Source organism: Dermacentor silvarum, chromosome 2 (genome assembly GCF_013339745.2).
Source record: "Dermacentor silvarum isolate Dsil-2018 chromosome 2, BIME_Dsil_1.4, whole genome shotgun sequence".
Lineage (NCBI taxonomy): Eukaryota > Metazoa > Arthropoda > Arachnida > Ixodida > Ixodidae > Dermacentor > Dermacentor silvarum.
In genome coordinates this window covers 23,252,168-23,354,593 of record NC_051155.1, presented here as the reverse complement: position 1 = coordinate 23,354,593, position 102,426 = coordinate 23,252,168, and the positions used below count along the sequence as shown (strand labels likewise).

Genomic DNA, 102,426 nt, shown 5'->3' with positions numbered 1-102,426 from the left:
CGACACAGCTGAGCCAGTGTCCACTAAGAATGTTATGACGCACGGGCGTGATGCCAGAGCAACAGGTTGAACCCCGACATCAACGTAGACGCCCGTACGCTTCTCAGCGTGAACAGTAAAAATATTCACGACACTCTCAGCGTCTTCCTCTGAAACGATTTCGGCAACTCGAGCCGGGCGTCTTCCACGTCCGCGACGCGAATTTCGGCAGTACTGTTGAAAGTGGCCTCGGCGGCCGCACGCGAAGCAGGCTCGACCGCGGGCTGCACAGGCTGACGGCTGGCAGTTTTGTGCGCCGCAGTTGCCGCACACGTTTGTGTTTACGGAGTACGGGACGACGGCGCTAGCAATCTCCGGCGCAGGCGGACGAACGAAGCCGGAGCGCGAAGAGCTAGGCGTACTACGTCGGTCGGTACTGCTGGACTGGCGTACATGTCTGCGACGGCCTGTCGGGTTGCGTCCGCGGTTATGTTGTGGTACTACTCGATCCACAGGGGCTGTTCCGAGAGCTTCGGATTCGCGCTGCACTTGCTCGCGAAGAAGCGCTATCTCCACGGCGCGGTCAAACGTGAGCGCGTCACCCTCGAGCAATAGCCGCTCCCGTAGGCGCGGGCATGTGACCCCGGCGACGAACTGGTCGCACAGATTTGTATCCGCTTGCGCGGCAAAGTTGCATGACGAAGCCAGTTCGCGAAGCGCAAGAGCAAACTCCGATATCGGCTCACCGTGCAGTTGACGACGGTCACGGAAGCGATGTCGCTCGACGCGTACGTTGCAAGTAGCGGAAAAGTGTCGAGCCAGGGCTTGAACAGCTGCGTCGTACTCGTCCGGTGGCTGTGCGAGCTCGGCATCGGCTTGTTTGATCTCTGTCGTTCCAACTGCAGCGGTGGTTGCAGAAGGCGTAACCGTCTGAAGGGGGGCGGTTCCCGCACTCGGATGCGCGGGCGGGTGGTCTGGGGCGTTCGATGGTGGTTGCGGTGGCAGGGCGTCGAAAATTCGTTGTCCTTCAGGTCCGAGGCAGTGCAGAAGGAGGGCTCGGCGGCGGGCCGCCGATAGCTCAGACGCTCCAGAGGCGAGCGTGAAGTTTTCAAACAGGCGCAGCCATCGCGGCCAGGGGATGGCGGGCGTGCCTGGTGAAACGAGGAACGGCGGCGGCGGCGAAATTCCGGGTAGCATCCTCGTCGCCAGTTTGTTATGTCGGCCGGACGGTGCGGCCGAACGGATGCACCACACCACACATCGTAGCCCAGACGAACGGGAGCCCTTTATTCAAGGATGTCTGTCCTATATATACATACTATATCGAGTGTGGCGCCACATCTTGGCGTCTACAGATAATCGCAGATGAGTGGCGGCACCTGGTGCTATTGCACGACACTACAATATTGATACATAGATGTTAAGTAAGACTGGATCAAATTACAAGTCATATTGATTTTTAAAATGTATGGTAGTTAAAGAAGTAGTTTTGGGTGTGACAGCTTATCAAATGCCTTGGCAAAATGCATAAATATAGCATCAACTTGACAACAGCTATTTATCGCTAAAGCATCATCATGAATTACCTGAATTAGCTGTGTAACCATGGGAAAATCATACCTGAACCCGTGCTGTTTGGTGATACGACTGTCTTAATGTCCAAGAATTCACTTACGTGCTTCTATATGATGTGTTCCAGTACTTTGCAACATGTACAAGTCGGAGGTGCCGGCCTGTAGTTAGTTATCTGATGTTTGCCACCTTGTTTATGTAGAGCAGGGGTTCTCAAGTACAGTCATCCCACGGAACCCTGCTAAGCTCCATAAAGTGCCAAGGAACCCCCCCCCCCAACCCCAAACTAACCGAATGTCGAGTTATCGAGGGTATCAAGAAAACAATAAACAAATACTTCACTACGTCATCACGCTTCTATTTACTCAATGAATCGTCAAATCTTGTTTCTATTTAGTACAAGACCAGTGCGGAAGCTGAAATTCTCTTCATCTCATGACTGATTAGCGCTAGCAGCGGCGAAGGCCTCGCAACATCCTTCGCGGCGCGCGTTTTCATCTGAGACGCGCTTTGCACACCAACGGGCGCACATCTCGATTATTTTTTCGCCACTCAGCTGCTCGCCAACAAATTGTCCGTCCATCGCGATGTAGCTGGTGCTTTTTATCTTCGACAGCTTTGCACTGAATCAAAGCGAAACTACTGCTTGCCGCAACCGCTGCGAACGAAACCGCGGCCGCTATCGACGATCATGGACGGCGACTTTACGGTTCAGAAGGCAGGCGGCTGACGCACGCACAAAGTCGAAACGAAACTACCGTTCGCTGCAAGAAGTGCGGACGAAACTGCGGCCGGTCGCTATCGACGCTGCCATGGGAGGCGACTGCGCAGTTGTGAAGGCACGCAGCCGACGCGCGCATCGAGTGAAAACGAAACTACTATTTGCCGCAACCGCGGCGGACGAAACTGCGGTGGTTATCGACGCGATTACAGATAGCGACTACGCACTTACTGAGGCACGCGGCTAGCCGCCGACGCGGTGTTGCGCGCGGCGATAAACGCAAGAATAAAGGCTTTAAAGGTTAGGCACGAAGCGCTTCGGCGTTGCTGTCAGTCACGTGCCGCTTACGATCGCCGCTGAGGACCACGGCGATGCGGACTACGCCGATTCGTTTTGGTTGGATGCTACGCCGTTATTGCTCTTCTGCGGCGCGCATTTGCGGCGCTCCGCACATGTTTTTTCCTCCAACGTATACGTCACTATCGGCACCGACCCTATCTACAAATAGGAGAAACGCGCATGGTGGTAAGCTACGGCCTCCGAGATTCAAGTGTGAAAGCTTAGGCGCGCTGCCCGTTCTCAGAGGTTGGGTGGCTAAAAGCTGCTTGCGTATTATTGCGCAGTTCGCGCGTTGCTGTTACGCACTGTGATGTGCTTTTTGACACTCGGGCATGGGTAATGGAGGTTCTTTCGATCAAGCGCACCTCGTGTTCGCCGTTTAAGACACTTGTCGAGAGCGAGACCAGGGAAAATTTATCAGTGGCTCGCGGAACCCCGAGCAGGGGCCTGCGGAACCCGTATGTTCTGCCCAACCCACTTTGAGAACCCATGATGTAGAGGCTTTACTTTTGACTCTTTCCGGTCACTGGTAAAAGACTACTAGAATGCGATTCATTAAAATTATTACAAGACATATAGAATACCTTTCCTTGTACCGCTTTCAAAATACATTAGGTATTTTATCCGGACCTGGACATTTCTTGTTTCACAAGCCTAAAAGTAAATTAAATATCCCAGCTTCCGATACGCCCAAGTTTTCAGTAGGAGGCAGATCCTTAAAACTGTCATAGAGAGGTTAAGTTTTCGCTGTCGGTTATAAACACTGATCTAAAATGTTCGTTAAATGCATTGGCAATTACAATCGCATCAGAAGTACAAGCAGTAAAGGTATCAGTGTTAAGACAGGATGGGTTTTATAAATCTCCACAAGTTTGCTGGAGACTCTATAATCATTTAGCTAACGCAGACATTATAAAAATTGTATTTTTCTTCTCGCGTCTTATTAAGTTCATGAGACATGTTTGCAATCTGACTTTGTCTGATCGTGCTATGGCGATGTGTTCTCGGCAGTTTTCTTGAACGTTTGACTTCTCTTTTTAGGTGAATGGTATCTCTTGTTAACCTAGGATTGGACATGTTAATTTTTAGTTCTAAGTGGTACAAATAGTTTTAAAATACTTCTAAATGGAACTGTATTCTTAAACTTCAACCACAGAGAATCGACATCATATGTACCAACACTGCGAAAACAATTCGTTGTCAGAAGAATTTAATCTGCCCAATACAGATACATAATCAGCTTTTGAGAAGTCACGAATATGTGTAACCTTCAGTTTTTTACTTTCAAAGAAGAGAACTGCACAAATACTGCTTTGTGATTCGATATCTCATCAACCACATCACTTTCAATGATGGGATGTTACTTCACACAAAAACAAGGTCAAGAATAAGCCTGACCGTGTATGCGTGTGCATTCTGAACTAGTTCTCTTAGGTCAAAATAAAACGCAATGTCAATCATCGTTATTGACAACATTGTTATTACTGGTTCTGAAAGTACTCCAGTCAATGCCTGGCAAATTAAAATCGCCACAAAAGATCAGTTTAGTGTTGTGCGACGTAATAGAAGCCATAAATGTTTTCAGTCCTTCCACCACTCCCACAAATTCACCTGGTTTTCTGTACACCACTCCTATTACTGTATATTGGCTTTTGAAAAACAACTTACAAAACGTGGGCTCAACTCCAGGTGGCTGAGCAAAGCATACAGCTTTAAGGCCTGCCTGAAACGCAGGGCTACGCCCCCACCCCTAGAATTCCTATTGCGCCTCTGTACAGCTAACTGGGGAGGCATAAATTCATGGTCAAAGACACCATCATAGAGCCATGTTTCGGTGAGCGCAATAACATCAGGCTTGTGGATTGAAGTGCTCCAAGTCAGGGGTTCTCAAGCACGTTCGTTCTAAGGAACCCTGCTAAACTCCATGAAGTGCCAAGGACCCCCCCCCCCCCCCACATCCCTCAGATTAACTGAATGAAATTGTCCTAATTAACCGAATGTCGAATTATTGAGGGTGTATAAAGAAAACAAACGAATGCTTACTACGTCAACACGCTTTTATTTACTGAATGAATCGGCAAATCTTGTTGCTATTTTGCAAAATCGCAGTGCAGAAGCTGAAATTCTCATCATCTCATGAATTAGCGCTAGCAGCGGCGAAGACCTCGCGACACCTTCGCAGCTGCGGCGTGCGTCTTCATCTGAGAATCGCGTTTCACTACCGCTCGAACATCCCGATTATTTTTTAGCCAGTGAGCTGGTCGCCAACAAATTGTCCGTCCATCGTAGTGTAGCTGGTGCTCTTCATCTTCGACAGCTTTTTTATTTATTTTTATTTATTTATTTAGGCATACTGTTGGCCCGGAGGCCGTTACAGGGGTGGGGTACAGCACAGAAAATTAAAATATATATATATATAATAACATAATGTGCATTATACACAATGCACGCAAAGTATACATCAAATACTGTCTTTTTGAGCATAGATTCATAAAACACAAGGGCACTAACAAGAGTACAAATACAACAGCAATATACAGAGACAATGGACACAGTATTTTTATATCCAACATAATGTAAAAAATCTTGTTTAGGACATGATTTGCTTCAGCTTGTTTTCAAATTGTGTTACGGTGTCACTTTGAATAATGGTTGTTGGTAGTCTGTTCCATTGATTTATTGTTCGGGGGAAAAAAGAATTCGCGTATGCATTAATGTGCAGTTGAGATATCCGGAAATTCTGTTCATGTGTACCTCTTGAGGCTCTGCCTCTTTGTGGCACTAAGTAGTGAGTAGCATTTATGTTAAAATGATGTTTCCAAAGTAAGAGAAGAAACTTAAGTCTGGCTACATGGCGTCGTTCGGCTAAGGGGGATAATTTAAGTAAGTGCAACATTCCTGTAACAGAATCAGTTTGCGAGTAAGGAGACAATATAAATCGAGCAGCTCTTCGTTGGACTCTTTCAATCATGTTGATCAATCCTGTTTCATAAGGATCCCATACAATACTGGCATATTCCAGTATCGGTCTTACGAGATATAGGTAGGCAGTTAACTTAGCGTCTTTCGAAGCAAGCTTGAGCTTCCTACGCAAAAACCAGAGTTTCATTTCTGCTATCGAACAAATGTTTTTAAAATGTTCCTTCCAACTCAGGTTTTTGGAAATAGTTACGCCTAAATATTTGAGGCTATCAACTGCGGCAAGTGTGAAAGTACCCAGGGTGTAGTTAAAATCAACAACATGTTTTGTCTTATTTGTGACACGAAATACAACACTTTTATCTCTGTTAATTTTCATTTTTGAAATTTCGCACCACTCTTCAACCACTTGGAGAGCGTCATTAAGAATTTTTGAATCGTCCTGGCTCTTTATTTCTTTATAACGCAGGCAATCATCTGCGAAAAGTCGCACCCTTATATCTTTGTTAATACATTGAGCAATATCATTAACATAAACAAGAAACAAGACTGGACCCAATACAGACCCTTGTGGGACACCCGATGTGACGTCTAGTAATTCTGATTTAGAGCCATTAATTTCTACGTACTGAGTTCTGCCTGTTAGGTATGCACGAATCCATTGTGTTATATTGTAGTTTATGCCAAGATGAACCAGCTTATCAATTAGCTCTGAATGAGGGACTCTGTCGAAGGCCTTGGACATGTCAAGACAAATACAGTCAATTTGCCCTTTGTTGTTCAAGGCCCGCGCAAAATCATCAACTGTTTCTACCAGCTGCGTTACTGTCGAAAGATTTCACCTAAAACCATGTTGATTGGGATATAGAAGTTTTTTGTCTTCCAGGTAGGTGTATATTGATTTCGATATTACATGCTCAAGAAGTTTACAGCATAGACAAGATAAGAAAATGGGGAAGTAATTTTCAATTTTTTGCCGGTCTCCAGATTTGAAAATTGGAACAACCTTGGCCACTAACCAGTCATTTGGGACGCATTTTTGTTCAAGTGATGCTTTAAAAATGATCGTAAGATAGTGTCCAATCCATTCCGCATATCTACGTAAAAAAGCATTTGGTATATCGTCAGGACCATTAGATTTTTTTACATTAATGTTTAGAAGGAGGGAAAAGACGCCTTCGTACGTTATGTTTGCGTCCGGCATTTCCGAGGAATGATGAGCAGGCATCTGTTTTTGCGACGCATCACCGTCCGACCGCGGAGAAAAAAACGGATTGCTTTGCACCGAGTCAAAGCGAAACTAATGCTTGCCGCAACCGCTGCGAACAGAACTGCGGCCGCTATCGACGCGATCATGGGCGCTGACCTTGCGGATCTGAAGGCAGGCGGCCGACATACCCACCAAGTCAAAACGAAACCACAGTTTGCTGCAACAAGTGCGGACGAAACCGCAGTCATGGTTGGCGACTAAGCACTTATGAAGGCACGTGGCTGACCGCCAACGCGGTGTTACGCGCGGCGATTAACGCAAGAATAAAGGCTTTAAGGGCATAATTAGGCACGAAGTGTTCCGGCGTTGCTGTCAGTCACGTATCACGTACGATTGCCGCTGAGGACCATTGCACCGTTTTTGCTCTTCTGTGGCGCGCACTTGTGGTGCTCCGCACATTTTTTAGATGCGAAGCAGCTTATGGTGGGGGCTTTGTTCGTCCCTGCCTCTGTGCCACGGCGCCCCACACCCCCACAGCGCATGCACGTTTCCTCCCCCTCTATCTCCTCTCCTACCTTCCCCCCTTTCTCTCCTCTACGGAGTGGGGCACACGACAGGTGGTGCGACAGCTGCATACTCCACTGGGGCGCCACGGTAGTTCCGCGGTATGAAAATGACGGAGCGCGCGCACCTCATTCTCTCTAAAGCCCCTTGATGTTAGAAAGTAGCGACACGCTTTGATCTACGCCGCAACGCCCTCGCTGGCGTGGTCAACTTCCTCTTTTTCTCCCCCTCTTTCGCGGAGGTAGCGCATCCGCCACGCTGAATGGTGGCGGCGCGCGAGACTACCCCGTCAGGTGACCCTGACGTCACGAAAACGGCGCGAACTTGCTTTCGCGCGCCTTTAGTTTCTCCCGCTCGCCATGAGCAGTCCAAGTGGTGGTCGCCCTGCCGCTCCGAACGTGTGTTTCCCAAGTTTTATTGCGATAGCAATTATATGGACACTTCAACCGGATTTCTGCCGTCGCCGTCGCCATGAGGTTCTGTATAGATAAAATCTTCACCGCGCGCCGTATGCCCGAGCGGAAGCGTGCGGGGACGCGCGCTATCACGGAGAGCGAACGCACTCAATCTCCCACGCGCAAGCAACGAAGCGGGAAGCCAGCGCCGGAGGGAGCGGGAGGGGGGGAGGCACTCCTACTCTACCAACAACCGCGCTCGTCGCTCGACCGCACGGTCTCTTATCTCTCCCACGCGCAAGCAAGGAAGCGGGAAGCCAGCGCCGGAGGGAGCGGGGGGGGGGGGGGGGGGCGCACTTCTCCTCTGCCAACAACCGCGCTCGTCGCTCGCCGCACCGTCTCTTATCTCCACACGGCTCTGACCTTTATGCACTGTGCATTCGCCGCTCAGTTTCTGTTGCAGCGATAGACCGCACGTACAGTCGAGTGCAAAATATTAGAGACCACGGGAGCGGCGACCAAACTGCGTGGCTGCGCCTTCTGACGGCTGCGCGCCGAAGTTCGAGAGCGCGTACTGCGCACGCGCGTCCTTTCTTATCTGCCAGCCTGCTTGTTCGCTCGCTTCAACCGCGCGCGCACCGGAACGCGTGAGAGAACGCAAGGTGTCACTTCTGCAGTCGCCGTCGAATCGGCCGAGTGATGATATCGTTATATTGTGACGAAAACACTTCATTTTCACTGGCAGCGCTCGGAGCGCGCCACTCTCTGCGCCTTGCTTGTTGACACACCGCGGCGCGAAAAACATGCTTCGCGTCACTTTTTCTAACATTGAGTTTTGTGATAAGGTTAGAAAGCAGCGATGTCTTTTGCGCTCCACTTCCTAAAACTTAAACATGATGCAATTGTTTGTGGTACTCGGTCCAAATATCATCTGCCCAGACACATGCGTGAAATTACCGAATAGCGAGCAGCTGGAGAGAAGAGCCATGGAGAAGAACAGGGAATCATCGCAGATTTGTTCTCGGAACCAGTAAACCGGCGATTACGATAATTCCTAATGCGAAATTTGAGCGCACCTCTATACGTGTTTTCATTTTGCGATATATTGGATGTCCCGGACAATCTGCCTCATGCGGCGTATTGCAAACAATCGAAGTGTGGCGCGACTGCCTCGAATAATTTGGAGATTGCGAGGGCCAGCGCGTGGGTGACGCGTGGGTGCGATTCAGACCTACTGTCACCAAGTGACCTCCCAGACGACGTGCGCTACTCTGCCCATACCTACTTCACCGTAGCCTCATGCGCTTTCCTCCTCGCGTTTTTCATTACCCCGCAGTGTACCGCGTTCTCTCTTTCATAGTTCGCTCGGTTACACCGCCGGAAAACGCCGACGCCAACGCTGGTAGCAGCAACGGGCGCCTAAGAGCTGTGCTCTGAAAAAAGTGGATGATGGAGATGCAAGGCGGTTTAGCGCTTTCAATAAATGGTCAGATATCCATCGGCGGCAATGACTTGCGTCACACGGAGCGGCTTAATTTACCGCATTGAATCGTTGAGACCTGTTCCATCGAACCATTAAGAGAGGTTTACAAGCATCATTGTGTTTTTCGCTTGCCTTGTTCTGTAACATAGCGTACCAAATTCCATGTGAACACAATTCAATTCGAAGTGCCATGTAAAAACAAAACAAATTTTAAAAACGCCTTATACTCAATATATTGCGACATTCCGTGTTGCGGTACAAAGCATGTCTGGCGTTTCACAGCCCCGTAGCTGAGCGGGATGGTGATCTTTATTCTTCTCAATAAACTACGCATTGCATTGAAGTCAAGCCGACAGATTGGACACTCGGTACTTGCCCGCGTGCCTTCGACGCAGCCGCAGTAGCATTCGGTTTGCAATTTTATGTTTGGCTTCGTAGTTTTTTGTGTGCAGTAATGAAAAGCGATAGCTCGGAATAGATGTGACCATGACAGAGCTTATCACCTGCACAGGCTACCTGTAGCTATTGGACAATCTCGTTTGTCGAAAGAGTATAAGAATGAGTGCTTAAAGACGCCGTTTTGTCTTCTTCAAGAATGTCGCCACGGATTCCACTCGATGAGAGGAGGCGCATAGTTGATTTAAGCATCCAAGGCTTTTCGCAACGGGTCATCTTCCGGCTCCTTGAAAGGTCAAGAAATGCGGTGAGCCGTGTCATCCAAGCCTATCGCAAAGAAAGGCGAATCGTAGATAGACAGCGCAGCGGAAGGCCTAGGTGTATGGAAGATGAGGTCGACAGATTAATTATTGCAACTGTAGTAGCTGATCCATTTATATCAGCAAAAGGCATAAGAGACGCCCTGCAGCTGAACATCTCCGTTTGGACCATCCGCAGAAGATTGGTCGAAGCAGGGCTTATGAACTGCGTCGCGGCCCAGAAGCCCCACCTCATGGATAGGCAAAGGACCCTGCGACTGCAGTTTGCGCGGGCTGTGCAAACATGGACGCCAGCTGAATGGGAACAAGTCGTGTTCAGCGATGAATCTACGTTCTCAAGCCGCTGGGACCAAAAACGGCGAGTTTGGCGCCCAATGAACTGCAGGTAAGAAAATTTGCAGTTTGTTTACATTTTATACAGTGCCATTACTATTGCAGTTTTTGCTATAGAACTCGTACTTAGATTTAGTTGCACGTTGAAGAACCCCAGGCGGTAAAACTTTATCCTGAGTCGCCCACTACCGCGTGACTGATAACAACATTGTCGTTTTAGTACGTAAAACCCCAGAACTTAATTATTTTAATTGGTTCATAGAATGACGATTACCTGCACCTCCTTTACTTTTGTGCGACGTTTCTTCGTGAACACCTCTCGTCAAAACTTCAGCACTCAAGCCTCTCCCAGTGAACCACAAATATCCATTGGATGTACCACAAAAGACCAAATATCCAAGACATTTAACGACGTCCAGTTTACATCTATAGTATGTTCGACTAGTACGTGGCAGTCAAGGGTCATCCAGAGGACGTCGAATGTCCTTATGATTTGGACATCTCTTGCACATTCAAAGCTCTCGTGCATTGATCGTACATTGTGCGTTATGAGTCGATGCACGCACTATGCCGCAGAAATACAAGCAAATTGTCTCTAATGCCTGACAATGGGAAGCTAGGAGAGCAAAAGCATTAAATTAATTATTTTGCAATTTAGCACGACCTTTGCACGCACTGCTGGAGCTCTAGTAACGTTGCTGCCGGACACCGCGCGCAAAAGCCAATACTTTCGCCATTTTTTCGCTATGCTTTCGGTCTCGGTTACGCCATTTTCTTTCTCATACAAAGATACTTTATCTTTATTTTTCAGTTATATATATTAGTACATTGTTGAAAATACGTAACCTTTAACTTGCTGATGTATTACGACAGTTCATTAAAAAAAAAAAAAAGCTTGAACTCGCAATAGCTTTGACTTCACATCGCCACTGATATCAATTCAGCAACACGCGCCTCGATGCATGTGCGCAGCAATTGTCCGGGCGCGAGCAGCATGTGCTTTATTTGTGTCTTTTCGACTTTTGTGCGGTTGACCATGGCCCAAGTACGTATATACTAGGCAGAACTGTACAGTTGCGTGCTTAAATTTAGAGCTGTGCTTCTGACTGCTATTTGTGGTACGTTTGTTCGCCTTGCGGAGCGCTTACGGGAATGTTCTGGAGGCAATGTTTTGATGGTTAATTTTCGCACATGTTTGTATCACTTGGTTTCCTGCGTTCCTCTTCAAGTGTCAGGGATATTTCTCATTTGCAATGCCTATCTCTAAGTCTCTGGCAGCATTATGTTATTGGCCCTTTTGTGATCTGAGAAGCTGCCTGGCCAAGTTGCCTATCAAGATAAACATTCCATCTCTGGATTCTGCTTGCGTGGAACTTATTTTACCATATATTTTTCAATGCAGCTAGAAAGTACTGGCTTTCTATCTTGAATCCGGTGGCCCCAGAAGCAGGTGCTGGCAAGCAGGCCATGCACTTTTGGTCATTAATTAGTATGTGATACTACCTCTTACTAATCAGTTTTATTCTTTTAAATTATAATTGTGGCACTGTGCCTACTAGTAATTTGTGCCGACTCGTTACTTGTGTTTTAATAAAGTTTAATTTTCAAGAATCTGTGTTTGATTACGTGTTTTTTTTTTTTTAGATCCGCGTTTAACCTGTTTGTATACAGCGAGAACATGTAATGAATAAGTTCATACATGTGCGTGGCTGGGGGCCGATCATTTTTGTAATAAAGCTTTATAAGTTGTATAAATAAAAAAGTAACATTGGTATGACATTGTGAGTTTCACTGGTGTGCTTTACCTAGTGCTTACTGAACTCACTATTTTTCATTTATCCATTGCAGGATTTGTAATGATGCATAATGATCAAAATGCGGATTTACGGTTTTCTTAGCACAGTTTTCGCATTTGATGAGCGCTAGAACTATATATAAAAGTTGACAGTCACTTTAGCGAACACTGAAGAGGATGAAGGCAGAAGCCTGCGCACTCACGAAGCATTCATTAAATTATTTGTCATTCGCATGCGTTGTTACTTCTATTGTTTTCTCCTAACAAAGTTGTGGGCTCGATTGCCTTAATTACCTGTGCCTTAATTAACTTCGTTATAATTAACACCAACGGTTGCTGGCTCTACTCCCACCAAAGGTCGAGGGTTTGAGTGCCTTAATTGTATCTTAATTAACATTGTCTTAACACCAAAAGTCGTGGGTTCGACTTCCACCAAAGTTCGAGTGCCTTAATTAACTCTGCCGTAATTAACTTGCCTAAAGTAACTTCGCTCTAATGAACACCCAAGGTTCGACTCTACCTTCACTATGTCAATTGAATCCAACTTGGAGATAATTTGGAGATGTGGCCGGTTGGCCCATATCTCCAAGTGGTTTCGACTCCCAACAAAGGCCGTGGGTTAGAGTGCCTCAATTAACTCTATCTTAATGAACTGTGCCTTAATTCGCTTCGACCTAATTAACACCAAAGGTCGAAGGTTCAATCCCCAATTTTGGTGCCATTGAATTTTGGTGCTGCGACGCTGGACATCGAATTTTTCGACCATTGAGCCATCTAAGGATTTCACCTTAAGTGTTGCAGTTTATATTTTCACATTCACACGTTTACACGTTAACAAAACATTTCAAGCAAACTCACCAGCTACATGCCGACAATGGGGTAACTGTGCCATTAGTGTGCCTCAGCAGATGTACCATCGAGGACAAATTAAATGCGAACAGCGGAGTGTGTGGCGGAAGCATAACTAAAGGTATACTGTGCATGTCGTCGGCCAGTCATTGTGCACGTGCGTGGGGATGTAGTTCTCGAGGAAGAGTGCAGCGCTGCTCGCCCTATTGCGATAAACGTCACCCGTATTTTGTCCGAAAGTTTTCTCATCTCTCCTCGGGCAGTGCCATACCCACCTGGCAGTACAGTGTTATGGTGACTAGCACCATCACTACATCTGTAGCGTGATATAGCTGGCATGCACCCAGCTTGCTAACGTGCATTGCTTTGCTTTTGTTACCATCAAAGCTGCCAGTGTCTAATCGTAATTTGAATAGCACGAAAAATGTATTGCATTGGATGCGCAACAACAGTGCTAGCCACCTTAAAAGTAATCACAGATAGGAATGGCACTGCAATGGCGGGGTGAGAATACAAGCTTCCAAAAAAACACAGGTGACGTAATACGCACTAGGACAAGCAGCCCCGCACTCCGCATCGAAACCACATGCATGTGTACAATCATCGCTGGCCGACGCCACACACTGTGCTTTTAGTAAGGTTTGGCCATACACTCTGCTGTTCGCATTTCATTTGTATTCAATAGTACATCTACTGTGGCACTCGCAGGTATACAGCTCATTATAGCGTCAGCAGGAAAGATCCACTAGATGTTCTATGGACCTCCTGCGTCCCCAAAAAGAACATCTATTAGAGGTTACTTATGTCCAGCTGCGACATCCTTTCAACGTTAGAGCAACATGATCTGGATGGGACTTAGATTATCCATGGTACGTATTTGTAACGTTGTTTGGAGAAATATAGATATCTATAGGATGTGTGCAATGTCTCAAACATGATGTTCTATGGACATCTATGGTACATTAATGGCTCACTGGGCTGTGTGCATGTTGTTTTGGTATATAGTGCCCCATTATTATTCAGGATTAGCAGTTGTTTTCGAGAGGTTTCTCACAGAATGAATCGAAGGCACGTTACCTAGATTTTGAACTTTTCACGCCGTCCGTGGTGACCTCGCCTCACTCAAACATTGTTATAGGTGCAAGTTAAACAACATCGCCTAGGCAAAAATTGACCACCATGCCATGTTCCTTTAATAAAGCTGTCTTTGTTCTTTTTGTCATTTTCTTCCCTCATCAGGTGTTCAGCGTTGTTGACGCAGAGGATCTTTGCCAGCGGACGATGCGCCGTGAGTGTGTGGGCCGCCATGAGCAGAGAAGGACTCGGTCCACTGATCCTCATCGACGGCAAGTTCACGGCTTCGGCCTACTGTTCACTTATTGAGCGGGAATTGCTTCCATATCTTCTGGATGGCCCCTTCAAGGATGGATTCTGCCTGTTTCAGCATGACAGGAGCCCTATCTATACTGCTCGCAGTGTGAAATCCTTGCTTGATGACTATGCAGTTCGCACGCTGGAGTGGCCACCTGTCGGAGCGGACCTTAATCCCATAGAAAATAGCTGGGGTCTCGTCAAACGCCGACTTGCGTCGCAGAACCTCGGAAGTGTGACAAAAGACACCCTGTGGACGGCAGTGCATGAGGAGTGGGATGCGCTTCGTGCACGCCCAGAGCTCGTGGCCGCTCTGTACAAATCGATGCCACCTTGTGTGGCGCAAGTGATTGCCGCAGATGGGAATCTGACCAAGTATTGAAAGCGGTCACCCACCATGCATCTCCGTCACAGTTTTTTTTCTCGGAAACAGAAAATAAAACCTACGATTATTCCCCGTTCTTCTCCGTGGCTCTTCTCTCTAGCTGCTCGATATTCGGTGATTTTACGCATGTGTCTGGGCACATGATATTTGGACCGAGTACCACCAACAGTTGCATCATGCTTAAGTTTTAGGAAGGGGAGCGCAAAAGACATCGCTGCTTTCTAACCTTATCACAAAACTCAATGTTAGAAAAAGTGATGCGAAGCATGTTTTTCCCGCCTCGGAGCGTCAACAAGCAAGGCGCAGAGAGTGACGCTCTCCGAGCGCTGCCAGCGCAAATGAAGTGTTTTCGTCATGATATGACGATATCATCATTCGGTCGAATCGATGGCGACTGCAGAAGTGACATCTTGCGTTCTCTCACGCGTTCCGGTGCGCGCGCGGTAGAAGCGAGCTAACGAGCAGGCTGGCAGATAAAAAAGGACGCGCATGCGCAGTACGTGCTCTCGAACTTCGGCGCGCAGCCGTCAGAAGGTGCAGCCATGCAGTTTGGTCGCCGCTCCCGTGGTCTCTAATATTTTGCACTCGACTGTACCTTCGCCCGCTGCAGCGTATGGGCTTGCTGCCAGCGTTTTGACAGTCGTTGTCTGCAGTCATTCAGTGTGATCTATTCATGTTTGTTTGTGCGCGCTCACACACGCTTGTTCATTCAGTTAGTAATAGTCGGGCCACATTTTACAACGCACGCTACACATGTAATGCTGCCAGGATCGGCAGTGCAGCGCTACAGGTGTGTCCCTTCGCACGCGCGCTGCCCACGGGAAGCGCTTCTCATCAACACCACCGTTTCACACGCGCCTTCTCGTGGTCATCGAGTCTCTCTTCATGTCGGTCTACTTACGCCGTAGCACACCTGCTTACTTAATCAGCTCATGTTTACTACAATTCATATTGCTACCAAAGCCGCTTACCTTACTTCGTATGACATTGCTGTGTTGCTATCGCATTCATTGCTTCGCCCTTAGGGCGAAACTGTGACATTTTTTTCCATCCTTTCGTAGGAATCTGAGCTTCGTTCTCAGTGAAAATTCCTTGCTGCTACGCGTTTCAATGCAGCAGCAGGTCAGAGAAAGGGCAAGCCTTATTTTATATCCCCCGAGGTGAACGGAATGTCGTGCGTCGGAAGCAGTGGCTCCATAACATCGGGAGAAGGGATTTCGCCCCTTCTAAGCACGCCGTTCTGTGCGAGGTGAGTGTAACAGCTTTCCTCACATTTGTGGATGAAGTTGCATGGAGGTTTTAATGCTCTTCGCATAGCCAGACTCTTCGTTCAGTTCAATACAGAGCACCGAAAAATGTGCATGTAGTTTTTATTTTTAAGTGAGTCGGCTGAAATTTTCGTTGACTCTTCGAGCCGTGACAAAGCTTTTTGTGTTTTCGCGCGTGCGTTAGTTTTCAAATGTATGTAATTTGTGAGTTAATGCCTGTAACTCCTATTTTGCAGTTGTGTGCGTGTGTGCGTGCGTGTTTGTTTATGTGCGTGCGTGTATGTGTGTGCATGTATGTGCGTGCGCGCGTGTGTGTGTGTGTGTGATCCTTGAGCCTGATACTTGTGATGCCAAGGAACTCTTTTACTCTTATTGCGTGCTTATTGTATCTTTACAAAGTTTCAATACTGCGAGAATTTTTTTTTTCTTTACGCACACTTTATGTTGCGAAGGCATGAACCGCAATATATAGGTAGATAAGTGGTGCTTCCTTTTAGTTACATGTAGAATACAAATGTGCAGGCTTGTGCCGTGCAAGACTGCAAACAAATTCAAATGGAAGAAATTTGCTTCTTACCATGCGTATACCCAGAGATCACTGTCATGTTTCAGCTCCATTTTACGAACGGTCAGTTTGAGCCAAACGTATCGGAAGCCCATGGAAAGCAAAAATTGAAGCCCGACGTAGAGGCAAACAGCTCAGCCTCTGCTTGATACTCATTTTTTCGGAGTGCTTCCGCTTGTATATATGGAATCGTCCTATCGTAATGACGTTCTATCGGAAACGTACTTTCGTCATGACAGTTTCACAAGGGATAAATTACCATACAACGCTTCAAAGGGCCGAATAAACAAGCGCGCGCATTGATTCTAATGCGGCTGCAGCGAGCCACTGGAGGGTTCAGCGCCGCGCCGGCCCGGTGAGGGGGAGAAATCCGAGGAGAATTGAGGAGGAAAGCGTGCGCGCGGAGGAGAGTGGCGCTACTTTCTAACATCAAGGGGCTTTAATTCTCTCTCCTGTGCAGAGCCGCGATGAGCGCTCGGGCCGCTGACGCGAAACGGGAGCGGCGACGCGGCGATTCCGAACTTCGGGCTTGCGAAGCCGAAAGGAAACGTGAACGGCGGCAAGCGGACCCTGAACTCCGGGCTCGGGAAGCCGAATCGAAACGTCAACCATCTCCCGCTCAACCACCTCCCCACTGCTTCGCATCCACACATGGTTCCCTCTAACGGGAGATGGAGTAATTTTTTTTATACTTCCGACGCATACGTCAGTGAGCACGCTATCGGCACCTACCCTATTTACAAACGGTAGAAAGGCACATGGTGGTAAATTACGGCCTCCGAGATTCAAGTGCGAAAGCTTAGGCGCGCTGCCCGTTTTCGGAGGTTGGGTGGCTACAAGCTGGTTGTGGATTTATTGCGCAGTTCGCGTGTTGCCGTTACGCACTGTGATGTGCGTTTTGACGTTCGGGCATGGGTAATGGAGGTTCTTTGGATCGTGCGCACCTCGTGTTCGCCGTTTTAGCCACTTAGCGAGCGCAGAACCAGGGGAATTTTATCAGTGGCTCGTGCAACCCAGAGCAGGAGCCTGCGGAACCCCTGGGTTCCGCGGAACCCACTTTGAGAACCCATGCTCCAACTCGAGTCCTTTGTGCATGACGCTCCTACAGTTTACATTCAAAAAGACCAGTTGGTATCTCTCCTAGGCTTCTGCAGCAATTATCTGAGGCAGTAGCACGTTATCTTTATGTTATATATTAAAAAATACTAGATGAGGGCAGGCTTCCCGATGACTGGAAGGTTGCTAACATTGTCCCTGTTTTTAATAGTGGCTCTAAATTCAGTGTCCAATTACAGGCCTATTTCCGTGACACCGATTTGTTGCAAACTACTTGAGCATGTTCTATGTTCCGCATTAATAAATCACCTTAGTTTTGTTGGATTTTTTTTATTTCTAGACAACACAGCTTTCGAAAAGGATTTTCATGTACAACCCAATTAGTCGAATGCTATCACGATATAGTGTCAGCTTTCGACAACAGAGGACAGATTGATTATTTTTAGATTTCCAAGAGGTGGGGGGGGGGGGGTTGATACGGTATCACATTTTAATACAAAAGTTGCAGAATTTAAACATTGAGAAAGCCGTTGGCAGATGGAGTACGGATTGCCTAACATCATGAAAACAGAGGGTGGTTTTAGGTGGATCATGTTCATGTTTAGTTTCTGTCACTTCAGGGGTACCGCAGGGTTCTGTTTTGGGCCCACTTCTCTTCCTTGTGTTCATAAATAATATTTTGGATGTAATCAAGAGTAACATTAGAATGTTTGCCGATGATTGTATCTTGTATACTAATTTGATTGACCAAATGGATTCCACACAGCTTCAAGAAGATCTTAATCACGTAGAGGTATGGTGTAAAAATAATGACATGGTACTAAACAGCAATAACTGCGTTCATGCCAGCTTTACTAAAAGGGTCAATATGTTAACGAATCAGTACATCTTAAACAATCAAGTAATTAGGAAGGAGAACAAATACAAGTATTTGGGCTTTACGTTTTATGAAGGGACATGGCCTGAACGAATCAACAGTGTTGTTAGCAGAGCAGGAAAAACCCTTGGCTTTCTACAACGAAACCTTAAACATGCGACTAAAGAAGTTTAACAGACCGCATACCACGCCTATGTCAGACCTATACTAGAATATGTCTGTCCTGTGCGGGACCCGTTTCACAAGGTACATATTGATGCACTTGAGCGTATTCAGTCTATTGTAGCCAGATTTGTTCTGGGGAAGTATGATCGATATGAAAGTTCTAGAGACCTTAAGTGGCAATCTTTAAAAGAGCGAAGACGTTGTAACGAAGAAGAAGTGCCGGTCAGTCAGGCGCATCACCAGTGCTTTTAAGCATGGGGCTTGTCCTGACTGCTCGCAGGGTTCTGACTGCCGCCCCGAGTTCGACCTCTCAATCCTGTCAATAAACACCTTGACATACAACGTAATTCTTTTATACAATTTATAACAAGCAAACAGGAAATAATGCTTCAGATTATCTACAAATGACGCATTATCAGTCCTCCAGTTTGGATCACAAACATCACAAACTTAAGGTTCGGCCACACACCCCCAGGACAGATCTGTCCAAAAATTCCCTTTTCCCCAAAACGATTTCCGAATGGAATTTGTTACCACCAGATTTGGTTGGCCGCAAGACTGCGGATTTATTTTATGAATTTTTGTGCCCCCCGCAATAATGCCAACAAAGGTGCTGCGGGTAATGTCTGGAAAAAAAAGTTTTAGTAAATATTAAACAGGAAGTTATCTTGTTTTCTGCATTTTTTGATCATTCGTGGCCTCATTTCAGGCGTACAAAGTCCCATTGACTTGTTCACAAAAGTTTAACCCGAGAAGTGCATTCTCTGTTTTCACTGGTGCACTCCCACAATTCTTTTTCTTCTTTCTCGTACTTTGTGCAAGTAGTGTTCTGTCACATACATACGTTAATTGCGTGACCGTGCAATTGACCACGAATTGCATGACTATATGCATATGCGTGGTCTGCCGCGAAAAAAAAAAGGATCCATCTGTCTCCCTGTTTTGAAATTATACAGATGGTGGAGGCCAGGTCCGTAGGCCAGGTCCGTTGGAGCCAGGAATTTTTTTTTTTCTTTATGTGTGTGTGTGTGGGGGGGGGGGGGGGCGTCAAGGTCTTGCTGAAGGCCTTGACTATATTAGGAAAGCACATATTTTTCAGTAATTATTAGGGGGGGGGGGGAGTGTTGCAGTGACGGCAAAGTCGGGAGCACAGCCGATCCTCTCTGTTTATCGGGCGCCGACTGTCGGGTGCGGTATGCTCTGCTCTTTTGTGATGCTCCGGGTCGCTTACGCGGCGGCCCGTTCGGCCGATGTACTCAGCACGTACTGCAGGACATGGGCACGGAACGATCTGCGCAGTCTTGCACATGGTGAGCAGCTGTTGACAAGTTTTTTTGCGCAGCGGGGTGGCGGGAGTCCTGCTGGAGAACATCATCCCCATCAAAATTTCGGGGGAGGGAGGGGGGCGTCTATGGGCCTACTTTAGGCACAGCAGAGTCGTCGCCCTGCTGTCCCGCTCGCCGGCACTCCCGCGCGTAGAGTTATAGGGCCTATAGAGATGTGGAGTGCGTTTGGTTGCGAAAACGCGAAGCGAAACGTCGGCGCACCGTCAATGCTACGCTCAATCGCCTCGGTGGCGAGCCAAGGCAGCGTCCGGCCTTCTGCATTCTGGCATGAGCGCTGTGCGCACGCCACTATAAGCACACTAGCGTTCCAGCTGAGCTGCTGTGTGCATGCACTTTTCTGAGTGGAATCGGCGGACGTCAACCTATAGCGTCTAATATTTCACGGGGCGCTGACTAACACCGATGGTTTTCTGTCGGTCTCATCCCGTGCAGCATCGAGGTGCGACACCTGCAACGGCACTGGCGATGCACCTCATCGCGCTAGCGTTGTGAGACGCATTTTGTGGACCTGGACAGTGGTGATCCAACTGCCCCATTTTGCTACAATTCTACTCGTCTGCGCCTTGCTGCGCCCACCGAAGTATTGCAACTTGCGCCAAAGCGCCACCTTTGCCTTGAGCGCTACGCGGACACCGCAGTAGCGTGGCCGATCCCTCCGTTTGTGGACGGACCCGCGGCTAAGCATTCCGAGCATCGGCGACGCGGACTTCTCAACCAAGCTTCGCGAACGGAATCCTCGATCGGACATGTTGTGACGTCAGCCCACACGCCCGCGTGGCGGCTATCACAGATTATCTGGTGGCCCTCACTTTCGCCTCCCCGTATTCCCTTTCCCTTGCTCTGCGATCGCGGGGCATATAAACAACGCCCCAAGACAATAAAGCAGGATTTTCCCTTGTTGGCTCAACGAGTGCTGGCGTCTAGTCATTTCAGTGGTGACGAGGATGGGATAACGCCGGACGAACACCACCAGGAAAACGGAATGGCCAGCTATACAGGCCCACCTCCGTTCGACGAGGCCACCGATGAATGGCCAGCGTACTAAGTTCGTCTAGATGCATTCTTCGAGGGCCATGGCGTTACGGAAGAGAAGAAGAAACGGGCTCTGCTCGTTGCAGCGTTGAGCACGAACACGGTGGGCGTGATTGCCGGACGCTGCGCGCCAGCCAAGGTGAACGAACTTTCATACACCGAGGTCGTGGCCCTTCTGCAACAATATTTTTCGCCGGAGCCTAACGAGATAGTCTAGTCGTACAAGTTCTTCACGCGCAACCAATCGCCATGTGAGCCGGTCAAAGAATTTCGTCTGGCCATCCGTCAGATTGCTAACACATGCAATTTCGGAGACAGTCTGGACAGAATGCTGTGGGATAGGATTGTATGCGGGTTGCAAAGCTCCAGTGTACGTCGGCAACTGTTAGCGAAAACAGGCCTGACCAGAAGTGAGGCCGAAGAAATAGCGCTGGCAGCTGAGCTGGCAGTAGAGAACGAAAAAGGGATAGGCGCGGCCAAGTCAGACGAAAACGTGTATGCGGTAACGGAGAAAGGGGCACCGAGGGAGGGACGCCGAATATCATGCTTCAGATGCGGAGGTCAGGGGCACAGCGCAGAAACATGCCGGTTCCGCTCAGCTATATGCTACAAGTGCTGTCAACGTGGGCACCTGGCGAGGGTGTGCTCCCGTCGCACAGATAAATTACCTACCGCGCCGAGAGTGTCACATCAGGACGTCAGTATGCTAGAGCCGAAGGATGACGACGCCGAGGCTGATGGCCTATTTATGCTGGGGGCTGCGGAAGACTACGTCGGGTCCCTCGGAACAGTCAAGCCGCTGGTTCGTACGTTGGAGCGGGGCGGAGTGCCGGTCACCATGCAGCTAGACACGGGTTCACCCGTTTCAATCATCACATGGCCAACGTATATAAAACATCGGGCGGCCTGGCCTAAACTCCAAGACTCCGCGTTGAACTTGTTTCCTCGGGAAACTTCCGGTGAACGGACAGTTGAAGCTTGACGTTTCTACAGGAGGGCGTTCTGTGGCAGGCACCTTGACCGTCCTGGGATGCAAAGGACCCAACCTGTGGGGCCGAGACCTCATCAAAACATTCGACCTACTTAGTGTACCGGTTTGCAGCGTATCAGCCAAGGGTAGATCCAGTATCAGCTCATCATAGATCCAGTAGAAAAGGTTGATGTCCAAGATCTGTTAAGAGAATTTCCGGACGTGTTTAAACCAGGTCTGGGCCTTATCAAGGGTCCTCCTGCCCACCTGCGCCTAAAGGAAACTGCCGTTGCAAGGTTTTGCAAAGCTCGTCAAGTGCCGTACGCGTTACGTTCCCAAGTAGCCGCGGAAATTGATCGGCTTGTTGAAAATGGCATACTCAAACCAGTGCCACACTCCGAATGGGCGGCGCCCGTAGTTCCAGTGGTGAAACGTAACGGCAGCATAAGGCTTTGCGGTGATTTCAAGGTCACAGTGAACCAAGCCTGTCTTACAGCGCAGTATCCTCTTCCCCGCGTCGATGATATGGTAGCCACATTAAACGGAGGGGAGGTTTTTACTACGATTGACCTCCGCGACGCATACAACCAGCTTCCTTTGGATAAAGAATCCCAGCCACTTACAACCGTGAATACGCAAAAGGGGCTCTTCTGTTTCATTCGACTACCATTCGGGATTTCGTCGGTCCCGGCGTTGTTTCAGAGCCACATGGAAGCAATACTGCAAGGTTTGCCAGGGGTTCAAGTCTTTCTCGATGATGTCATTGTGGTAGAAAAAAAAAAGAATGACTGCACCACGCTTCGCAAAGTATTGGAGCAGTTCCAACAGTCGGGAGTGCGGTTGCATCCAGACAAGTATAAACTTCGCCAACCGGAAGTTGACTTCCTGGGCCACAGAATAAGTGCTCATGGGGTGCAGCCGAAGACGGAAAACATTGATGCAATCCTCGAAGTCAAGGAGCCGCAGAGCGCAGCGGAACTGCGGTCTTTCTTGGGACTGGTCACTTATTACCATAAGTTCCCTAAGAACGCGTCCTCGGTGATGGCACCCCTGTGCGAGCTTCTCCGCACAAATGTAAAATGGCTATGGGGCTGCCCACAGCAGTTAGCTTTTGAAGAGTTGAAGACGAGGCTCAAGGAAGCCGAGTGGCTAGCTCGTTTTGACGGCTCACAAGCCTCTAATTCTCGAGTGCGACGCGCCGCCAGTCGGAATCGGCGCGTTGCTATCCCACGATGTGGGTTAAGGAGTGTTACGTCCGGTCGGCTTCCGCTCCCGCATACTCACCCAAGCAGAGCGTAACTATTCACAGTTAGGGCGGGAAGCCCTAGCATTGGTATTTGGTGTGCTCAAATTTCATGCCTATTTTCTCGGGAGAGTTTTCACCTTGATAACAGACCACAAACCGCTCGTGGGCCTCTTCCATCCAGACAAGCCTGTGCCTGCCATGGCTGCGGGCCGGATCCAGCGCTGGGCCCTTATCTTGAGCGCCTACAGCTACAATATCCAGCCAACGTTCCCGCTCACGCGCATCAGCAGGATTCCAGTATCCTCATCGACACTTCCCGAGGAATCCGAAGATTGCGATGGTTGTGAGTACGTTCTTCTCACAGACAGCCTCAACGATGGGGTGATTTCGGCCAAATAGCTAGTGGCCTTGACTTCAAAGGATAGACAGTTAACCAAGGTATGGAAGTGGGTACAGGAAGGTTGGCCACGACGCCTGGCTCGACAGGACGAGCTTTTAAAGGTATTCTTCAACAGAAAAGACGAGTTGACTGTCAGTCAGCGACTCGGCGTACTGGGGCCATCGCGTGGTGGTGCCCTTCGAGGCAAGATCTGCGATGCTACATCTGTTGCACGACACGCACCAAGGAAGGAATCGGTGCGATGAAAGCACTGGCACGCTCACTGTTTTGGTACCCGCGGATTGATGCGGACATAGAGCGGCTCGTAAAAAGCTGCCATGTTTGCGTGCAAGCGGCTCCTATGCCGCCTAGACAGGAGACAGGAGGCCGTTTCCGCCCTGGCCGGCAACGCGACGACGTTGGTCGAGGCTACACATAGATTGTGCTGGTCCTGTTGAAGGGTACATGGTGATGATATTGGTAGATGCTCATACCAAGTGGATTGAGGTTGTACCCATGAAAAGCGCCACAGCGTACTCAACCATCGAGGCCTTGCGCACCACGTTCAGCAGATTTGGTATACCGGAAACCATTATGTCAGATAACGGCCCGCAATTCCGGGGAAAGAGTTCGCCGATTTCATGTGGCGCAATATAACGTCCTACACTTGCGCACCGCACCGTATCACCCGCTGTCAAACGGGCTGTGCGAACCGTTAAGCAGAAATTGAAGACAAACCGACAAGGGTCGTTACAAACCCGTTTGGCGAGGATCCTGCATAGTTACCGAAGGAGCCCGTTGGCCTGCGGAGAAACACCTGCAATGCGGCTGTTGGGGTTCTAGCCGCATTTTAGATTAGACAACGCTGTGGTACCTCTTGCTCCGGTCGAACGTAGCCCCTGCCATACTGATGTGCCCGGATTCTTGCAAACAGGTGATCCAATGTGGATACGCAACTTTGGACAAGGAGAGCCCTCGACGCCGGCCACGATGCGGGAAACGCAAGGCGCCGGGAGAGTAACGGCGGATAACGCTACGGGCGAGATCGTACGTCGTCACTTGGACCAAGTGAAGGTGCTACTGCCGGACAGCTCATTGGCCAATTCACCAGTCCCGTGTCCCACCGACATCCGGCCAGAAAGCGACACGGGCCGTCCAGAACCAGAGGACCCACCTGCAACGGGATCGCCTGCATCAACAGGCCTACGGTCCCTCGGGGCTATACTCCAACCCTGAGGAGGTCCACTCGGATCCGAAGACCCCCGAGCGGTTCTCCCATTAGAGAAAAAAAGGGGAGGGGGGGGGAGAAGATTGTTGTGACGTCAGCCCAACGCCCGCGTGGCGGCTATCACAGATTATCTGGTGGCCCTCACTTTCGCCTCCCCGTATTCCCTTTCCCTTGCTCGGCGATCGCGGGGCATATAAACAACGCCCCAAGACAATAAAGCAGGATTTTCCCTTGTTGGCTCAACGAGTGCTGGCGTCTGGTCATTTCAGGACACGCATTCAAGCTTTTCAGCAATGGATGTTTCGGAATTAGTGACTAAGCACATCGAGCGTCGACTCCTCGGGCCCACGGCTAGGCATTTCGCGCATCAGCACTTGGGATTGGGCGACTAAGCACATCGAGCGTCGACTCCTTGGGCCCGCGGCTAGGCATTTCGCGCATTGGAACTTGGGACTGCGCGACTAAGCACATCGAGCGTCGACTCCTGGGCCCGCGCTAGGCATTTCGCGCATCGCCACTTGGGACTGCGCGACTAAGCACATCGAGCGTCGACTCCTGGGCCCGCGGCTAGGCATTTCGCGCATCGGCACTTGGGGCTGCGCGACTAAGCACATCGAGCGTCGACTCCTGGGCCCGCACTAGGCATTTCGCGCATCGCCACTTGGGACTGCGCGACTAAGCACATCGAGCGTCGACTCCTCGGGCCCACGGCTAGGCATTTCGCGCATCGGCACTTGGGACTGTGCGACTAAGCACATCGAGCGTCGACTCCTCGGGCCCACGGCTAGGCATTTCGCGCATCGGCACTTGGGACTGCGCGACTAAGCACATCGAGCGTCGACTCATCGTGCCCACGGCTAGGCATTTCGCGCTTCAGCACTTGGGACAAGACGGCAAGTTGGGCCAGTTGGTTGGGATTCATCGTAAGGATCGTAACAGCGCAAACAAGACACGGACAAAACGAAGGAAAAACGACAACACGGCGCCGTGTTGTCGTTTTTCCTTCCTTTTGTCCGTGTCTTGTTTGCGCTGTTACGATCCTTACGATGAAGCACTTGGGACTGCGCGACTAAGCACATCGAGCGTCGACTCCTGGGCCCGCGGCTAGGCATTTCGCGCATCGGCACTTGGGACTGCGCGACTAAGCGCATCGAGCGTCGACTCCTGGGCCCGCGCTTGGCATTTCGCGCATCGGCACTTGGGACTGCGCGACTAAGCACATCGAGCGTCGACTCCTCGGGCCCACGGCTAGGCATTTCGCGCATCGGCACTTGGGACTGAGCGACTAAGCACATCGAGCGTCGACTCCTCGGGCCCACGGCTAGACATTTCGCGCATCGGCACTTGGGACTGCGCAACTAAGCACATCGAGCGTCGACTCCTCGGGCCCATGGCTAGGCATTTCGCGCATCGGCACTTGGGACTGCGCGACTAAGCACATCGAGTGTCGACTCCTCGAGCCCACGGCTAGGCATTTCGCGCATCGGCACTTGGGACTGCGCAACTAAGCACATCGAGCGTCAACTCCTCGGGCCCATGGCTAGGCATTTCGCGCATCGGCACTTGGGACTGCGCGACTAAGCACATCGAGCGTCGACTCCTCGAGCCCACGGCTAGGCATTTCGCGCATCGGCACTTGGGACTGCGCGACTAAGCACATCGAGCGTCGACTCCTCGGGCCCACGGCAGGGCATTTCGCGCATCAGCACTTGGGACAAGACGGCAAGTTGGGCCAGTTGGTTGGGATTCATCGTAAGGAACGTAACAGCGCAAACAAGACACGGACAAAACGAAGGAAAAACGACAACACGGCGCCGTGTTGTCGTTTTTCCTTCCTTTTGTCCGTGTCTTGTTTGCGCTGTTACGATCCTTATGATGAAGCACTTGGGACTGCGCGACTAAGCACATCGAGCGTCGACTCCTCGGGCCCACGGCTAGGCATTTCGCGCATCAGCACTTGGGATTGGGCGACTAAGCACATCGAGCGTCGACTCCTTGGGCCCGCGGCTAGGCATTTCGCGCATCGGCACTTGGGACTGCGCGACTAAGCACATCGAGCGTCGACTCCTCGAGCCCACGGCTAGGCATTTCGCGCATCGGCACTTGGGACTGCGCGACTGGGCACATCGAGCGTCGACTCCTGGGCCCGCGCTAGGCATTTCGCGCATCAGCACTTGGGATTGGGCGACTAAGCACATCGAGCGTCGACTCCTGGGCCCGCGCTAGGCATTTCGCGCATCGGCACTTGGGACTGCGCGACTAAGCACATCGAGCGTCGACTCCTGGGCCCGCGCTAGGCATTTCGCGCATCGCCACTTGGGACTGCGCGACTAAGCACATCGAGCGTCGACTCCTGGGCCCGCGGCTAGGCATTTCGCGCATCGGCACTTGGGGCTGCGCGACTAAGCACATCGAGCGTCGACTCCTGGGCCCGCACTAGGCATTTCGCGCATCGCCACTTGGGACTGCGCGACTAAGCACATCGAGCGTCGACTCCTCGGGCCCACGGCTAGGCATTTCGCGCATCGGCACTTGGGACTGTGCGACTAAGCACATCGAGCGTCGACTCCTCGGGCCCACGGCTAGGCATTTCGCGCATCGGCACTTGGGACTGCGCGACTAAGCACATCGAGCGTCGACTCATCGTGCCCACGGCTAGGCATTTCGCGCTTCAGCACTTGGGACAAGACGGCAAGTTGGGCCAGTTGGTTGGGATTCATCGTAAGGATCGTAACAGCGCAAACAAGACACGGACAAAACGAAGGAAAAACGACAACACGGCGCCGTGTTGTCGTTTTTCCTTCCTTTTGTCCGTGTCTTGTTTGCGCTGTTACGATCCTTACGATGAAGCACTTGGGACTGCGCGACTAAGCACATCGAGCGTCGACTCCTGGGCCCGCGGCTAGGCATTTCGCGCATCGGCACTTGGGACTGCGCGACTAAGCGCATCGAGCGTCGACTCCTGGGCCCGCGCTTGGCATTTCGCGCATCGGCACTTGGGACTGCGCGACTAAGCACATCGAGCGTCGACTCCTCGGGCGCACGGCTAGGCATTTCGCGCATCGGCACTTGGGACTGAGCGACTAAGCACATCGAGCGTCGACTCCTCGGGCCCACGGCTAGACATTTCGCGCATCGGCACTTGGGACTGCGCAACTAAGCACATCGAGCGTCGACTCCTCGGGCCCATGGCTAGGCATTTCGCGCATCGGCACTTGGGACTGCGCGACTAAGCACATCGAGCGTCGACTCCTCGAGCCCACGGCTAGGCATTTCGCGCATCGGCACTTGGGACTGCGCAACTAAGCACATCGAGCGTCGACTCCTCGGGCCCATGGCTAGGCATTTCGCGCATCGGCACTTGGGACTGCGCGACTAAGCACATCGAGCGTCGACTCCTCGAGCCCACGGCTAGGCATTTCGCGCATCGGCACTTGGGACTGCGCGACTAAGCACATCGAGCGTCGACTCCTCGGGCCCACGGCAGGGCATTTCGCGCATCAGCACTTGGGACAAGACGGCAAGTTGGGCCAGTTGGTTGGGATTCATCGTAAGGAACGTAACAGCGCAAACAAGACACGGACAAAACGAAGGAAAAACGACAACACGGCGCCGTGTTGTCGTTTTTCCTTCCTTTTGTCCGTGTCTTGTTTGCGCTGTTACGATCCTTATGATGAAGCACTTGGGACTGCGCGACTAAGCACATCGAGCGTCGACTCCTCGGGCCCACGGCTAGGCATTTCGCGCATCAGCACTTGGGATTGGGCGACTAAGCACATCGAGCGTCGACTCCTTGGGCCCGCGGCTAGGCATTTCGCGCATCGGCACTTGGGACTGCGCGACTGACACATCGAGCGTCGACTCCTGGGCCCGCGCTAGGCATTTCGCGCATCGCCACTTGGGACTGCGCGACTAAGCACATCGAGCGTCGACTCCTGGGCCCGCGCTAGGCATTTCGCGCATCGGCACTTGGGACTGCGCGACTAAGCACATCGAGCGTCGACTCCTGGGCCCGCGCTAGGCATTTCGCGCATCGCCACTTGGGACTGCGCGACTAAGCACATCGAGCGTCGACTCCTGGGCCCGCGGCTAGGCATTTCGCGCATCGGCACTTGGGGCTGCGCGACTAAGCACATCGAGCGTCGACTCCTGGGCCCGCACTAGGCATTTCGCGCATCGCCACTTGGGACTGCGCGACTAAGCACATCGAGCGTCGACTCCTCGGGCCCATGGCTAGGCATTTCGCGCATCGGCACTTGGGACTGTGCGACTAAGCACATCGAGCGTCGACTCCTCGGGCCCACGGCTAGGCATTTCGCGCATCGGCACTTGGGACTGCGCGACTAAGCACATCGAGCGTCGACTCATCGTGCCCACGGCTAGGCATTTCGCGCTTCAGCACTTGGGACAAGACGGCAAGTTGGGCCAGTTGGTTGGGATTCATCGTAAGGATCGTAACAGCGCAAACAAGACACGGACAAAACGAAGGAAAAACGACAACACGGCGCCGTGTTGTCGTTTTTCCTTCCTTTTGTCCGTGTCTTGTTTGCGCTGTTACGATCCTTACGATGAAGCACTTGGGACTGCGCGACTAAGCACATCGAGCGTCGACTCCTGGGCCCGCGGCTAGGCATTTCGCGCATCGGCACTTGGGACTGCGCGACTAAGCGCATCGAGCGTCGACTCCTGGGCCCGCGCTTGGCATTTCGCGCATCGGCACTTGGGACTGCGCGACTAAGCACATCGAGCGTCGACTCCTCGGGCCCACGGCTAGGCATTTCGCGCATCGGCACTTGGGACTGAGCGACTAAGCACATCGAGCGTCGACTCCTCGGGCCCACGGCTAGACATTTCGCGCATCGGCACTTGGGACTGCGCAACTAAGCACATCGAGCGTCGACTCCTCGGGCCCATGGCTAGGCATTTCGCGCATCGGCACTTGGGACTGCGCGACCAAGCACATCGAGCGTCGACTCCTCGAGCCCACGGCTAGGCATTTCGCGCATCGGCACTTGGGACTGCGCAACTAAGCACATCGAGCGTCGACTCCTCGAGCCCATGGCTAGGCATTTCGCGCATCGGCACTTGGGACTGCGCGACTAAGCACATCGAGCGTCGACTCCTCGAGCCCACGGCTAGGCATTTCGCGCATCGGCACTTGGGACTGCGCGACTAAGCACATCGAGCGTCGACTCCTCGGGCCCACGGCAGGGCATTTCGCGCATCAGCACTTGGGACAAGACGGCAAGTTGGGCCAGTTGGTTGGGATTCATCGTAAGGAACGTAACAGCGCAAACAAGACACGGACAAAACGAAAGAAAAACGACAACACGGCGCCGTGTTGTCGTTTTTCCTTCCTTTTGTCCGTGTCTTGTTTGCGCTGTTACGATCCTTATGATGAAGCACTTGGGACTGCGCGACTAAGCACATCGAGCGTCGACTCCTCGGGCCCACGGCTAGGCATTTCGCGCATCAGCACTTGGGATTGGGCGACTAAGCACATCGAGCGTCGACTCCTTGGGCCCGCGGCTAGGCATTTCGCGCATCGGCACTTGGGACTGCGCAACTAAGCACATCGAGCGTCGACTCCTCGGGCCCATGGCTAGGCATTTCGCGCATCGGCACTTGGGACTGCGCGACCAAGCACATCGAGCGTCGACTCCTCGAGCCCACGGCTAGGCATTTCGCGCATCGGCACTTGGGGCGGCGCAACTAAGCACATCGAGCGTCGACTCCTCGAGCCCATGGCTAGGCATTTCGCGCATGGGCACTTGGGACTGCGCGACTAAGCACATCGAGCGTCGACTCCTCGAGCCCACGGCTAGGCATTTCGCGCATCGGCACTTGGGACTGCGCGACTAAGCGCATCGAGCGTCGACTCCTGGGCCCGCGCTTGGCATTTCGCGCATCGGCACTTGGGACTGCGCGACTAAGCACATCGAGCGTCGACTCCTCGGGCCCACGGCTAGGCATTTCGCGCATCGGCACTTGGGACTGAGCGACTAAGCACATCGAGCGTCGACTCCTCGGGCCCACGGCTAGACATTTCGCGCATCGGCACTTGGGACTGCGCAACTAAGCACATCGAGCGTCGACTCCTCGGGCCCATGGCTAGGCATTTCGCGCATCGGCACTTGGGACTGCGCGACCAAGCACATCGAGCGTCGACTCCTCGAGCCCACGGCTAGGCATTTCGCGCATCGGCACTTGGGACTGCGCAACTAAGCACATCGAGCGTCGACTCCTCGAGCCCATGGCTAGGCATTTCGCGCATCGGCACTTGGGACTGCGCGACTAAGCACATCGAGCGTCGACTCCTCGAGCCCACGGCTAGGCATTTCGCGCATCGGCACTTGGGACTGCGCGACTAAGCACATCGAGCGTCGACTCCTCGGGCCCACGGCAGGGCATTTCGCGCATCAGCACTTGGGACAAGACGGCAAGTTGGGCCAGTTGGTTGGGATTCATCGTAAGGAACGTAACAGCGCAAACAAGACACGGACAAAACGAAGGAAAAACGACAACACGGCGCCGTGTTGTCGTTTTTCCTTCCTTTTGTCCGTGTCTTGTTTGCGCTGTTACGATCCTTATGCTGAAGCACTTGGGACTGCGCGACTAAGCACATCGAGCGTCGACTCCTCGGGCCCACGGCTAGGCATTTCGCGCATCAGCACTTGGGATTGGGCGACTAAGCACATCGAGCGTCGACTCCTTGGGCCCGCGGCTAGGCATTTCGCGCATCGGCACTTGGGACTGCGCGACTAAGCACATCGAGCGTCGACTCCTCGAGCCCACGGCTAGGCATTTCGCGCATCGGCACTTGGGACTGCGCGACTAAGCACATCGAGCGTCGACTCCTCGGGCCCACGGCAGGGGGCATTTCGCGCATCAGCACTTGGGACAAGACGGCAAGTTGGGCCAGTTGGTTGGGATTCATCGTAAGGAACGTAACAGCGCAAACAAGACACGGACAAAACGAAGGAAAAACGACAACACTACGCCGTGTTGTCGTTTTTCCTTCCTTTTGTCCGTGTCTTGTTTGCGCTGTTACGATCCTTATGATGAAGCACTTGGGACTGCGCGACTAAGCACATCGAGCGTCGACTCCTCGGGCCCACGGCTAGGCATTTCGCGCATCAGCACTTGGGATTGGGCGACTAAGCACATCGAGCGTCGACTCCTTGGGCCCGCGGCTAGGCATTTCGCGCATCAGCACTTGGGATTGGGCGACTAAGCACATCGAGCGTCGACTCCTTGGGCCCACGGCTAGGCATTTCGCGCATCGGCACTTGGGACTGCGCGACTAAGCACATCGTGCGTCGACTCCTCGGGCCCACGGCTAGGCATTTCGCGCATCAGCACTTGGGACAAGACGGCAAGTTGGGCCAATTGGTTGGGATTCATCGTAAGGATCGTAACAGCGCAAACAAGACACGGACAAAAGGAAGGAAAAACGACAACACGGCGCCGTGTTGTCGTTTTTCCTTCCTTTTGTCCGTGTCTTGTTTGCGCTGTTACGATCCTTATGATGAAGCTCTTGGGACTGCGCGACTAAGCACATCGAGCACACTGCCCACGGCTAGGCAGTGTGCGCCGCCAAGAGGGCGCGCGACGTCTTAGCCGGACTTTCATCGTGCTGTGAAGGCAGGCACTGAGGCATGTCATCAAACTCAGCTGGTTCAAAGTAGGCTTTGCAGATATTGCGTACCCAGTAAAGCATGCCTACGTTTCCAAGGACCGATAACTTCCGTGCTCCCTTGCTGCTGCATGGAGTCGTGCGTAATAATAGTTCTGCAGTCAAGAGTACAGGGCATGAACACGCTCAAGAGGCTCGATCAAAACATAATGCAAGTCATTGCTTCCCATTACTTAGTGGTACGTTATAGCGTTCCCCATTCTCTTGGCTTTTAGTGCGCAAGGAAAGCTTCCTGAAAAAGAAAATTGCGGCAGAAGCTGTGAATATGATTGTGAAAGTAAATTAATCTTATGCGGACCGCAGAAATCAAATCGACTCAAGAGCAAGCTATACTTCCGAAGTACTTAGTTGACGTCGATAACGTTTGATGATGGCGGCACCAATAACTTTCGACTTGTTCTGGTAAACGGCATGACAGCACGACTACGACGACATTGCTATGACGACAGGAGCATCGTCTAAACGGCATGACGACCATAATATTTTTAACGCTACAGCGCTCCGTGTCCCAGAAAATCCGGTGTCGGCGTCGCGTCGCTGTGTGTGAGCAATATTTTCCGTATATATTTTTTTAGGTATGTGGATATGTCACGTCGTGCTATATGACATGCAGTAGGTACGTACATGCGTGTTTTATTGCCACACCGTTATATCACTAACATTGCTCATGCCTTGTCTTTCATTCTTGACAAAGTTATTCCTCGGAATCGCAATAACGACAGCCCACAAACAAATGCCATAAAAAAAATCGAACACGGACAGCTCATGCCTTTTATGTTAAATCTTCTCAGCCTGAAATATTACAAGTGCGAAACAATAACAGAAATCTGAAAATGATGCATTCTTTTTTGGGCGCGGATACCTCCGGTATCGGCCCACGAAAGAGGCCACGTTTGTATCAGATATAGCTCGCCTTCGTGCATAGCGTTTACCGCCAGCGTTTCCTGGTAAACATTACGGTTACATAAGCTGCAGTTGCCGGAAAGCGTGCGAAGCAGTCAGGGATCTTTCATTGCTATCACGTTTCACTCTTAAAGGCGAAGCTAAAGCGTGCTCAAAGTTTCTTTTATTTGGAGGACTGTCAGAATTTTTTTGGTCTGAAAAAACAATATAATCCCGTAAGAGTAAGGTTGTTTTAAACGCTGTTAACATATTTTTTATATATATCCTCCGCAACTTATACACTTATTCCTGATCGGTTAGGTACGTTAGTTTGAAATAATATAATTGAGCTTATTTAAACTACGTAAAAGATACTCATGACTGCCATGAACGAGGACGCCAATCAACATACATTTATCGGCGTTCGCGTGTAGCCTTCGGCGATATTTATTCGGGACATCCAGTATGTATGATTGCTGTAAGTCACCTTCTGCCACGGCATTCCCAGAAAATCCTTCAGGGGCGCCAACATTGAGACATCGTTCTTGCAAGAGGAGCTGGAAGCATTTTTCTTTTTGACGTGTCGTCACAGTCCGCCGTCGCCCAACGAAGAAAGTTATTGGTCGGTAAATGCATAGGCAATGACTTCTAGCTCTGTTTAGCGTGCGCATCTTGGGTGAAGAAATTCCAGAGAGTATAGAGAGAAACGATGCATAGAAAGGCAGGGAGGTTAACGAGAGGTAGTTCCTGTTGGCTACCGTGCACGGGGGGAAGGAGTAGGGGGATAAAAAAGGAAAAGAGAGTGGAAGGGGGGAGAGAAGGAAAGAGAGACGGGCATTCTTTCTTTCAATTTTTAGTGTCTTGTGGCAGGAAAAACTTATTTGACAAAGCAAACCTTGCTGCACTTGTGTTTTTCATCTCACACAAATCACTTGGAGCAGCGCACAAATATTTTCGATGTAGGATACAGGATAAAACCTAAGGGGCGGGAAGAGGGGAAAGGAAGGAAGATGCTCAATTTTTCAGTTCTGTCCTTGTTTTTGACCCTGCTGCCCCAATTAGCTTACACTTGTATACTTCTGGCGTCTTTTATCCCTCATGCGAAACCCATAGGGTGACTTTCTTCATTCGGATCCACCGAGATGGCTGAGGGGCTGTGGTGTATTTCTGAGGGCTTCAACAGGAAGAAGCGGGCCGCTGCCTCTGTCAAGCTGCTCAGTGCAGTACACTTTATGCTGCTGCTCCATCTTTGCTATTGAGGAAAATTTTTAATTTTAATTGTATCGCGAAAGCGCTCGTGTGCGTTGCTTTCCACTACAATGTCTCCGATCAATCACGTGCTACGTCAAAACGTTAAACCGCCAAAATTTCAGTTTTCTCAGGAGTATGCGACTCGTGCGTGGATACAGTACATACGAATTAGATACACCAACAAAATGGTTAACCGCCATCTTGTACGCGTTTATCCTCGCATTTTACTTCGTCACCTACAATTCACCTTGAAACATAAGTATTTTGTGTAGACCTCATACCAGTAATCAAATGATAAAAATCAAACAAGGCGGTACTATTTTTAATTTTGAAGGTGTTAACACATCTACCCCTTCGGCAGCCAGTAAATTATAACTTGCAAGGTCGTTTCGAAACACATTTTACTCGGTATTCGCAAAACATGTTTACCGCGGTGCGGTATAGACGAAAAAAAAGGAGTAATTTCTATAATGTAATATGTACGTTAAATAAATAAATCTTCAAAGCGCCAGTGGCGGCGCCCTACAGGCCACGCCGGTCGATGGCACTTGGCGACGTTTGGGACGCCGTCTCGGCCTCGGCCATCGTCGTCATCGTCGTCGCCGTCGAAGCACAGCGATCGGCCAGCATCACGTGCTTCCACTGGCAGTCGCTTCTCTGAGGATGTGCTGGAGGCCGACCAGCGCTGCCACCACGAACGAGACGACTGCAGACATTTGCGCGAACCACAGGGCAGGACTGCGAAGAACGGGACTGTCGTGAATGCCGTGGGAAATAACGACGGCTTTCTGTCACACTGCAGGTCGTCGCCATACAACTCGCAGACAACAATTCCGCACGAAGTACACACACGTACGCACCGCGGTATCTACATTGGTGCTCAGTGCCTCAAGGCCTATAATTACCGAGATACCTAAATATTATGAGAGATTCGCACCCAACATTTCGTCACATGTAAGTGAGCCCGTGTAATTGGCTGGATCATGTATACACGTTCTCTTTACTAGGTCGGGCACTATTTTACCCGCAGCAGTAGACTGGTGGCACGAGGTTACGAGTTCGATCTCAGCCGCGGCGGCTGCATTGCGATGGGAGACGAAGTATAGGCTCGTGTTCCGTGCTTTGGGTGCATGTTATGAAACCCCAGGTGGTCAAAATTGTTCCGGAGTCCCCTCCACTACGGCGTGCCTCACAATTAGTTCGTTTATTTGGGTGCGTAATATCCTAGACTTTATTTGGAAATTTTGAAAGTAAGAGCCGGGCGTCTTTTAAGTGGTTGTTATGCTGTTATGTTGTTGTTGTGGTGCATCTTAGGTGTTTGCGCTGTAAGTTTAGGTTCAGAATTATGTACCAACTAGGCCCAAATAAAGCTTTACGGAAACAATCATCCGTCTGCCCCGTGTCTTTCGTCCCTTGTGCAATGTTTCGAAAATGAAATTGAAAGAAAGTCCCCAATACCTTGACTACATGGAAACTAGAGAACGTGATTGGCCGCCTTCTTTGTGTTTTTTTTTTTGTACAAATTTGTCAGTTTTCTGACAGCTGCCAAGTGCGGTCGCTGTATTCTTAGATTGTCACCCACTGGAGCATCATTAGATACTTTGAATAGACGTCATCGCGGAGGCCATCTTTGGGTATTAGCAGGTCGAGAAGCGGCGTAAGCAAGAAACATGACAGCATGAAAGCACGCCAGGCGCGTCTTGCGTCGAACACCAAAGCGATAACAGTGATAAATCGGTGAAAGACAGTCGCCGTCAAAAAGCAAAACCAAGGTAAGTATACCTGGTAGCGAACCTTCCATAGAAGCCCATACGTTCAAAACATGGCGGTTCATCGGCGGTTCGCGGATGGAGGGATGGATGGATGAGGCTGAACCCTTTAAATCGGGCGGTGGCATACGCCACCTAGCCATGACTATTAACATATTTTGTACTTTGTGGTGGGTGGAATTTCACCCCTGCCTTGATTTTATCCACCAATCAGATAACCTCTGTTTGGTTATTTCTACCCGATTAAAGTCTATTTTGCCTTCACTGTCCCTAAACCCCAATGCTTTGAAAAAATCAGCCCCGTTGCCTTGCACTGTAGGGTTAAGCCCTTTACAGAAAAGTATGAGGTGTTCAGCCGTTTCCTCTTCTCCACACGCACAGCACAACGTGTCTATATCTTGGTACTTGACTCGGTACATCTTAGTCCGCAATACTCCCGTCCTGGCTTCAAACAACAAAGAGCTTCCCCTAGAATTATCGTAGATATTTTCTTTGGCAATTTCTTGCTTGAAAGTTCGGTATGTTCCCAGTGCTGATTTCGTCTGCATCCCCGTTTTCCACAGACCCCACTCTGTTTCCTTAACCTTTTTCTTAACCGCTGTTTCCTGGTTTGCACCCCTCCTGCAGTCCAAATATTTGATTGACAGTTTTCTGGTCAGCTTCCTCCATTTTGTATCAACATTCCTCATGTACAAATAACTGAAAACTCTCCTTGCCCACCGCTTTTATGCCATTTCTATCAATCGCTCCTCAAATTCTATCTTGCTGCTGGCTTCCCTGCCCTCGAATGACGGCCATCCCATGTCACCCTGTACTAGAGCACTGCACGGGCCCGGGCTTACCACGGGCCGGGCCGGGCCGGGTAGAGGAGTTTTTTCACGGGCTCGGGCCGGGCTCAGGCACGGCGTGTGCTTTTTGACCCAGGCCCGGGCCGGGCTCGGGTTTTTTTGACGCGGGCCCGGGCCGGGCTCGGGCTTTCTGCGAGTTATTCTCGGGCTTCTCAACTCTGAAAAACTTCTATTTTTCGATCTCGGGCCGGGTTCGGGCCGGTTTAGAGTCGGGCTCGGGCCGGGCTCGGGCTTAAGGTAAAGGGGTGGCGGGCCGGGCAGGGCGGGTACCGTAGATTATTTCCGGGCCGGGCCCGGGTCTTGCCATAAAAGTTTTGATCGGGCTCGGGCGGGCCGCCCAATGTAAAAACGGGCCTGGGCCGGGCCCGGGCCGCAAAAATCGGCCCGTGCAGTGCTCTACCCTGTACCCCCTGATTTGGTGTATTTCCGTGTGCTCCCAGAGCCAGTCTACCTACCCCTCGCTGCTTAACTTCCAACCTTGCTCGAACCTCTGATCTCATGCACAGGACCGCATTGCCGAAAGTCAAACTAGGGACCATCACCCCTTTCCAAATCCCTCTCACCACTTCGTACCTATTGTAATTCCACAGTGCCCTATTTTTCATCACAGCTGCATTTCTGCTACCTTTAGCCGTCACATATTTTTCATGTTCCGTTAGGTACTCAGCCCCATTCTTTATCCACACTCCAAGATATTTGTACTTGTCCACCACCTCCAGCGTAACCTCCTGTATCCTATGCTCGCAGCCCTGATTAGCATTAAAAGTCATGACCGCCGATTTTTCTTTACTAAACTTCAAACCTAAGCTATCTCCCTCTTTACCACAGATGTACATTAATCTCTGCAAGTCTTCCTTGCTGTTAGCCATAAGTACAATGTCATCCGCGTACATCAGTCCTGGTAATGACTGTTTAATCCATTCTCCTTGCTTGAAATAGGAAAGGTTGAAGCCAAGTCCGCTCCTCTCTAATTTTTTCTCCAATCCTTGTAAATACAGCATGAACAACAGAGGTGACAGAGGGCACCCCTGCCTAAGCCCCTGCTGTATCTCTATAGGCCCAGATACCTTGTTTTCCCATTTTATAAGCACCTTGTTACTTTTATAGATATCTTTTAAAAGATTTCTTACTCCATCTTCCACATCTAGAGTGCCCAGTATGTCCCACAAATCCTTTTGAATTACACTGTCATAGGCTCCCTTGATATCCAGAAATGCAAGCCATAGGGGCCTGTGTTCCTTTTGTGCTATTTCAATACACTGTGTCAATGAGAACAGATTATCTTCTAACATTTCTTTGTTTCCGTAACCCATTTTGTAGTTCCCCCAGCACCTCCTCGCTCTCCACCCGTGCCTGCAGTCTGTCGTTTATAATCTGCATCACCACCCTGTAAACCACTGACGTCACTGTTATGAGACGGTAGTTGTTTATGTCGGCTTTGTCCCCCTTTCCCTTATATATCATGCTCATCCGTCTCAGTCTCCACTCATCGGAGGCTTTACCGTCCATTATCATTTTGCTCACTGCCTCTCTTAATGCTTTCTTAGATTTTGGGCCCAATGTCTTTATCAACATAATTGGGATGCCATCAGGACCTGTCGACGTGATGATAAGTGGTTCTTGAGGGAAAGGGAAAGGTTGGCGCTATCTTCTGCAGCCCTTGAGGGTGTCGACGTGCTACTAGGAACCCTCTTCTCTGCCCTTTCCCACTCGCTTTGTGCCAGTGGAGCCACTGCACTGACTAGTGTATCCTTACCCGATTGAGCACATGCTATGTTTCGTTCTATAAATTTTTCTGTCATCATTGTTCTTATATGTTCCATTGCCTCATCTCCCTCTAGTCGAACACCTTGAGCTGTAACTATAAACCTCTGCTCTAGGCTAGTCTTATTACTCAAGGAGTTGAGATGTTTCCAAAATTTCTTCGCTGCTTTTCTATCTTTTTTGTTTACTTCTGACAACCATTTGCTCCCCTTTCTTCTGATCTTCTCAATGATCAAATGGGATGCTTCCCTTCTATAGTTTAAAAAGTTATTCCATTTTCTGCCTACATCAGCTTCTGGTTCACCCCTCTGCTTTGAATATCTGTGTTCCCTGGGTGCTTCCTGACGCTTCTCTATGGCCTTCCTAACCTCCTCATCCCACCAGCTCTTGGGTTTACGTCTTCTGTTCCCTTTTGTCCTGACTCGTACCTTAGTAAGCTCTAGCTCAAATAGCCCTGTTAAATTTGCATATGTCCATTCTGTTTTGTATCCTCTGAAATTACTTCCACAATTTGCTGGGTTGCTATTTCAAGCTGCTTTTCAGAGTAAGATATCCCACCTGGTTGTTCATCTTCCCTCCTACCTACTTTCATTTCCCTTCTAAAACCTTAATACGTTTGTGATCACTACCTAGACTTCTGGAGCCATATTCATCTATGCTCATTACATTTAGCCTATCGTGCATCCTATGTGGCATTAGTGCATAGTCTATCGTCGACTGCAGGCTCCCTACCTCCCATGTTATGTGCCCTTCACACTTCTCAGTACTGTTGCATACAACTAAGTCATGCATTTCACACATATCCAGCATCATGTTGCCTGTTGAGTCTGTGTACCCGTCCATGTCTTCTATGTGTGCGTTCATATCTCCTAGTATAATAATCTCGCACCCTTCTCCTAGCTCATTAATGTCACTTGATATGCATTCCAGCATTTTTTTGTTTTCCTCTTTGGCATTTGCTCCTGTCCACAGGTATACAAAACCAAGGAGTGTCTGCTCTCCTGCAACTTTCCCTTTTAGCCATAAATGCTCCTTGCATTCCTGTTTGACCCTTTGCCAATTCATACTTTTATGAATGAATGCACCAATTCCACCCCCTTTTCTGCTGCCCTCTGTTCTATTGCAATATTCCCATGCATAGTCAGGATTACAGGGAGGTTGCTCCATGTCCCTAAGATGTGTCTCCACAAACCCGTACACCATCAGGTTTTCCTGCCTTAGTTGCTTGTCTATCTCCTCCCACTTCAGCCTATTTTCCTGCCACCTTGCATGTTAATGTACCCTATGTCAGAATGACCTTGCCCCTGGGGCTTACGTCTATTTCTTCTCCTACCGATTCTACGTTTCTTGAATCTTGGGGCCTCTCTGGGTCCGTCTTCGTCTACGCTGGTGGTCTTAGGGCTCTGGGTCCCCCCAAAAAAGCCGTAGCTTGGCGCCCTATCCTACTACCTACCCTCCCGCCCGTGGCACCACTGTAGTGAATGCCATCCTGTGCAAAAGGGTGGGAGCCAGATTCGTACACTTCCCGGTTTACCTCCATTATGCCGTACCCAAGTGGTCGGCTCAGACCCCTAATGACCCGGTTGCAACACTCCAATTGCTAGTAGGTACAGCGTTTGACCGCTGGCGCCACGCTGCGCCGCTCGCGCGTACCGCGTTTCTAGGTGGTTTCTTTCACCGAGGGCGCTCGAACGCAATCATATGGTTCGCATGAATGCAACCCTTGGAAGCGTGGCTGTATGGCTAAGTGGCTACGTCGCTCGCTTTGGGATCATGCGTACGCTGGTTCGAATCCCGCCCGGGCTAGAATTTTTTTTCTTTAATATCGCGCTTTTTTTTTCTCTGTTTGCCAGCGTGGTCGCTTGAACCCCGGTGCCACGGCGGCAGCCGTGGTGCCGGGCACCGACGCGAAGCGGCGGTCGTTGGGGTGTTGCGGAGCGCAGCGTAGCAACACCCCAAATAAAAAAATACTGCTCCATTCAGGTAGACTGCTCCCTCCCTGATAGTGAGATTATATTTGGATCATCAAAACAGTGATGCGTTTATAATACCACCGACCCCAACAGCAGGCTAGTCACCACCAGCCCAGCGTTTTCTCCGTCAACTCCTCCGTTCCAACGGCGGCGACTAGAAACATGGTACGCGCGAGCGGCGCAGCGTGGCGCCAGCGGTCAAACGCTGTACCTACTAGCAATTGGAAATACGCGACCCGGTTAGCCTCAAGCACACTCCGTTCCCTCCCGCTAGCCTGGCCCCGGACCTTTGGGATTGTGCATATGGTCACATGCACATTCGCAGAGGTTTCTCTGAGTTTACGCAACCCAACCTCTAACTGTCTGTTTAGGTTCTGGCTCCCTCCCTTCAGCACATCGTTGAGACCAGCATGGATAACGACCAGATGTTTATGCTCGAGGTTGTCCGATACCACCTTCTGAGCTTTTGCCATTGCGTCAACCATGCACTTCCCTGACTGGGCCTCCACCCTCACCCGCCCGTCTCCCTTCACTGTTGTTAGGACGCCCTCCTCAACCCTAGCTACGTTGGAGTCCCCCACCACTAGGACCCTTCGCTCTACACGTTTGCCTCCCGCCTGCGATTGTCGTCCTCCAGTTCGCGCTAGCTGGTTCTCCACCCGCCGTGCGCCACTGACACCTGACGATGTGCTCCCTGCCGTTCGTCCCTTCCCACCCGAAGCCTGTCGCACTACTTCGCTGTAGAGTTGTGGAACCGCGGTGTTGCCGCCGGCTCTCGCTTGCTGTTCAACGGCCCCTAGGCGTCCCTCCCTGCTCTCATGGCATGCCTCTGCCTGAGTCTCCACGCTGTCCCCGCCGCCCGCCTGAGGTGATTCGGGATTACGCGCCGCCTGTGCCATTAGCGCCTCCACCCGCTCTTCCAGCACGGCCCGCTTTTCCCGTTCTTCTTGTAGCTCGCCAGCTATTCGCTTTACCAGGACGGCCTCGGCACCCTCCCTGTGAAGCAACTCGCCGATCCGAGTTTCGAGCTGAATTCGCCGCTCTCGCTCCACCTTCAGCTCCCCTTTGAGCTCTTCCACACTGGCTGCCCATTCCTCTTCCATCCGCCGCACAGCCCCCTTAAATCCTTCACACGACCTGCACGCGAAGCTAGCCTCCTCAGCGTCGGCTAAACTGGCGAAGTGCGTCTCGTCCAAAAAACACCAACGTTTGAACTCCTCGCACTGCACCAGCTCGTCATCACCCCTGTCCTTCCTAGCCTGCCGCACCATTGTCCACCCGACCACCTAACGAGAAAGCCCACCAAAATACCTGAACAAAGCCCCACGCGGTAAGCCGTACGGCAACCTCGCTATCCGGCTACCTCCGCTAGCTTCCCTAACGCGGTTTAAAACTGCCGCTTTACACTGCTTTCACCATGCAACACGTGCGCCACAACCCGCTTCCGAAAAAAAAGAACTATTCGCTACCTACTAACGTCCTACCAAACAAACCAAGAAACTAAAAAAGCCTGAAAAACAATATATATAGATAGCTCGGCTACCCTAACACTTCTATCAACCAAATAAATATAAACAAAAATTGAACGTATTCATTGGTATGTGGCTCCTGCTGCACTGAGCTCCACTCGGCCACGACCGCCCTGTGCGGCTTCACTCGCGGTTCATGGGGTTCATGCGGTTCATGGGGCTTAGCGCCATCTCTGTGAGGAGAGAACAGTTCCGGCGGAAGAAAAAATAATTTGACGTCATATCCGTTAAAATCAGAAGTGACGTCATTTTGTTCTCAAAGGTGCGAAATTTGTTTTCGTAGGCCTGCCATTGTAGCTGTATATTCAAATGCCCCGCCATTCGACTTGATGGGCGTTTCGAGTTTCCAGCGCGGAAAGCGATGCAAGAAAAGATCAGCCGTACGGGTGTCGAAATCGCATCGTCGAAAAGCATCAGAAGATACTTTCCTTGGAGGCCGTCGAACGCTTTGAGCGTAGAGTCCTTTCGTCGCACGCCAAGCCCGTCGGCCAGCGCTGTCCCACGAAACTGCTTGCGACATCAATGTTATAGAACCTTGCATTAAACCTTACAGCAATTCCGGGCCTCCCAATAAGTTCCCGGGCGCCAGTCCAACTCGGACAAACTCCGACAGGCAGATAAGCATGGCTTCGATTTATTACTCCGAGAAAGGCATGTGTAATCCTGGCACCACGCACACAAATTTTAAGGAGGGAGTCATCAAACCGGACATTCCCACTTGGGGCAAATACGCATTCCCACTTTGGGCGAATACCAAATCCAGGCACTCATTGTCATGCTGCCATCCATACAGTATGGCAAATCCATGGTTGCCACGCTGGCTGAGCAACCATTCTATTGCACCTGCCATTAACACGCGTGCCAGATTTGAGATAGTTTTCATGTCATGTAACGGAGGGAGCTCTCACCACTCTTGTACCTGAACATGGCGGCAACAATGACGTCAGTACACCGCATTATCAGGCGCACACTGTTTTGCCAAGGTCGATCCACATAGGTCTCGAAGCTTCGGGCGAAAAGCGGTTCAGAACGAATTGTCACCGACATCAGCAAGGGTGGTTATGGGAGCAGCGATTGAAGCGCGACTGTGTTTGGAGGGAACAAACATTGAGAAAGAAAAAAAGCGTTTTTAAATTAAAGCGAGGCACAATTAAATTCATTCAACGAAAATAAAATGTCTAATAAATTTTATATACGCATGGCGAGAAAAGAACAACTCTATTTTACATGATCATTATCAATAAATACCTTTTTTCGGCGCCCACCGTAAGAGCGCCTACCGATAGCGGCGGGCGTTGACCCCGCTATCACTTGCAATGCAATGTAACTCTTGAAGCGGGCAGAAAGGCGCGCTCGTAAAGTTCACTGTTACAATACGCCCCCAGCCTCGTGTTGCTTTGATTGTCGACGTTTGTCTGAATTTGGTGACGCGAACAGTTTCATTGTTTCTTAACCTGTTCAGTCAAAAGTAGTGAGTTGCGACCGCCAGATAATTGTTTACTTTAGTTCTTTTCGTGGGACAGCGCTGGCCGACGGGCTTGGCGTCCGACGATAGGACTCTACGCTCAAAGCGTTCGTCGGCCTCCAAGGAAAGTATCTTCTGTGCAGCGATGCGATTTCGACACCCGTACGGCTGATCTTTTCCTGCATCGCTTTCCGCGCTGAAAACTCGAAACGCCCATCAAGTCGAATGGCGGGGCATTTGAATATGCAGCTACAATGGCAGGCCTCCGAAAACAAATTTCTCACCTTTGACAACAAAATGATGCGACTTCTGTTTTTAACGGATATGACGTCAAATTATTTTTTTTTCTTCCGCCGGAACTGTTCCCTCCTCACGCAGATGGCGCTAAGCCCCATGAACCGCCGATGAACCGCCATGTTTTGCACGTATGGGCTTCTATGGAAGCTTCGCTACCAGGCATATTTACCTTGGCCAGACCCCCTTCCCCCCTCCTGGAGAAAGACTTGGATCCGCGCCTGCGTGTAGCACTGCACAGAAGACGACGTGACTGACCAAATGACTTCGCCTTGTGACAGACTTCGGCAAAACTTGTCTGCCAGCTCATGGTTCGCTGCGCGCTCTGTTCTTGTTGCTTTACTTTTCGCTGTGTGCTCCTGCGCTCCGCTAACAAATTGCGCCTAAACTTCCGCATTAGTACGTCAGTGTGACGTCATGAATATCAACTCTAACATTTCGGCCGTTTTGAACCCAGCAGATTATGTTACCAAACTTCTTACACTATGAACATTTTACAGCGTTTGGGCTTGTTTCTATATAATGCACCAGATCTAGCTTGCCTGTATTGCCTGTTTGTACGCCCACTACTTTCCTGCCAAGAACGGTATGACACTGATATCCGTCAAACTCCGTGACATCACGGGAAGCGTCGCCAACGAGGTGTCGCCATCGTCTTTCATATGTTACGTAATTTCCTGGCTTAATCAAGCCTCAGTAAAACTTTCTGCTGGGCGAGTTGGTTCATACTTGCAAAGGAAATGGTTATGCGCAAAAACAAAAAACACGGACACAGATGTAGACGGGGACGAGCGCAAACTTTCAACTGACTTTATTTTTTCCTGCGTTGTCAATATATGCTCTGAATGACGTAGGTACAGTAGCGGTGATCACATGACACACTTACAACGTGCCGCGCAAGAACATCATCTCAGTTTCTTTTAAAGAAATTGAAGTATCACTTATACAGCCATCTCCTTTTGACGAAATATGAAAGGCTTCCAACAGTTCACGGGCACAGGGGCGTAGCCAGAAATTTTTTTCGGGGGGGGGGGGATTCGCCGGCCCGACCGGGGGGGGGGGGAAGCTTCTGCTTTCCTCTAAGTCACGTGATCGATAATCAATATCGGTAGTTTAAGCAGACTCTATACATGTATATCAAAGACATGGGACCACCCCCCCCCCCCCTCGCATGTGCGTGTGCTTGTGAAGAAATTAAGTAAAAAGTAAAGTAAGCTCAGTAAATACAGTATGTACGACAGGTACAGTGGGCGTTTGGAGCAACGGCCTCTCATCGCGCCACTCAATGGACCAGTCTTCGAAAACGCATTATTGAAACGACCCGTGCGATCGGAGAAGACATCATTAATTGTTAATTTCCGTTAAGCGTAGATGGAGATGTCCTCATCGGGCTATACCTACTCCCATAGAAATAGCTTGTTCGCTGCGTCTTTGCGCTAGAAAACTTAAATACGCGCAAAAACACGTAAGGCATTTTTTTTTCCGAAGCTTTCGTCGCCCTGCTCCCTCATATGAGAGGGTTGCATTTCCTGCGGCAAGTGCATGGGCCGCTGTGTCTTCCGCTGTGTGCGAGCGTGCAGCCGTCATTTGCCTTTACGTCAACAGATTCAGAATTGTACAGAACATTTCACCGCACAGCATAGATATGGCATGTGTACGCATTTTAAGGTGCAACTCATTTCTGCTTCACTTACGCCGGTGCAAACAGGAAGCGGCCTTGTACCTCACAGTATCTCGACTGATTGGTGTACTAGTGATGCAGGAATGAACTCCGGTCTTGTTCAGTGCATAGTGCACATAATCAATTTCTCAGGACGCGTGAACTCCGACGAGAACCGTCAGCGCCTGCAACAAGAGTTTACTTACGTTGTACTGCGCACAGCAGTAATTCATGCTTGTCGGCTGTCTGTTTCGTGCATTCTGTTGCGAGTCGGTGGAATTTCACTGCTGTCATCAACCCCTTCGTGTGTACATTACTGGTTTGGGATTCCACAACAAAACAGCAACTACCAGCCTTCCGTAATTGCTGGTTTGGGATTCAACAACAAAACAGCAACTACCAGCCTTCCGTAATTGCTGGTTTGGGATTCAACAACACAACAGTAATTACCAGCCTTCCGTAGGGGCGCAATCGCAAACAAGAGACGTTTCTCGCGCAGACTAGATCCTGCGCGAGCGCGGCCTAACCGGCACCTGAAGGGAAGCGGCGGAATGTATACCGGAGATTTCAACCACCTGGGGTCCTTAACGTGCACCTAAATCTAAGTAAACGGGCCTCGAGCGTTTTCGCCATCATCTAAAATGCGGCTGCCGCATTTGTTGCTTCATTTGTTGCGCATTTGTTGCTTCAGAATGTGGCCGCCACATTCTCGCCCAAAACTTCACAGAATGTTAAAGCCTTGACAAACACCGTGACAGTTTTTTCCATATGCAGACATGATTCGCTGTAAATTACCAACCCAAACGGAAGCGCCCAGGAATGAAATTGTGATAGTAGCACCGGTTTCATGAATTATGTCAGCGCGAAGCGACGGGAACAAAAGGTGGGTAAGTGGGGGGAGGGGGGGGTGCGGAAAAAATTTCGGGGGGGGGTTTGAACCCCCCCAACCCCCCCCCCCCTGGCTACGCCCCTGCACGGGCAGTAGTATCACGGCTTTTGCCCAAAATTTTGATGCCTCGGAAATTTGGTACACACATGCAATGCCGGACGTGCGCAGGCAAATGCGCATTCTCATTATTTGGAATCGACAGCTCATGTTCCCTTGCACGAACGTTGACACACCGCCCAGTTTGCCCTACGTACGTCGTTCCACATGATAGCGGAATTTCGTACACAACGCCAACCGCGCATTTTACGTAGGGCGGCTCGTGCTTTTTGCCGCATCCTCCAGGATTCTTCTTGTTAATCGCACAAATCCTCGGGCAGAGCCCAGCGAGCTTACGCGGGGCTGAAAAAACAATTGGCACAGCGTGCCTACTCGCAACCTTCTTCAAATTATGAGAGATGCGATGTATGTAGGGCAACACTTCAGGACGGCTCCAGCACTGCAGCCCAGTTTTTGCACCAGCGCGGGCTGCTTTCGACTCTCGCAGAAGAACCTCTGCAACTGCCGTAACTACCGTGCAAGGGTAACCGGCATCCAACACACGCCGAACCTGGACATTAAAACTATACTGCATAGCATGTGGGCACGATTTCCTGAGCGCGGAACCCAGACAAAGTTTCACAATTCCCCGCTTGACGAGCTTAGACTGCGCAGAATCCTATGGCAATAATGCCTTTTGCGCTCGGGGATTATAAGACCAACAAACATGATCATTTAAAAACCGAAGCGGTAGATCTAAAAACTGCAGCGAATCATTAGAAGGGATTTCATGTGTGAAGGCCAGTCCCTTCCCATACTGCTGAAAGGCGTCAAGAATAGCATCAACAGACTTGTCTAAGGTAAAAACAGGTGGTTTCTTTAAAAGTATTAAAAAGTCGTCAACATACCTAAAAAATTGTCGCAGTTTCACCTGAAAGGCGAAACATCAATTGCGATAGCAAATTTGTAGACAGCTATACGGAGTAATGATAGTAGCTTTATCAGCTGTATAAATTTGGACATGCAGCAGCACCGGCAACACGCAGAACTGTTGTCGACGCCGTCGGCGTTTTGCCCGCGTTCGCTCAAAATGCGTGCGGCGTTGATGACTGTTCTTCTTTCTGGGGTTTTACGTGCCAAAACCAGTTCTGATTATGAGGCACGCCGTAGTGGAGGGCTCCGGAATAATTTCGACCACCTGGGGTTCTTTAACGTGCACTACAACGCAAGCACACGGGCGTTTTTGCATTTCGCCTCCATCGAAATGCGGCCGCCGCGGCCGGGATTCGATCCCGCGATCTCGAGCTCAGCAGCGCAACGCCTTAGCTGACTGAGCTACCCCGGCGGGTGTTGATGACTGTTGCCGGAGCCTCTGATATAAATAGGCACCTGGTGCCGCAGCTACATGTCGCCTCCCTTCCCTCTCCCTCCCCCCTACGGCCTTTCGTGCGTCAGAAGAAGGCGCGTTTGCTCTACATATATGGTGATTGTAAAGGAGGAAAGAGACGCCTACTTCTGCAGCCCTTAAGGGAGCACGGCACAGAACGCGCGTTTGTTCTCTGCCGTTCGTTCACTCCCCGTGAAAGCGCGCGTCCCTCGCGCCCTTTCACTCGCACATACGGCGTTCGGCGGCGCGCGGCGACTATTTCATCTCCATTGACGTCATACGGAACCTCACGGCGACGGCGACGGCGACAGCGACGGCGACGCCGACGGCAGAAATCTGCTTTGGAGTGTCCATATAATTGCTATCGCAATAAAACTTTGATAACGTTACTTTTCTCCAAGATTTTTGACAAACAACGATCCACGTCAGCTAAAAAAATGTTGCACAAGACAGGTGCCACACAAGACCCAATGCAAATCCCTTGACGCTGCAAATAAAAACTATTCTCAAAGGCCACAAAAGTTGACCGGAGGTAAAATTCAAGTAAACTGATAAAATCATCTACCGACATGCCAGCAGAATTTTGAAAGACAATGGCCCCGCTGGCATCAATGCAGTCTCGAACAGCAACGAATAAATGCCCATGAGGAATAGAATAGAATAAATCCTCAACATCGACAGAGAACATGAAATCGAAAATGTTCCCCTCTGCAAAAATCGCACCACATCATCCGAACTCTTGGTATCGAAGGGATCATTAACTGAAAGTACATTTAGTTTCTTAAGCAAGAATTGGCTGACCAAGTGCTGCCAAGATCCCTTCTCACTTATGATTGTGCGAAATGGTACTTCTGGCTTGTGCGTTTTTGCCGTAAAGAAAACACTGAGTGAATTGCCCTTAGAAGATCTAATATCCCTGGCCAATTTGAGAAGCTGAAGGTTTTGACACAAATTAGCTGCCTTTGTCTTTACACGGACGGCACTGCTTTTAACTGGAATGAAATTCTTAGAAATGGCCTTCCTAGTCTTCTCAGCAAAAGAAGCATCCTTTAACACCACAAACACCCCCTCCTTATCGGCTTGGAGCAGACGGAGGTCATTGTCCTAAAATGCTTCACAATGAGATCTGTCGGTTCCCGGTACTGGCGATGGTTGTTCTTTCGTACAGTTCTGGATAACGCATCAGCCCCCTCAAGGAGGCACCGGGTAGATTGATCCTGAGGCGCTCTATTAGCTATACGCCTGTTAAACGCCAACAACTCATGAGGCGGAACAACGGGTTCAAGGCTATACTTCGGCCCTTTCTTGAGCAGGCATTCAACGTTATGCGGGATTTTCACATCCTCTCCTAGAAGCAAAACCTGAGACACACCCCTTTTCTTGTCCTCTTTCTTGTTCAGCTGGCACAGTACGATGCTCAGCAGCTCAGGTAGGCTGTCCACCAAATTTCGACCATACGAGCAGTAGAGGTCCTTAAGGACCGTAACTTCCCTTCTGCCTTCCAGGGAGGGTCACTAACGTAGCACAGAACGCGTAGGTAATCCTGAAGAAGCCGAATCTGCCTCCAAAGTACAGCACGTAGTAAGCGACACACACGTTTTGCATGTCCCGGAGAGGGCCAAGCAAAACCAAACAGTCCCAGAACTTCTGCAGGTACAAGTCCTTTCCGTAAACAGATAGCGAGATATCTTGCTCGGCAAGTTGCCGTGACAATGTGGCTCACCAGAAAGTTGAAGGTTGACAACGATTTTCCTTTGCAAAGCATTTTCCTTTGCATGTAATAAAGCCTCCCCCCCCCCCCCCCCTAGCAGTAAGAGTGAGCAATTTTGAATTCCGGAAACGTAATTTTCTGACGCATCTTAGCATCCCTCTTTATGGCCCCTCTTTCAAACCTATTTACGAGCGGGGTGTGTATTATTACCGCGATACGTGGTAGTTGCGCTCACCAATGCTGGCGCTTCCTCCGCGCCTTCTGAGGATCGAGAAAGGGCGCCTGGAGCGTCGGGAAGGCCACGGAAACGTCCGAGTCGCAGAACACCGCCTGCGCCTGTGGTCCTACGTCTTCACTGTCGGCTCGAGTCGTCCGTGGCAGCACGCTGCACGGAAGGCGACGACGATGGACAGTGAGGCCCAGACCACGTCGCACCAGAAGGATAGAGCACCAGGCGTGTCCTGGAGCTGGCATAGCCTCGTCCTCTCTTCGGCACCAGAAAGTGATGCGATCAGCGCCAGGAAACTGGACCGTGACGTTTTTCTGTGAGATATACAAACGCTGGAATTGATCTGGTAGGTTGCTTACTCATAGATACTATTCATAAACGTTGGTTTTCCTAATCGTCCCCGTGCTGCAGTAGAGTGATGTAAAAACATGAGCAACACGTGCATTGGCTCACGCGTTTGTCCATGGCATATTGCGCAGCTAAAGACAGCGTCATATACCTTTCAACTTTCACTAAGCAGTTGCGGCCCGCCGAGTATAGGCTTAGTGGATTTGGTGTTACGTCCACAACCCACATTATACTCAGGCATCAACTAAACGAAAACCGCCTCTGCTCCATATGCCAGGACTGCCTCAATACAAAGCATCAGCTATAGCTACGGGCTTGCTCCGCATGTTTGCCTCGCTCTGCGGGATATGCTTGCTGCCCTCGTAACTGAACCCCCGTTCCTGGATTGAATGGATCACTCACTGAAAGCTTGCAATAAACATGGTGGAGCCTTCTGGTTACATTTCACGAGAAGAACTCGGAACTCCACCGCTATGTAGACTCTGAACCTGGCGCAAAAAAAAAAGGAATATCGCAGTTTCACCGGAAAAGAAAAACTGCGATAGAAAATTAGTACACAGCTATACGAACTAAGAATAGTACTGTTATCGGCAAATTATAAAGCACGGTGTCATGCTTCCACGGTAAACGTGAACACGTCTCGCTCCATGACCGCGGAAACTCGCTGTCAAAACGCTGGAGTGAGGAGGCACGGCAGCAGCAGTGAGCGAATGTTGTTTCCAAGAACAATGACGTGCCGGCAGAAATTCCGAAGCAATAAAGAGCCGGCCGAAATTCGTTTCAGAAATTCTCCCGGTTGCCGGGAGAATACACTGTCATCAAGATACGGTGGCCGCGCGGCCGCCGCAACGTCAGCAGTAGCCGCCGGAGTAGACTGAGCCACGTTTATTAAGAGACTTGGCCACCTCGCAATCTTTCCAATTCCTTACACATTTCGAAGAAACTCTACCAAAGACTTCGGAATAGAAATTCTCGCACCTGAACACACGCCACTTATAAAGCAATCAAGGCGACTATCATTGTCGGGCAAACAACCCTAAATATCGCAGGTGTCCATAGAGTGCAAGGTTCCAACGATATGGGTTTTACAGCCTGGGAGTTCCTGCGCAGTCCTTCTAAAATATGTCGGATCGCTTGCTGATATTATGATTTACATGCTCTTTGGGCTAAGGTTAACTTCTCTGGCCTGCCACTCTGCGCTTTCCCCAAAGCTCGCGAAGTAGCTGATAATACGCAGAAGAAATGGTACATAGCACCTAACCCTATTCTTTTTAATCTCCTCTGTACGTTTACTTTTCTCATCGCATATGAGAACTGAACAAAACCTAGGGCAATCGTAGCGTTACGTTAGCATCGGAAAACTGGATCGCCTGAAAAGTCCGAGAGATACCGCGACTCCGCGAATGCAGCTCAATATAGATCTGTCGATTCTTCGCAAGCTACGCTTACTTCATGAGCAGTGTGAGAAACTATGCTGGTCGCGGCCATTCGCGTCTGCCCGAAAGGAAAGGTCGCGAACAGGAGACAAGAAGACGTCGTCTTACCGTGGCGGAGTCGGTCGTTCCAAATGCGGGCCTGGCACGAGGAGAGCGCGAGGTGCACGAGATTTGCAACGCTCGTGTCACTTCTTCTTTGCCAGAAGGGGGGGAGGGGGGGATTATCCGCATCCGTCCACCATCACACTTGCGTTGCTTTAGGACCATAAATCTCGCGCTTCAATCGATGAAAAAGCCTCTCGTTAGTTTTGGCAATCCCAAAAAGAGGGATGGGATGCGTAGACCATGCAAATTGTACTACTGCTGGAGGATACAAAAACAGCTAGCTAACAATTTAGGATGATCCCGCGCACCCATGTCGTCTTTTCTCTCTCTCTCTCTCTCTCTCTCTCTCTCTATATATATATATATATATATATATATATACGTCAGCGCCTTTAAGTCGCAGCAGTTACTCCTTGTCGTATGGCAAAAAAAATTGCTATCGTGAAATTTGTAACAAACTGAGGCAGAAACAGTCAGTCAGCATTAACGCAGAGCTCCTGTACCTGAGCACAAGAGTGCAGAACCCAACACATCTTCTTGGAGGAGCCGCTCCCTCCACGGTCAGCAGAGATGACGTGACCCGGTGGGCTACACGCACAACCTCACAGCAATAAATAAATAAAGAGAGAGAGAGAGAAAATAGAAAAAAAGAACAGGTGGTACGCAGAACAACCGAAGAACAACTTTTAAAAGGAGTTGATAATGTGAATCTGATGATGGTAATAATACTGATGATCTCAGAGATTGGCCGACAAACGGGCAGTAAAACAAGTCATAGGCGGGGGGATGTGAGGGATTGTCGAAATAGTGATAATAATAATGATCAAGCTTACCGAGAGCGCGCCAAGCCGTTACCGGAAACGGCAGCAAGAAAAAATGAGAGAAAGAAGAAGTGGGTTTGGACGTCACATATATTTATAGGCTATAGGGAGAGGCCACAGCGTCTTACGCAGCCGTTTACACATGCCGGAACGTGCACCGCGTTTGCCGACGCCATCACATGACTGCTGAGAGAGTATAACCCCCGTATTCATAAACGCTCCTCGACTTGAACTTGACTTGCCACCTCCTTCAACGCGTTTCGAACGCGCTGCCCAAGGTCGTGGCTAGTCAAGTTCAAGTCGAGGAGCGTTTATGAATACGGGGGTAAGGCGGAGAGGCCACAGCGTCTTACACCAGCTTCTTACACGGGCCGTAACGCGCTAGCACAAACGCGTTAGAAACGCGCAGTCTTTCGTTAATGTTGGGTATTTATTGTCATCGTGGTGCGTGTGTCGATGTGAGCTTCGTGGCGTAGTGGCTAGCGCCGCGCGTTCGGAAGCGAGGGGTCCCTGGTTTGATTCCGCGTTACGGACACAACTTACGGAATTTTTTTTCCATAAATGTAGACGTGGCTACCTACTACGACGACGACGACTACTACTACATACTACAGAGGAGGGACAGACCCACACCCTAAGGAGCTTCGCCCCTAAAAGCCAATCGTGATGGCGATGCTACGATTCCGAACTTCGCTCCCGGCTCACTTTTCTTGTTATCCGTGCCTTCTACCACGCCTGGACTTTCGACAAAACTTCTCTCGAAGTATGATGGACCATACCGCATCGTTGAACGCACCTCTCCGGTCAACTATGTCATAGAGCCGCTTGCACCGACTTCCGACAAGCGCCGCCGTGGACAGGATATTGTCCACGTTCAGCCCTTGAAACCATTCTATGCCAACGACGTCTCCACGTCGTAAGTCGCCAGGATGGCTCCGGTTTTGCACCGGGGGTAATTGTAATGAAGAAGAAGAGCGCAAGGACAAGGCCAGCCAGATCGACTGTTTAATGCCTCCAGTGGGCCAGCCGTATCGCTAGTGCTTAGCACGAGTGTGAGCCGTTCGGGCAACCAGCTGTTCCTGCTCTGCGTCACCTGCCTTCTCGGTTACGAACAGACGCTACCACTTGAATTGTTCAGTACACCCCTTTACATTATAATTATAAGGCCTTTTATTTACTGTGGGATTCCTCGGGCTAAAGCAAGAAAATTGCATTTTATGCAAAGTGCTTCCTTCCAGCCACCCCCTCCCCCCACAAGAAAAATTCAACCCCTCCCCTGGCTGAGATCCTGGGTGCGCTACTGTGACAGATGGTTAACCAGCCAAGCTGAAACGTGCGGCCCCAGTGTTTATGACTGGGTTAATAATCCTGACGGCTCATTAAAGTATTTCTCAATTATTGGTTACGTTATTGTGTTTCTTTTTTAGGTTACACGCACGTTCGGCTGCGACGAAGAGAATGACGTCACGGACGGCATACCCGCAGTCCGCCGTTGTCGCTTGCATTCGATGTCTCGAGTTAGCTCGGCGGCGTGGTTAGCAGCATTCTCGAGCCATTGCCATTTGCGATTATTCGAAATTAAATTGCTTCATAATTAAATCTGTCCGTTACGGTGAGACACTGAATGGCTCGTACCCCCTTAAGCAACCTCCGTAAACGCGGCTTCCCCATTACGACTACATTACAACGCTGTAAGGAGGTGCGGCAACGGAGCCAGCTCTGGAAGAAGACGACAACGAACGCGGTAGTGGTTGGATGAGCGCAACCCGAGGGGCGTCAACGAGCCAGCTGCGGAAGACGACGACGACGTTCGAGCCACGATGATAGTTTTCTGTACACAGGTGACTAACAGACGCTTTTTCCTTTCGCCTAGCCATATAAAGCTTCGCTTCAAAGAATTGCTGCACAAAGTGTTGCATATAATTGTCAAAGTTCGCGAAGATCTTAGGCGGACAGCATAAATCAACAATCAATACTAGCAATCAATACTTCTGACTACTAACTAGCAATCAATACTTCCGAAGTCTTGTGCTGACGTCGATAGCATTCGATTATGGTGACACAAATAACTTTCGGACTTGTTTTGGTAGACAGCGTGACTACGACGACATTGCGACGACGGGAGCATGGTCAAAACGGCATGACGACCATATTATTTCTCTTTTATTTCGAGGGCTGCTAGAACTTCTTTTGGTCGGAAAAAAACAGACATCATGTAAGGCCAAAGTTGCTTCAAAAATTACTATTATAACAGCAATTTGTGAACGCACTCCACAACTTATCCACTTACGCCTTATCGATGAGGTACGTTAAGTCGCATTCAGATAATTAGGCTTTTCTTAATTACTAAATAAACATACTCATGACTACCGCGAGCAACGACTAACAACGTACATTGATCGCCGTTCGCGTGAAGCCTTCGGCGATATTCAGTCGGAATAGTCAGTATGTGTGGCTGCTTTACGTCATCTTCTGCCAGGCAAGATATGGCGTTCTCAGAAAGGCCTTCACGGTTGCCAACGTAGACACATCGCTCTTGCAGGAGTAGCTGGAAGAAAATAGCCGCTCCTTTTGCGGAATTTTTCTATTCCGTCCTTGTTCTTGACACTGCTGCACCAATTAGCTTACATTTCTAAATATACTACCGGCGTCATTCATCACTCCTGCGACACGCACAGGGCGATGTTGTAACCTACGATCCGCCGAGATGGCAAAGAGGCGGTGGTGTATTTCTGATCGTTTGAACTGGCTGTACGTTGTGTTAAAAACTTAAGAAGCTGGCCACTGCCTCCGTCAAGCTGCTCAGTGCAGTACCTTTAATGTGGCTGATCCTTCTTTGTTATCGAGAAAAATGACGTTGAGTTGAATTGCGAAAGTGCTCGTACGCTGTGCTTTGCGTTGATAAACCCCAGATAATTCATATTCAGAGCACGCCACTACAACCTATCTTATCAGCCATGGGTACTTGAAAACGTTAAAACGCTACAACTTCAGTAATCTCGGTAGTTTGAGACTCCTGCTTGGATACAGTGCATAAGAATTTAGATTCACCAAAGCAATGGCTAATCGCCATCTCATACACGCTTATCATCCCATTGTCTTTGTCACCAACAGAGCGGTACTATTTTTAATTTTGAAGGTGTTAACACCTCTACCTCTTCGGCAGCCAGTAAATTATAACTTCCAGGGTCGTTTCGAAACACATTTTACTCGGTATTCGCAAAACATGTTTACCGCGGTGCGGTATAGACGAAAAAAAGAAGTAATTTCTATAATCTAATATGTACGTTAAATAAATAAATCTTCAAAGCGCCAGTGGCGGCGCCCTACAGGCCACGCCGGTCGATGGCACTTGGCGACGTTTGGGACGCCGTCTCGGCCTCGGCCATCGTCGTCATCGTCGTCGCCGTCGAAGCACAGCGATCGGCCAGCATCACGTGCTTCCACTGGCAGTCGCTTCTCTGAGGATGTGCGTGAGGGCGACCAGCGCTGCCACCACGAACGAGACGACTGCAGACATTTGCGCGAACCACAGGGCAAGACTGCGAAGAACGGGACTGTCGTGAATGCCATGGGAAATAACGACGGCTTTCTGTCACACTGCAGGTCGTCGCCATACAACTCGCAGACAACAATTCCGCACGAAGTACACACACGTACGCACCGCGGTATCTACATTGGTGCTCAGTGCCTCAAGGCCTATAATTACCGAGATACCTAAATATTATGAGAGATTCGCACCCAACATTTCGTCACATGTAAGTGAGCGCGTGTAATTGGCTGGATTATGTATACACGTTCTCTTTACTAGGTGGGCACTATTTTACCCGCAGCAGTTGACTGGTGGCACGAGGTTACGAGTTCGATCTCAGCCGCGGCGGCTGCATTGCGATGGGAGACGAAGTATAGGCTCGTGTTCCGTGCTTTGGGTGCATGTTATGAAACCCTAGGTGGTCAAAATTGTTCCGGAGTCCCCTCCACTACGGCGTGCCTCATAATTAGTTCGTTTATTTGGGTGCGTAATATCCTAGACTTTATTTGAAAACTTTGAAAGTAAGAGCCGGGCGTCTTTTAAGTGGTTGTTATGCTGTTGTTGTTGTGGTCCATCTTAGGTGTTTGCGCTGTAAGTTTAGGTTCAGAATTATGTACCAACTAGGCCCAAATAAAGCTTTACGGAAACAATCATCCGTCTGCCCCGTGTCTTTCGTCCCTTGTGCAATGTTTCGAAAATGAAATTGAAAGAAAGTCCCCAATACCTTGACTACATGGAAACTAGGGAACGTGTTTGGCCGCCGTTTTTGTTTTTTTGTACAAATTGTCAGTTTTCTGACAGCTGCCAAGTGCGGTCGCTGTATTCTTAGATTGTCACCCACTGGACCATCATTAGATAGTTTGCATAGACGTCATCGCGGACGCCATTTTTGGGTATTAGCAGGTCGAGAAGCGGCGTAAGCAAGAAGCATGACAGCACGCCAGGCGCGTCTTGCGTCGAACACCAAAACGATAACAGTGATAAATCGGTGAAAGACAGTCGCCGTCAAAAAGCAAAACCAAGGTAAGTATACCTGGTAGCGAAGCTTCCATAGAAGCCCATACGTTCAAAACATGGCGGTTCATCGGCGGTTCATGGGGCTTAGCTAGAGTGTACTAAAGCCCCTTGATGTTAGAAAGTAGCGACACTCTCCCCCACGCGCGCGCTTTCCTCCTCAATTCTCCTCGGATTTCTCCCCCTCACCGGGCCGGCGCGGCGCTGAACCCTCCAGTGGCTCGCCGCAGCCGCATTAGAATCAATGCGCGCGCTTGTTTATTCGGCCCTTTGAAGCGTTGTATGGGAATTTATCCCTTGTGAAACTGTCATGACGAAAGTACGTTTCCGATAGAACGTCGTGCCATTTTTTTAGGACGCTTCGATAAATACAAGCGGAAGCGCTCCGTGAAATTGAGTACCAAGCAGTGGCTGAGCTGTTTACCTCTACGTCGCCACTTGGGTTGTCCATAACGCGGAGGTGTATTGGGTGCATACAATATAAGCAGCGTAGAGTATAAACGAGAATTTGGTTCACTATCTTCGCTCTTAAAAGGCTCAGAGAAGGTAACCAAGAAGAAATGTGATAGTTTACTTAAAGTGAATTCGCCAAAATGAGTGGGCCAAAAGCCTTTGTACCAATGCCACTGTGCGAAATACGTGCTGTGTTTGCGAAACAGCCAACATAGAACTTTACACACGCGCCTGTATTCCGTCACTATGAAACGACGAGAAATTACATTCCATCACTTCTGGGAGTAACCTAAGTCTCTCTCTCAAAAAAAAAAAGGCTGATTGCTTACACGGAAACTGCTAAGACTGGCACTTGATTATTAACTTACAGACTTCAAGATGTCAAGTTTATCAGAATTGAGGGAGATTATCAGAAGCGCGTGGCTTGTACTTAATGAGCATGCGCGAATAATACATAATACCACTTATCTACCTATATATTGCGGTTCATGCCTTCGCAACATAAAGTACATAAAGAAAAAAAACTGCTCGCAGTATTGAAACTTTGCAAAGATACAATAAGCACGCAATAAGAGTAAAATAGTTCCTTGGCTTCACAAGTATCAGGCGCAAGGATCACACGCACACACACACACACGCACACACATACATGCACACACATACACGCACACAAGCACGCACATACACAAACACGCACACACACACGCACACAACTACAAAATATGAGTTACAGGCATTAACTCACAAATTACATACATTTGAAAACTAACGCACGCGCGAAAACACAAAAAGCTTTGTCACGGCTCGAAGAGTCAACGAAAATTTCAGCCGACTCACTTAAAAAAAAACCATATGCACAGTTATCGGTGCTCTGTATTAAACTGAACGAAGAGTCCGGCTATGCGAAGAGCATTAAAATCTCCATGCAACTTCATCCACAAATATGAGGAAAGCTGCAACATTCATCTCGCAAAGAATGCGTGCTTAGAAGGGGCGAAATCCCTTCTCCCGATGTTATGGAGACACTGCTTCCGATGCACGACATTCCGTTCACCTCGGGGGATATAAAATAAGGCTTGCCCTTTCTCTGGCCTGCTGCTGCATTGAAACGCGCAGCTGCAAGGCATTTTCACGGAGAACGAATCTCAGATTCCTACGAAAGGATGGAAAAACTTGGGAAACACACGTTCGGAGCGGCAGGGCGACCACCACTTGGACTGCTCATGGCGAGCGGGAGAAACTAAAGGCGCGCGAAAGCAAGTTTCGCGCCGTTTTCGTGACGTCGGGGTCACCTGACGGGGTAGTCTCGAGCGCCGCAGCCATTCAGCGTGGCGGATGCGCTGCCTCCGCGAAAGAGGGGGAGAAAAAGAGGAGGTTGACCGCGCCGGCGAGGGTGTTGCGGCGTAGATCAAAGCGTGTCGCTACTTTCTAACATCAAGGGGTTTTAGAGTGTACTCTAGCTTAGCGCCATCTGTGTGAGGAGGGAACAGTTCCGGCGGAAGAAAAAATAATTTGACGTAATATCCGTTAAAAACAGAAGTGACGTCATTTGTTGTGAAAGGTGCGAAATTTGTTTTCGGAGGCCTGCCATTGTAGCTGTATATTCAAATGCCCCGCCATTCGACTTGATGGGCGTTTCGAGTTTTCAGCGCGGAAAGCGATGCAGGAAAAGATCAGCCGTACGGGTGTCGAAATCGCATCGCTGCTCAGAAGATACTTTCCTTGGAGGCCGACGAACGCTTTCAGCGTATAGTCCTTTCGTCGGACGCCAAGCCCGTCGGCCAGCGCTGTCCCACGAAACTGCTTGCGACATCAATGTTATAGAACCTTGCGTTAAACCTTACAGGAATTCCGGGCCTCCCAATGAGTTCGCGGGCGCCAGTCCAACTCGGACAAACTCCGACAGGCAGATAAGCATGGCGGTTTATTACCCCGAGAAAGGCATGTATGATCCTGGCACTACGCACACAAATTTTAAGGAGAGAGTCATCAAACCGGACATTCCCACTTGATGCAAATACGCATTCCCACTTTGGGCGAATACCAAATCCAGGCACTCATTGTCATGCTGCCATCCATACAGTATGGCAAATCCATGGTTGCCACGCTGGCTGAGCAACCATTCTATTGCACCTCCCATTAACACGCGTGCCAGATTTAAGATAGTTTTCATGTCATGTAACGGAGGGAGCTCTCACCACTCTTGTACCTGAACATGGCGTCAACAATGACGTCAGTACACCGCATTATCAGGCGTACACTGTTTTGCCAAGGTCGATCCACATAGGTTGCGAAGCTTCGGGCGAAAAGCGGTTCAGAACGAATTGTCACCGACATCAGCAAGGGTGGTTATGGGAGCAGCGATTGAAACGCGACTGTGTTTGGAGGGAACAAACATTGAGAAAGAAAAAAGCGTTTTTTAATTAAAGCGAAGCACAATTAAATTCATTCAACGAAAATAAAATGCCTAATCAAATTTATATACGCATGGCGAGAAAAGAACAACTCTATTTTACTTGATCATTATCAATAAATACCTTTTTTCGGCGCCCACCGTAAGAGCGCCTACCGATAGCGGCGGGCGTTGACGCCGCTATCACTTGCAATGCAATGTAACTCTTGAAGCGGGCAGTAAGGCGCGCTCGTAAAGTTCACTGTTACAATACGGCCCCAGCCTCGTGTTGCTTTGATTGTCGACGTTTGCCTGAATTTGGTGACGCGAACAGTTTCATTGTTTCTTAACCTGTTCAGTGAAAAGTAGTGAGTTGCGACCGCCAGATAATTGTTTACTTTAGTTCTTTTCGTGGGACAGCGCTGGCCGACGGGCTTGGCGTCCGACGATAGGACTCTACGCTCAAAGCGTTCGTCGGCCTCCAAGGAAAGTATCTTTTGTGCAGCGATGCGATTTCGACACCAGTACGGCTGATATTTTCCTGCATCGCTTTCCGCGCTGAAAACTCGAAACGCCCATCAAGTCGAATGGCGGGGCAATTGAATATACAGCTACAATGGCAGGCCTCCGAAAACAAATTTCTCACCTTTGACAACAAAATGACGTCACTTCTGTTTTTAACGGATATGACGTCAAATTATTTTTTTTCTTCCGCCGGAACTGTTCCCTCCGCACGCAGGTGGCGCTAAGCCCCATGAACCGCCGATGAACCGCCATGTTTTGCACGTATGGGCTTCTATGGAAGCTTCGCTACCAGGCATATTTACCTTGGCCAGACCCCCTTCCCCCCTCCTGGAGAAAGACTTGGATCCGCGCCTGCGTGTAGCATTGCACAGAAGACGACGTGACTGACCAAATGACTTCGCCTTGTGACAGACTTCGGCAAAACTTGTCTGCCAGCTCATGGTTCGCTGCGCGCTCTCTTCTTGTTGCTTTACTTTTCGCTGTGTGCTCCTGCGCTCCGCTAACAAATTGCGCCTAAACTTCCGCATTAGTACGTCAGTGTGACGTCATGAATATCAACTCTAACATTTCGGCCGTTTTGAACCCAGAAGATTATGTTACCAAAACTTCTTTGCACTATGAACATTTTACAGCGTTTGGGTTTGTTTCTATATAATGTACCAGTTCTAGCTTGCCTGCATTGCCTGTTTGTACGCCCACTACTTTCTTGCCAAGAACGGTATGACACTGATAACCGTCAAACTCCGTGACATCACGGGAAGCGTCGCCAACGAGGTGTCGACATCGTCTTTCATATGTTACGTAATTTCCTGGCTTAATCAAGCCTCTCCCCCCCCCCCCCCCCTAGCAGTAAGAGTGAGCAATTTTGAATTCCGGAAACGTAATTTTCTGACGCATCTTAGCATCCCTCTTTATGGCCCCTCTTTCAAACCTATTTACGAGCGGGGTGTGTATTATTACCGCGATACGTGGTAGTTGCGCTCACCAATGCTGGCGCTTCCTCCGCGCCTTCTGAGGATCGAGAAAGGGCGCCTGGAGCGTCGGGAAGGCCACGGAAACGTCCGAGTCGCAGAACACCGCCTGCGCCTGTGGTCCTACGTCTTCACTGTCGGCTCGAGTCGTCCGTGGCAGCACGCTGCACGGAAGGCGACGACGATGGACAGTGAGGCCCAGACCACGTCGCACCAGAAGGATAGAGCACCAGGCGTGTCCTGGAGCTGGCATAGCCTCGTCCTCTCTTCGGCACCAGAAAGTGATGCGATCAGCGCCAGGAAACTGGACCGTGACGTTTTTCTGTGAGATATACAAACGCTGGAATTGATCTGGTAGGTTGCTTACTCATAGATACTATTCATAAACGTTGGTTTTCCTAATCGTCCCCGTGCTGCAGTAGAGTGATGTAAAAACATGAGCAACACGTGCATTGGCTCACGCGTTTGTCCATGGCATATTGCGCAGCTAAAGACAGCGTCATATACCTTTCAACTTTCACTAAGCAGTTGCGGCCCGCCGAGTATAGGCTTAGTGGATTTGGTGTTACGTCCACAACCCACATTATACTCAGGCATCAACTAAACGAAAACCGCCTCTGCTCCATATGCCAGGACTGCCTCAATACAAAGCATCAGCTATAGCTACGGGCTTGCTCCGCATGTTTGCCTCGCTCTGCGGGATATGCTTGCTGCCCTCGTAACTGAACCCCCGTTCCTGGATTGAATGGATCACTCACTGAAAGCTTGCAATAAACATGGTGGAGCCTTCTGGTTACATTTCACGAGAAGAACTCGGAACTCCACCGCTATGTAGACTCTGAACCTGGCGCAAAAAAAAAGGAATATCGCAGTTTCACCGGAAAAGAAAAACTGCGATAGAAAATTAGTACACAGCTATACGAACTAAGAATAGTACTGTTATCGGCAAATTATAAAGCACGGTGTCATGCTTCCACGGTAAACGTGAACACGTCTCGCTCCATGACCGCGGAAACTCGCTGTCAAAACGCTGGAGTGAGGAGGCACGGCAGCAGCAGTGAGCGAATGTTGTTTCCAAGAACAATGACGTGCCGGCAGAAATTCCGAAGCAATAAAGAGCCGGCCGAAATTCGTTTCAGAAATTCTCCCGGTTGCCGGGAGAATACACTGTCATCAAGATACGGTGGCCGCGCGGCCGCCGCAACGTCAGCAGTAGCCGCCGGAGTAGACTGAGCCACGTTTATTAAGAGACTTGGCCACCTCGCAATCTTTCCAATTCCTTACACATTTCGAAGAAACTCTACCAAAGACTTCGGAATAGAAATTCTCGCACCTGAACACACGCCACTTATAAAGCAATCAAGGCGACTATCATTGTCGGGCAAACAACCCTAAATATCGCAGGTGTCCATAGAGTGCAAGGTTCTAACGATATGGGTTTTACAGCCTGGGAGTTCCTGCGCAGTCCTTCTAAAATATGTCGGATCGCTTGCTGATATTATGATTTACATGCTCTTTGGGCTAAGGTTAACTTCTCTGGCCTGCCACTCTGCGCTTTCCCCAAAGCTCGCGAAGTAGCTGATAATACGCAGAAGAAATGGTACATAGCACCTAACCCTATTCTTTTTAATCTCCTCTGTACGTTTACTTTTCTCATCGCATATGAGAACTGAACAATGTAGTGTACGCCAGTACCACTAGATGGCAGCACTGCATCCTCGGCTATGTAAGCGTTCAATAAACGCGGTCGGGCACTTGCCAGGCCGGAGAGTTACCTGCTGTGTCACTCGCCCGCTCGACATGGTGTCAGAAGTGGGATCGCGTCTCGGCTGATCTCGTACTTGCGGCTTCGACACACAAGCTCTGGCCCCGCCACTCTCCGTCGAGGAAGTCAACTTTCCTTCGCCATGGCTGCCGGTGCAGGCTCTACCGGAACGCTCGCTGCTTCGTCGGCCGCTGCGTCTCTACATGGCATCGCCCAGCTGCGTCCACCACCGGCGTTTGACTTTGACAACCCCAGCTCCTGGCCCACATGGCTGCTGCAGTACGAGGACTACTCGTTCGCCACTGGACTTTACGCCGCTCCGACGGAGGTCCAGGTGCGCTCTATGCTCTACTGCATGGGCGCACAAGCCAGGGTGGTCCTCGCGTCCACCACGCTGGGAGACGCGGACCTGAAGGACGTCGTCGCCGTAAAGAAGGCGTTCAACGACCACTTCGTCCACCCGACGAATGAGCTGTACAAGTCAGCTCGCTTTCACCGCCGTACGCAGCAGCCGGGTGAGTCGGCCGACGCATTCTACTCTGCGCTTCGGACGATGGTCAAGCGTTGCAACTATTCCTCGCCCGACATTGAAGAGCGTCTTTTCCGAGACCGTTTTCTCGTGGGCTTGCTTGACCGCAAGCTCTCGGACCAGCTTTGTCGGAACCCGAGATTGACGTTGCATGAAGCGCTCACGCACGTTCGCCAGCACGAAGATGCCGATAACGAACGCAAGGCTTGTGACTCGGCTGATTCATCGACGCTCGCCATCGACGCCGCTCGCGTTCGCACCAACGTCGCTCGCGTTTGCAAGGAAAAGCCAGCGTCAGCGTCTCCTGATAGGACAATGCAGCAGCTGTGCCCATTCTGCGGACGCACATCGCATCCTCGCGCCGACTGTCCGGCTCGCAGAGCGTTCTGCAATTTTTGCCGCAAAAGTGGCCACTGCGAGAACGTGTGCCTTAAGAAGAAACGCGGCAGCAGGAACCGCACACCGAAGCCTTCTGTCAGCTCCATCGAGCTACATGTAGCTGCGGGAGAGCGTCCGAACGCAAAGTTCGTCGAAGTACTCGTCGATGGGTGTCCACTTTCCTTCAAGGTGGACTCTGGCGCCGAAGTTTCTATCGTACCCAGCACGTTCGCTGGCGTCCCCTCGAAGCTTCAAGACCCCAAAAGCGAATTGAAAGGCCCTGGCAACAACATTCTACCGGTCTTAGGCACTTACGTTGCTACCTTGTCATGGTACGGCAAGTTCACCAAGCAGCTACTCTACGTCCTGGCAACCAAGACGGTCCCGCTGCTGGGCTTCCCGGCAATCCAGGCCTTGGGCGTCTGCACGTTTGTGGACCAAGTCTCGGGGACTCCACAGCCCTCGGGCGACTGGCGTCTCGATCCCAGCTTCTTCCGAGGACTTGAGACACTGGTGTCAAACTGCCCCATGTGTGCCGAAACCAGGGTGCAGCGCTCGGAACCTATGCTGCCGTCAGCCACTCCAACTCGGCCCTGGGAAGAGGTGGGCGGCGATCTGTTTCATTTGAACGGCCAGGATTACGTCCTTCTGGTGGATTACCGGTCACGCTTCCCCGAGGTCATCAGCCTGCGCTCGACGTCAGCACCTGCCGTGATCAACGTCATCAAGAGCGTCTTCGCGCGCCACGGGATCCCAAGACTGGTGCGCAGCGATAATGGCCCTCAGTTTGCTGCAAGAGATTTCTCCGCCTTCGCCGATTCCTGTGGTTTCCGCCACGTCACTAGCAGCCCCCATTTTCCACAGTCAAACGGGGAGGTGGAACGGATGGGGAGGACGGTTAAGGACCTCCTGCGGAAGGCGGATGATCCATACCTTGCGCTCCTGGCATACCGCGACACCCCTGGGGTAAACGGAGTGAGCCCTGCTCAGCTGCTCATGGGCAGACGCCTACAGACCCGGGTACCGAAGGCGTCGCATCAGCTGGAGCCTACCTGGCCGCCGTCGGTCCCATTCACTCGGCGTGATCAAGATAACCGCAGGCGCCAAGCATCTGACTTCAACAGAAGACACGTGGCTCATGAACTGCGGCCTCTTCAGGCAGGCGAGCAGGTCTGGGTACGGGACGTCAACTCCCCCGCGATCGTCATGGGGCCAGCACAACGCCCTCGCTCCTACGTGGTGGAGACTTCCACAGGTGTACTCCAGCGCAACCGGATGCACCTAGTACCAACGACGGGAGGTCCTGTGGAAGGGACTACCAGTACGCCTGGAACTCCCGCGGCGGAGCAGTCCGCCATGTCCACAACAAGGCCTGGAGCTGGTCAAGCAGCTCAAGACTAGGAGACCGCATCGCCTCGAGAAAGCACCTCGATGCACTGCAGATGCACCCTGCGGTTCTCCTACGCCACGCGTCTCTAGGTTCGGCAGACAGATACGCACGCCGAGAAGGCTCGACCTATGAACGTTTTGTGCCGTACCAAGAGTTCCTGTTTTGTGGTTCTTATTTAACAGAAGGGAGGATGTAGTGTACGCCAGTACCACTAGATGGCAGCTCTGCATCCTCGGCTATATAAGCGTTCAATAAACGCGGTCAGGCACTTGCCCGCCCGGAGAGTTACATGCTGTGTCGCTCGCCCACTCGACAAACAAAACCTAGGGCAATCGTAGCGTTACGTTAGCATCGCAAAACTGGATCGCCTGAAAAGTCCGAGAGATACCGCGACTCCGCGAATGCAGCTCAACATAGATCTGTCGATGCTTCGCAAGCTACGCTTACTTCATGAGCAGTGTGAGAAACTATGCTGGTCGCCGGCATTCGCGTCGACCCGAAAGGAAAGGTCGCGTACAGAAGACAAGAAGACGTCGTATTACCGTGGCGGAGTCGGTCGTTCCAAATGCGGGCCTGGCACGAGGTGCACGAGATTTGCAACGCTCGTGTCACTTCTTCTTTGCCAGAAGGGGGGGGGGGGATTATCCGCATCCGTCCGCCATCCCCCCGCCCTATAACACTTGCGTTGCTTTAGGGCCATAAATCTCGCGATTCAATCGATGAAAAAGCCTCTCGTTAGTTTTGGCAATCCCAAAAAGGGATGGGATGCGTAGACCATTCAAATTGTACTACTGCTGGACGATACAAAAACAGCTAACATTTTAGGATGATCCCGCGCACCCATGTCGTCTTTTCTCTCTCTCTCTCTCTCTCTCTATATATATATATATATATATACATGCTGTAATTGGAGACGTCAGCGCCTTTAAGTCGCAGCAGTTACTCCTTGTCGTATGGCAAAAAAAATGCTATCGCGAAATTTGTACCAAAATGAGGCAGAAATAATCAGTCAGCATTAACGCAGAGCTCCTGTACCTGCAGCACAAGGGTGCAGAAACCAACACATCTTCTTGGAGGAGCCGCTCCCTCCGCGGTCAACAGAGACGACGTGACCCGGTGGGCTAGACGCACAACCTCACAGCAATAAATAAATATATATATAGAGAGAGAAAATAGAAAAAAAACAGGTGGTACGCAGAACAACCGAAGAATTACTTTTAAAAGGAGTTGATAATGATGATAATAATACTGATGATCTCAGAGATTAGCCGACAAACGGGCTGTAAAACAAGTCATAGGCGGGGCGATGTGAGGGATTGTAGAAATAGTGATAATGAGAATGATCAAGCTTACCTAGATCGCGCCAAGCCGTAACCGGAGACGGCAGCAAGGAAAAATGAGAGAAAGAAGAAGTGGTTTGGACGTAAACGTCACCTAGCCTCGAATATGGGAGAACGCAGGGGAGGAATGCTGCAAGCAAGCGCTGGCCGAGGCAGTAGGAGAGAGCCTCTATATAAAGCGGGGAAGGTGGCTAGCCTTCTCTCACCTTCGCCTCGCTGCATTCGCTTGTGTCCGCAGCACACGCAGTTATATGTTAGTGAGTGTGGACTCGGACATTTCTACAAAAACGTGCCGTGTATACAGTGCTCCATACGTTGTATATATTATCGACCCAGTGGAATTGTGCCGTCATTGTGACTATCGTTTTTATCGTCGTTCGTATCGTCTTTTATTGAAGTGAACTTTTTATAAACACATGCAGAGCACTCCTAAACTTCTTGCGAAAGCTTCCCTCGACGGCGCTTTGCAAACTCCAGCATAAAAAAAAATTTCAGACAGGACCTGGTTAGGAGCCCTTATATTCGTTATTTGATCTTGTTCCTTGATGAAATGGCGCAACCTGCTCTGGAGGATCAGCCATGAATCTGGCTGTGGAAATACTAGTATCTTTTAATTTCTTTTAGGAAAATAAGTTGAAATTAAATATGCTACTTGTAGTTTCGAAATAAAATGGCAACTGTTACAGATATGATGGATAAAATGTCTGCATATTGCGGTATATGCGAGTAGAAAAATGAAACAATATTAGCATGCAGTTCTTTGTCATAAATCTGAGATTGATTTGGTTATTTTATTAGATTTATTGTGGCACGGTAGGGCGGGGGAGGGGTTGGACTGCCTTTGGTTTCTTCAGCAATCGTTAGTTTGCGTGCAGTGTGCGCCACCAAAGGGGCGCGGGACGTCATAGCCTGACTTTTATCGTGCTGTGAAGGCAGGCACTGAGGTAAATTATCAGACTGAACGGGTTCAAAGCGTGGTTTGCAGATATTGCGTACTCAATAAGGCACGCCTACATTTCCCAGACTGATAACTTCCGTGTTCCATTCCTGCTGCATGGAGGCGTGGGAAATAAAAGTGATGCTTATTGGCCTCCAAAAGCAGTCACGAGTACAGGGCACAAATACGCTCCAGACCTTATCTTTCCATTAGGGTGACACTGCTCCACTTCCTGCGTTGATCACCTCCTCAAGGCATTACTGCCACTACCGACGTATTCCACTCGAATCCCTTCAGCAAAATGTCGTCTTCGTCATCGTCGTTGTTGTCGTCGTCGTCGACCACAATGGGAAGGAACCCACGAGGGGGGATTGGCCAAGTTCGCAATGCAAACACAACACAAGCCCTTGCTTTCCGTTAACTTAGCGGTACGCGAATGTTCCACATTCTCTCGTCTTTTAGTGCGCTAGGAACGATTCCTGGAAAAAATCACCGCCCAAGCACTCCGGACAGATCAGTGGCGCACCGACGGGGGGGGGGGGAGTTCAACCCCCCCCCCCCCCCCTGAGGCCGAGTTAACCCCCGCCCCCCTCACGCGTCCAGTCCAACGTCTACCTTCAGGGCTCTGTTCACATTGTCATTACAATTCAGGAGGTGGCTTGAGATGAGATCGACTTTTCCTGAGTAACAAGAACACTCTATCATCGTCTTGTATTTATTCAATCACTCGTAAATTACTTTCGAGTAAAACGCTTAAGAAATAAGCATAGTCAACATCCTTGGTGTCATTATTATCATTGTACTGAAGAAGAAGAGCACAAGGAGAAGGCCAGCCAGATCGACTGTTTAATGCCTCCAGTGCAACCAGTGGGCCAGCCGGATCGTCAGTGCTTAGCACGAGTGTGAGCCGTTCGGGCAACCAGCGCTTCCTCCTCTGCGTCACCATCCTTCTCGATTACGAACAGACGCTACCACCTGAATTGTTCAGTACACCCCTTTACAATTGGTGGAGGTGCTGGGTATTCAAGAACCGCCAAGTTAAATGCCGTCATCCTGGAACTCCGGTCTCGGACTCTCCCTCCCGTCATGCCTGACTCTCCCTAGCCGACGTCGCCGCCACCCTCCGTTGCCTGCTCTGGCGCGCTCCCGCTCCGCCATCCCGCGGTTTTCAGCGGTACGGATGAGCAGGACTCACTGACTGGTTGTCTACTTACGAACGGGTGAGCGTGTACAATCGATGGGATGATACCGCCAAGTTAAATGCCGTCATCTTCTACCTTGCGGGAGTGGCTCACCTGTGGTTTAAAAATCACGAAGCCGACTTTCAGTCCTGGTCAGCATTCAAGACCAGTTTCGCTGAAGTTTTCGGTCGCCCCGTCGTTCACAAGTTGCGCGGTGAAACATTCACCTGTTATATCGAAGAGGTTCTCGACCTATGCAAACGTGTGGACCCTTCGCTGAGCTACACCAACAGCAGCCGCTGCCGCAACAGCCTCCTACACTGCTCGCCCCGACGCTCCGGTGGGTTATTGTAGACCAAGTTGCTGAGGCTCTACCAATGCAGCATCAGCAGTCCCCTGTCGCCGCGCCACTTACTTACGCATCCGTCGCCGCGCAGCCTCCTCGTCAACCACTCGTTGCGCTACATCCAAAGCCGCTACCACCCGTTCAACATCCCGTTCATCGACCTGCTCCTGCCTTTGCTAATCCTTGGCGCACGCAAGACAACAGAGCCATATGTTATGCCTGCGGTATTCCCGGCCATGTTGCACGACTCAGCCGCCGCCGCATGCTGCACTCTGATGGCTTTGCGCAGTCGCCTCCCTACGCCGATGCGCCGATGTGCAACCTTTCCACGACACTTCTTTTAGTCGGCAGTCGAACAGGCCAGCAGCCGAGCGCCCGGTCCTTACACGTCGTTCACCTTCCCCGCGTCGCCGCTCGTTGTCCCCCATGCGTCGGCGCCCTTCACCCACGCAAAAGGAAAACTAAGCGCCACAGTTCAGGAGGCAGGAACTGCGTCGCCATCGATCTGTACAAGTCCTCTTTTGTCGCCTTCAAACGTTGTCGACCTTTGTGTTGGCGGCGTTCCTACCGTTGCACTAATTGATACTGGAGCAGCCGTGTCTGTCCTAAACGAACGCCTCTCTCGCGCTTTACGAAAAGTTACGACGCCACTTTCTGGGTTTTCTCTTCGCACAGCAAGCACCCAGCCAGTCCAGCCTTCAGCAGCATGCACAGCTAGAGTTATTATTCAGGGCGTTCTCTATATTGTGGAGTTTGTGGACTGCAGTCATGCTCTCACGACGTGATACTTGGGTGGGACTTTCTTTCGCGAAATAACGCCGTCATTAACTGTGCGCGTGCTGAAGTCGAATTATCGCCTCTGTGTGACGTGCCCCTCGTCGACGCCACTTCTCTTCCCGCTAAGCTAGGCCTTCGGGAAGACATCACCAAACCGCCGTACTCGTCTGCCGTTTTTCCCGTCTTTTGTGGCGCTGTCTCTGAAGGCGCTGTCCTCTTCACTCCTTCGGAACACTTCATAACCCGCAAAGATGTTCCCCTCCCTTTCGACACGCTTGACATTTCAGCCGGTTTCAGCTCCATATCGTTGTCTGCAATCCGCTTCCTACAGCCCTGAAGGCTCTTTGCGGCGAAGCACTTAGCCGTGTTCAGCCCCTTGATAACATGTTTATTACCGACGTGCATGCCGGATGCTTCGCATGCAGAGCTCACTGACTTCTGTGCACTTCCCGCTTCTGCTCCGCCATCACCTGACTTATTCACACCTTTCATTGCCAACGACCTTACTTCCGAGCAGCGCTCCCAGTTTCTTCACCTGCTTGCCCAGTTCCGTCCTTCTTTTGATGTCGCTCAGCCTTTCTGGCTCGCCAGCATCTCCCATCTCCCGCTCCCTGCGTCGGCAGGCTGCCCATTTTGCTGTCCGGGATAACCTATTGTATCGACGCAACTACCAGCCCGATGGTCGCAAGTGGCTCCTAGTTATCCGTAGGACTTTGCGTTCCGACATGTGCGCGTCTTTCCACACTGACCCACAATGTGCACACGCCGGCGTTTTGAAGACGTATGAGCGCCTGCGGCAATACTGGCGAGGAATGTTTACTGTTGTCCAAAAATTCGTCCGCTCGTGCCCGCAATGTGAACGCCGCAAATCTCCGCCTCATCCGGCCCACGGTTTATTGCAGCCGCTTCCGTGACCTGCTCGTGCCTTCGACCGTGTGGGAATTGAACTGTACGGGCCGCTACCGCTAACACCTGCTGGCAAACGATGGATTATTGTCGCAGTTGATCACCTTACACGCTATGCTGAAACCGCCGCTCTACCTGCAGCAACCGCCAGTGACGTTGCATCCTTTCTGCTTCATCGTTTCATTCTTCGTCATGGCCCACTTGGGAACTGCTGAGCGATACAGGTCGTGTGTTTTTGTCACAGGTGGTTGAAGCTCTGCTTTCTCAATGCCACGCAGTTCACCGGACCACCACTGCGTACCATCCTCAAACTAACGGGCTTACGGGGCGTTTCAATCGAACCCTTGGTAATATGCTCGCCATGTACGTTTCATCGGAGCATACAAACTGGGACATCATCCTCCCATTTGTCACGTACGCATACAATACGGCTACCCAAAGCACTACAGGATTTCCCCCGTACTTCCTCCTCTACGGTCGCGATCCTTCCCATACCAGCGATACTGTTTTGCCTTATACACCAGACGCGTCCGAGTGTGCTCCAGTTTCAGCCGCCGCCCGATACGCCGAGGAATGCCGTCAATTAGCCCGACATTTCACCTCCGACGATCAACAACGACAAAAAGCCAATCGTGATGGCGATGCTACGATTCCGAACTTCGCTCCCGGCTCACTTGTCTTGTTATCCGTGCCTTCTACCACGCCTGGACTTTCGACAAAACTTCTCTCGAAGTATGATGGACCATACCGCATCGTTGAACGCACCTCTCCGGTCAACTATGTCATAGAGCCGCTTGCACCGACTTCCGACAAGCGCCGCCGTGGACAGGATATTGTCCACGTTCAGCCCTTGAAACCATTCTATGCCAACGACGTCTCCACGTCGTAAGTCGCCAGGATGGCTCCGGTTTTGCACCGGGGGTAATTGTAATGAAGAAGAAGAGCGCAAGGACAAGGCCAGCCAGATCGACTGTTTAATGCCTCCAGTGGGCCAGCCGTATCGCCAGTGCTTAGCACGAGTGTGAGCCGTTCGGGCAACCAGCTGTTCCTGCTCTGCGTCACCTGCCTTCTCGGTTACGAACAGACGCTACCACTTGAATTGTTCAGTACACCCCTTTACATTATAATTATAAGGCCTTTTATTTACTGTGGGATTCCTCGGGCTAAAGCAAGAAAATTGCATTTTATGCAAAGTGCTTCCTTCCAGCCACCCCCTCCCCCCACAAGAAAAATTCAACCCCTCCCCTGGCTGAGATCCTGGGTGCGCTACTGTGACAGATGGTTAACCAGCCAAGCTGAAACGTGCGGCCCCAGTGTTTATGACTGGGTTAATAATCCTGACGGCTCATTAAAGTATTTCTCAATTATTGGTTACGTTATTGTGTTTCTTTTTTAGGTTACACGCACGTTCGGCTGCGACGAAGAGAATGACGTCACGGACGGCATACCCGCAGTCCGCCGTTGTCGCTTGCATTCGATGTCTCGAGTTAGCTCGGCGGCGTGGTTAGCAGCATTCTCGAGCCATTGCCATTTGCGATTATTCGAAATTAAATTGCTTCATAATTAAATCTGTCCGTTACGGTGAGACACTGAATGGCTCGTACCCCCTTAAGCAACCTCCGTAAACGCGGCTTCCCCATTACGACTACATTACAACGCTGTAAGGAGGTGCGGCAACGGAGCCAGCTCTGGAAGAAGACGACAACGAACGCGGTAGTGGTTGGATGAGCGCAACCCGAGGGGCGTCAACGAGCCAGCTGCGGAAGACGACGACGACGTTCGAGCCACGATGATAGTTTTCTGTACACAGGTGACTAACAGACGCTTTTTCCTTTCGCCTAGCCATATAAAGCTTCGCTTCAAAGAATTGCTGCACAAAGTGTTGCATATAATTGTCAAAGTTCGCGAAGATCTTAGGCGGACAGCAGAAATCAAATGGACACACTGGCAATCAATACTTCCGAAGTCTTGTGCTGACGTCGATAAGATTCGATTATGGTGACACAAATAACTTTCGGACTTGTTTTGGTAGACAGCGTGACTACGACGACATGGCGACGACGGGAGCATGGTCAAAACGGCATGACGACCATATTATTTCTCTTTTATTTCGAGGGCTCCTAGAATTTCTTTTGGTCGGAAAAAAACAGACATCATGTAAGGCCAAAGTTGCTTCAAGAATTACTATTAATAACAGCAATTTGTGAACGCACTCCACAACTTATCCACTTACGCCTTGTCGATGAGGTACGTTAAATCACATTCAGATAATTAAGCTTTTCTTAATAATTACTAAATAAACATACTCATGACTACCGCGAGCAACGACTAACAACGTACATTGATCGCCGTTCGCGTGAAGCCTTCGGCGATATTCAGTCGGAATAGTCAGTATGTGTGGCTGCTTTACGTCATCTTCTGCCAGGCAAGATATGGCGTTCTCAGAAAGGCCTTCACGGTTGCCAACGTAGACACATCGCTCTTGCAGGAGTAGCTGGAAGAAAATAGCCGCTCCTTTTGCGGAATTTTTCTATTCCGTCCTTGTTCTTGACACTGCTGCACCAATTAGCTTACATTTCTAAATATACTACCGGCATCATTCATCACTCCTGCGACACGCACAGGGCGATGTTGTAACCTACGATCCGCCGAGATGGCAAGGAGGCGGTGGTGTATTTCTGATCGTTTGAACTGGCTGTACGCTGTGTTAAAAACTTAAGAAGCTGGCCACTGCCTCCGTCAAGCTGCTCAGTGCAGTACCTTTAATGTGGCTGATCCTTCTTTGTTATCGAGAAAAATGACGTTGAGTTGAATTGCGAAAGTGCTCGTACGCTGTGCTTTGCGTTGATAAACCCCAGATAATTCATATTCAGAGCACGCCACTACAACGTATCTTATCAGCCATGGGTACTTGAAAACGTCAAAGCGCTACAACTTCAGTAATCTCGGTAGTTTGAGACTCCTGCTTGGATACAGTGCATAAAAATTTAGATGCACCAAAGCAATGGCTAATCGCCATCTCATAAACGCTTATCATCCAATTGTCTTTGTCACCAACAGAGCGGTACTATTTTTAATTTTGAAGGTGTTAACACCTCTACCTCTTCGGCAGCCAGTAAATTATAACTTCCAGGGTCGTTTCGAAACACATTTTACTCGGTATTCGCAACACATGTTTACCGCGGTGCGGTACAGACGAAAAAAATAAGTACTTCGATAATCTAATATGTACATTAAATAAATAAATCTTCAAAGCGCCAGTGGCGGCGCCCTACAGGCCACGCCGGTCGATGGCACTTGGCGACGCTTGGGACGCCGTCTCGGCCTCGGCCATCGTCGTCATCGTCGTCGCCGTCGAAGCACAGCGATCGGCCAGCATCACGTGCTTCGACTGGCAGTCGCTTCTCTGAGGATGTGCGTGAGGGCGACCAGCGCTGCCACCACGAACGAGACGACTGCAGACATTTGCGCGAACCACAGGGCAGGACTGCGAAGAACGGGACTGTCGTGAATGCAAATAACGACGGCTTTCTGTCACAGTGCGGGTAGTCGCCATCCAACTCGCAGACAACAATTCCGCAAGAAGTACACACACGTACGCACCGCGGTATCTACATTGGTCGTCCGTGCTACAAAGCATATAATTACCGACAGACATAATTATTAACAAAGATTCGCTTCCGCCAATTCGTCACGAAAATGGACGCACGTAATTGGCTGGAGCATCTATAAACGCTCTCTTTGAGTTGAGCAGGGATGTATTTGACCCGCACCAGTAGCCTGGTGGCACACGGTCGCCGGTTCGACCCGAGCCGCGGCGGCCACATTGCGATGGCAGGTGGAATGCAAAAGTGCTGGTATATATACCGTGTTTCGGGTGCATGTTACGAAACCCCAGGTGGTCAGAATTATTCCGGACACTACGGCACGTAAAAACCAATACTTAATTAAAAATTTTTGAAAGTGAGGACAGAGCGTCTCTTAAGTGGTTGTTAGGTTGTTGCAGACGTTTGCTCAAACAATCACCAGTCTGCCAGTCTGCTTTTCCGTATAAATTCTCAGAGTTCCGACAGCTGCCTAGTGCGGCCACTGTATTCTTTGACTGTCACCAATTGGAGCATCGTACAATAATTACTAGAGTATAGAAATCTGGCATTCGTGTTAATGGGAGGTGCAATAGACTGGCTGTTCAGCCAGCGCTGCAATCACGGATTTTCCATACTGCATGGATGTCAGCATGGCAATGAGTGCCTGGATTTGCCCAAGTTTGGCAAACATATTGGCACGCTTAGAATAATATAAAATCCGCATGTTTGAATGCCAAGGTTTTTTTTTACAAACTAAAAAAAAGAGAAATATGTCGTTAGAACACTCACTGGGACTCGTATTTATAATGTTATGAGTATTACTATTATCATTATTCGTATTTTTAATCGTAAACATCCGTGCCGTCATCCATCGCCATGGATGTCAAAGCCAGACCCCCTCCACCACCATGGAGAAAAACCTGGAACCGCGCCTGTGTGTCACATTGCACAGACGACGACGTGACTGACCAAATGACTTCGCCATGTGACAGAGTTCGAGAAAACTTGTCCGCCAGCCCATGGTTCGCAGCGCGCTCTGTTCTTGTTGCTTTACTCTTCGCAGTGTGCTTCTGCGCTCCGCTAACCAACTGCGTCTAAAACTACGGTTTTGGTACTTCAGTGGGACGTCACGAATTTCATCCTATATTCTTTGAACTTTCGGCCGTTTCGCACCCAGCAGATTATATCACCAAACTTCCTGCGCTCTATAAACATTTTACAGCGTTTTGGCTCATTTTGTTTCTAAACAATGTACCACATTTATCTTGCCTGCATTCCCTGCTTGTGCACCCACTACTTTCCTGCCAAGAACGGTATCACTCACTGATACGCGCAAGCCGTTCGCGATCTACAAATACCGTGCATGCAGCGTTAAAGAAATTAAATGTACACAAGATAGCTGACGATTACTGTTTTTGTGGAGATAAAAATCCAGAATGACCCGGTTTTTTTTAAAGAAATAAATGGTTACAAATGCTACAAATAGATTTGATTCGCGCAGTTTTCTTGAACGTAGGTTGCCGGAGCGTATATAAGTGGTTCATGCAAAGTTGCATTGCAATGTTATATCAATCAACAAATAACTAGAAGTGAAGCCCGTCAAAGTCTATGACGTCCCGAGAAGCTGATGCGAGAAGTACAACGAGGCGTCGCCGACGTTTTTCATATCTTGCGCAATTTTCTGGCTTAAGCTATGAACCGCTCGCTGAAAGAATGAGCGTTTCCGCATTACAGAAACGCAGTAATTCGCTGACTCAGCTTAAATAAAATCCCCATTTAATGGCTCCTCTTTCATACACATTCACGAGCGCGCTATGTATAACCACTATGCGTATATCGTAGCTGCACTCACCAATGCTGGCGCTTCCTCCGCGCCTTCGGAGGATCCAGAAAGGGCGCCTGGAGCGTCGGGAAGGCCACGGAATCGCCCGAGTCGCAGAACACTGCCTGCGCCTCTGGTGCTGCGTCTTCACTGTCGCCTCGAATCGTCCGTGGCAGCGCGCTGCGCGGAAGGCGACGACGATGGACAGTGAGGCCCAGACCACGTCGCACCGGAAGAATAGAGCACCACTCGTGTCCTGGAGTTGGCATGGCCTCGTCCTCTCTTCGGCACCCGAAAGTGTTATGGCTAGGAAAGCGGACCTTGACGTTGTGCTGTGAGACATACAAACGCTAGAATTGATCTGGCAGGTTGCTTACTCATAGGTACTATTCATAAACGTTGGTTTTCCTAATTGTCCCCGCACTGCAGTAGAATGAGGTAAAAACATGTGCAACACGTGCATTGGCTCACACGTGCGTCCTTGGCATACTGTGCAGCTAAAGACTTCGCGTCATATATCTTTCAGCCTTCACTAAGCTGTTGCGGCCCGCCGAGTATAGGCTTACTGGCTTTGGCGCTATGCCCTCAACAAACATTATCCCGATACATAACCGAAACTTTCCTGAAAGCCAACTCTACTCCCACTGCCAGGACTGCCTCAATACAAAGCATCAGCTGCGGACTTGCTCCACATCTTTACCTCGCACTGCGGGACATTTTTGCTGCCCTCGTAACAGAACCCCCGTTCCTGGATTGAATGGATCACTCACTGAAAGCTTGCAATAAACATGGTGGAACCTTCTGGTTACAACTCAAGAGAAAAACTCAATTTTGAGAACTCCACCGCGATGTAGGAAAAAAAAAGTATTCGGACTTTGGATACTTAGGCACTCAGCAATTTGCTGCCTATGCATCTTGTCGAGCGGGCGAGTGACACAACAGCTAACTCTCCGGGCGTGCAAGTGCCCGACCGCGTTTATTGAACGCTTATATAGACGAGGATGCAGTGCTGCCATCTAGTGGTACTGGCGTACACTACATCCTCTTTTCTGTTAAATAAGAACCACAAAACAGGAACTCTTGCTCCGGCACAAAACGTTCATAGGTCGAGCCTTCTCGGCCTGCGGATCTTTCTGCCGAACCTAGAGACGCGTGGCGTAGAAGTAGGGTGCATTTGCAGTCGAGGTGCTTTCTCGAGGCGATGCGGTTTCCTGGTCTTGAGCTGCTTGATCAGCTCCAGGCGTTGTTGGGGACATGGCGGTCTGCTCCGCCGCGGGAGTTCCAGGCGTACTGGTAGTCCCTTCCACGGGACCTCCCGTCGTTGGTACTAGGTGCATCTGGTTGCGCTGGAGTACACCTGTGGGAGTCTCCACCACGTAGGAGCGAGGGCGTTGTGCTGGCCCCATGACGATTGCGGGGGAGTTGACGTCCCGTACCCAGACCTGCTCGCCTGCCTGAAGAGGCCGCAGTTCATGAGCCGCGTGTCTTCTGTTGAAGTCAGATGCTTGGTGCCTGCGGTTATCTTGATCACGCCGAGTGAATGGGACCGACGGCGGCCAGGTAGGCTCCAGCTGATGTGACGCCTTCGGTACCCGGTCTGTAGGCGTCTGCCCATGAGCAGCTGAGCAGGGCTCACTCCGTTTACCCCAGGGGTGTCGCGGTATGCCAGGAGCGCAAGGTATGGATCATCCGCTTTCCGCAGCAGGTCCTTAACCGTCCTCACCATCCGTGCCACCTCCCCGTTGGACTGTGGAAAATGGGGGCTGCTAGTGACGTGGCGGAAACCATAGGAATCGGCGAAGGCGGAGAACTCTCTTGCAGCAAACTGAGGACCATTATCGCTGCGCACCAGTCTTGGGATCCCGTGGCGCGCGAAGACGCTCTTGATGACGTTGATCACCGCAGGTGCTGACGTCGAGCGCAGGCTGATGACCTCCGGGAAGCGTGACCGGTAATCCACCAGAAGGACGTAGTCCTGGCCGTTGACATGAAAGATCGATGCCCACCTCTTACCAGGGCCGAGTCGGAGTGGCTGACGGCAGCATAGGTTCCGAGCGCTGCACCGTGGTTTCGGCGCACGTGGGGCAGTTTGACACCAGTGTCTCAAGTCCTCGGAAGAGGCTGGGATCGAGACGCAAGTCGCCCAAGGGCAGTGGAGTCCCCGAGACTTGGTCGACAAACGTGCAGACGCCCAAGGCCTGGATTGCCGGGAAGCCCAGCAGCGGGACCGTCTTGGTTGCCAGGACGTAGAGTAGCTGCTTGGTGAACTTGCCGTTCCATGACAAGGTAGCAACGTAAGTGCCCAAGATCGGTAGAACGTTGTTGCCAGGGCCTTTAAATTGGCTTTTGGGGTCTTGAAGCTTCGAGGGGACGCCAGGGAACGTAGTAGGTACGAGAGAAATTTCGGCGCCAGAGTCCACCTTGAAGGAAAGTGGACACCCATCGATGGGTACTTCGACGAACTTCGCGTTCGGACGCTCTCCCGCAACTGCATGTAGCTCGATGGAGCTGGCAGAAGGCTTCGGTGTGCGCTTCCTGCTGCCGCGTTTCTTCTTAAGGCACACGTTCTCGAAGTGGCCACTTTTGCGGCAAAAATTGCAGGACGCTCTGCGAGTCGGACAGTCGGCGCGAGGATGCAATGTGCGTCCGCAGAATGGGCACAGCTGCTGCGTTGTCCTATCAGGAGACGCTGACGCTGGCTTTTCCTTGCGAACGCGAGCGACGTTGGTGCGAACGCGAGCGGCGTCGATGGCGAGCGTCGATGAATCAGCCGAGTCACGAGCCTTGCGTTCGTTATCGGAGTCTTCGTGTTGGCGAACGTGCGTGAGCGTTTCATGCAACGTCAATCTCGGGTTCCGACAAAGCTGGTCCGAGAACTTGCGGTCAAGCAAGCCCACGAGAAAACGGTCTCGGAAAAGACGCTCTTCAATGTCGGGCGAGGAATAGTTGCAACGCTTGACCATCGTCCGAAGCGCAGTGTAGAATGCGTCGGCCGACTCACCCGGCTGCTGCGTACAGCGGTAAAAGCGAGCAGACTCGTACAGCTCATTCGGCGGGTGGACGAAGTGGTCGTTGAACGCCTTCTTTACGGCGACGACGTCCTTCAGGTCCGCGTCTCCCAGCGTGGTGGACGCGAGGACCACCCTGGCTTGTGCGCCCATGCAGTAGAGCATAGAGCGCACCTGGACCTCCGTCGGAGCGGCGTAAAGTCCAGTGGCGAACGAGTAGTCCTCGTACTGCAGCAGCCATGTGGGCCAGGAGCTGGGGTTGTCAAAGTCAAACGCCGGTGGTGGACGCAGCTGGGCCATGCCATGTAGAGACGCAGCGGCCGACGAAGCAGCGAGCGTTCCGGTAGAGCCTGTACCGGTAGCCATGGCGAAGGAAAGTTGACTTCCTCGACGAAGAGTGGCGGGGCAAGAGCGTGTGTGTCGAAGCCGCAAGTACGGGATCAGCCTAGACGCGATCCCACTTCTGACACCATGTCGAGCGGGCGAGTGACAACAGCTAAGTCTCCGGGCGGGCAAGTGCCCGACCGCGTTTATTGAACGCTTATATAGATTGGATTTGGATTGGATTGGATTTATTGGCCTCACCCTTTGTAACGGGTGGGCATCGCTGTGAAAAAGTAGCGATGCCCTGGCCTTAGTAAATAACAGATATAAGCTGCATGCACACATACGCAGAGTCACAAATGCATTCACACACACTGTCAATATCAAGCACACGCCAAGTTTGGCCGTTAATGTGCGCGCACTATGGCCCACCACTCCGTGGCCACCTGGTTGACTTGGTCACCGCCGAGGATGCAGTGCTGCCATCTAGTGGTACTGGCGTACACTACACATCTGAGAGCGCGTTCTGTATACTTTACTGTAAGACGTCGTACTCAGTGCCACGTTTATTAAGAGACCGATGCATCTCGCAATCGTTCCAATTCCTGACACATTTCTGAGAAAACTCTACAAACGACATTTAAATCGAAATTCTCGCACGTACACATACGTCACTCGTAAAACACCGAAGGCGACTATCATTGTTGGGTAAACAACGCTAAATAACGCAAGTGTCACTAATGTTAGCTTTTTCACAAGCTGTTAGCTAGCGCCCCCTACCTTGTACACCGCGATCTGCGGCCGAGACGCGTCTATTGTGTTGTGGGAGTGTGTGGCAGTGCGAGTGCGCGTTCGATAGTGCGACGACGAAGCTGTGCGAGTGTGAGCGCGAGTTACCGTGTGCGTGTTCGACGGACGCTATGTGCGAGTTCCTGTGCGATAAACGTGAGCCCCTGCGTTGCTCTCTGTGTGAGCACTCTTCCCTTTCCTTTTTCCCTTAATAAATCAAGTTTCATTCAAACAAACCACTGTGACCTGTGAGACGCGGCGGTCTTCAACACCTCAGAAGTGGGATTACTAGGCCCAACGGCGGCCTTCAACACCTCAGAAGCAGGATTACTAGGCCCAACGGCGGTCTTCAACACCTCAGAAGCAGGATTACTAGGCCCAACGGCGGTCTTCAACACCTCAGAAGTGGGATTACTAGGCCCAACGGCGGCCTTCAACACCTCAGAAGCAGGATTACTAGGCCCAACGGCGGTCTTCAACACCTCAGAAGCAGGATTACTAGGCCCAACGGCGGTCTTCAACACCTCAGAAGCAGGATTACTAGGCCTAACGGCTGTCTTCAACATCTCAGAAGTGGGATTACTAGGCCTAACGGACTGAGCGGCACCATGAATGTAAGGGAAGTTCGGAGTGGAGACCCCCCAACCGACAGCGACAACGAGAGTGGTGTTACTGGTGAGACTGTGCGTGAGGCGATTTCCTCCATGGGCACCGACCAAAGTGATGGTGTTACCGTGCGCGAACTATTGAACGCCCTTGTGGAAAAGGACCGCGTCCTAACGACTTTGTTGGAACGCTTGACTCCGTCAGCGACGCCACAGCCCATGTCTGCGGGAACGCCTGGTGGAATCGCTGCGTTCCAAGTGATGCCCGACCTAAGCAACAACATAACAAGCTTTAACGGTTGCGAGGACGCACCCTCAGCAAAGGATTGGATTGAAAATATCCGTACAACTGCGACGCTGCACAGCTGGCCTGAGTCTTTCATGCTTGAGACCGCAAAGTCCCGTTTGACCGGACCGGCGAGAGACTGGCTGCGTTCGAGGAGATCCGAAGTCAAAACTTGGAGCGATTTTGAAGAGCGTTTTCGGCGAACCTTCGTGAGCCAGACGCGTGCGGCGGAACGCTGGCGCAAAATGCACGAGCGAGTGCAACAGCGCAACGAAAGCTCGGTGGCCTATTTTCACGCCAAGGTGCGGTTGTGCAAGGAGGCGAACTTGGATTTTTGGGACACTCGTGAGCAGGTAATTACAGGACTACGTTCGAAACAACTCAGCACGATGTTACTCGGAAAAAGTCATGAGGACGACGACGATATTCTGCACGACATTCAGGAATTCGAGAGGATCGAGCGTGAAAGGCAAGCGTTTTTTGGTTCAGCGCGCGACCATAGAGCGGCGAGCAATGAAGCACGTGCTCCGTACGTGAGCGCGTTGTATGAAAGAAAATCCGTCGAGGAGGGAAGTGCCAAGGACAGGCGACCCCCTCTGACTAACGAAAAAGGAGAGCGAAAGTGCTACAACTGTAGCCAGTACGGACATATAGCGAGAGACTGTCCGCAACCAAAACGACCGATGAAATGTCTCCTCTGCAACGGAACAGATCACACGCAGCGTCACTGCAAGGAGGCACTGCAGCGCAACGAGGCGAACACAGTAACGGAGCCAGTATGTGAAATCAAGAGCGCAAGTGTTTTGCTGAAGGAAGTCACTTTGAACGGAAAGTTCACTGTTGTTGGACTCATTGACACGGGTAGTTCTGGCTGTTTCCTGCGTGCCTCCGGAGCAGCGCGATGTGGCATAGAAATCGTTCCTGAGACAACAGACCTGTATGGTTTTGGAAATAGCACTGTGCCTGCGGCAAAAAGCATTGGAAGGTGCAAGACTGATTTATGCATTGACGGTGTTTTGGCAAAGGACATACCCATTCTTGTAGTTCCAGATGAAGCCCAATCTGTCGATTTACTGGTCGGAAGAACATTCACAGAGTTGCCTTACATCGCGTATACAAGAATTGGAGGTTCTCTGCGGTTTTGGCATTGTAGTGACTGTCCGTTCGCTCAACTGGAGCCCTATGAAAGTTACCAAAGAATGGAGCCTGCGGACCAAGCTGCAGCCGTGATGTCGGAATCGGAAAGCGTGTCGGTTGAAAACAACGTGAGAAAAGCTGCATCGGAAGAAAAGGCCCCTGCGGATGACAAACAGGATGACGGAAACTCTGCTGCTGAGGAGAGAAGTGACGATGAGGAGCCAAAGCTTGGCCTGCTGTACCAGGCACTGGAGCTGTCAGGTTCTCGGCAGCGCAAGAAGGTCGAGCGGCTGGACGTGAGCTTCCGCACAGCGGCACGCGAGCGGCCCCCACCAGAGCAAGGAAAAGGCACACCACTGGGTGACTGCCCCCGAATCGAGCACAACATCAAACGTGAGCGCTCGGAGAGTCTCAAGGGCTTGCATCGACTGCTCTTTGGCCACCCAGGAGCGCCATCCGAGATCAAGAAGAATTTGCGCAAGTTCAATGGGTTTCCCTTTGAGAAGGACTCTGCAGAGTACGTGAAGAGAGAAAAGATGGTTGCAAAGCTCAAAAAGACTGCGCACAGACACTTGCTGGGTATGCTTGATTTGGAGAAGAGTGGCACGGTCGAGGAGTGCACGGATCGTATTCTCAACTTCCTGCTCAAGCCCTTTGATAACAAGAAGCCGCTGCCAGCTACCAAGAAGAGAAAGAGAAAGTCTATGACACATGCTTCCGCTGGCAAGGGCCAGACGAAGAAACAAAAGACGGTAAATCCCAAGGCAGAGAAGGGGAAGGCATCTCGAAAGCGGCCTGCAAAGAAGACCAGCACTCCTGCCAAGCGGAGGAAAGTAGCAAAGAAAGAGGAGTCCGACGAGGACGACGAGTCTGACGAGAAAGAAGTACGCGACGACGCGCACGTTTCGCAATTGAAGGCGTGGCCATCGACAAGTAAAACGTCTCACCTAGACGACGACGAGGAGTCAGATGAACCGAGCACCAACTTGACCAGGATCAGTACGACGAGCCTTTGGCAGTTAGACGCCCACGCAGGCAACGAGTAGTACCTGCCAGACTACGCGACTGCATACCATAAGACAGCTAGCGTTCTCTCTGTGTGTGTGTGTTACTGCGATTACCTTAACGAGGACGTTAAGATTTCAGGACGGCCGAGATGTTAGCTTTTTCACAAGCTGTTAGCTAGCGCCCCCTACCTTGTACACCGCGATCTGCGGCCGAGACGCGTCTATTGTGTTGTGGGAGTGTGTGGCAGTGCGAGTGCGCGTTCGATAGTGCGACGACGAAGCTGTGCGAGTGTGAGCGCGAGTTACCGTGTGCGTGTTCGACGGACGCTATGTGCGAGTTCCTGTGCGATAAACGTGAGCCCCTGCGTTGCTCTCTGTGTGAGCACTCTTCCCTTTCCTTTTTCCCTTAATAAATCAAGTTTCATTCAAACAAACCACTGTGACCTGTGAGACGCGGCGGTCTTCAACACTAAGAGCGCAAGGTTCTAACGATACCTAACCAAGGTCTTGTGTGTGTGCGCTGCAGTTTCATGATGGACTTTACAACATAGGAGATGCTGCCTAATCATTCTAATAGAAGTAGGATCACATGCTTATATTACGATTTCCATGTGGGCTAAGGTTAACTTCTCTGACCTACTACTCTGAGCTTTCTTGAAAGCTCGCGAAGTAGCCAGTAATACGCAGAATAAATTGTACATTGCACCTAACCCTCTTTTTTAATCATCATATATTATTTTTAATCATCGTTAATGTTCCTCATCGTATATGAGAACTGAACAAAACCCAGGACAATCGCAGTGTTTCGTTAGCAGCGCAAAACTGGATCGCCTGAAAAGTCCGAGAGAGAGCGCGACTCCGCGAATGCAGCTCAATATAGATCTGTCAATTCTTCGCAAGCGAGGCTTACTTCATGAGCAGTGCGAAAAACTTAGCTGGTCGCGGCCATTCGCGTCTACCCGAAAGGAAAGGTCGCGAACAGAGACAAGTCTTACCGTGGCGGAGTCGGTCGTTCCAAATGCAGGCCTGGAACGAGGATAGCGCGAGGAGCACGAGCTTTGAAACGCTCGTGTCACTTCCTCTTTGCCGGAAAAGGGGGGGGGGGGGGGCATTATCCGCATCCTTCCACCATCCGCACGCCCTGTAAGCCTTGCGTTGCATTTAGGGCAATAAGCCTCTGGATTCAATCGATGACAATGCCTCTCGTCAGTTTTGGCTATTCCACACGAAGAAGCGTGGCGCGTGGCGCATGCAGAAATTTATACTACTGAAGGGGAATGCAAAAACAGCTAACATTCCAAGAAGATGCCGCGCACCCATGTCGTTTTTTTTGTTCATTTCTTCCTTCCTTTCTTTAACATGGTGTAATCGTCACACAGTAAAGAAAAATATTTTCACGAAATTTGTGCCAAAATGTGGCCCAAATATATCACAACACTCAGCCAGCATACCCACAGAGTTTCTGTACATGAGTCCTGAAACCAAAACATATTCTTGGAGGTGCCGCTCTCTTCGTCGTCAACAGAGACGACGTGAACATGGGGGCTCCGTGCTACACCCACGGCCTATAGACGCTGCACTGCAGCAAAAATATCACCGTAAGGAACTCGATCGAACTCGAGGATGAGAAAGAAGTTGATGATAATGGTTATTATAATAATGATGATGGTAATGGTGATCTCAGACGGGCACATAGCCACAACGAGGGATTAACCAACAAACGGGCAGTAAAACAAGTCTGAGGCGGGCAGAAGTGAAGGATAGTAGAAATAGTAATAATGAGAATGATTAAGCATGCCGAGAATGCACCAAGCCGTTGCCGGGAATGCAGCCGGCAGCAAGAAAAGAAGGGAGAAAGGAGAAGAAGTGGGTTGGGACGTTACCGTCGCCTGTGCTACCACTGCAATGCTACCTCTGCAATGAACCAGAATCCACTGATCACTTTTTATTATTGTGTCGGCGGTTTTCTAATCATCGACAACGATGTTTGGAAATTCCACTTCGTAGTCTAGGACTGCGGTTAAGAAGCTCAGTTATACTCTCACTTGGAGCCATGGTGTTAGGATACTGCCACGGGAATGTTTGCTGAGCCATTTATAATTTTCTATGACACAAAAACATTGCCTTATTAAGATTTTCCCATTATTCTATGTTTGATTAATTTATCCTTCAAAAAGTAAATTCACAAAATCACAATTGTAATATTAATGTTATTATTCAAAATTTACATCTATCCTTTACTGTATTTAATTAACCAGTTCATATCAGTATTTCTATCTAGGCAAGGCTGACTAATTTAGTATAGACTAATTTATTTCATTTATTATCGGTAATTTCTCATCTTCAATTATTCATTTATTTTCCTTTTTTATTACTTATTTTTTTCTAAACTAACTTATTTTAAGTTTCGATCATAATACCACCCGGTTCGTGGCCTATCCCCCTTAGTGGGTTGTGCCATTGATTGAGACATCATCATCATCATCATCATCATTTGCGCCCTCGGCTCGAATACGGGAGAATGCAGGAGAGGAATGCTGGGGGAGAGGGAGCCTCAATACAGCGGGAATGTGGCTAGCCTGCTCTCACCTTTGCCTCACAGCATTTGACGATGATGATGAAGCCTCAATTAATGGTACATTGGATTTGCTTGTGTCCGGATTACAAGCAAAGCACTCCAAAACTTCTTGCGAAACGTTCCCTCGACGGCGCTTTACAAATTCTAGTATAATAACAAAATATAAGACATGGCCTCGCGAGGTCAAAGAATGTACATTTATTTGACCTTGATCTTGCTCCTTGGTGACATAGCAGAACCCGCTCTGGAGGATCGGCCATGAATCTGGCGGGGAAAAGACTATAGCGTCATCACACTGCACCAGGGGCAGATCCCGCGATATGTTTGTGGGTGCATTTTGCTGTATCTGTGTAGGTTTTGGAATGTGTTAGTCTGAATAAGTCTGAGAGCTACTGCCTCTTCAGTGCTGAGCTTCTTGTAAGGAGGAGGATAAATCCTGCGGTTGAGTCGCTGGATCTCGAGTCGGTCGCAGTAATTGGATGGCAGGGGCACGAAAGGGAAAATAAGGTGAAATGAAACTGATTTGGAAATTAAATAGCAACTGTTACTATACTTAAGGCTAAGGTAACTAAATAGGGCAGTTAAATTATGCGAGTAAAATACAACAAAAAATATTAGCATGCAGTTCTATTTATCATTCATCGGGGCTTTCCTTGCTCCCTTATTTTTGGCAGTTGGGGGGGGGGGTTGAACTGTTTTTAGGTCCATCAGCAACCGACGTACGACCTCCCACATTAAAATTTGGCGCTGCGGTCAATTCAAGGCGGTATGACAATTTATCTCCCTTCCATGCTTCGCTTTACATCGAGTGGATGTGCGCGTTCTTTTTTTTTCGTTCAGATGTTGGGGGGAGGGGTGCTCTCAAATTTAACGTGGGTTTTATGAATGCATCATGGTGTCGCCCCGACATCATGGAGGGGCCTCAATCACCGATTGCAGTTACCGAATTACAGGAATTCAGCGAAATCTGGAATTTTTTTCCGACCTCTCTTGAGCAAACCAATAATAGTGTCTATTGTTACAGCTATAAGGTAAAACGGATAGGGGTAGACGCACACACCTGCTTCTTCCCGTATAGTCTTGTTCGCGCTGGACCTCTAACATGGACAACTTTCGGCATTTCCGCATCAGCTGTGTCTACGTACGCTTCTGCGACCACCTTCGGGCATCAAGGAAAAACAACAGAACGAGGTTCACGCAAAAATGTTTACTTGGTCTTAACAAAACAATATTTTACTGCACGATAGTGCTTACGAACAAAATAAAACGTTATTGTATGTACATAAACTAATAAAATATATTAGATGCCACAGGAGGTGCTGACACGCCCCTGCCGTCGGCGGGTTGCAGCGACGCCGCCGACGCCGTTGGCGCCTTCAGCGTCTCCGTCGTCATCGTCGCCGTCCAGGAAACCTCTGACGTCACGTGTCCTCTTCGTCGCCATCCTTGCCTCTTGGAGCAGCACGTGCGTCAGGGCGACGAGCGCGGCCACCACGAACGTGACGACGACTGCCGACATCTGGATGAACCACAGTGGGCCTGCGCGAGACGTCGCCGTAGTCAGCCACGTTTCAAGGAATAATTTTCTGTCGCGATCGGCCAATACGACAACGGCGGTCGATAGACGTATTGCAGAGAGTCTTCGTGGCAGAAAGGCTTGGCACACTGGGTCTACGCAGACAAGGCTGACAAAATGTTTTCGTAGTTGTAGAAATATTGTTACGGGAAAAAGGAGAAATATATTTGCACTGTATTTATACAAGAATGGCATGCGGCTGACAAGATTATAGTTAGCTCGCGAAGTCCAGAGCGTCGTCTTCTTCAAGTTATCTCAAAACGTCTTCTTCATCACTCTGTCACATGACCCCCGTCGGCTGAAGCACCGACCCGGTGCTGGTTAGGAGGCGGTTGAATGACACGGCTTAAGACGCGCGACGTGGACTACGTCGGAACGAGGCTGAGCCACGGTGGGGTCAAGAGGGGCGATTTGGTAGGTGACGCCGGTTACTTGACGCAAGACGCGGTAAGGACCAGAGTAGCGTGAAAGGAACTTCTCCGAGAGGCCAATGCGTCGCGACGGAGACCAAAGGAGAACCAGGGCGCGCGGTGTGTAATGGGCGTCACGATGGTGGGTGTCATATAAGAGCCGCTGATTTTCCTGCGAGTCCACAAGTCGACGTCGGGCAATATGGCGTGCCTCTTGTGCCTTGAGTATGGCGTCCCGGGCGTACTCTGATGTGAAATGCAGGCTATCAGGCAGAAGGGTGTCGAAAGGTAGCGTAGGGTCGCGGCCAAACAGGAGGAAGAATGGAGAGAAGCCTGCGGTATCGTGCCGAGAAGAATTATAGGCAAAGCTAACGAATGGTAATACAACTTCCCAGTCGCGATGGTCAGCGGAGACATATATGGACAGCATGTCAGCGAGGGTTCGGTTGAGACGCTCGGTTAGACCATTCGTTTGTGGATGGTAAGCAGTAGCAAGTTTGTGTTTAGTCGCGCACGAGTGTAGAATGTCATTAACAACTTTAGAAAGAAAGTAGCGGCCTCGGTCGGTGACGAGCTGTCGAGGGGCACCGTGGTGAAGGATGACGTTTTCTAATAGGAAATCGGCGACATCCGTGGCACAGCTTGTCGGAAGAGCCCGTGCGATTGCGTAACGGGTGGCGTAATCTGTTGCTACAGCAATCCACTTATTTTCCCAAACAGACGTAGAAAAGGGGCCTAAAAGATCAACGCCTACACGAAAGAATGGTTCTGATGGCACGTCAAGTGGTTGAAGGCGGCCAGCAGGGAGTGTGGTCGGCTTTTTACGTCGTTGACAAAGGTCACACGCAGCGATGTAACGGCAGACGTCACGGTAAAGACCAGGCCAAAAAAAAAAAAGCGCCGAAGAACGCGGTCGTAAGTCCGTGGCACGCCAAGGTGACCGGCAGTCGGCACATCATGAAGCTGGGCGAGAACAGTCCGGCGCAGATGCGAAGGGACAACCAAGAGTCTGTCAGGGCCGTCAGGGCGTATGTTACAGCGGTACAATATGCCATCGTGGAGTTCAAACATTCGAAGAGAAGGGTCGGGCGTCGTTAAAGTCAGCCGGTGAATAAGGTCTTTTAAGAAGTCGTCCCGGCGTTGTTCCGCTCCGATATCGTGAAGAGCACTCAAAGAGAGAACGGTGACAGGAATGTCGGCCATAGAAACGTCAGGTGAGTCGACAGGATGGCGCGACAAGCAGTCCGCATCCTGGTGCAACTGGCTGGTCTTATATACAAATGAGTAGTTGTATTCTTGAAGGCGCAGAGCCCAGCAGCCAAGGCGCCCAGAAGGATCTTTCAGGGAAGAAAGCCAACACAGAGCGTTGTGGTCAGTGATGACTGTGAATTGCCGGCCGTACAAATAGGGCCGAAAATTTCCCACTGCCCAAACGAGAGCCAGACACTCGCGTTCAGTGATAGAATATTTGCGCTCGGCAGGGGAAAGAAGGCGGCTGGCGTAAGCAATAACACGTTCTTGTCCTTGTTGTTTCTGGGCCAGGATAGCTCCAATACCGTGGCCGCTGGCATCGGTACGGACTTCTGTTGGAGCTGATGCATCAAAGTGAGCGAGAATGGGAGGGGAAGTAAGCAGCCGGATGAGCTCAGTGAAAGCACCAGCTTGCTCACGGCCCCAAATGAAGGCAGCGTCTTTCTTGAGGAGCTGAGTAAGAGGGCGTGCAACGTCCGCAAAATTGTGGACAAACCGACGAAAGTAGGAGCAGAGGCCCAAGAAGCTGCGAACGTCCTTGGCGCACGTTGGCACGGGAAAGTCTTTCACTGCCCGGATTTTACCTTGATTAGGTCGTACACCAGGAGAATCGACGAGATATCCGAGCACAGAAATTTCACGACGACCGAAGTGGCATTTGGGCGAATTGAGTTGTAGCCCCGCCCGACGAAAAACAGATAGGACCGTCGATAGGCGTTCGAGGTGCGTCGCAAAAGTCGGAGAAAAAACGATCACATCGTCCAAGTAACAGAGGCAGATGGACCACTTGAAACCGTGTAGGAGGGCGTCCATCATTCGCTCAAATGTGGCTGGGGCATTACATAACCCGAAAGTCATCACTTTGAACTGAGAAAGGCCGTCGGGAGTAATAAAAGTCGTTTTGTCATGGTCCATGTCATCGACGGCAATTTGCCAGTACCCGGAACGAAGGTCTATGGACGAAAAATGTTGTGCTCCATGGAAGCAATCCCGGGCATCGTCAATGCGTGGTAGCGGATAGACGTCCTTCTTGGTACCTTGTTTATGTGCCGATAATCTACGCGAAATCGCCAAATGTCCCTTTTCTTAACTAGTACAACAGGGGATGCCCATGGGCTGCAAGAAGGTTCAATGATGTTACGAGAAAACATCTAATCAACTTCGTGTTGGATGATGTCTCGCTCAGTAGGAGAGACGCGGTAGGGTCGCCGATGGATTGGGCTCGCATCCCCGGCGTTAATGCGATGTTTGACAACAGATTTTTGTCCGAGAGGATGGTCTCCAAGGTCGAATAAGTCCCAGTACGAGACAAGGAGGCAACGTAGTTCATTGGCACACTGGGGCGGAAGGTCGGGCGCAATCATGTTCATTAGGGCATTCAAGTCTGAAGGGGCAGGAGGCACAGCAAGAGTTGCACACGAGGAGTCGTCAGCAGTTAAACCAGAAATGTGGCAGTCTCGGGCTGGCGTGATTTGCGCAAGTGATATGCCGCACGGGAGAACTTGTGCACAAAGTCCAAAGTTCACTATAGCGGAAGACAGGACGTGTTTTCCGTAATGGTAATGACGGTGTGAGGAAATGCGACGTTATGCGAGAGCAGGACATCCGGATTAGGGGATACGATGTAGTCACCGTGTGGAACGGGCGGAACGGGTGAAACACCCATGTAGGTAACGGCAAGGTGAGGGAGGCGATTATGCTCTGTGGAACATAGCCGGATCGGAGCACTATCGGGGGGATCAATAGCAACAGGTAGAGCGAGTTGCACAACACCAGCAGAACAGTCTATCAAGGCGGCATGGGCTGAAATCTGAAAAATAAGAATACTGAAAATATGAAAAATAAGAATACACTCGGCGTGCGACGAGAATGATGAGAAAAAGCCCGGCGTGCTACCACACGGACGCGCAGTCGCCTATTGTGATACTCTCTCGGTCCGCCATCATGGATCGCCTCGCGCGCCACCTGTAGTCCATGTGCATTGCGAATTGTCGCGAGGTTTCTTAGATACGGCTGCCGCTGCTTTGTGTCTATTCATTTTTTTTCCGAAGAGGGAGGTTGTATTATTTAACTAGAAGCAAGAAATGCATGGGGCATGTTAGCAATTGATGTGCGCCGGACTACCCCTTTGCGCACACGTTGTCGTGCTCTACCGTTCTCCTGGGATAAGCAGCGAAAAAAATAATAAAAAAACATTCATTTATCACTTTGAGTTGTTCTACAGGCCCATTTGTCATCCTCTACATTTCAGCTATAATATATAATAAAATCAGCACAAGTGCTACTGCTCGTTCATCCACAGCAGCTTCTGCAAAAAAAATAATAATAAATAAAAGAATAAAAAAACGTGCGCGTCTCGTTCTTCACTACTATCAGGCGAAGTGACGTCAAAACACCAAGAATGCGTTTCACTCTCACCACGTTTTCCCTGCGTTCCCTCGCATTGCAGTGTCGAAGGTATGCACGGTCTATAATGCGCACAGCCGAGCCTGCGTTGCTAATCAGAACCGGATGGGCGCACACAGAAGCGTGAATAATGCCCTGTCAAATTTGTTGCTCCCTGCGCGGACCTCACCCGCTTCCAAAAGAACGTGGTGACTCTCGGAGGACGAGAGACCCGTACACATTCTGCTTCTGCCTGTGAGCTGTCGCAGCCCACATTTCTTGAACCATGTTTTGCTTGCGAAGCATGCATCAACTTGTCCAGCAACGTGTTCAGTACTAGCGGCTTGACCTTCGCCACTACAAGCTTGGTTCCACACTGTGATTGGGTGAAACATGAACAACTAGCCAAACGTTGAAAAACTGCATTTACTGCGAAATAAACTAAGTTATCGCAAGGTAAGTACAATTGTCTTATTTTTATTCTCAAGTATAGTGTTTCAACTAAGTGCATTGCCTAATACGTGTATTTTCTTTTTTTACAGAGATAATGTACGGCCCCTTTTTACTATGTACGTAGACGGTGCTGCACCGCTTCAGCGTCAGCTGAAACGCACTGTCTGTTTGAAAACACGCAGAACGGCACATTTCGGCTACTACACTCAAGAAGACCAAAGTTGGATTGTCGTAATTCCTTACTGAGGAACTATATTCTGCGAGCTGACTAGTGTTCAGGACTTCCTGCAAAACTATAATCTGTTGTATTACAGCTTGCTTAGCTGTTTATCATGAAGTAATGTACCCTTTCTTTGCTACCTTTGTTCTAAAAGCTTACGCATTGCCAAAGGCTAAGTACAGCTACCCACAAGCACTTACAAGAAGTCTTGTAATGAAGACATAATTCATCATAATTGGCTAGATAGAACAAAAATCGCATATTTTGATGCAGCGGCATTTCCTACCTAATTTTTGCGTATTTCTGCTTCTTTTTTCAGCTTCAACAACTTGTTTAAATGGAGGAATCATGCTGTGGGAGGTTGCCTTCAATATAATGAACGCCATCATGGGCCATGCAGTTCCAACTGTCATACAGCCTGCATGGGAATAAAAGCAAAAGACTGTTTAACATGCGGCTATGCAGAGTGGGAACAGGTGATACGCATTTAATTTCTCAGTTTTGTGCCTCTTGCTTATGTTATGCACTGCAGGCAGTGTTGGGATAATAAAGGTATATGTATTGTATGCAGATGGTGCCTGAGAGACGCATACATCGACATCAACCAAGCGCAAGACTTCATAAGAATGTGGCTGCCAGGCGCCGTCGACTATTGCAGAAGGCGGCGTTACGCCGAAGCGGCTCAACCCCCCCCCCCCCCCCGTAGCGTCATAAACAAAGCTTTCGTAGGTGGCCCAAAAGATTGGGGATAGGAGCGACAATCTGTATCAACCTATTTTAAGACCAATAAAGAAACTGTGTATATTATTTGGTGATTTTATAGTAGATTATGGCATGTTGCATCGAGCTACCGTGCAATATTTGCGTAATTTAAATTCGTAGGAAATAACGGTATCGCCCACATACATCACAATCTGCCAATATGGCCATGCCAGTGGGTAATGCGGGACAATAAATTGACTAAAAGCGGCAGAGCCGGCTATTGACCATTACCGGCGCTGCCAGTAGGCAAGGTGGGACACTAGAATGGCAATGAACGGCAGAGCCGGATATATCTGCCTGTATTGGCGCTGCCACACGATGGCCGAAATAGGCCCTTTAGTGGCATGGCCGCGCTGGGCCATTCTTGACGCGAGTAGCGCTGCCGGTTTCGGGCCTATATTTGTGCCGGTGTTTGCCGTGATATTGCCGTGCTGGGGCCAGCCTGGTTGTGCTGCCTGGGCAGTGCAGTAGATGAGGACTGAGACAGACACGGCAGCCGGGTCATGCATTTTAAAAATTTGCGGTACCTTAATAAAAAAAATAATTTACGGGGCTTTACGTGCCAAAACCGCGATATGATTTGAGACACGCCGTAGTGGGGGAGTCTGAAATAATTTGGACCGCCTGGGGTTTCTTAACATGCACCTAAATCTAAGTAAACGGGTGTTTTCGCACTTCTCCCCCAACGGCAATGCGGCCGCCGGGGCCGGAATTTGATCACGCGACCTTCTGTTTAGCAGCCCAACACCACAGCCACTAAACAACCATGGCGGGTTCGGTACCTTAACAATAAACTCGGTTGTAAGAACAGCGCCCGTGCGTGTTTGTTCCTTCGTCTCCGTCCCCTTGTGCTGAACAACCGTATATAAGTACATTTTCTGCTCATAATCTGTTCTTCCTACTTTCCAGTGGAAAGGTGAATACTATACATTATTTTTAACAGCACGAAAACACACACGACGGAGAGAACACGACACAAAAGCGGCGAGTCATGCGTATCGCTTTGTCTGTGTGGTGTCGGTCCTCGCGCCGTTAAATAGAATATAGTAAAGCCAGGCTCTTATAATCCGAAGCTTCCCTTGTCTTTTCTGGGAAAAGATATGCAGGTCCAGTATATGAAGTGAGTAAACTTTATATGGGCAAATAGCATACAGCGACGCGCGATTAAATTAAAATCAAATTATGGGGTTTTACGTGCCAAAACCACGATCTGGTTATGAGGCACGCCGTATAGGGGGGGACTCCGGAAATTTGGACCACCTGGGGTTCCTTAACGTACTCCTAAATCTAAGTACACGGATGTTTTCGCATTTCGCCCCCATCGAAATGCGACCGCCGTAGCTGGGATTTGATCCCGCGACCTCGTGCTCAGCAGCCCAACACCATAGCCACTGAGCAACCACGGCGGGTAGCGAAGCGCGTTGCAAGATCTTTCTGGTGGCAGCCAATCTAGGGCGACTCAGTTGGATCTAATCATAAGGCTTCATTTCATCTCATCTACTGCGGAAAAGAACCCTCGCTTAGATCGACGGTAGCTTAACTACGTAACCAGTCAAGGCATGATCTGGCAACCTGTGAAAGTGACATTTTTTCTCTTTGATGGGTCTTCGTCTGGCAACTTAGCGGCAGCGTCTGACCTTCATCCGGGACTCTAGGCACGTGACGTGTACGTCATGAACCTCGTATATATACCCCTTTGGAGCGAGCAATAAACGTTCCATTTTTCTACGTTCAACATGTAGTTATTTTATGTACCAGACGCGACGCATCAGTGGCGACGAGGAAAAAAGCCGAACTCATCGGGTTCACAACGCAGGGAAGGATGTCTCCGAAAACCACCCGTGTTCGACGGCGTCGAGAATACATGGGCGACCTTCAAGATTCGACTCCAGGCGTACCTGGAAGTGCGAGAGGTAACAGACGAGACGAAGCGACGCGCCATGTTGATATCTTCGTTGCCCGACGCGGCAGTATGGGTCATTCAGGACGATGTTACCCAAGGCAAGTCAAAGGCCTTACCTATCAAGAAGCCATCGGATATTTAAAGGGTTATTATGCGCCGGAAATCGATGAGATTGCCGCGAGTTGCGCATTTTTTATGCGGACGCAGCAACCCGGCGAAACAGTGCAAGGCTTCGTCGCAAAGATTCGGCGGCTGGCCGAATAGTGCAACTTTGGGATCTCTCTGCAGCGCATGCTCCGTGATCGAATCGTCTGCGCAGTGGCAGCTGTTCGGCGGCATTTACTCATAAAACGTGACCTGACTTTCGCGGTGGCGGAATACTGTCATTTCGACCCAGAACGCAAGCTAAAACGCCCGAAACATGCACACCTCGGAACAGGGGGTCGTCCGCTATACGAGAACGCCGTCTCGAGAAAGAAGACCTCAGCAGCGTCTCCGACAGTTTCAGAGATACGTAAGTGGCACACATGCCGAATAAGCATGTTTTCATCAGCAAACTGTATGTCGTAAGTGTGGTCGGCGCGGACATATCGTCCATAGCGGACATATGTGCCGTTCTGGAACACGAGGTAAGCCTCGCGGTACCTACGCCATGCTGGCGGATGCCGATGACCGATCACCCGACCACGAAGCATTTATACCCTCGTGGCACATCACAACAGTAACAGAGACATGGTGGACCCTGTTTTTAAGGAAATTGTCTGCAATGGGGTACCACTTCGCATGCTCGTGGATTCCGGATCGCCAGTTCGCGTCGTCTCCGCAGCGGTGTTTCGGCAGCATCGAAACAATTGGCCACCGTTAACGAATACGACTGTTCGATTATCATGCTCTTTGAGAGCTCCCCATGGCGGGTCAAGTACGCATGACTGCGTTGTGTGATGGACAGACAGTAGCTGGATCTTTAGTGGTCGTAGACATCCCCGGCCCGGACTTCCGTGGGAGAGACAATATAAAGGCCTTAATCCATACGGGGGTAGCGATGCTGAAGCCCAACCTGGTATCTATGATTCAAGCACAACCGAATAAAGCATTACAGACCTTACATCATGAATTCGTGGATGTATTTGCCTCTGGACTTGGAAAATTCACCGGCCCACAGTGAAATTACAACTCAAAGAACAGGCTACATCTTGTTTCTGTGAAGCTTGTTCCCTACCTTATGCCTTGGTGGACAATGTTTCGGAAGCGTTGGATTGAATGGTGGTAGACGGCATCTTATTACCTGTAAAGACTGCAGAATGACCCACACATGTCGTGCCTGTTGTGAAGCGGGATGGATCCATCCGAGTTTGTGGAGATTTCCGTCTGACGGGGAACAGATCTGCGGTTACTGAGCAATATCCTCTTCCACGGGTAGAAGAAATTCTTGCATGGCTAAACGGCGGCGAATTATTTACAACTCTCTATTTGACTCAAGCATACAATCAACTACCCTTGGATGACAAGGTCAAAAGAATTGACTGTGCTCAACACACACAAGGGCCCATTATGCTGCAACAGACTTCCCTTTAGAGTAAGCTCAGCGCCAACAATCTTTCAAACACGAATGAATTTGCTATTCAGTGACCTGCCCGGAGACCAAGTTTACCTCGATGATATCATAGCGGAAAAGAAAAATGACCTCACACTACTAAGACGACTTTCCAACGTTTACCAGAGAATGAATTTATATTGAACCACAACAAATTTAAACTTCGCCAAAAAGAAGTCACCTATTTGGGTCACTGCGTGGATGCTTCTGGCCTGAAGCCCAAGGATGACAACTTAGCAGATCTCATAAGAGCCCCGACGCCGACCTCGGTGACCGAACTCAAGCTATTTCTCAGATTATTTATTACTATGCCACGTTTTTGCCTATTTGTCCACGCACCTGGCTCCACTGTGCGACCTTCTAAAGAGGGAGCCGCATGGAAGTGGCGGAACAATAAGAGACAGCCTTCAAGCACGTAAAAGAAGAAATCCAGACTTCAATGTTTCCAGCCCTTTTCAACCAGAAAAAAAAACATTGAGTCTGCAATGTGAAGCATCGGCAGTAGGAGTGGGTGCAGTTCTCTCTCATCGGGTAAATGGAATCGATCAACCCATAGGATCCCGTTCCAGGACATTAAACCAAGCAGAACGAGGCTACTAACAACTCGAGGGAAACTTTGGCACTTGTTTTTTTTTGGGGGGGGGGGGGCGTGACCAGGTTTAAAGACTATTTGTACGGAAACAAATTTGTCTTGGTGACTGATCATAAACCGCTCACGGGTCTCTTCAATCTGAACAAAGCCATTCCTTCCATGGCGGCGGCCAGGCTACAAATATGGGCCCTCCTGCTGGACAATTATCAGTACACCCTAGAGAACTGTAAGGGTACAAACAACGTCAATGCTGATGCACTGAGCCGGCTGACACTTCCAACCAGTGAACAATCTAAGTACCTGCAAGAAACCCCAGAGTATGTGCTGTACACAGACTTCTTAACAAGCAATCACAGCACGGGACCTAGTACTGTTGACGAACTTAGATGCTACTTTGCAGCAAGTCAAACAGTGGATTGTTCAAGGTGGGCCCAATTCTTTAGAATAGTACTAAGAGCGATGCCGGCCCTATTTCAACAAAGGACAAGAACTAACGATCACGCAGGATTTGATTTACTGAGGACATCGAATTGTCATACCCACTGCTGCCATCAGACCCGTCCTAAATATATTACAAAAGGCTCACTCAGGGACGGCTGCTATGAAAAAGGCAGCGAGATCGTTGTTCTGGTTTCCAAACGTGGATGCAGAAATTGAGCGCCTGGTGCGAGCCTGTTCAGTCTGTATAGAAGCCGCACCAATGCCTTCACGACATATGCCCGTACCATGGCCAGTCCCGAATGAAAGATGGAGCCGCCTGCATCTAGATTTCGCCGGACCATTGGACGGGCACATGATATTGTGTATGACGAAACTGGTTGTTTAGTGGGCGAACCTGTGCCCACAAAAGCAAGCTACACTCGAAGCACAACGAAAGCGGCGAACACAGTCGGCGGTCGTCGAAATCTGATCAGCGGCGAGACGCGTCGGCTTTTATACCCGAGTCATCGAAGGTTCCAGATTAATCCCTGATGCCCGCGTGTCTTCCAGAAAGTTCTAGAAACTTTCGATACAGGCGCGTCCTGCGCCGAGCGATAACGTTTAACACTTGTTAGCCGGTGGAAAGCGGCCACCGGTGAAAGATAAACATGTATACGTGTCAATACCCTCCCCTTAAAAAGCATCGTCCCGATGCTACAAACACGAAAGCGAAAACAAAACCACGCGTACAGAAAGGGACAAAAATAACAAAGCAACAAAAGACCTAAGTTCGTCAGCGGGCGTAGAAAGGCTTAAGACGCACCACGTGGATGACTTCAGGTCGTGCGCGGCGCCGCTGTGATTGCGAAATACTGTCTGGCACGACTTCATAGTCCAGTGCGCCAATACGACGGATGATCTTATATGGTCCGAAATAGCGACGTAAGAGTTTCTCGCTAAGTCCTCGTCGGCGTATCGGAGTCCAGACCCAAACACGGTCTCCGGGTTGGTACTCGACGTAGCGTCGTCGAAGATTGTAGTGTCGGCTGTCGGTTCTCTGCTGGTTCTTGATGCGCAGGCGGGCGAGCTGTCGACCTTCTTCGGCACGCTGCAAATAGGTGGCAACGTCGAGATTTTCTTCGTCGGAAACATCCGGTAGCATGGCGTCAAGCGTCGTTGCCGGTTTCCTTCCGTAGACCAGGTTGAACGGCGCCATGTGCGTCGTTTCTTGCATGGTCGTGTTGTGTGCGAAGGTCACGTACGGAAGGATGGCATCCCACGTCTTGTGTTCGACGTCGACGTACATTGCCAGCATGTCGGCGATGGTCTTATTTAGGCGCTCGGTGAGGCCATTCGTCTGCGGGTGGTAGGCGGTGGCCCGGCGATGGCTTGTCTGGCTGTATCGCAGGATGGCTTGAGTTAGTTCAGCCGTGAAGGCCGTACCTCTGTCGGTGATGAGGACTTCTGGGGCACCGTGACGCAGGAGGATGTTCTCAACGAAGAATCGGGCTACCTCGGCGGCACTGCCTTTGGGCAAGGCTTTTGTTTCGGCGTAGCGGGTGAGGTAGTCCGTAGCTACGACGATCCATTTATTCCCGGACGTCGACGTCGGAAAAGGCCCCAATAAGTCCATCCCGATCTGCTGGAACGGTCGGCGAGGTGGCTCGATCGGCTGTAGAAGTCCGGCTGGCCTTGTCGGCGGTGTTTTGCGTCGTTGACAGTCTCGGCATGTCCTTACGTAATGGGCGACGTCGGCAGAGAGGCGAGGCCAGTAGTATTTTTCATGTATCCTCGCGAGCGTGCGGGAAAAACCGAGGCGTCCAGCCGTTGGGTCGTCATAGAGAGCTTGCAGAACCTCTGGACGCAATGCTGAGGGTACCACGAGGAGGTAGTTGGCTCGAAGGGGCGAGAAGTTCTTCTTTAGGAGAATGTCGTTTTGCAAGAAAAACGACGCCAATCCTCGCCTGAACACCTTCGGCACAATGACGGTCTTGCCTTCCAGGTAGTCTACAAGGCTCCTTAATTCGGGGTCGGCTCGCTGTTGTTGGGCGAATTCGTCAGCACTTATGGGTCCCAAGAAAGTGTCGTCATCCTGGTCGTCTTGTGGCGGCGGTTTACGGGGGCGCGAGACAAGCAGTCGGCGTCAGAGTGCTTTCGCCCGGACTTGTAAACGACGGTGATGTCGAATACTTGAAGCCTGAGACTCCATCGTGCGAGGCGACCTGAAGGATCCTTCAAGTTAGCTAGCCAACACAAGGCGTGGTGGTCGCTCACAACTTTAAAGGGCCTGCCATAGAGGTAGGGACGAAACTTTGATGTAGCCCAGATGATGGCGAGGCACTCCTTTTCTGTTGTGGAATAATTTGCTTCCGCCTTCGATAGCGACCGGCTAGCGTAACTTACAAGCCTTTCTAGTCCGTCAGTCCTCTGCACAAGAACGGCGCCGAGTCCTACGCTGCTTGCGTCGGTGTGGACTTCGGTATCGGCGTTTTCGTCGAAATGCGCAAGTATTGGCGGCGATTGCAGGCGTCGCTTCAGTTCTTCAAATGCTTCGACTTGCGGCGTCTCCCACTTGAACTCGACGTCGGCCTTCGTGAGGTACGTCAGTGGCTCGGCGATCCGTGAAAAGTCCTTGACGAAGCGCCTGTAATAGGCGCACAGGCCAAGAAATCTACGCACTGCTTTCTTGTCGGCCGGCGGAGGAAAGTTGGAGATGGCTGCAGTTTTCTGAGGGTCGGGGCGCACTGCAGACTTGTTGATGACGTGGCCCAAGAACAAGAGCTCCTCATATGTGAAGTGGCACTTTTCTGGCTTTAACGTGAGTCCGGAGGTTTTGATTGCTTGAAGAATGTTTCAAGGCGCCGCAGGTGTTCTTCCAAGCGTGAGGCAAACACGACGTCGTCCAAATAGACGAGGCAAGTCTGCCACTTCAAGCCTGCCAGTACTGCATCCATGACGCGTTGGAAAGTCGCAGGTGCCGAGCAAAGACCAAACGGCATGACCTTGAACTCGAACAGTCCGTCTGCTGTTAGAAAGGCAGTCTTCTCCCGGTCCCTCTCGTCGACTTCGATTTGCCAGTAGCCGGTTTTGAGGTCCATCGACGAAAAATACTTTGCGTTGTAGAGTCGATCCAAGGCGTCGTCAATCCGTGGGAGGGGGTATACGTCCTTCTTCGTGATCTTGTTGAGGCGACGATTATCGACGCAGAAACGTAGGGTTCCATCCTTCTTCTTCACTAATACCACGGGGGACGCCCACGGACTCTTGGATGGCTGGATGATGTCATCGCGTAGCATTTCGTCGACTTGTTGCCGTATGGCTTCGGGTTCGCGCGCCGAAACTCGGTACGGGCTTTGACGGAGTGGGCGGACATTTTCGTCGGTTATGATGCGGTGCTTGGCGACAGGGGTCTGTCGAACTTTTGACGACGACGAGAAGCAGTCCTTGTACTGCCGGAGCAGAGCTTTCAGTTGTTCTTTCTTATGCCTGGGAAGGTTCTGATTGAAGTCGAAAGTTGGTTCAGGTGTTATAGTCGTCGTTGCAGGTGCACTGGAATCCGTGAAGGCGAAAACACTGCTGGCTTGTACTATTTCGTCGATGTAGGCGACCGTGGTGCCTTTGTTAATGTCCTTGTATTCAGGGCTGAAGTTTGTGAGCATCATCCTTGCTTTCCCTGCACGCAGCTCAGCTATGCCTCTAGCGACGCAAATTTCACGGTCGAGCAGTAAGTGATGATCGCCCTCGATGATGCCCTCCATGTCTGCAGGCACTTCGGTACCGACGGAAATCATTACGCTGGAGCGAGGCGGAACGGTGACTTGTTCTTCAAGCACATTCAAGGCATGGTAACTTATGCTTGTATCCAGTGGTATCGCGTTGTACGTTGAAAGCGTTATCGACTCGGACCTTAAGTCGATGACTGCACCGTGTTGGTTTAGAAAGTCCATGCCTAGGATGACATCCCTGGAGCAGTGCTGCAGGATTACGAAGCTCGCCGGGTAAGTGCGGTTGTTTACCGTGACTCGCGCTGTGCAGTTTCCAGCAGGCGTTATTAGGTGGCCTCCCGCTGTCCGGATATCGGGTACTTGCCAGGCCGTGTTCACCTTCTTTAACTTGGCGGCGAACGCGCCACTGAAGACGGAATAGTCGGCGCCAGTGTCGACGAGAGCGGTGACGTTATGACCATCGATGAGCACTTAAAAGTCGGTAGACCGTCGTCTAGCATTACGGTTAAGTCGAGGCGTCGGATCACGGCTGCGTCGGCTTGCTCCGCTGCTGCTACGTCACGTCGGCCGGTCTTCTTGCGGCGGCGAAGTGCTGTCAAGGCTGTTGCGAGGCGGCGTGCTGATATCTCGTCGTGATGATTCGCGAATCGTCGTCGTCGTCGTCGGTGGCGGAGGATCTTCGGCATTGCGTCGTACAGCA

General features: G+C 50.4%; 2 protein-coding genes and 1 pseudogene across 2 annotated transcripts; 1 reads left to right on the top strand and 2 right to left on the bottom strand.

Annotated features, from left to right (window-relative positions):
- The first annotated feature begins 20,890 nt into the window (after nucleotides 1-20,890).
- On the top strand, nucleotides 20,891-24,771 carry LOC125943384 (uncharacterized; annotated as a pseudogene).
- Nucleotides 24,772-35,046: 10,275 nt separating this feature from the next.
- Nucleotides 35,047-50,480, bottom strand: LOC119439928 (uncharacterized). Its single transcript, XM_049661193.1, has 2 exons — nucleotides 50,153-50,480; nucleotides 35,047-35,330 (listed from the first exon to the last, which is right to left on the bottom strand). The coding sequence occupies exons 1-2, from the start codon at nucleotides 50,389-50,391 to the stop codon at nucleotides 35,222-35,224; spliced, it is 348 nt and encodes a 115-aa protein (XP_049517150.1). The 5' UTR covers nucleotides 50,392-50,480; the 3' UTR covers nucleotides 35,047-35,221.
- A 5,591-nt stretch (nucleotides 50,481-56,071) lies between these two features.
- Nucleotides 56,072-84,871, bottom strand: LOC125942932 (uncharacterized). Its single transcript, XM_049661194.1, has 3 exons — nucleotides 84,853-84,871; nucleotides 61,758-62,065; nucleotides 56,072-56,398 (listed from the first exon to the last, which is right to left on the bottom strand). The coding sequence occupies exons 2-3, from the start codon at nucleotides 61,994-61,996 to the stop codon at nucleotides 56,290-56,292; spliced, it is 348 nt and encodes a 115-aa protein (XP_049517151.1). The 5' UTR covers nucleotides 61,997-62,065; nucleotides 84,853-84,871; the 3' UTR covers nucleotides 56,072-56,289.
- Between the last annotated feature and the right edge of the window lie 17,555 nt (nucleotides 84,872-102,426).

Excerpts from the sequence above, each read along its gene's own strand:
- LOC125942932 (XM_049661194.1), bottom strand. The coding sequence starts at position 61,996 with ATGCCAGCTCCAGGACACGCCTGGTGCTCTATCCTTCTGGTGCGACGT. Across the intron at positions 56,399-61,757 it reads CGGAGGAAGCGCCAGCATTG|TCTTGCCCTGTGGTTCGCGC; the intron begins GTGAGCGCAACT and ends CGTTCTTCGCAG.
- LOC119439928 (XM_049661193.1), bottom strand. The coding sequence starts at position 50,391 with ATGCCAGCTCCAGGACACGCCTGGTGCTCTATCCTTCTGGTGCGACGT. Across the intron at positions 35,331-50,152 it reads CGGAGGAAGCGCCAGCATTG|TCCTGCCCTGTGGTTCGCGC; the intron begins GTGAGCGCAACT and ends CGTTCTTCGCAG.